At 34.3% G+C, this 120,797-nt stretch overlaps 3 protein-coding genes across 4 annotated transcripts; 1 reads left to right on the top strand and 2 right to left on the bottom strand.

Annotated features, from left to right (window-relative positions):
• Positions 1-14,233: 14,233 nt before the first annotated feature.
• Positions 14,234-34,814, bottom strand: LOC141390253 (uncharacterized). Its single transcript, XM_073963087.1, has 2 exons — positions 33,702-34,814; positions 14,234-15,582 (listed from the first exon to the last, which is right to left on the bottom strand). Exons 1-2 carry the CDS (start codon positions 34,270-34,272, stop codon positions 15,164-15,166), a joined length of 990 nt encoding a protein of 329 aa, XP_073819188.1. The 5' UTR covers positions 34,273-34,814; the 3' UTR covers positions 14,234-15,163.
• An 11,213-nt stretch (positions 34,815-46,027) lies between these two features.
• On the top strand, positions 46,028-110,259 carry LOC141390252 (lipase 3). Of its 2 annotated transcripts, none has more exons than XM_073963086.1 (3): positions 46,028-46,253; positions 108,642-109,370; positions 109,449-109,980. In XM_073963086.1, the coding sequence occupies exons 1-3, from the start codon at positions 46,152-46,154 to the stop codon at positions 109,833-109,835; spliced, it is 1,218 nt and encodes a 405-aa protein (XP_073819187.1). In that variant the 5' UTR covers positions 46,028-46,151; the 3' UTR covers positions 109,836-109,980. The 2 variants fall into 2 exon arrangements, with proteins under 2 accessions (XP_073819187.1, XP_073819186.1); XM_073963085.1 differs by lacking the exon at positions 46,028-46,253 and adding an exon at positions 99,894-101,131 and having other exon boundaries at positions 109,449-110,259.
• On the bottom strand, positions 48,850-71,291 carry Dtg (Dpp target gene). Its single transcript, XM_073963083.1, has 4 exons — positions 70,485-71,291; positions 52,098-52,247; positions 51,577-51,891; positions 48,850-51,505 (listed from the first exon to the last, which is right to left on the bottom strand). Exons 1-4 carry the CDS (start codon positions 70,660-70,662, stop codon positions 49,464-49,466), a joined length of 2,685 nt encoding a protein of 894 aa, XP_073819184.1. The 5' UTR covers positions 70,663-71,291; the 3' UTR covers positions 48,850-49,463.
• Positions 110,260-120,797: the final 10,538 nt, after the last annotated feature.

Here is a 120,797-nt window from a genome sequence, read left to right as displayed (position 1 = left end):
TTTTAATTATGCTAATTAGAAAAAATTCTAAAAAAATCGCGGCTTAATATAGTAAGCTGTTATATCCAATTGTCGTTAACTGAATTCGCACCCTTTGAGAATATGCAAAAAAAATTCAAAAAGTTTCAATGGATTCGCGAAAAATTTAATTTGTTAAATAATTTCACGTATTTACAAACATATTTTTGAAACAATAGCGCTTATACTTACAAAAAAATATATAAAAAAATTATAGCAGCATCCAGACATTGTGAGGAATAAAATGAAACCTAAGTCGTGAAGTTTGGAGCTATAGTATTCGTGTTATTTGCAAAAACACAATGAAAATGTGACGAAAAAAATAAAAATTATGTTATTCTAATTTTATTTTTTTATGGTTTTATAGGAAATGTTGAAGAAAAAATGATTGAGTTCTTCGTCATTTTCGTCCAAATTTCACGCAATAATGAAGATATTCCGTTGCAACAACTTTTTCACTTATAGTTTTCCTATTGGCGAATATTTTTAGAACATTATATTAAATCACAAGGAATTCCAATTGTGGCATAACATTAAAATAATGTTATATTGAATATTACAACATTTGAAACGCATAGAAACCGCGTAATAGTGGAAATCACAAGATGCGCATCCGATTTTCCAAAACAGCGAATCAATCCCTCTTATTTGATATATACTTTGTGAAATTCCATTTGGCGACCACGATGTAGCATCAGTTGCATGTTAGGGTGCAAAAAACAGTAAAATGCCCATAATTTCCACGAAGTACATTTGCATTTTATGCGCATCCGATTTCAATGAGCACCATTAAAAAATACATCATCCTATGTCATTTCAATGCGATCCATCAAGAACCGTGGATGTAGCATCGCACTCAGTTTTTAGAAAAAATCTATTATATCTCCGGATTCGCGAACGTTTTTCAATATCTGTTTTCGCACATTTTAAATATGCGTTTCGCTCTATTTATCTAAGTAGGAATAACACATCTAAAACGCGTCTAAATACGCGATATTTTCAAAAATATTTTTTGCATATTTTCGAAATTTGAGGGGTATCATATCCGCCGATCTAGTGGATGGATTTAGACGCGCAAAGGCTTGTTAGATTCAGAACGTAAAAAAACTAAATTCACGCGGGTTTCCACTGAAATCGAAAGGCATTTGTAAGTTCTGAATCCAAAAAACTGGTTTTTTAAAAAAAATTACGCACAAAAATGTCGACTTTAAGCTGAGATTGTTGTGAACCTTCGAAGGCTACACGCCCGAGTTATACATTAAAAAATGCGTAATCGCGCGTACTACAATTTCGTAATCAGTTTTTAAACGAGTACAGTTGCGCGTTCCGATTAGAACAAAAATTCAAAAAAACCAATTTTTCAGTCTTCAAAATGTCAGCATCCGTTTGAGATTGATGCGGTGGTTATATTAAAAAATCATACATTAGAAACTTCATCTCTGAAGTGTATTCTTTAACTTCTTCTTTGAACATTATACTATACATTGTATTGTAAAGCCACTAATTGAAAATTGACTTAAAAAAACTCGTTTCCTTCAACGATTTTTTTCTATTTTTTTACATTAATATGACCTCAGCTTCCGCTCAAATTATAATTTTAAGAAATCCATCGGTGAATCGTGCTAAAACAGTTTATTTTACCTAAATGCGTTCAAAAGTTATGGTATATTACAACAATTCGCGAGATACAATACCCCATACCTCAGTTTCAACAGAAGTAAATTTTCTACAAAAAGGCCGATATACAATTTCATACGGGCAAAATGTGCCTCATCGAAATAATGGTTTTAGACCCCAAGTATGTTTGGACGAAATGTGTTTCAGACAATTTGGAGTCGATTGAGCAATGTCCGTCCGTCTGTCTGTCTGTCTGGCTGGCTGGAGCGCACGATAACTCTCGAAGGGATGAACCGATTCGGTTCAAATTTTGGCTTTCGTAATATTTTGTCCAAACTTAGTTTAAGTTCGAAGATGAGCTATATCGGTCCACTCCTTCCGGTACCTCCCCCACAAAAGTTCGAAAATGTTCGGAAAATTTGTACGCACGATAACTCTTGAAGGGTGTAACCGATTTGGTCCATACTTTGCCCATCGTGGAGCGTGTACCAGACTTAGATCAGGTTTTAATATGGACTCAATCGGTCCACTCCGTCGGGTACCTCCCACACAAAATTTTGGAAAAGTTCAGTTTAGGAACATCTCTCGAATCGCTTTGATTTTTGCTTTAGCAACTTGTATTCACTGCCCTCCATACGACGGTATAAGTTTCATCAGGGGCAAGTCCATACTTCCTGAGAAAATAGCCTGAAAGTTGCAAAAAACCCCTATGACACCGTGTGAGGAGGTTGGAGGGCAAAATAACTCTCGAACAGGTCTGCCGATTCGGTCCAAAGTTTGGCCTTAGTAATATTTTGTCCAAACATAGTTTAAGTTCGAAGATAAGCCATATCGGTCCACTCCTTCAGGTACCTCCCCCACAAAAGTTCAAAAATGTTCGGAAAAATTGTGCGTACGATAACTCTTGAAGAGAGTGGCCGAATTGGTCCATACTTTACACATCCTAATATATCTACCAGATATAGATCAGGTTCAAATATGGTCTATATTTGTCCACTCCATCCGGTACCTCCCACTCAAAATTTCGGATACATGTTCACTTTAAGACCTGCTTTCGAATCACTTTGATTTTTGTTGAAGCAACTTGCATTGCTGCCTTAATTGCGATGGTAAAAGTTGCTTCAGGGGCAAGTTCATACTTCTTGAGCAAACATTCCTGAAGTTCTAAAAAACCCCTATGGTACCATATGTAGTGGCTGGAGATCCATTCTTTTTAGTATCTCCTCCGCAAAACGTTTGATATTAAATCCTAATCAACATTTTTGTCAGCTCAAACGCCCAAAATTTTTAAAACTCCCTAAATACATGCGTTTTTTGGAAAAAATTGTTTCAATATACACAGGCTGAGGGTATATCTCTGTCGGCAAAACCGACTGATACTTTTTTACTTGATTATTTTTTCATTTGTTAGTACTATACACAATTAATACGATATATAGATAATTTTACGAAAATTTTCCAAATAAAGTTGTAAAGTTCTATATTGTCGTATATTTTTGATGATTAATTCAATTTACAATAACTTGTTTTGAAAATTCATGTTCGATCAGCTGCGCATATGCATCTACCTTGATCATTGCGATATGTTTGAAATCAACAAAAAATAAGTGTAAACACCGGGGTGTACTTCAGGATTTCGTGAAATCCAGTGGATTTTGGAGCGCAAGTGTAAATTTGGCATAAGGAGTTCAAAAGCTTAATTTGAGAGAAAAATGCAGATTTAACAAAATAACCCACAATCTTACGAGTCAAAAGAAAGTTAACACCCTAGCAAAAACCTAAGAATATTTTTATTTATTTAACTTCCCAGCACATCCCTACATGTAGCGACATCAAAACAAAAGAGTATACATTTCCAAAATTTTTGTTATAAAATTACAAAATTACAAATTAAATGTAGGTTCACTAGAAATTCTTAAAGGAGTGCTGTTGGAGTCCATGTCGAAGTCTGAACTGGTGATGAGAAGATAATAGAAAAGCTTTTGTAAGATGAAACAAAATCAGTGGCTGAGAGTGGACGAAGTAAACTCTGTTGCGGTGATAAAATTGAAATTTTGGGTGTAAACTTTATGCTGATAAATTAGTTCTAGTTATTTCATGAATTAGTTTGATTTAATAAAGAGCTTGGTTTGTCATGAAAATCATATTTCAATACAGAATTTTCCATTTTCCAAACAAGACATGAAAATGTCATGCCAAAGGGTAGGTGAAAATGACATGTCAAAGCATTGGTCAAAATGACATGCTTAGGATCCGACAATGAATGTCATCTTAAGATCCGAAAATGAATGTCATCTTATGGTGGTCACGCTCATATAAAATTCATGAGTGAAAATGCTAAAAAGATGACATGCCAGATCACTTGCAGCCATCCCAGCAAAATCTTCGATGCCAAGGATGCTATTGAATCATGTCTCCAATATATGGTTAAGGGGTGCATGACGATAGCGGGGTTCAAATAAATGGCTTTTATGGGTTCAGGCATATGAGAACAATAACTTTCGCTCATATTGACACGATACTAAAGACCCTACTGTAGATGAATGGGACAAATACCGAAGGTGTATGTAACATATGGATAAGGATCTGAAGCGTTCGCCCATATTTATGAATAAAATCCCAGTAAAATCTTTGATGAAAAATCATGAGTTCAATCATGGGTGCAAGTGATTTGGCATGTCATTTTTTGTCATTTTCACTCATGAATTTTATATGAGCGTGACCCCCAAAAGGTGACGTTCTTTTTTGGATCCTAAGCATGTCATTTTCACCAATGCTTTGGCATGTCATTTTAACCAATGCATTGACACGTCATTTTTACCCATTCTTTGACATGCCATTTTCACCAACCCCTTGGCATGCCATTTTCATGTCTTGTTTGGAAAATGGAAATGCTCTATTGAAATATGGACAAACAAAACTCTTTATTAATTTTTTTTCTATTATCTTCCAATCACCAGTTCAGATTTCGACATGGACTCCAAATGCACTCCTATAAGTATTTTTATTTCGTAAATTACTTTTATTTTATAATTTTGTTATTTTATAACATTTTGGAAATTTATGGGTCGATTCCGTATTGCGACGCGAGTCATGTCGCGTCGTCTATCGTCTCTGTGACAAAATATAAAAAAAATGTACTACGTAAAGCGATAGAAAAAAATCGTCGATAAAAAGTTATCGATGCTATTGCGGAACGTTTTTTGTTTTGATTTGAATAAATTAGAAAAAAATATCAGAACAAGTTACACAAAAGTTATAGTTTTCTAAATTGATAATCTCAGTGGAACTATTTTTTGATGATAGTGAAGAAGAAGGCGACACTTAAGAGATAATCGAATCCTTTAGAATTGTCATCAGTATTATGCGATTGTTTGGTTTCCAACATTCATCAAAAAAATTTTTATTTTTTTAGGTTTAAAGCCTATTTTCGGCTTCCAAAAGACGCTCTTATTTATATAGTAGAGGCATTAAAAATGACTTTAAAAATCCTTCAGATCAACAGCAATACAGCCACTCCTTAAAGTGTGTGCTGCCTTAAGGTTTTTTGCAGAAGGAAGCTTTCAAAAATCTCATGGCAATGACTTTAACCCCGGGATGGCTCAACGCACATTGTCAAAGGTATTAATCGAAGTTCTGGAGTTAATAGAGGAAAAACTGTGTAAAATTTGGATTGTTTCCAAATTAACAGAAGAGGAAAAGCGTGAAAATAAAAACTATTTTTATTCAAAAACAAATTTCCCGGGCGTTGTCGGCTGCGTTGACGGAACACACAACATACGTGCATAAGGATATTTTAGTTTAAACGTATTGTTGGCAATAACGTTGTAAATTTCTACTTCATTTTGAGGTTTTTCATTTCCTCCTGTAGCTGCAATGTTCTTATTTTGAGACATTTTTTCTTTATTTGGATTTAAGTCCATACTCTGTGCCATTCATCGGGTGTACGCACACAACTATTTAATTGCTCCGCAACATCCTTCCACACCTCATCAAAAGTGGCTTTACTTTCGCCAAAAAGTCTGACTCCACGAGCTACGTTTGGGTGGCCTTCCATTTCTTCAAGCACCATTTCAAATTGCTGTTTTGTAGTTATTTTTACCAATATAAGTACTGAAACACCAAAAAACGTATATAATATTAAATAAATTCAGTTAAAATAAATGAAAATGTTATTTACGTTTCAATTTTTCGTTTTTATTCGTTTGTAAAAATGCATGGCGACGGCTAATTTGTTGTCGCCAGAAAATGAACTTTATGGCGACAGAATTTGACGTCGTCGGTCGACTTTTGCCATACGTAATGGAAAAATTGCAACTAGCGACACGACTCGCGTCGCAATACGGAATCGACCCATTATACTCTTTTGTTTATGCCCGTAATTTCTACGAGTAGGTAACTATGAATTGGTAGATACCTATCATGTATCGATAATTTGGTAATTTCAAGGTGTTGGTAACGCTACCGACCGGTTAAACGAAACCATGGTTTTTGACTAGTTACACCTTAGGTAAATATGTTTTTGTTTTTATTAAATCGTACGACTTGTCAAAAAATAAAAGTTACAAATAATTTTGCAGCCGTTTTGGAAAATATGGATTCGGAACTACAAGAGCTGAGAACATTGAGACATTTTTTGAATAGAAGTAAGAAGACAAAACACAAATTTAGAGATAGGATTGATCATTTTAGTGTTTGGTATGATATTCAGCCCAATTATGAACGGCATCTCACCGTGAGTTTTCTCTTTCTCGCCTCCTCCCCTATTATAAACATCATATCGCCGTGAGTGCTGTTATGTTCTCACTCTTCCCTTATTATAAACAACAAGAGGGTAAGCAAAACTCACGTTCGTGAAAAAATTAGCTATTACAAATGTAAAAAAAGTGAGAAAAAGAGGCAAATTTGTGCTGAAATTTCTCACTACCGAAATCAAAGTGAGTTGAACAAAAACATTTAAGTGTGGTCATTTATTTTAAAAAATACGAATATTTTGTATCTGTAATGATAATTAATTGTATTTTAAGTTGAAAGCAACAAAAAATAATTAGAAATTTTTTATGTTTTGAGGTTATTGTTGACCTTTGGACGCTTTTTTCTTTGGTTTTAATTTTGGCTTGAGATCAACTTAAGAATTAAAATTTTTTTGTTTTTATTCTTATAAAAAGAAAGAAATATCATTGTTATTATAAATTTCTACCATATTGTTTATAGTTGCATAAAACAAATGTTCTTGTTTTTGAAAGCCAATCCCTGAGGATGACCATCAAAGATGGTTGAAATATTGGAAATGGAATAGATTCTACCTTATTGTGATAAGAGTTTCTTTATATTTTTAATCGCAATATGTTTTCGACAAAAACAAATATTAGGACATTTACCACTAACATTTTTTCAGAGTTCTTTACGAATTCGGTCTGAATCTCTGAATTCTTTCAGAATTTGGTACAAAATACTTCAGTTCCAAGAATGGGATGTAACTATCCACTGAAGTTAAATGACTAGGTTTGGCATCGCACCTTTAAAAGACGAAGAGTGCTATGCATGGTGCTATCAACATTTGCCCTATAAGAATTTAGACGACTGCAATATCCCGAGTATAGTTGAGCAAAAACTACTCTGGTTTGTGGTGGACTTTATTCACACTATATTTGTTTACATTAGAAACTGCGACTATGTGAAAGCTATACAAACCTACTTGAAATGCTAGTTGAGCAAGGGGTTCTCTCCTGTATCGTTGGGCTTTCCTCTCTAGAAAGTGAAGATCATTCTTGATGGACCTAGTGTGTCGGGCCAACCTACTAGATGGTGATTGGGATGGCTCTCACGGTAACGCCCAAGCAAGTACTGTAACTAAAGCGTTCCCCGTTTTCAGGTATGGACAGATCAAAAAGGTGCATACTGTATAAAGCGGTTCACAAATATACAAGGACCCAATCTGGAGCAACCCATGTCTGCGATTGTTGTTCCTAGAGAGAGTAATGTACACGATTTGGAACTTTTGGGGTCGCAGTCTTGGAAAAAATGGGTGCTGGTGCTAAAAGGATGACATGTCCAATCACTTGCCCTCAAACTTGAATAGAATCAAATATTTTGATGGAATATAAGTCCAGACCGTTGCCCCAAAAAGATCCAAACCATTTTGAGATCTTAATCACGTCATCGTCGATAACCCAGTGGAATGGTATCTACACCAAGCAATTTCCTGGAATAGTATTTTAAGTACCGGTTGTTATATGCCATGAACAAAAAAAAATGGAATTACAATTGAAATTTATTGAAATTGTATTTAAAATTCATTAAATTGGTTTAAGCGTTGAAGAAAGCATTAGGAATTATACTTAGCATTCATAGAATTGGTTCTTATACTGGAGAAAATATCGGATGTTTCACGAATTGTATTTACAATTCTTGGAATTGGCTAAATGCTGAACCTCATTTGAACCAATCATTGATCTCCTGTGATGTCCTAACATCGCTGGTACAGCTTCCACTCCATTTCCTTGGTATTCCTCAGAACTTGCCATTTCTGTTATCACCCAAAATGCAACATTAAACATTTACTTATTGTAGCCATTTAATGACGTTTTTAAACGACATTTGTTCACTTTTTTACGATTTTCCAATAAATTTCACGAATTCTTCAGTGTAAATAAACAATTTTCACATATCTGTCAAAACAAAATAACAGCTGTTACAGATGTTGCCATGTTGTTTCAATGTTGTATTTTCTTTTACCAATATTCATGTTCTCTTACAGTGGATTTTTAATAACCGACATTTTTCTTGCTAGAAATGTTTATTAATTTGAAAATTTATTTACTTTTTATGCAAAAAATAAGAATTTAATAATCCCAAAGTTATTTGTGCAAAAAATGACGGTATGGTAACACAAATTATTATTTCAAGGGTTCACAAGTCGCGCCATTATTTTCCATTTTCCGACTTGTCAACCCTTGTTCACTTTTTGTGCTCCTCCCTGCCCAATCGTAATAGCTCGAGCAGGTGAAAGTGAACTGCAACTCACTTGTGAGTAACTCCCTACGTGAAGATTCATAATCGCTATGATTGAGTTCGTAAGGTTTCGGCTTTCCAAGAAAAGTGCTCAAATGGTATTAGAAAGAATTGAATCCTTGCTAACGCACCAAACAGAAAGTTTTGGCCACCATTATTATTTTGTGTGTAAACATTATAATTTTTTTAGGAAAACAAATATTACCCCAACCCTTCAATTGCTAATAACTCTTCGGTTCTATGCATCTGGAAGTTTCCAAATAACTGATGCCGATTTTGGAGGTATTCATCAATCATCTGCAAGCAAAATTATTCGGAAAGTATCTGCTGCCATAAGGACGCTATATCCATTATATATAAAACTTCCAGCGACAGAGGAAGAGGTTTTGAACACTCAGTCAGCATTTTATAATATCGCAAAATTTCCAAGATGTGTTGGTGCCTTGGATTGTACTCATGTAAAAATTACATCACCAGGTAATTGAATAGTGTAATTTAATATTTATTACACTAATGTTTTTTGTATTTTTGAATATGCCGAAATATTCCGTAATAGGAAGGGATATTTTTCTTTGAACGTTCAAGCCGTATGTGACGCTGAATTGTTGATGTCGTTGATTTCAATCTTATCAGTTGAAAGCACTTTCGGAAGAGGGCGTTTCAAAATATTAACGGCTTCGTTTGGACGAAAATTGGCCAAACCCTCTTCCTTTGTCCCAAAAACAATTTCAATGTCAGAATCCAAAAATTCAATTGTCGAATTCATTTCATCCTTAAACGATTGGCTTGAAGCAGCAGCTGATTCGTCGCTCTATTAAATTATATACAGTGTTGTGCATATCAAAAGCAACAAATCGATGATTTTGCAGTAATTCAATTTTTGAATCCGTTACAATTTTTTAAAAATGTAATATTTTGGTTCCAGTTGTTCTTTATTATGTACAGAGTGCTTCCGACAAGTTGTTTCTGTACTTTGTCGTTGGATGGGATAACAACAACAATAATATTTGCAGATCCTCGAGAACAGGGATTGCAAAACAAAAGCAACAATAGAATATTATTAAAAATTGTAGTGTCATCGGTGTTAATTAACTGTACTTTTGACTTAAATTTGTATTTTGGGGCATGGTAGTGTCATCTTACAAAAGATTTGCATTTGTTATCTTAACAGGGTTGCCACTTTCTACCACTTTTCCCATGGTCTGGGGAAAATATCATAATCCCCCCAAATCAAAAATTTGTTCCCTCATATAAACATTTAAATTTTAAAATATTCATTCGGAAAGTGGATTAATCACCCTTATTACGGTTGGCGTTGTCGTATGCGTTCAAGTGTCGTAGACGTAGGCGTTGTCGTAGTCAATAATTTTTGGTATTATGTAAAATTTTCGACTACGTCTGTTTTGTAATAGATTGCAAATATACAGGGTGTTGAAAATTATTAACATTTTCGACAATTACACGCCACCCTGTTATAAAAAAGAAAACAAAAAAAATAGAGTCAGTTAAAATAAAAAACAATTATTTATTAATAAACCATATAAATGTTAAGTGTGGGTTATTTTATATCTGACGATGAGGATGAATATACTCCGAACGATTTAAACGTAAGACGAAAACAGTTACGACAAGAATCAAACATATTTTCCATGACTGATACTCAGTTGCTGTTGCTGAAATCCATTTCTGTGAGGGGTATTTGTGACTAGTGTGCAGGGATCCTGGTTCGCTTGGAACTGTTGCTCATTTCCATGAGTGATACCTATGCTTACAGGGGTTATTGTGCGGGGATCCTGATTCACTACGACCTGCTGCTCTTTTGCATGAGACCTGCTTACGCTTTGGGGAGTAACTGTGCAGGGATCGTGGCTTTCTAAATCTTCATGGATTATACATGCTTCAAACAGTTCTTCTTCAGTGGTTGTTTCTCGAAGCGTTGAAGGCTGCTGGATTCCAATTGACTGATTGCACGCGTTTACAATTGTATCCAATTGTAACAAGCTTGATGCTGCTTCTTCCGTGTCTGTTAGTATGTACTGCTTGAAGGATCCTCCACCTGTAGCACGAAACTCCGCCTTATTGTGAACTAACTTCTTCCTTAACTTGAATTTGTAGTCAGCCCAGACTTTCATCCAACCCTCACCTGTTCGTACTGGCGGTCCTAAAATGTTGAGTTTCGTACTAATTTTATTCCACTCTTCTTTCACGCTAATTTTTTTTAAAACATGTGCAATATTATAAAATTTATACGAATATATAATCTTTTTGTTATATAGACACATACCCTTTGTTTAAATTCATTTTATTTGTTCGTTTTTATTAACGTTTTAGGAAATTTGTCTGTTGTCGTCAACAAAATCTCTAACGACAAATTTCACAGCGTTTCTCGTAATAAAACGCCTCTCGTGGTAGCAAAATTGTAAAAGAATGGCATACAGAGTTGTAATATCTCGTATACGACATACATAATACCAATTAGTCGTTGCGAAAATGTCGTGTACGACATACATAATACCAATTAGACGTTACGACACGTCAATTTGCAATTTTGGATACGACTACGCCAACCGTAATAAGGCTGAATATCAACCGTTCTTTTGTTTGCGCATAATAAAAAAGTTAAACAACCGAATAGTGGTAAATACGATACATCCTGGTGTAAACCCCTTGAGGCCATTGGCACATTGTGGCTAGAAACGTTGGGGAAACTTTAAAAATAATGCGAATAGAAGCACCCAAGTATTAGTTGGGACTCTTATTTCCGATACATAGCCCAGAGTACTTCGCAGAGGAAGTTTTGAAAACAATTTGAGAAGTTATACAGCTCCCAACTTAAACAACACAACGGTCAAGAACCCATTGTTTCAACCAACAGTTAGTAAAATATCCTCATATGGCTAAATAATGGAGGTTTTTTTTATATTTTTTGTTATTAAATCTTATTTTTAATATAATTTATTGAAAATAAAATAAAAAAATTTTATTGGGTCGCTTAAACCATATAAAACATTGCATTTTCTACCAGTGTTTCATAAATTGTCTTTCTTTGGGAATGTCTATGGTTTCTTGGCCAGTGTATAACTTTTTAAATTGTTTTCAAAACTTCTTCTGCGAAGTACTCTAAGTCATATATCGGAAATAAGAGCCCCAACTAATTCTTGGAAGTTCCTATTAGCGTTATTTTTAAAGTTTCCCCAACGTTTTCCGCCAAAATGTGCCGATGGCCTTAAGGGGTTTACACAAGGATGTATTGTGTTTACCAATATTTGATTTTTTAACTTTTTATTATGCGGCAAACAAAAGAACGGTTGATATTAATCCACTTTCCGAAAGAATATTTTAAAATTTAAATGTTTATATGAGGAAAAAAAATTTTGATTTGAGGGTATTGTGAGATTTTCCCCAGACCATTGGAAAAGTGGTAGAAAGTGGCAACCCTGTTAGGATAACAAATGCAAATCCTTTCTAAGATGACACTACCATGCCCCAAAATACAAATTTAAGTCAAAAGTACAGTTAATTAACACCGATGACACTACAATTTTTAATAATATTCTATTGTTGCTTTTGTTTTGCAATCCCCGTTCTCGGGGATCAGCCAATATTATTGTTGTTGTTATCCCATCTAACGACAAAGTACAAAAACAAATTGTTGGAAGCTCTCTGTACATAATAAAGAACAACTGGCCACAATATATTACATTTTTAAAAATTGTAACGGATCCAAACATTGAATTACTGCAAAATCCTAGATTTTTTGCTTTTGATATGCACAACACTGTATGTACGTAAAAAACCTGTGTTAACATACATAAATCTTTGGAAATGTACATTGTCATTTACATTTGATTCGTTGTCACCACCTCCACGATCTTTCAATCCCAAGGTAAAAGGGCCAATTAAAGATAAGAATAACTCTTCATCACATGACAAATTCAAACTTGGTGGCGGTCCACCTCCTTCCCTGTACATCTCCCTTTTATAATAATAATAATTGTTCCACAAACATCCCAGATGGGACACTCACTCATTATAGTGTCTAGATGTCAAATTCATTAGGTACTTACAGAAAGTTAAATATAGGTCAATTTTATAATAAGATTACCCGAAAGCGGTACCGCGGTTCCTATGGGGAACTATTACAGGATTTCAACAAAGCACTTATGAATTTTTTTGTTTGGACACCCGAAAATGATGAAACGAAGTTCAAATGCCAAAGGAAAGCCATAACAAGTTAAAGAAATAAAAATATTCTTACGTTTTTGCTGGGATGTTAACTTTCTTTTGACTCGTAAAATTGTTGGTTATTTTTTTAAATCCTCATTTTATCTCTAATGAAGCATTTGAAGTCCTAATATTTTCTGGATTTTAATTCACCACTAAATACCTAAAAAAATACATGTATCATGTCATATATCAGTGAAATAATGATATTTAAACTACAATTTTTGGTGTTAACTTTTTTTTTTGACTCTGACTGTATGTATAATAATCCCACAAAAACATATGAAGATCGGATCATCCGTTTTCGAGCTACAGTGGACACCGCATTCAAAAATCCGCTGCTAAAAACCTAAATTGTACGGTAATACAGATATTTCCTTGGAGTGTAAAATTGTGTCCCTATCATTTTTTGGTTTTTGTAAAATTGACATTATGGAATATTCTTTTGTTATTTTATGGAAATAAAACAATAAAAAAACAATAAAACGGTATACTTGGAATTTCATAAAAATCATGTCTTTCCCTAAAACTCGAGATTATGCCGTGTATGTAAACTTTTGTCCCTCACTGTATATTTAATTAATATAATGAATTTGTTTTCAAAATAAAAAAAGAATTTTACCAAAACTTGTGTTCCAAAACTTGCAAAATTGTACAAGTAAGTAAACAACCAAAGTAAAGCTGTCGCTAGGTCCTACCGATAGCAACAGTGTTGTCAACTTTTATTGGTACTTTTCATTCATAATTTTGCGTTTTGATTTTTTCGGTAACTCAAAAAATGAGTTACCGACAAAAATCGCTAAAAATTAAAACAAAAAATTATAAATGAAAATTAAAAATAAATGTTGACAACACTGTTGCTGTCGGTAGAACTTTTCGACTACTTTTTATTGGTCGCTAACTTACCGAATAACATCGTTAATTACCGAAATTATGAGCCTTTCAAGCCACCTGCCACACGATGAAATAAATTTCATAATTACGCGTCCTTAGATCGAATTCCATGCTATAGAAATTTTATGAAATTGCTATAGTGAGGTGCAAGTTTCACAGTTTGGTAAGTCCCGGTCCACACTAGAGCGATTTAAATGAAATTTGAAATTTTTCGTGAAATTTGGCGTTCTTAGATCGAAAATATAATATATTGAAGTGATTGGTCCATTTTTACGTATTTTACGGCTTCCTAATATTTTTTTGAAACTATTAATTGCTGACAAACTGTGCAGCACAAAATATTTTGTGGTTACCTGATGCAAAAATGTAAAAACTGTTCCAAAATTCTTGGAACAGTGCTTTACATAAGGTGTAGTATGTATGTTCTTAAATATACTTGCCTAAGTAATTCCAAGTAAAAACAATCTTTTTTCAATAATTTGTATATTTTTTTGTTTAATTTCTCCGATTTTCTTGTTATGCAATAATTTAAATAAAACATTTTTTTTTTTGTTTACAGTATATTTTTAATATTGTATTTAATTTACTTATTTTGAAATAACTCTTAAGGAAAATACAAAACAAAATATTTCACAGTTATTTGTAGAAGAAGTAATTGTCTCTTGCTCAGGAGGATTTTGTTTGGTAAATAAATAAATATGCACAGTGTTTTCTTTTTTAAGAACGAAATAAAATTATTAAAACAAATTGTTATAAGTAAAAGGTTATGAAACAGACAGGAGAGACAACAATATTGGTGAGGATATTAAAAATCTACACAAAAAATTTCAGATAAAAGAAAATAAACATGCTTCGTTTTCAGTTTGAATTTCGTTTTTCGAAAGGGGAGATGATAAAGAAGATGATTATTATAAAATAAATAATATAAAATAGTTCTAAACATTAATGATTACCTCTAAAACGGTTAGTGTTGTTGTTGAGATTTTATTTTATTTATTTTGGCAATTCTACATTAAGAATTTGTTTTTACACGTTTTCATATCAATCAGTTCTATATCGTTAAGAAGTCGCGCTTTTGTAGTTTTATCGTTTTAGTTGTTTGTTCTAATCTGTTCTGGTAGATTTATATACTAGGTTTATAATATTTAATAAAATTATATTTTTTCATATAAATGAGATCATTTGAAAGTCCAATTCAAATGTAAAAAATTTGAGAATTTGTTGTTAAAAAAATAAACTTAAATTGCTCTGTAACAATAATTACAAAACTTTTATCGCTTGCTGTACCGAGTGTTATCCGGCTCACAATGTGTGGACCATGGAGCATATTGATTGAGCTGCAAAGCACTTTGGAGTAGAAATGGTAAAGTTTATTTTTAGTATTAACTAATGCACTTTACGCCTGATGTTTGTTTTCTGGTGGCGTAGTGGAGGTCGTGGTTACCACAAATTTCAATGACAACGTTGTGTTGGCACATCTTTGTCTTTGACTGTTCTTGTCGCACTTGTCATTTGTTTTTTTCTGATCAACAGATTTATTCTCTTCAGTAGTGCCTTCCGTTGCTGCAGTTAGTTCATTCGACGCGTCCTTTTGTAAATCGATTTGCACTGCTTGTGGCGTACTTAATACTTCGGTTTCACTATGAGTATTGTCTAATAGATTGTACGTTTTTGCGATGTCAACTGATTGTGTCGACAGCGGAGAGGAAGATGATAATTGTGATGCCGTTGCTGCTGACGACGATTGTGATTCTGATAGGGACATTGATGATGACGATGGCATGCATAGTTTGTTTTTGCGTAAGTTGTAGCTTTCTAAAAATAAAAAAGAGAAACACAGAAGAAAACAATTATTATTTATGGCTTTCTTTACTTTTTCAGAAATAATAAAGCGAATGTAATCTAGTGCACGCAAACATAAACATTCCCATATCTGTATATATGCACCCACAGATAAGCCGTGTCAACCCAATATGATGAACAATATAAACATTATTGTTTTTTTTTTTTCATTTCCAAAATAGCAAGGTGAATTGTGCGCTGCAATTGCACTAATAAGTGCCATGTATATGGCCGATGGAAATAAAGTAGGGGTAAATGGAACGCCGCATTCGTATCTAGATTAACCTTGAAAAAGCAAACAATAACAATTTGATTTAAATATTAGCCGTAGTCTACGGAATATGCATTATGAAAATATGGTATTGATGAAATAATTAACACACCCCTCCTCACCTTGTGTAATTACCCAGCAAAATTTTAAGGAAGTGGTTCCATGAGATGCCATGATTTCACTGGATCTTTTGCATTGGTTCAAATGAAGTCGTGAAAGATCCGATCTTTTCATCACCATTTGAACCCATTCAAAGGAAGTCGTGATAGATCCGATATTTTCATCAGCATTTGAACCCATTCCATCGATCCAATAGAGATGCATTTTGTGTTTTTATTTATACACATGTATATATATTTTCTTTTACTTATCTAAGATTTATTTAAGCTATGTAAGATTTATTACGCTAGGAAGTCCCAATCATTGAGCAAAAAATAGAGTCGGACTGCAATCTTTGGTATAAAATTTTTCTTGTCTGCTCTAGGGAGCCCTGCTCTACAAGTCGAGTTGTAGATCCCTATATTTTCAAAATGTTCGTAAAATAAAATTCACGAAATAGTAATTTGCAGTTAGAGTCCATGTCGAAATCTGTACTGCTGATCGGAACTGAAAAACCTTTTGTAAGATGAATCAATCAATCAGTTGCGGAGGAATTAAACTATGTTGCGAGTAGCGGCGGTGCTTAAACTGCAACAGATGGACGGCCGAATGTCAAGTATCTCAATAAAGTTCCCAACCTGTCGCTAGCCACACACATCGTTCCCGAAGTCTGGAAAATATACCAGCTACTGAAGCCAAGCAAGTATGCCAGCAAAGGTAAATCGTAAATCGCTTTAGTCGCCCGTAACAAAGACCCCAGCATCAGAAATAACTGTCTAGTTGCCGATCAATAACATGAGATCCGCAAGCAGCACAACAACTGCGCTACATGCCATCTCTACTCATATTAATCGAGGACTCAATCAAAGTAAGCCGTGCGATAGAACAGTGATAGTAACCCTTTGAGATTGCCAAGCACTCCACGCTGTTTGAGTTCATCGAGCAGACTACGGTCCGGCCAAGTTTGAAACGTTGGATAATAAATTATACGTTTGGACGCCTGTAGCGCGTAGAATTTAGGATTAAGATGTCCGAGACCCGTAGAGTGAAACTTGGAGTTGTCCGAGGTGATATTGCAGGAACTGTCTAACCTATAACGTATGCGGGTGACTGTACGATCTTGCTGTCAGGTGCCTTCCCTGATGAAATTTGTGAAGGGCTGAACTCATTTTTGTCTGATCTTACCTCCCTTTTCCACGCGAGGAATATACAAATATCAGCCAATAAATCTACGGCCACTTTGTTCACCACCTGGGCGTCAGAGTTGAGAACAATAGAGTTTAATGTCATGGTCGCTGGGAGCAGAACCAGGATCAACAAGCCTATCAAGCAGGTTTAAGAAGTATTCACATGAATGCAGTAACAGATTCAATAAACTATCTATCGTCTGCATGCGGTCCTCGGAGAACGTCGACCATCTATCGCAGCTGAGAAGCGCCAGCTGTCAGGACAAACCAGAGTAGTTTTGGGTCAATACGCTCGGGATGGTGCAGACGTCAAAATTCCTATAGGGCAAGTACTGATGACACCGTGGAAAACATCTGCCCAGCATACTGCACAGGCCCCCACGACACACGGCTCCTTTTCAATTGCCCTACCAATCCTGCTAAGAAACTTAAGTTTGCAGCTTTGTGGTTACAAACCATATAAATAGCGAAATAGCCACATTCTTACGACTGATAGACCCAGAGTCAGATTAAGCAGAAAAATGAGAATACAAACATATTAACTACTGTTACAACAACCAGAACAAACTGCAATTATAAATGTAAACTTTATGATGACAAATAAATTATAGTTATTTCATTAATTCCTTTGAATTAATAAAATAAAAAAAAATGAAAATCATTTTTCAATACAGCATTTTCCATTTTCCGAACAAGACGTGAAAATTACATGCCAAAGGGTTGGTGGAAATGACATGCCAAAGATTAGTGAAAATGCTATTCTTGGGAATTGGTTAAGATGGCATGCCAAAGGATTGGTATAGATGCCATGCCAAAGAATTGTTGAAGATGCCATTCCATCGAGTTAGTAAAGATGACATGCTTAGGATCTGAAAATGAATTGCATCTTTTGGGGGTCACGCTCTTGTAAAAAGAATGAGTGAAGATGCTGAAAAAATGGCATTCCATTTCACTTGCACCCATTCTTTAATAGCATCTTTGGCATCGAACATTTTGCTGGGTACTGTTGACATAGAAAATGTTATAACGGTGACTATTACGGCAGTTGTCTGATCGTGAGGTAGGAATGAGTGGTACAATCCTCGAGCATCCATTGAATCAGCAATGTAAAATTATCCGACATTTATAGCGGTTTAACGATCATAATACGAGAGCATAGTAGTTAACAGTGTAAATTTCATACAAATTCCATGCATTCTTTGGTGATGCTTTGGAAACTTTAGAAGCGGGTTTGTAGAATAATGTTGTACATTTCTGATTGAGTTAAGGTCCAAAAATTATATCAGACCTTATTACAAGGCTTCTGCATGTACGTTGCCCCTTGGAATGCTTTGAAAACTATAAACTTTATGAGAAAACTCAGCAATTTGTATATTTAGCGAAGCTCAGGAGCATATATTATCTACAAGAACAACTTCAACGCGCTCTATGATCTCAAAATTATTGGTCCCACTGTATTTTCTGGGGTTTTATAAACTACCAGCCTGAAAAACTCAAAGAAATCTGCAAGGGTCCGCTTTAACGAGGTATACGCGAAGTCTGACCTTAAATAAAGGCAATTAATCCACAAATATGTTCCTATTTTGTCAAAAAGATATCATGGACAGCCAAAGATGTTTGATAAAGCAATAAAATGTAAAATTTGTATTGCTTATTCCATAAATTTTACGGTAATCTTAATATTTCATTGGGTGTTGGTACACTTTTTCCCTATTATTTTTTTAATTTTTATAGAATTAACGTTACTCGTATTATGGAATATATTTTTGTTGTATTTAGTTTTGTTCATTGGGCATATGAAATAGAACTATGTACTTGGATTTTCATAAAAATTTTTCCTTACCCTTAAAACTCGAGATTTATAGGGTGTATGTATACTTTTTTGGTTGACTGTATGTGCGGAAGTGTCTACATGCTACACATGGAATGCAACAACCAAAAATTTCAACAAAATAAACAAGGAAAAACACGTTTAGAAAAATCTAATTTTATTTTCCATCCAACCACTTGACAGTTTGTAGGCAGTTCATCCTTCTATCGCAGATATCAGATGTTATGTATAACGAAACTTTGGCCTTGCAAACGTTAAGATATAAGCAATACTACAACAATTGGGAATACCCAGTCCTGAAATATCCCAAAAAATACTACAAAATATGTATGCATGCAAATATGCAAAAATATGTAATGCATCCCTATTAAATCCTCAACATCTAACTGAATATAACACAATAACAACCACTATGAACCGCGATTATTTGTCGTACTGGAGAAACGTTATTGATCTCAGTAGTTTGGCACGAATCAAGTCGGAAAGCAACATTGTGATAGCTATAGATTCATCAGTAGTGGGATTCTGTAACTTTTTTTCTACCGAACGAAAATTTTCGGTTGAATTACCGAAAGTGCTATTCTGTAACTCAATGTTATCGATACAAAAATGTTAGCGACGAATATCGGTAGAATGACGGAATTTAAAAGAAGATGCACGTCATTTCAAAATGAAAAGCGTATACGAAGTATATAAATTATTCTAATTTTTAAACGTTTCTTGTTTTTTTACGAGAAATAGGAAAAATCACACCTTAAACGAAATAATGCTCATGCAAAGTTAACATAATTCAAATTTCTAATGAAATTATTTAAATCACTATTGTATATAAAATAAGTATGTTTCAAATTACATGTAGAAAAATTCAACTTTAGGACATGTAGCCTTTTGCAGGGTTTACCTTCTCTATAAAGATTTTTTTGAAATATAAGCCATGGAATTGACATTTGAAACCCAGTGGGTTTATTAAATATTAAAAATCATAGTTAAAACTACGTTTATATACATATAACTATATTTACTTTTTTTATTTATTCCAGTGGAATTTAATTGTCAAATCCATTGGATATACGTATAAATTCTCATAACCCGGCAAGTTCTAATGTAAACATGGTGTAATATTCGACAAATTGGTTGAATTGTTTGAAACGGAAGATTTAAAATCCTAACATTTAATATGTATATTTTGAACATGAATATTTAAATTGTGTATATTGATATTTTATATCAGAATTACGTATTATCACGGAATATGACGACCTAATATTAGGTGTGTACGATAACTTTCCCAGCAAAAATTACTCAGTCAGTTCCAGCAACCTCTCTCAGTGAATTTTACTCTCTCAAGCAAGAAAAATTGCAGAAAGTTATCGAACAGCATTTTGCAAAAACTTGCAAGGAATCAACTGTTTTGAAAAAGAAGAAGAAGAAGAAAAGTTTTTGCATCAATTTGATGTTCTTGTTTTCCATGTTTTTTTTATATTTTCAGCTTTTGATGTTTAATTTTTTGATATTTAAATATTTATTTTTGTTTTCGAATAAAAAATAAAACAAAACAAATGTTTTCAAATCAGCTGATCAGACTTGCAAATTTTTGCGGGACAAATTTTCCCAGCAAAAATTTGCAAGTTCTCAGTCACAAAACTCTCCAAAAATCTCTCCAAACTCGCTCTATTTTGCTGGATAATTTTGTTATCGAACAGCATTCAGCAATAATTTGTACGAATTTGTACAAATTATTGGGTTATCGTACACACACCTATTGATTAAAAATGGGAGAAAACTGCAAAAGAATTAAAAAAATAACGGTACTATTACAACATACAAAGTGAACGCAGACTTTTTGGGGCTCTAATTTAGCAGTTGTAACACCTTTATACCGTTATATTCGTAATAGTGATACATTTTCTTGAATTTTTCTTTTTATTCTGGTACTAAAGAGTGTCAATTACATATTTATAAAAGAAAACATGTTCTGATTTACCCATTTATTAATGTTTTAGTATCATTTTTGAAAAGTTTTAAGGTGAACGCAGACTTTCTGGGCTATGTGTATGTAATTGCGAATAGAATTGGCTAAAACACTATCACAAATAAGAAAAAAAAAACAAAGAACCTTTCATCAAAATTAATGTATTTAGTGCCAATAACAGTGGGTACTATAAGAATATCATTGCTGCATTGATGTTATTATTTTTAGTAAAAGGTATAATATTTTTTCGGTCGGAAAATGTTGACCATGTATGTTAGTTAGGGTTATGACTTTTTTACAACCTCGTATCCCTGTATCATATTTTGATGAGTTTTTACCTAAGATTAGATAAAATTTGAATTATACAGTGGCTCGATTGAAACAGCTCACGCAATTACCAATGTTTGAAGTCACTATAAGCAGATATATAACTGAAAATAAGCTTTGGAACCACACGACATAAACAAAATAACATAACCTTTTGTTTATCACTAAATTTATCATCATATCATTACATACAGTGGTGGTCAATACTACATTTGCAACAAAATTGCACGATTTACGACATTTTATTAAAAATATTTTGTTTGAAAGTAAAAATAACTATTTTTTTTAAATTATTTATAGCTCATTGCTTCAAATACAAGAAACTAGCAAAATACAACAAAAATTTTGAAAAAATATGAAAAAACATAACACGCCTTAAAATTTAATGGTAACAACATATGCAACTGAAACAAATCCGATGGAAAGTTTTTGATCCTTGGACCCATATCCTTGTTTCTCCCATACGAAGAAGTATGACTGATATCAGTTTCAAAATTTTATTCACTGTTAATCTTCCCAAAACAAATACAAATAATTTCAATCATACAAAAAAATGATATTTTACAAAACATTGAAGATTTTTTTCATCGGATTTAATTCAGTTGCATATGTTTTGACCATTAAATATTAAGGCGTGTTATGTATTTTCATGTTTTCACAAATTTTGTTGTATAACGTGCCAAAACTTTTTATTTTCTTATATTTGAAGCAATGAACTATAAATAATACTTAATTTTACTTTCAAAAAAGATATTTTAAATAAAATGTTCTAAAATGTGAAATTTTGTTGCAAATGTATTAGCCGACACTGTATATATAATTTAATATCATATATAATTTTATTTCATGAGTCATACCAATTAAAAGTGGTTTGTGCGGGAACTTTTTCAATATTTAAAATAGAATAAAACTTATTATAGTCAATAATGAGCCAAACGTCATTCATTCGTGCAACAGAAAATAAGTGTATTAAAAAAATTATCCCATAGATTTTTTTTGTTTAAATTTCGAAGTGGTTTTTGCGTGACTTTTTTTAATTCTTAAAAAGAATACACGTTACTTTAGCCATTAATAGACAAAAGTTCGTGAATTTCCGCTACAGGAAATCTTTTTTAAAAAAAGATCAAAAAGTCATAACCCTAATGTATGTATATATGTACGTACAGTCTGTCGCAAAAGTTAGTATACACCGTTGAAACCAAAATGTATTAGGGATAAATATCACTATAACTTATTGAAAACAACAAACAATTAGTTTTATTTGATAGACAAGAAGGTTGTCTTCCGTAATAAGAATTAAAAGTGCGCAATATTTCCATACATTACCAAATGTACGGTTCGAATCCCAAAAATACCAAAATTTATGTCGCAAAAGTTAGTATACAACGGAGAATCCTCGTGGAACTGTATAAAAAATTATTGATATTTTTGAACAAAATGAAACTAAATCTGTACCTAAGATCATAAAGAGTGTATTAATTGGTTTTAATGGCAGTTATAGTACTTATAGTGACAAGTACAACGTTCACTGGATCGTAAAATCCACAAAAAATGGTCATCTACAAATACAACAACTGTAGCGACAAAATTCCGGGTGTTATGTCCTGTTTATGGATTCTAAAGCCATGATATGCTCAGCAAAGCTCTAAAGTTTCAATATGGGGTGATCTTGATTGAGTTTCGGCTTGTCCTGTTTGAAAAACAGGAATTTCTTGAAAGAAACCCATACTTTTGACGCCATTGTACTTTTGAAACATGCAAAAATCCTTAATTCTTACATATAAGGACTTTCCTTTTTAGTTAATTTTCTCACAAATATTGCCCCTTTTCATATTCCCACCAAAAGTAAATAGTAGGAGAACCTCAAGGTCCGTTGTAAGCCCTACAGTTAAACTGTCCTACCGGCCGTTTAGCAGTATCGAACATGCTTCTCGTGTCCCCAGTGTCTAATGTGCTAATAATGTCTAATGAACTACTTCTAACTGATCCATTTAGTTGTATTTTGGTCCTAAGTGAAGCGAACACAGCTTTTCAGAACGTTTTTGCACAATCCATGCGTTATAACAGCAGAGAAAGCTCTGTATTAAAATATTAAATGAGCTATCATATCCTTCTGTGGTGGTGGATTATCACTGTAGGGCTTACACCCGAACTTGAGGTTCTCCTACTATTTATTTTTGGTGGGAATGTGAAAAGGGACATAATTTGTGAGAAAATTAACTGAAAAGGAAAGTCCTTATGTGTAAGGATTAAGCATTATTACATGTTTCAAAAGGACACCGGCCTCAAAAGTATGGGTTTCCTTCAAGAAATTCCCGTTTCTTCAAACAGGACAAGCCGAAACTCGATCAAGATCACCCCATATTGAAACTTTAGAGCTTTTTTGAGCATTTCATGGCTTTAGAATCCATAAACAGAACATAACACCCGGAATTTTGTCGCTACAGTTGTTGTATTTGTAGATGACCAATTTTTTTGGATTTTACGACCCAGTGTACGTTGGACTTGTCACTATAAGTACTATAACTGTCATAAAAACCAATTAATATACTCTTTATGATCTTAAGTACAGATTTAGTTTCATTTTGTTCAAAAATATCCAGAATTTTTTACACAGTTCCACAAGGATTCTCCGTTGTATACTAACTTTTGCGACATAAATTTTGGTCTTTTTGGGATTCGAACCGTACATTTGCTAATGTATGCAAATATTGCGCACTGTTAATTGTTATTACGGAAGACAACCTTCTTGTTTATCAAATAAAACTAATTGTTTGTTGTTTTCAATAAGTTATAGTGATATTTATCCCTAATACATTTTGGTTTCAACAGTGTATACTAAATTTTGCGACAGACTGTATTTGTGTATTATAAATAATAGTAATACAATTAATTTAAAATAAACTACTATTCGAATAACATTTCATGATTTGTAAAAATGTACACACATCTCTACTGCAATTATAGCCAACAAACTAACAAGGGCATTTAGTTATAAAAAAAAAAACTACTCCAGCAGTGAATTCAATATTTTTGTTAATGGAGAGAAACCTGTTTTTATGAGAGAAAATTCACAAGCAGATAGGGTGTGGGTGCGGCTGCAGTGTGAGTGAATAAAACAATGCTTTGTTGCTTTCTAATCGAACATACAGTTCTCCAAAAAGAGAAACAAAAACAAATGCACATTTATAGAGGAGGGTGAGCGATACAAAACAGTTTCTGCATCACATAAAATGACGTCAGTGGATCGAATGCCCAAAAGTGATCTGTAAAAGTTAGTATCATAGTTGCAGAAACAAATTGCGCAATATTAGATTTTGTTAATATCGATGTGAAATGTAGCTTGTAAGTCGGCCAATAGAAAAGAAAATTACGCAATTTCATTATGAATATATACAGTTTGTCAAGTAATTGTTTTCGAACTAAGAAAAATAACATTTTCTGTATTAATTTATAAAAATTAACTTAGCATTTGGAGTTCTCAATGGTACAGAAACTTCCCCACCAAAAATTATGGATTAGGGTGGGGCGATTTGTGTGGAAGGAAAAAAACCTTAATGAGCCCTTCGCGTTGGCTGTTATATGTCAAAATATCCAAAAAACCTCAATAAAAAAACTTAAAGTCAAAATCGGGAGGCTCGATTTTCACGGTAGATATATGGTCCAGTGGACTTTTTTGCTCAGTTCAATCCCAGGAATAAGAAACGCGAAGGGCCCATGAAGTATTTAAAGCGCCCCGGCCTATTATGGATATAAGTCCAGGTCTTGGTATACCCTTTATATAACGGTACCACACGATTTCAGGACTAAATTGACTATAATTTTGTTCTCAGTGGTCAAAAAATTATTTACTAAAAAGTTAAAACTAAAAAATAATTTACAAAAATTAAGTTTCAGTGTTTTATTTATAAATGCATTTAAAACTAGAAAATAATTTGTCGCTTAGCCTCAATAAGTATATTCTTTCTCATGATGGAATCTCAACATCTGACAACAAATACGCATTTTTATAAAATCTATTGTTAAAAATTTAAATAATTTTTCCTGATAATCAAGATTACACGGTCGTTATCGGGATTCAAACAGAAGGACTTTATTTCCGAATGAAATTACCTGTATCTTTTCTGAGCACACTAGCCGGTTATTGTCGACACATGTAGGTATGCCTACCCATGTCAACGATGGAGATATATTCGCAACACTTAACCATTTCTAAACTCTCAGAGGTCACTTTTTCTTTAATATCTATACGCAGATACATTCATCTCAACAAAACAGCAATTGTTGTGGTTAATTTATATTTTACATATATCTATCTATTTTTGAAAATTGGCGGGAAAATATACAGAATGAAAAATGAAAACTTAAAAACCTAGAACTTTTTAGCGCAAAAGTTGTGTACATCCTGACAAAAATAAAACATACACATATTTGACAACTGTACCAAAGCAGCAGAATGCATTCTTAGCAGTTTCAATTAGATGATTAGTCGGTTGGAGCGGGGTGACGATATTGTTTATCTATTTATGTATTTGTTTTAGTTGAAAACATAAAACAGAATCACGCACACTTACGGTTTTGTTCTACAAGAATAAACTTTTGAGTTTCTGCCAAAAACAAAAAGACCATTGACGATATTATAAAATGGCGGGAAAATGTATGCGGTATTTTTATTTTAAAATATACTTATGTCAAAAAGTACGTAACATCAGAAATAAACGATGTATACATAGGTATGTAAGATGAAGTAATTTTACTTTTGTTTGTTTTTTTTTTTTTTTTTTGTATTTTTTACATATTTACGGAGGGTACTTTTTGTGGTTCTGTTTACAGCCGTGTAATGTATTTGTTGTGGAAGTCCATCCTCCCGCACCTAATGGCAAATAATCTCTAAAAAATCCTACGATGACCGACGTAAACATAAAAAAAACTTTTAAAAAGAAAACATTTTGTATGAGTTGTGACAACTCCAAAATAATATTCAACGTAAGAATTGAATTTGAACTACGCCATAGCAGCATAGCAGGAAATATAAAACATTTAGCAATTGTGTTGATATTTTTTACTACGTTAGAAAAAACAAGTAGCAACGGTGTTAAGCTTGGCCCCGCCGAACTTGTTATACCCTCCACCACGAGTTGTATTGAAGTAAAACTGGACAATTAGTTTCCTTTCGTCTATGAAGGAAACTAAATACCAAATTCCAACACTTACTAGGAGGTACCATTCATTCTATGGGGGCCATATGAAGGCGTAAACCTATACCTACAAATTTCAGGTGGAAAGTTTTGCACCCCCAACGAAGACTGAATACCTAATTTCCGTAGAATATTGAGGCCACAAACTTCAAAATATCGAAAACTGGAATGTACCGTTCTATGGAGACTATTTGAAGGCGTAGACCTATACCAACCAATTTTATATGAAAACTTTTATACCCCAAATGAAGACTAAATACCAAACTTCAGCCATTTCGGTGGAATATTAAGGCTATAAGCATCAAAATACCGCAAATCGGGTGGTACCATTCTATAGAAGCTATATCAAAACGTGGACCGATATAAAACATTTGCAATACCAAACATACTAGTAGTAATAGAAACTTCTAAACCAAATTACAAATCTCTATCTTAAAAATTGCGAGCTGTATCTTGATTTCAACAGGCGGACTGACAGAGGGACAATTCTATATCGACTTAGAATTTTACCCTGATCAAGAATATATATACTTTATAGGGTATCCGATGAATATTTGGATGTGTTACAAAAGGAATAACAACTTTAATTATACCCTCCATATTATGGTGAAGGGTACAATTACAGTTTCGGCCAAAACTAAAGCACCCCCTCAGTACATTTTTTTTAAATGATAATTTTTTTAAGAAAACAAAGTAATACATTTATTTTTTATTTTTCTTTTTATTTATTTATATCTTTATTATTGGAAACAAAATAATAAGCAAATCAGAATTTAATAAACAAAAGTTAAAATTCAAAAAAACATTTTAGGTCGCAAATATAAGCGGACAAAACTAAAGCACCCCCCAATATGAAGTACAACAAAAACTATTGAAATCAATATTTTGTTGCGTATACTCTATTCTGGATGACACAATCACATCTTTTAGGCATAGAGGATACTAAATTATTAATTATTGCGGGCAAAATAATTGATTTTTGAAAAATTTAGCACAAATCCTCAAAATACTGAAATTCGGAAGTTACCGCTATATGGGGGCTATATCCAAACGTGAACCCAGGTCCACGATTTTTTGTGGATATGTTTTGTGACCACTGGGAACGCTAAGTACCAAATTACAGCTAATTTAGTAGGAAAGTTTGGCTTAAATACCCAAAATACCGAAGATCGGAAGGTACTGCTATAAGGGGGCTACACCAAAACATTTGCCGATATTGTCCATATTCATCCAAAAATGATGCTACATCATCCTCTGGTCAAATACTAAAAAAACGGCAGACGCCCGCTTATTCAGTCAACAAAAAAAAACCTTTCATATCGAATAAAAATGAAGGAGCCAGACTGGAAGACCCATTTGAACTGGAGTAGAAAAAATCGAGGACAGTGCGGTTTTCCGATGAATCTATGATTAATTTAAAGTAGTCAGATGGTAAAAGGCGTGGGCCAACTTGGCAACCGTTACATCCTAAATATTGCAAAGACACTGTAAAACATGGAGGCGGAAGGGTTTTTTGCTTGTCGTCGGCGTCTACCGTTCTTCTGTGAATCGTGCTTTTGCTAATTTTTAAGCGATTTTGTATTTGACCAGAGTATGTTGTAGCATCATTGTTGGATGAATATGAACAATATCGGATAATGTTTTGGTATAGCCCCCTTATAGCGGTACCTTCCGATCTTCGGTATATAACGGTAACTTCCCATTTTCAGTATTTTGGGGATTTAAGCTAAATTTTCCGAAAATCAATTATTTCGCCTGCAATAATTAATAATTTAGTACCCTTTATGCCTAAAATATGTGATTGTATCATCCAGAATAGAGAATACGCAACGAAATATTGATTTCAATAGTTTTTGTTGTACCTCAAATTGGGGGGTGCTTTAGTTTTGTCCGCTTATATATGCGACCTAAAATGTTTTTTGAATTTTAACTTTTGTTTATTAAATTCTTAATTCCTTATTTTTGTGTTTTCCAATAACAAAGATATAAATAAGTAAAAAGGAAAATAAAAAATAAATTTATTACTTTGTTTTCTTAAAAAAATTATCATTTAAAAAAATGTACTGAGGGGGTGCTTTAGTTTTGTTCGGGTCACATTTTGAACATACCTTTACATTGATGAAATGCAAATATGTAATTTTTAAAAGACTTTAATGTAAGTCAGTATATCTCAAAATGTCATGCACAGAGTAGTAAGAACTTCACATTATATTCCAACAGTAAGAAACGCAGAGATACTAAAAACTATGTGTCATCAAATATAGTTTCTGCAATAGCTATGGTAAATACATAAAACGGACGTTGGAAGCGGTGATTACTTCATAAGGAAAGTCATAGGATCTTTATATTACATACCGAATATGCTTAGGGTGTCTACTACATAGTCCAGTATACAAATATATAATATAAAGTCCATAACCGAAAATCGCAATGTAGACTGCTAACGAGATATCATTTGTCACATGTCTGTGAAAAGAAATTCGTAAACAACTCCAGCGTTTCTGCCCATTTTGATTTAGACGCTTACCAACACTGAAAATCTTTGTACGATAAAAAAACATGAATTTAAGTATAAAATCACATTAAATTAGAATAAAAAGTAAACAAAATTAATGCAAAAATGCTTTATTAATAATACTACATAAAATATGCCAACATTTTATTAATATTTAAGCAGATATTTCAGTGTGAATAATTATCCCGCGTGCCATATAGCGACATATACCATACGATAGGTAATCAAACTACCTATCCGACAGTACCCGATATATATCCCTTAACATTTTGGGACCCGAGATATCGTCCATTTCGTAACAAACAGTACCAGTTTGCCTAAAAAAGCAATAACATAAATAATAATGTTTTCAGTAGGACGAAATCGAAGGTTCCTAACGACGACAAATCAATCTTCGTATAAAAAATAAAATGTAGCGGCGTCCAACATATGCCCTAAGGTATATGTTGGAACCACAAAAAACAAGCTAAAAACGAGAATAAATGGCCACAAATCAGACCAAAATAACAAAGTAGTACTTCAAATTCTTCCCTTGCTTGCACTAAATGCTTCTTTTTTATTTATTTATTTATTTATTTTTTCCAAAAACTTGCCACCAGGCGGATATGCCCATTTTATTTGGTTGCAAGCAAGCTACATTGAATATTAAACTACATATATAAACAAAAAATGAATACAAACATATATCAATTATACAGTAAATGATGTTAAAAATACATTTAATACATTCTGTTTTGAAATTTTACTAAAATGAAACTATTTCAAAAATTATTATTTTATTATTTATTTATGTTTATTTTACTTTATATAAAGCTCTGTATTTTTTGTTGGAGTAGTTTAACATCCCTTCCATTTCCTGGAGTATAATAATTCAATCAATCAAAATATTTTATATTTAATATAGTTTTTTTTTATTTTATAATTACTGCCCCTATTTTTATACCTAGTAATTGTGTTTTGGAGTAGTATAGTCATCCCTCCCTTAAGTTACTTATTTTAAAATTTACTTGTTATCATGACATTATATTGTAGTGTACAGCCTTAAGGTCGAAAGACTGTGCATATGTGAATTGAAATAAATAAATAAAAAATAAAATAAAAACATAACCCCTTAAACAAAAAGCGTTAGTTCCAAAATACTCGTGTGGAAAATAGGATGTGCATAATTGGCTGTTGTTAAGGAAAGAAAAAATAAAATGTAATTATTGTTGAAAATATTTGTTTAAAATTTATATAATGATTGTTAATTGTTCTTTTTTAAAGAAAAAATCCCTGACGATGATCTTCGGAGAAGATCGAAATATTGGAACAATAAAAATAAAAAAGAAACCCTATTGTTTTTATTTTATGACGTAAAACCAAGCCAAAATCAAGAAATAATAATATGTTTTGTATATTTTCGCTTTCTCAATATTTTCAACTTTATATGCCCAGAATAGCGATTAACAAATAAGGTAGTCAAAACAAAACACGGCAACATTCGGCAAGAGAAAGCGCAACAACAATTCCTCGATCGCTGCTCTCCAACCAAAAACTAACATCGTTTGAGAATACAATCACAAATTGCTTTTGTTAAGAATTGTTTTGATATTTAGGCGCGAAAACACTACTTCACATTTTGTGTTTCCTTGCACCACATTTTCGTCACAATCCCGAAAAACGCAGATAAATAAAAACAAAATACCAAAAAAATTGCCAATGATTAAGGAACAACAAAAATACCGCACATTTGTTTTTTTTTCGTCTAGTGTTCGTTCTTCGATTTATTTGTTGATGATTTTAGTTTTTGGCGCGTGTTGTTCTGAAAAACGAATGTCACATACACACGCACATAAACTCCAATGAAATTGTTTGTATTTAATTTTGGCGCCTTTTTTTGTTCGACACAAAGGATGGGACTGAATAAATATATGAATAATCAAATACAAATTCGGAGTGCAGGGTATTTTAATCCTTACAAACTTAACGTTTATTATTGGAGTGAAAACTGTATTTGATGAAATTATGCCGATGCAGACGTGATTTCATCCCAAACAATGATTGCATAACGTGTACAACTCACTGTTCATCACAACCAGAAGAGTACAAGACCGTTGCGGTGGCGGTAGCTAATTCATGTATTAAAAGACAACTTTTGAAAATGTAATGCTAAATTTATCGCAGCTAATGTATTACCAAGACGGGTACAGAAAGGTGTATATTATGTATCGACAATGAAATACATTTTTAAAAAGCCAACAATTTTTTAAGAGCCTAGTATTACCAAGTACAATTTTCCACCTACAAGTACCAAAAATTTTAAAATGGACAACACTTGCCTAACAATTTTTGATGTGGAAAAACCTTCGGTTGATCAACTTTTGCACACAAAGGGATTATTTGATACGAATTGGAAAAAAAATCAAACCTGTCTGAATGCCCTCCTGAGAACAGCAACAGTATGCCTCCTCATGTCTTCAGTAGATCATCGTTCGTTGCAGTACTGCCATCCCAATGACCATCTGGTGGGTAGGCCCGACACACCCAGGCACATCAGGAATGATATCCACGCTGTGGTGGAAGATGTCCAACGATACAGGAGAGAACCCCTAGGTCAACAGGTATATCAAGAAGGTTTAAATAGCTTTCACGCGGACGCAGTTGCTAAGACCATAAGCATATATAGTGTGAATGAAGTCATCGGAGTACATCCCTCATTTATCACAGCTGAGGTCAGCGTCAGCTGCCACGACAAATCATAGTAGTTTTGAATCAACTACGCTCGGGATATTGCAGTCGCCTAAAATCGTATAGGCCAAATATCGCTCGCACCGTGAGAAACATTTGCCCAGCATGCGGCATGGGCCCGCACGACATACTGCACCTTTTCACCTGCCCTACCAAACCTACTGTAGATTGACCCAGACCCAGATTAAGCAGAAGAATGAACACACAAACCTATAATAAACACTGGTGCAAAAACAACAACATAATGTACAAAAGTGGTACAAATTAAAAAAAAAAATAGTTCTGTAACAGAGCTATAATTGGCATATCAACATGTCGACCATGATGCAATAAAAAGGTGACCCTAAAAGCCCAGCTGATGCCTTCCTTTGCTGTCAAAATACATTAAAAAAATAATAAAAAATATTGCACTTCAGCGAAAATGAAAGACAAGAGAAGACAAAGGTCTTAATTTGCGTTCTGGGTAACCTTACTAAATCAACCTTGATGCCAACGATTGTACCCAAAGTATGTTTATAGATAGAAGGTAGATGCATGAATTACAACAACCCACAATTTTACAAAACTAACATTGTTGTTATTGAATATAAAATGTCAAAGAAGATATTTAATAATAGGGGGTTCCAAATACATACGTTCTTATACATCCAGAAAATCTTCCAAAATACAACAGATTTGAATCAAAATGTATTAATAAAGCGTTTAGAACTTTAGGCCGAAATAAAGTATTCATTGGTAGCAAATTTCGAACATTTAAATTTCATAACATTTGGTCTGTTCCAGAACTGCAATAATCTACTAATTTCTACTATTTTTTTTTTTCGATAACATAAAGGAAACTTATTCAACTTCCAACTAAAACTACGCTATGATTAACCAACCGACTACGTTATAACCGAAATTACATTAAACACGCAAAACCGAAACCAACACTTATTTAAAAATGCTTTCGTTCGTAGAAACAAATAATTTTGGTTTACAATAAAATCTATTTTTTGTTGTCTTATTAGGACGAAGGTCATTTAAATATTTTATGTTGTGTTTGGATTTTGTGGCATATCTTTCCTTTACCGACAGCATTCGGAAAAATATGGAATAATTGCCAGCGATAGTGCTTTTTATGCTGATTCCAACGATGTATAATTGGGGAAATGTATATTTCCCGAGATATGGGCCTCTGAATTTCCGAAAATTCCCTTGTTTAAAGGCCGGCTACATAGAGAAAAATTAATTTAATAGAAATTTTGTTCCGGTCCCCGAGATTGGCTCCTGTCCATAGGAGAAAGTCTCAAATCCACGGCCGAAGGCCGGCTATTAAAACAAACTTACGATTTAAAAAAAAAAAAGTGAACTGTCGGTAAAGGAAATTTGTTCCGTTTACAATATAAACAAAAAAAAACTGACTTGTTAAACTTATAAAATTACCCCACAATAAATTGAAATGCGGATGCTTATAGAAAAGAAACGCACAGAACTTCGGAATTACTGTTATGTTATATGTTAAGTAGATACTTTTTCACACAATATCACGTCGAAAAAAGTGAAATTGTTACATATGAAACTAAAATTCTGCAAGGCAAGCAACATGATATCATTAACGGCGGATATGAAAACTAATATATCAAGTTCAAACATTTGTTAGTGTTAATAACCATGCTTTTAATACGAAACGAACTTAGGGGTTGATGATAAAACAAGCCATATGCGTTCTTATTAGAAACGTAATCCGAGATTTTTGTGAACAGATGGATTAAACATTTGCTTCGTAAACAAGGGTTGCTGGTATTTTATCCTTACACATAAAAGAAGAACTTAAATAACAAATAGTTAGGAATATAAAGTTATATGACGTCATTGGAAAGCTGATACCAAGGAAATCAGGTGTACTCTTGCTATTAAACTCTTAAACATGTACGCTAATGACATTGTAGCTTTTTCATCTGTCCATTATTATATGAAACTTGCCTGTTAATAACTTTTGCCTGGAATACGGCTTTTGACGTTCCACGTTTGATGTTGACGTCTGAACTCTTTTACCAGCTCCAGTCATTTCACTTGATGGCGATGACAGAGGTTTGCACTGCATGATGGGCGATTTGGCATCACAGTTCACTGTAGCAACCCTTTTTACAGTGCATTCTTCCTCCTGCAAGCGATGTTCATGCTCTTTCAGTTCATTGGCTATGAGTGTGGGCAGCAAGTGCGTTGGCTGTTGACTGGGGACAGAATCCACAACAACGTCACTGACGCTTGTCGCCATACCTTGGGATCTTAGGGCGTTAATATCGATATTGTAACGTTGCATCACGTACGAATGATAGCGTCTTGTCTCCTGCTGGAACATGTTGTTGATTTCGCCAGGTTGTGGCGACCCGAAAAGATTACGACTAATACCACGTATTCTATCTAAAGGTGGACGCCTTGGAGGCGTTTGCAAACTTGCTGTGGGAGCAGTTGCCGCAGAAGTAGAATTAGTTTGGGGCAACCCCATAACTTGCACCCTACAGGCAAACAATTCAACACTGCTGGCCGTCATTATTATTTTTTCTTCACTTGCAATAAAACGGAAAATTTAATTTCACTTTTTTGTCAGAAGAAAAGAATATTTTTTCTGTGTTTACTGCATCAACTCAATTTTTTCACTTCTCTCTCATTAATTATTTATGAGTTGCTTTTTTGATACATCTCCTGTTTTATTATTGTTACACACTTGCACTGCGAAAAAGAAACTGCTTTCAGTTTTCCATTTTTTGTTGAATTTTTCTTTTTGGAATGAAGTCACACATAGCAGATTTATTCTGATTTTCTCTTCCCGTACAGTCCGCCATCCATGCACTTTTTTACGTTTATTTTTTAATTCTTTCTTCTTGCTTCTCTTCTTCACGATGCTATTTTTGTTCGATGTAAAATCATGAAAATATTTTATTGAACGGATTTGTTAAAGAAAAAAAAAACATTTTAAATACATTAAAAAAAATTTTTCTTTCCGCGTCACAACATCCGAAGACTTGAATAGCAAATTTGAGAATGACAACAAAAGAAACAGAATACAACGTCGAAGCCAGTCGTATGAAAATCAGCGGCGCTGCTGCACGTTTTTTACGATTCGAGCCGCCATCGATATAGTCGCCGTCAAATCGGGGGAAAACGGCGCTACGACATGAAAGCTCTGTTCCAGAACTAAAAAGTTTTTACAATTTTTACCACTTTTACACATTTTGCGTTCCCGTACACAAAATTTATATGAAAATCGTTTACGACTTTTACAACTTTTACGACTTTTACCACTTTATAAAGTACGGGAACAGGCCAGAAGTTTCATGGCATACATACCCAGCAAAAAGTTTCGAACTTGTGCAATGCCGAGTTATGATTTCACTACATCCTTCGATGCAGTCCACACTGACCCAGCAAAAAAAAATGGAAGTGGTGCAAGTTGGAGTGAGGATTTCATTACATGCATGGATGCGCTTCCAATGGACTAATGAAAAAGGCAATCCTTTTCCTCACATTTGGATTACATCCAACAAGCACTTTTATGTATAAACGATAAAAAATTCAATTTTCATTCAACAAATGAAATTAAAGTAATACGGCTTTTATATTATAGTTTTTTGCAGGGTTAACCTTCTTTATGAGGATTTGTTTGAAGTATATACAATGGAAATGACATTTGAAACCCAGACCCACTGGGTTAACCTTGTTATATGTAAACGGCCTATAAGAATAAATTATTATTAATGGCCTGTTCCCGTACTTTACAAAGTGGTAAAAGTCGTAAACGATTTTCATACAAATTTTGTGTACGGGAACGCAAAACTCGTAAAAGTGGTAAAAATTGTAAAAATGGAGTGCTTCCTAGCTGCGTGCTGCGGAAGCAAAATGGAGTGCTTCCTAACTGCGTGCTGCGGAAGCAAAATGGAGTGCTTCCTTTCTGCGCGCTCCCTTGTAAAATTCACTGAGGAATTCATAGAAAAGGAAGCACTTCGTGACACTTGCACCAGTGATTTAACTGCTTCCGTGGATGCAAACTTTTTGCTGGGGAGTTATTCAAAATGCACTCCGTTCGATACATTTTATAAGAACTTGCTTAAATATCCCTATAAGAAAACCAGATTTTTTGATCCCTACAAGGAGCATTTCCAATGATGTAAACAAGGCACATTTATACAACGTCCCAGCAAAAAGTTTGCATCCGCGGATGCAGTTGAATCACTACAAGTGTACAGTACATTTGCTGTTGGAGTACATCTTTTCCTATGAATTCACTTATGAATTTTACAAGAGAGCGCGCAGCTAGGATGCACTCTATTTTGCTTCCACAGCACACAGCTAGGATGCACTCCGTTTTCGATCCAAATCACAGCTTTTGATGTAGTCGTTTGGATTGACTTTAAAGGCACCCTTCGGATTGTGTTTTAAATACATCTAAAGATGCAGTAAAAATGCAAGCTATTGCGAAATATCCCAAAATAAAGAAAATGTATTTATTATTTGTGTAAAACAAGAACACAAAGAACTTTATTACTTAAACACAAATTAAAAAAAGTTTCCATTAAATTCAATCACATTTGAGCTTACTTCCTCCGTTCTCGATTTAATCCATGTGCATCTGATTTTCTTTTATCATCCTAAAGTTGTTTTATGTTGCCTTCCTATCACTAGTTCAGATTTCGACATGGACTCCAACTCCACTCCATTAAAAACGTACGTCTCGTGAATTACCGCAAAAATGTTCGCAACTTAAGTTGTTATTTCTATATTTTATAACAAATTCTTCGAAATGTATACACTCTTGTTTATCTTTTGAAGAAATGTGTAGGGATCAACCAACTGTTTTTTTTTCTGTAGGGATCTCTACAGCAACTGCTTATAAAATGTATCGAACGGAGTACATTTTTCATAACTCTGTTGGACTATATCGAAAGATGTTGTGAAATCATAACTCCAATTGCACAACTTCCAAAATTTTTTGCTGGGTTTTCATGCTAGGTACGGTACAAAGTCCCAATTTAGTCCCAATTTACATTAGGCGAGTTTACTTGCGGCAATTGTCAGTTTGATGGAGAGAGAGGTGAGGCATATGGTAACCCTTTGCCTCTCAGCCCCCTCTCTCACCTACAAACTGACAATTGCCGCAAGTAAACTCGCCTAATGTAAATTTGGACTTACATTAGGCGAGTTTACTTGCGGCAATTGTCAGTTTGTAGGTGAGAGAGGGTGCTGAGAGGCAAAGGGTTACCATATGCCTCACCTCTCTCTCCTACAAAATGACAATTGCCGCAAGTAAACTCGCCCAATGTAAATTGGCACAAAACGTTATTGTACGGTACCTTAATGTATCCCATCAAAAAATTTTTGGAAGTTGTGCAATTGGAGTTATGATTTCACAACATCTTTCGATATAGTCCAACAGAGTTATGAAAAATGTACTCCGTTCGATACATTTTATAAGCAGTTGCTGTAGAGATCCCTACAGAAAAAAAAAACAGTTGGTTGATCCCTACACATTTCTTCAAAAGATAAACGAAAGTGTATACATTTCGAAGAATTTGTAATAAATTAAAGAAATAAATAAAAATAAAGAAATAACAACTTATGTTGCGAACATTTTTGCATTAATTCACGAGACGGAAATTTTTAATGGAGTGGAGTTGGAGCCCATGTCGAAAGGTGAGCTAGTGATGGGAAGGCAACATAAAAAACTTTAGGATTATGAAAGAAAATCAGATGCGCTTGGATTAAATCGAGAACAGAGGAAGTAAGCTCAAATGTGATTGAATTTAATGGAAACTTTTTTTTTAATTTGTGTTTATATATTAACAGTCTGTTTCTGTATGTCGAAAGAAGAATGTGTGCGAAAGAAACACGTCCAAACTCTTGTGTGTTTTTCAAATTTGTTTTTTGTTTTGAAGCAAAAGCAAAGGTAAAATTATTTCGAAAACTAAAGTTCGGGCGTGTTTCATTCGCACACATTCTTCTTTCGACATATAGAAACTGGCTGTAAGTTCTTTGTGTTCTTGTTTCTACCCAAATAATAAATGCATTTTATTTATTTTGGGATATTTCGCAATGGCTTGCATTTTAATTGCGTCTTTAGACTGATTAAAAATGCAATCCGAAGAACGCATATAAATTCAATCCATGGTATAAGTAAAGAGGTAGATTTAAATGAAAAAAATCTATAGAACCCTTGTTTTTCTTGAATTCCTAAAACTTCAAAATAAAAGCAGCAAGTGGGTTTATTTACAATGCATTTTTCAGCATTTTATAAAAAAACGCGAAAAATGAATGAAGAGTTAAGTTTTCTCCACATAATCGAGTTGTGAATATGATAAACTGACAGCCTGTTTCTGTATGTCGAAAGAAGAATGTGTGCGAATGAAATACGCCCAAACTTTAGTTTTCGAAATAATTTTAACCCTGCTTTTGATTCAAAAAAAAAAAAAAAAAAATGAAAAACACACAAGAGTTTGGACGTGTTTCATTCGCACACATTCTTCTTTCGAGATACAGAAACTGGCTGTGATTGTTTCAATGCAAATCTCACCAATTTCTTCCATACAAATGGTCTAAAAACAATTTTAAAAATCATTGAATTCGATTGTTTTTAAAATTGTTTGGCATATTACTCAAACACCACACACACATACACAGTTTGTTTATATTGTTTTGAAGTTTTAGGCATACTCGAATGAAAAAATTTAAATTGACATAAAGCTTTGGCTAACCTTTCTTATTAAACCATGATTCAATCCAAAGCACTGCATCTTAAGCAGTAATTTGGATCGAAAATGGAGTGCATCCTAGCTGTGTGCTATGGAAGTATGGAAGCAAAATGGAGTGCATCCTGGCTGCGCGCTCTCTTGTAGAAGAATAAAAGATAAAGTGCTGCCAAGTTTAAATTTTCTATTATTTTTCTACCAGAAATGACAAAAAACTCTATTCAAACGTTGGAAGTGTTTTCGCACAACGGACCGTATGTATTTGGTCCATAAACCTGAAAGCACATCCAACGTTTGAGTAAAGTTTTGTGTCGTTTCTGGTAGATGAATAAAAGACAAAAGGCCTAGGTACATAAGCTGCCTCGCCTGCTTGCCTTGCTTAAGGCCTGCGAACATAAGCTGCTCTGCCTGATTGCCTTGCTTTCCTGCTTCATTTTTGACATAATAAAAATAAAAGAATAAAGAAGGACGAGCAGATTTCGAACTGGTTTGCCCTTTTCTTTTTTATTCTTTTATCAGAAGTAAGCAGGCAAGGCAGCTTATGTACTCAGCCATTTACTCGGCCTTATTTATTCTTTTATTTTTATTACGTCAGAAATGAAGGAGGCAAGCAAGGTAATGGGTAATTTACACGATATGTTTTTTGCATATGAGTTGTCACTTCTCCCACACAAAATGTATATGCAAAGTGACAACTCATATGTAAAAAACATATCGTGTAAAGTACCCATAAGCAGGCCAGGCAGCTTATGTACTCAGGCCTAAAGTGCTGCCCAGTTTCAATTTTTCTTTATTCTTCTACCAGAAATGACACAAAACTTTACGCAATCGTTGAATGTGTTTAGGGCCTCAAGGCCCGGCACATACGGCACGTTGAGCGTCGCGCTACAACAACCACATGAAAACTTCAAGAATAAACTTGGCATCATTTACACTTTCTTCAAGTGATTGTTGTTTTTAACGAGTGACGCGACGCACAACGGACCGTATGTGCCGGGGCCATAAGCGTACAACACACACATACATGGGCGAAGAGTAATTGTAATTATTACTCTTTGCCCATGTATGTGTGTGTTGTACGCGAAATGACGTCACAATTATCAGAACAAACATAAAAGAATGTTCAACAAAGACAAATGCAAGCAAATACAACAAATAGCATCCTAAAGCTGAAAACACATCCAACGTTTGAGTAAAGTATTGGGTCATTTCTGGTAGAAGAATAAAGAAAAACTTTAAACGTGGCAGCACTTTGTCTTTATTCATCTACCAGAAATGACACAAAACTTTACTCAAACGTTGGATTTGTTTTCAGCTTAAGAGTGTCATCTTGGCAAAAAATATTATTTAAGGTTATGACTTTATATGTACACTGCTCCCCGGTTATCTACCTCTCTGCTTAACTGCCATTCCCGTTTAATTGCCTCACAATCACAAAGTTTCTTCATATAAATAAGTTTAAACTGTCCCGTTTAACTTGTTCTAATTGTTGTAATTTTTGTAAGGTTGAGATGAGATTTTTGTAACCACCCACATGGGGTAGATATGCGGGGTTTCCATAACTGCAGTGTATATGATTATTTCCCAGTTGGAGTAGCGATTGTAATTAAAGAATCTTTTCAATTCAAACGCATTGGATTTAATTCCACGTTCATTCAAGTTGAGTCAAAGCTTAAGAACACAACTCGAACCTTCCTGTAGTGGCATTCTCTAACGCATTTTTTGGGTACCGACAAAAATCAGTACAATTAAAATCCATATAATTTCGGTAATTATTCGGTAAGTTAACGACAAAAAAGGAATCGCAAAGTTCTACCGATAGCAACAGTGTTGTCAACTTTTATTTCAACTTTTCATTCATAATTTTGCGTTTTACTTTTACCGTTTTTTTGTCGGTAACGAAAAAATGCGTCAAGGCCGCTGCACATACGGCGCGTTGACCGTTGCTTTACAACAACCACATGAAAACTTCAAGAACAAACTTGGCATCACTAACACATTTTTCATGGGGTTGTTGTTTTCAACGCGCAACGCGTCGCACAACGGACCGTATGTATTTGGCCTATTAGAGAATCCCACTACTGATTGGTTCGACTTACATACATACATACATACCAATTAACATTTCTACACAGCTGCTTGCAGGAAGACGTTAAGGCCTGCGTACATAAGCCGCTCGGCTTTCTTACTTAATTCATTTCTGGTAAAGCAATAAAGAAATGTCAGAACCACATTTCAATTAGGTCGAACTTGGTCTTTTACCAGAAATGAATTAAGCAAGAAAGCCGAGCGTACATAAGCTGCTCTGCCTGATTGCCTTGCTTTCCTGCTTCATTTTTGACATAATAAAAATAAAAGAATAAAGAAGGCCGAGGAAATTTCGAACTGGGTTGCCCTTTTCTTTTTTATTCTTTTATCAGAAGTAAGCAAGGTAAGCAGGCAAGGCAGCTTATGTACGCAGGCCTTTATAGGTCTAGTTACTTTGTCCAGGTCCACACTAGAGGGATTTCATTAAAAAATTGCATGATATTGGGGCCTTCTAGATAGAGTTCCATAGTAGAGTAAAATCATAAAATTATTGTAGTGGGGAACTCGACCTAAGAACGCCTAATATCATGAAATTTGTTAATGAAATTCACGCTAGTGTGGACCATCCCAGCAAGAACTTAAGGTGCGAACAGAATGAGAAATTCATGCATTCTGTAAATGAATAAAGAAATCCAAGATCGCATTTGTATTAGGTAGTACTTGGCCTTTGTTCATTTACATGAAATCGAGCGTGAAGCAAGCAACAAAAGTCAATGTGTTTGTACCATTAAAGGGCCAAATACATACGGTCCGTTGTGTGACGCGTTGCGCGTTGAGAACAACAACCACATGAAACATGTGGAAGTGATGCCAAGTTTGTTCTTGAAGTTTCCATGTGGTTGTTGTAACGCGACGCTCAACGGACCGTATGTGCCGCGGCCTTAAGGCCTAGGTACATAAGCTGCCTTGCCTGCTTGCTTCTGATAAAAGAATAAAAAAAAGAAAAGGGCAACCCAGTTCGAAATTTGCTAGACCTTCTCTAATTGTCAAATAAATGTCAAATCAGCAATTTGACAGATTTTCCAGTTTTTACACAACGAAATTTGTCGAGCAGAAAGCAGTAAAAGAGAAAGCTATTTTGGCTCTCTCTCACTCTCTTAAAAATGGCTTCCAGTTTTACTACTTTTTGGGTTCAAGGAACGCTTTCCGAGTTAAAAATGGTAAAACTGGTAAAACTTGAAGTAACTTTAACGTAAGGGCCAAACCTGTAACTCTGCGTGTTGCGTGTGCGTTCAAAAATACAAAAACAAAATACATGTATTTCAAATTGAAATACATATATTTTGTTTTTGTATTTTTGAACGCACACGCAACACGCAGAATTATAGGTTTGGCCCTAAAGGAACAAACGGCAATTCTGCGTGTTGCGTGTGCGTTCAAAAATACAAAAACAAAATATATGTATTTCAAAAAATATATGTATTTCAAATTTCAAATTGAAATACATATATTTTGTTTTTGTATTTTTGAACGCACACGCAGCACGCAGAATTGTAGGTTTGGCCCTAAAGGAACAAAGCTAAATAAAACTTATGACATTACGAAGACATCACCACAGACGTCGGCGTCACCTTTTGCATTTGTGAACCACATGTTGAACTAGATTGTAAATCGTTCGTTGTTCGTGCGGTCACCGATTGATTCTAGTTCAGTGAACTATTGAACTATATTGACTGATCTAGTTCATACGCTCTATTCAATGAATCGTTCAATTGAACTAGTTCGTTCATGAACTATCTCTAAAGCCACACGCTGAAACTTTCATACGAAACTCTCCCATTATTTTGGCGTTCTTAGGTCTGAAATTTGTTCCAAAAGTACGGGAATGAAGAAATTAAAATATTTGAGTGTTTTAAAGTGACAAGGGTTATCATGAACGGCAATTCCCCGTGAATTTTTCCACTTTCTCCCTTAAGTTGTAACGGCGGAAAAACAAAACTCACTCACGGGAACTTTAATTCTTGATAACCCCCGACATGTTTACAAAAAATACAATTCCACTTGAAAAACCAAAAGTGGTTTCATTCCGAAAATAATTTTCGTTTTTCGGTTTCTGAAGAAGCAAATACGGAATCAATTCCACTTCCGATCGGAATTGGTTTCAGTGACAAGCCTGGTATATTCACAGAGGTACACGTGGCAATCACCCGCATTTGTACTTTTTTCGTAAATTAAATGTTCAGAAGTTATTTTCATTCACGTGCGACTTTTTAGCTTTTGGGAGAGAACGGAATGAAAGGGAGTTCTTTTCTCCCTTTTACCCATAAGATCAAAAAAGTTTCGAATGAAAGTTTCAACGTGTAACATAAGAGTTCATAGGGTCTACTAATGCCATGTTCATACCAGCATTTGAATCACGTCGTTCGTTCTCTTAATTACGTACACGAATTAACCCGTTCATACGACATGTTACACAATTCATAGCAACATGATTCATATTTTCATACTTTTTATTTTCTGATTTTAAAGAAAGTTTCGTCCAAAAGACGACTAAAATTTATTGATATGAACTGAAAAACTATTTGTCCTTCTTTCAGATATCTATTTAATATTTAATTACATTATTTTCATTCATCTTTTCTATTTTTTCACAATTCTGGTGTTTTCAGCAAAGACAAATATTTTTCTAATTTCAAAATTAACGAGAGAGAGACTTGCCAAAATAACTTTTTGGTATACAGACTTTCTGGCAGGCATTTGATTTTTGTTCCTAAATTTGTACGCGAATTTGAAACGATGGACAAGAAATGCAACTACAATAAACGAAAAGAGAAAATTTTCTATGATTTGAAAGAATATTAGTCCTTGAACCGTTTGCCTTTCATTCAGGTTTTGCAGTTTTTCTAAAAATTTTTGGGTTTTTAATAAATTTTAAATTTTATATTTTTCCTGTCATAATTAATTTATTTCGATAAATTCTCTCATTTGTTAGAGATGGGACATATTTTATCGTCGTTCTGAGAGTAATTTAAATTGAACAAAGTACACAAATCGTTGTTCGTTCTCAAAATTTTGTATGGGAAATGAAGTAATTATATCGTAATTTGGGGTCGAACAACGAATAGAGAACGAATTACCGTCAGTCTGAACATGACATTATAAATGCTCTGTTCCAGCTGCAAGAAGCTACTATTTTTTACTACGATAACTTTTTTTCTTTTATGTTATCGAAAAAACAAGTAAGCCAAGGATATAGTTGGACGGGGCCGATCATGTGATACCCTACACCTTTACTCCTGGGAATTAGCTTTTCACAAATCAAAATCGGCTACTTTGCCGATATATGTCCTCAAAGAATTAAAATATCGACCAAAAATAAAAATTGTATATTTTGCATACAAAAGTAATGGTCCATTTCACCCGCTAAATAGTTTCAGATTATCATTCAAAATTGTAGGCATCTTCTTTGTCCTAAACTCTTACCCGGTGAAAATTTTCGTGACTATTGGGGTAAAATTGCGACCTCTTCCAGAAATAAAGATATAAGTTGTATATTAAAAATTTTCACAATTTTCACACAAAAGTTGTGGTCCATTTAACCCTCTAAATATTATCTGATCGCCATCTCAAATTGCAAGCTTCTTCTCTGTCATATACTCTTACCTTATATAAAATTTCGCGTTGATCGGACTATTATTGCAACCTACAGAGCCGCTAGAAAGTTGAATAAATATTATGTTTTTGGTCCATTTCGCCCGCTAAATACTTCTCGATCATCACCAATAAGAATAGGGATCTATTCTGGCCTGAACCCGACCTCCATTTCGTGACGATCGGTCCATAATTGCGGCCTGGAGCGTGCTTACAATTTATAATGGACAGACGGACGGACACACATCTCAAAATCACTTTATCTCGTCGAGATATGAAGATTGGTATACCACATTGGGGGTCTCCGACGAATATTTCGCGGTGTTACATGAATTTTTACCAAAACAAACTTATAATACCCTTTCCACATTGTGGTGTAGGGTATAAATAGTAAAAATTAGTAGATTATTGCAGTACTGGAACATACCAAAACATTAGAAATTCACTTCCCTAAATAAGATCGTTTCAAGAACCTATTGTTATTACATTTTGTCTCAAATCTGATATATTTTTGCGCACTTTCTCAATGTTTTATATTTTTCCTAAAAATGAATGATCAAGCCTATTATTCAACATTTCTTTATCTAAGTCCCAATTTACATTAGGCGAGTTTACTTGCGGCAATTGTCAGTTTGTAGGTGAGAGAGGGTGCTGAGAGGCAAAGGGTTACCATATGCCTCACCTCTCTCTCCTACAAAATGACAATTGCCGCAAGTAAACTCGCCCAATGTAAATTGGGACTAAAGGCCAACGTACATAAGCTGCTTTGCCTGATTGCCTTGCTTTGCTGCTTCAATAAAAAATAAAAGAACAAAGAAGGCCGACCCAATTTCCAACTGATGGCAACCCAGTTCGAAATTTTGTCTTTATTCTATTATTTTTATTACGTCAGAAATGAAGCAGGTAAGCAAGGCAATCAGGCAAAGCTGCTTATGTACGCAGGCCTTAAACAACAATTACTTTGTTCCAGAACCTGTGAGTATCTACAGTATTTTTTGCTTACCTGCACAATCAAAAATTGCACGACTACTTGTGCAGCAATCCCCAAAATGCAGGAAGCTTAAATTCGCTTACCTGCCCAACAAGGCCGATATCTTCAATATTACTTACGTGAATATGATGTGCAGCTATAAGCAATGTTGAAATAATAAAATGAGAGGCATTTCAAGTTCGGGAGAGAAAAACGTTACAATTCTTTACATGTCATTATTTTTTCTTGTGTTGTCTTTGTTTTGCACACTTCTTATTTATACAAAATCAGAGCATGGTATAAGTAAGTCGATGGTCAGACTAGCACGATTTCAACATGGCGACGTCAAGTTTATAGGCGAGGGGTATGAAGTAGTGAAACCCATGTACATGGTTTTCTGTGTTTGTTATGTTGCCTCTTCTTGTTTTTCGTTGCAAGATTATTTCTTCCATTTTCTTTCATTTTTATTTTCTCAAGCAAACGTTAACAACAAAACAAACATAAAAAGATTTAATAAAAACATTTAATTAATGAAATAGTGAAAATTTAACTATTAATATTAATTTAATTATTAATGTTAATTATTTTATGTCGTTTTTTGGTTTATTTATGTCTTTTTTTGTTTTTATTGGTATGAGAAACACAACAAACGCGAATGGTAAAATAAAGAGGACATGCAAAAATCTTAAATTTCACGTTAACGTGTGTGGACACTAACGAAACTTGAAAAGAAACTTTACCGAAATTGGTTTCAAGAAACCTTGCTAGTCTGACCATCGACTAAAGAGGTAGATTTAAATGAAAAAAATCTATAGAACCCTTGTTTTCCTGAATTCATAAAACTTCAAAATTAGTAAACAAAAAGGCAACAAGTGGGTTTGTTTACAAAATACCAATTTTGAGCATTTTATAAAAAACGCGAAAATGAATGAAGGGCCACGGTTTCTCCACATAATCGAGTTGTGGATATGATAAAATGTTTGTTTCAATAATAAGCTGAAGGATTTCTTCCATACAAGTGTTCTAACCCCCCGTTTACACATGCAAGTGACAGTTCGAAAAACACCAATACACTCACACATATTCACTGCCACACCAACTAACAACCTCACTGCCGACAAAATTTCCTTGTCAGTAATCAATGTAAGTGCTTTGAAAGTAACATCAAATTTTTTCCGAACGTTTACACATGCAAGTCTCAGTTCCAAAAAATTGAAGTTTCGACTATAATATGTATACACAACTGCCTGTAAGTTACTTGCATGTGTAATCATTGGGTAAAACCAATTTTGAAAATCATTGAATTCGATTGTTTTTAAAATTGTTGGCATAATATTCAAACATCACACACACATACAAAGATTGTGTATATTGTTTTGACGTTTTAGGAACAGTCGAAAGAAAAAAATTTAAATTGACAGGAAGCTTTAGCTAACCTTTATTATTAAACCATGAATCAGAGTGTTTGAATTTTATCCATTTTTTGAGTTCGCAAAAAATTTAAAATTTTTTTAAAATTGAAGTAAAATCGCCAACATTTTGGTGCAACTATGTCGAAAATGGGTGCCACCGTGGTGCAATGGTATGCACACCCGCCTTGCACGTTGAAGGTCGTGGGTTCGATTCCCCGGCCAAGCAACATCAAACAATTTTCAACGGTGGCAAAATACCCCTCAGTAATGTTGGCGACATTTCCTGAGTATTTCAGCTGTGTAAAACTTCTCTATAAGTGGTGTCTTAAGACACGCCGTTCGGACTCGGCGATAAACTGTAGGTCCCATATCATTGAGCTAATATGAATCGGGTTGCACTCATTGATATGAGAGAAGTCTCCCTTGTCCCATCTGGGATGTTTGTGGAACAAGTATAAGTATGCCGAAAATGCAGCTATTGAATGTGCACTAAACCATAATATCTTGGACGGAATCTAGAGAATAGTTGCCTATAAACATATTTTTTTGTCAGGTAACGCCAAAATGCAGCTATGAATGATGCAGGTAACCAGAAATTACTGTACTATTTTTGCCGACAATTTTTGATCGAAAATCAAATCGTCAATGAAATTTGGACAATCGTCAACATGTTCCATGGTCAGGTTTGGTTACCGTTCAGTTACATATGTATATCAATGAGACTGACAACATAATTAACAATACCTACTTTTCTACGAGTATCAACAGAACATCATCAGTGGGTAAAATTGACAGTTTTGAATGACAGCTTAGTCCTGGGCCATACTAAGAGTAATTTCACTGAAATTTTAACATTAAAGTAAAAGAAAATGTAAAATAAAACTGTCTGTTTGTTTCATACGAATATTGCAACAAAGCAAAATTGCAGAACACATGAAACCGTGTACACTAGTTTCTTGAAATGATGTGTTTTTTCCAAAAAATTAAAGTTTCATGTCAAAATTTCATTGAAATTTCTCTAGTGTGGCCCGGGACTTAGGGGTCGATTATGGACAGCTACCCAAGTACAGTTGCGTCGCCAACAGCTAAATTCATAACAGAAACTTCCATTTCTACATTGAAATTCATACATTATAATTAAATTAATAGCTGAAGTTTCAAAACACTGATGTTGAATGCATTTCGTAAACATTTCTGTCGTTTCACTCATTTTAATTGTAGAATTTTCTCATCTGGCAACGCAACTACAGTTGAGTTGCAATCCACAATCGACCCCTTAGTTCAAATATCGCCTGCTTGATAGTGTGACCGTCCATGTTTGGCGAAACAAGTACATTTTGGTTGTTGAACATTCGAAATCGATCTAAACTGTCATTCAAAACTGGCTGCCTGCTTAAAGAGGGCATTCACAAACAGATATTTTATCACGAAAACTTTTCAAGGAAGATTTTCATATAATTGAGTTTGCTGCATTGTTTTCTTTAAATTCTTTCGTAAAATTTTGGTCAGAATATATGGTATGTTCCATAAATTGTAAAAATTAGTAGATTCTTGCAGTTCTGGAACATACCATATGTGTTTTATTTCATGCCATTTCGGATAACTTGAAAAAATCGTCATTTCGGACAATAAAATCGTAATTTTTCAATTTTAGTACATAGTTCTATTTAATATCCCCAATAAATAAAATTAATACAACAAAAACCTATTCCATAATATAAATAACGGTATGTTCTATAAAAATTGAAACAATTTAGGAAAAAAAGTGTACATACACCCCAAGGAAATATGGATAATACCGTACAATTTATGGAAAAAGCAATAAGAGTTTTACATTTTATTGTTTTAGCGGATATCACTGGTTGTCTATGATATCCTTTAGGTAAAGCAAAAAAATATATTTAATTGCCTTTATTTAGGGTCACAATTCGCTGATAGCTCGTTAAGGCTGGCCCTTGCAGATTTTTTTGAGTTTTTCAGTCTAGTACGTTATCCCCAAAAATACAAGGGACTGAATACATTGCGATCCTAGAGCGCAATAAAGTTGTCCTAGCACAAGTTGTGCTAGCATGGCATAGCAACAGCATACTTTTTGGTGTTTTCAGTGCTGTGCTGGTAGCAAATCCAAACACTGGTTTGAAATATACTAAAAAAAGTGTAAAAATCTGGGTGTATTTCAGGATTTCGTGAAATCGAGTGGATTTTGTAGCGTGAGTGTAAACTTGCCCCGTTTAACAGCCATAATTCAAATTCATTCTAGGATCGAGTCAGGATCTGCTTGTTTTTGTGACTGTCACTGTATGTAGCCGCTTTAAATAACTAGAATATTTGAGAATTCATTTTTTATTTACTTAATATTTCTATGTATGTATATTTAACATAAACAACTTAAAGTCTAAATGAAACAAAATGGTATAATATATATTTAATCCGAATAAACCGATTATCTTTCTTACATACATACATGTCGGTCATTAACTTAAGAAGAGTCATCATAAGATAAAAATCAATGGCAGTGCTAAATGTCAATGCAGGATAAGACATTGTTTGAAGTTTCTTAGTGGTTCGTAAACTAAAACTTATCGGTTAAAATTTGCCAGAATAGAAAATATAAATTGTTAACTCGAATGATGCATTTTTGAGTTACGACCCTCTTTGAGTAAATGAGCGATATGTATCCATTTATGTATATGATGTCTGTACGTGAGTATATTACCAGATTAACAATGAATTGATATGATTAAGTTAAAATCATATATGAATGACGTATGGCTACAAAAGTCTTATATGGTTTCCAGTACCTTACTAGTACTCAGTCAATATTCTCAAGTTTAATGGCTTCTTGATTGAATATTGGAAAAGCAGTAACATCTAACTTTACCAAACAAAAATGAAATGGAAAATATTTACATAACAACGAAGTTTCGTGGCATTTCCTACACTACAAACATTCTTCGGTTTCTTCTAATGCTATGGCCACAGATGGCGGCAGCTCAACATCTAACAACTTAGCAAACGTTTCGGCATCCTCCTCGTCTAGATTGTCCTTGCCACAGCTGCGTTCTTGCATTTCAATGTCCAACGTGCCATGTTGTCTTTGAAACGAAATTAGGAATATAGTCACGGAAATGATGATGAATATAAATGCTGTTCCCGAGCTAAGAATGATTATAGTTGTAGATCTGTTGGAACCGTCATTGACCGAAACTGGCAATGCTTTGCCGATACCCACCGCTGACTCATCGGCCAAATTGCCGTTGAATGTTTGGCCTGCATCTTGAGGAGGATACGTCTCAAACATTGTGGCCGCCACATCATCGTCAATTAGTGCTGTGTTAACAGAGCGAGAACCTTTCATTGGTTGGACATAATTGACACCATCCACGGGGATTTCATCGGCGGCAAGAAAACCGCCTTCAGTTGTACTCGTACTATTGAAAAAATCCAATGATGCTGTCTCTGCTTGGATGTTAGTGGTTGCAAAATTGAATTCTGTTGAAGTAAATGTATTTTCCGATACCACTTCATCACCTTCCTCATTGACATGTTGTAGAACTTGGCTTTTCTCTAGGTCCACACCGTTCTGGTAATTGTCGGAAATACCTGATTCCACATAAACCTCATGTTTATTAGTCATTATGATTGCGGTTTCAGGATGGTCCATCTCATTAGTTTCCTTATACTTTTGCGTAGATGATACTTGTTCATTCTGCACTGGCTCTTGAATTTCGGCATCACCTTCCTCCTTGACATGTTGTAGAACTTGGCTTTTCTGTAGGTCTACACCGTCCTGGTGATTTTCGGAAATATCAGTTTTTACATAAACCTCCTTTTCACTAGTCATTATGATTGCGGCTTCAGTATGATCCATCTCATTAGTTTCCTTATACTTTTGCGTAGACGATACTTGTTCATTCTGCTCTGGTTCTTGAATTTCGGCAATATTAATATTGTTTATGTTATCAGTTTCTACCTCTACCAAATCATCTTGTAGATTTTTAGTCGTAACTGTTTCCACCTCATCGTACTCATCGTTCGTAATTAAAAGTGAGGTTTCAGGGTTCTCTTTTGTTTGATCGTGCTTTTGCGTAGATGTTTCCATGTCATTTTCTGTTGGCTTTACATCTTGAGTCGTGGCGCTATTTGTGTAGGTCATATCTTTTGATATTACGTGAGTACCGTCATTATCAGTATCCTCTTGTGTAACAGGCAATTCCTCAACAATAATAGTAGGATGAGGTACTTCAATTAAAACTTTTGGTAAAAAGTCTGGTTGAACTGTAGTTTCGGCCTCATCCACAAATATATCGTTCTCGTGCAATACTTTTTTAATCACCACATGCTCTGTTTCATCAGGCATTGCAGTAGTTTCCTCTTCGGCTATTATATCCAATGATGTCTTTTGAGCAGTTTCTTCTGCTTCCTTTAGAGTTTCATCTTCATTACTGGGAACAGTGGAAGAAAGAGATTCATCCAGAACTACTGATAAAGCTTCATCATTTCCATCTGTCCCCTTAATGAGACCTTCATCTTCTAAATCGATGATGTCGGCAGTAGATATTGTTGTAAATTCCTGAATGTCTTCAATTGATTTAATCCTATTCACTGCTGCTCTGTAATGGGTCTCGAGTATGTCGCTCTTGGTTTTTTTATCTTGGTTTTCCTGAGTATTTTCTTCAGAATATTCTTCGACTTTTTCACCTTTATCTTCTAATTGATTATTTTTTCCATCGACATTTTTTGAAAGGAAAGGATTGTCTTCCTTCATTTGAATACCAGTTTGGACTTCAACTTTGCTTGTCTCATCTGATTGTGCTAGATGCTGGTTTTTTGATTCGTATGAGTTAGCTGATGAATTTGATTCAGACGATGGTGAGGACAATGAATCTTCATCGTTTTCGTTCACTTCCTGATCTTCTAAATTACGAGCTTCTTGTACGTTGTCTCTGAGCATTGCGTGGGAAGGTATTTCGGGTTTTCGATCTAAAATAAATATTTTTAATATGAACACGCTCAAAATTTGGTATGTACGTAAATGTATAATGTGTTTTTACCTTCTATATCGCTGAACTTATTATAACTGTGATTTTGAGTTGCGTAATCATGATTTAGAATCAATTCCGGCTCATATAGATCTTGGCTAAGAGTCTCACTGATTTCGGCTTCTCCGTTATCCTTTAATATTTCTAAATCTGGAGACAGTTCCAAACCCTGTTCCTTTTCAAGTTCATTTTTGACAGAATTCCTTATAATTTGTTCCAAATCCGTAGAATCTACAGTCGTTGATTCAACCTTATCATCGTTACCTGAGAATATGTCGTTATCCACATCAGTGTTATTGGAACTAACAGAATCAATTGTTTGGCTATCTAAAAGTATAAACAAATTAAAACAACATTCGTACAAATACATAATTCACTATGCAAAAGATGGAAATTAAGTTTAATAGAAATAAAAATAGTGATAGTAGCGTTTATTGAGATTAAGATTTGATTTTGAAATACATACATACATATGTATTTACAAATCCATAACCAAACTTTAATTCTCTAACACCGAGAAAATGAGAACTTACCTTCTGGGGTCAAATTTTGGGAAACACCTAAGTGTTGTTTATCATCATAATTACTGTCCTCTTTATGTTGGAGTGAAGAATTGCCATCGATGATGGTTGACGGTGATATGTCCATATAACTCGATGATGCCATGGTTGTTTGGAAGTCCTCTGTAAAAAGAAATGATGGCACCAGTATTAGATAAGAAATTAAAATAATAAATATACATATCGTCATCACAAATGCCAAAAGTCGTAAGTAATAATTTCATATGTTTACAGGAGAAGCAAATGGATTTATAAAATGAAAAACGAGGGACACTAGAAAAGTTTGCGGCCTAGGCAACACGTAGTGGTAGCCTAGGCGTACTCAGGACAGTTTAACATACGACCATTTGTTGGGGTTGTTTACAGTGGCTTGATTGAAACACCTCCAAAACATAGTTTTACACAAATCGTTGACCACGCCTTTTTTCTTGATGTGCTGAAATCAAATGAAGTCATTGGATCCCCAGTCAGGGCTGTACGGCGCAGGACCCATCAACTCCAAGTTTTGTTCGGTCAAACAGGCGTTGGTTTGAATCGATGTGTGAGAGCCCATATTGTCATGATGCAGAACGATTCGTCCTCTCTTGGTCGTTTTTCGAATTTCTCAGGAGACTTCAGGCAAACAAATTGTAGTGTAACACTCAGAATATACCTCTCTTGTTTTTCTTTTATATTCCCTCATACTTCTCCTATACCCCCCCCGACCCGTCTCTTCCTCTCCTACCTCCTCCTCCCCCATCCAGCAACAACAAACTGGTATCCAGTCTAACACACAACCACACGCCATCACATCACAACAATCAACTCCATAGATGCAATATCCATCATCACCACACTTACACAACCACCATCACATATACACCAGCAAAAATCAACACACATCATCATATCACCACACATTAACAGTCATCATCACACACAGAACCACATGCATAACCACCAAACAACAGACAATATCAACAACAATATCCGATCTCAACAAAACAGGATGATCACAATGGACCACAAGGTCTCCGAGTGGAGTGGCTGCCTTTTACAGCAGCTGCGCATCCTATAACCTAACCTAACACTCAGAATTAACGGTCCTACATTTCTCAAGCCGTATAGTCGTCACATGGTCAGTTTTGCGGAAGAAACAGGCGACCTTTTGCTTTTTTTGGGGCTCCTAAGCATAGATCCTATATCTTATGAACGTCGTTTGAAGCACCACGATCGATTTTATGCACAATTTCTTTGAACTAATCCACAAAAGCCTTTTTTTGAGCGATTGTCCAATTTTGCTGGATCTAACGAGAAAAATCCATATTTGAGGCCAGGTGCTTATGCAATATCAAATGTTAGTTGGTGGAAGAAATGCCCAAGGATGCCTTATCCCACCCGCCGCGATTGAATCCATTAAACCAGTTTTTCATAGAGCTATAGGATGGTCCTTTATCGACATATAAAGATTTAATTTGATCGATGCACTCTTGCCGTGATAATCCACGTCGAAAGTTGTGAAAAATTATAGGACGAAAATGTGCACAAATAAATTCAATTTTTTGCAAAGTGATATTTTTTCAAGTAACTGTAAACAACCCAACACATGGTCGTATGTCAAACTGTCCTGAGTAAGCTTAGGCTAAAAACAGCCAAGCTTCTAAAAAAATGTCAAATGACGCCTGGTGACGCTGTGTGTTGCTTAGATCGCAAACTTTTCTAGTGTCCCTCGTATATGGGATATTATCAATCACATACGAATGTGAGTAAGTAATGAAACCAAAACCAAACTTTAACTCAAAGGGAAAACTCGATGTTGGATTTTTTAGGCGGCAGTCCCCTAAAGTGCTTGGTTTTGTTGGATTTTAAGATTGCCAAAGTTTGATCACAACTAGACACGCTGGGGTCTCGAAGTAGTAATTTCAATGGGTCCAATAGCGAAATTTCACGAAATCGCTTTACAGACCAAATACACTCCGGTTCATCTGAATAGAACCATCAATATTTGCCTACAAATACCGTTATATCAGACGATAGAAATGGAATTGTAAATTATATTTTTGTGGACATGTTGAGTAGAGAAAATGTTGTATACAGAATCAAACTTGATGGATATATGTTCATCGGTTGCCTGGCAGAAGCGGGGTTTAAAGAAATAGTTTGTATGGGTGCAAGGACACAAGAACAATATCATATACTCATATTGTCACGAGATTACAGATCCTAGTGAACTGAAATGGGACTTATATCAAAGGGGGATCTGATATTTGGGCAGGGATATGAAGGCTTCGCCCATGTTTATCAATAAAATATTGCTTTATTTTACTCTCATGCATCAAGGATCACTCATTGTAGTCTCTAGACCTCAAATCCATTCAGTACTTACCGAAAAAATTCGAAAGAAAGTTAAATAATGCCCTAAGTGCCTAAATAGCCGAAAGCTATACTACGGGTCCAATGGGGGGATTATCACCGGATTTCACCAAAATACAGGTGGATTTATTATTTAGACACTCGAATAGGATCAAAATAAGTTAAAAAGCCAAAATAAAGGCATAGCAAGCAAAAGAATTAAAGAAATGTACTACTTTTGGCAAGAGTGTAGACATTCTATTGACTATTAATATTTTGGGTTATTTTATCAATCTTTTAATTCACCACTAAACACTTAACAAAATTGTATTTTTATTTATTATTGTCTTTTTAGGACGAATGCCATTATTTATGAAAGTTTTTAATTAATTAATTGGATTAATCGAGCTAACAATAACATTACGCTACGATCGTTTCGCCTGGTGGTTTAAAGGCCGCGGCACATACGGTCCGTTGAGCGTCGCGTTACAACAAACACATGAAAAATTCAAGAGCAAACTTGGCATCACTGACACTTTTTTCATGTGGACCGTATGTGCCGGGGCCATAAGCCTGGCTCATTAGGCGTATTTGAATGCTAATGGCTAGAAGACAAAGGCTGATTTTGATAACTTCTATTTATACAAACATTTTTACAAATTTGTAATTATGAAGTATTTATTGAAGTATTTTTCTTTATCAAGTCACCCTAGTTTCTTGTCTAGGAATCATTTTCTCAATACATACACATATACAATCGAAGGGGGGTTTCCTTCATAAATTGTAAAGCTTTCAGTTTTTGAAATTTTGGATATCATGTCGACTAGTTTGTTGATATGATACATTGGCAGTGGCTTAGAACGCTGAGATCTCGACAACATTGTCTGTTTGTTGGAGAGGACCCAGGTTCAAACCTCAGCCGGGGCAGCCGGGCTCTGCTGTGGGTTTTTTATTTATTATTGTCTTTTTAGAACGAAGGCCATGATTTATGAAAGTTTCTTAATTAATTAATTGGATTAATCGAGCTAACATGGCCCAAGGAAACGATCGTAGCGTAATGGTTGAGTGTGTGGTATTTCGCTAGAATTCATTTTTCAATACAAAACTCCTTAGGCCATGTTAGCTCGATTAATCCAATTAATTAATTAAAATTGTATTTGTGTTTTATATTTATTATATCTTTATACCGGTGTAATTATGCTATTAAAAACTTTTTCTGAGGTGTAAACTTTCTTTTGACTCTGACTGTATGAAAGGTCAAGTTCACTTTATGTTTATCCTGTCTGGAAATGTTTTTAGAGTCCACTGCATAGCAATAGCAAATATATAAAAAGCTACTGTAACTAACAGTAAAACGTGCTTGGTGTTGAAAATCCGCAGTTTGAAAATAAAACGCAAAAAAATATTGTTTTATATTAATTTTATTAATATTATTTTTAATTTTTTTTATTGATTTGTTAATGCCCTATGTTCTTCGTGAACGTTTTATTTATGTATATAATACTTGTAATAACTTGCTATAAATATATAACAACTATTTTACATTTGTAGCTATTTTTTTCAGTAATTAGGAGCTCAAATCTATCACCTACATTGTTTTCGTCAAAAAAAAAAAATCTTGAAAAGAAGTGTTAAATGTAAACAAAAAATAAATGACTGTCACTTTAATCATCCTAATGAATTGTCTAAATCAGCCATTAATCCCGTATGTACAAAATATTGTTTTATTGTGGGGGGTTTCAGACATAAACCACTATAACTTAGCCATTTGTGAACCGATTATAAAAATAATAACTTGTTTGAAAGATATTATTCACCCCTTTAAAAGGAAGAAGGATCAATAGAAATCCGTTGTGAAAAAAGATATGCCCGTTTAAATTTGAAAATGTAAGAAACCCAGACTTTCACTACTTTTACCGTTATAAAAAAATAAAACGAAGTGACCCAAACGAACTAAAGGCATTTTCGTTGTCCATGGATCCCAACACTATAGAATTTTGCATCAGAACGCTTGAATATTTTTCTGGTCAACTTTTGTAGCACAGTGCCATTTATCGAAATTTTTCGGAAAGTTTGCACCATCTCAAGACCAAAACTGCCTGTAGGAGTGTTCCAATAATTTTGCGATGTATTAGAGAGTTCTTAATCACTGTCTTGGCTACAATTGTTGTCTTTGTATTGGATCGAAAATCTCAATCTTTTGGCCGTTATATGCTACAATGTCCAAAAAACGTGGATAAAAAAACTTAAAGTAAAAATCGGGAGGCTCGATTTTCGCGGTAGACCTATAGTCTAGTGGACTTCTTTGCTCAGTTCAATCCCAGGAATCAGAAACGCGAAGGGCTCATTAAGGTTTTCAAATCGCCCCGGCCTAATATACATATGTACATATTTGATTTATATTTTTGAGATGCATATAAGAGTGAATTGGCTTGTATGCCGACAATATTCTGCAGGAACAAATTAATTGAAAAGTACAGAAATGTGAATAATTTTATGGGCCGTGATTATTTTTTTTTGTTTCCGGATATGCTCTGCCGAAGTCATCTTCCAATACCTTCTTTAACAATTTTTTTATATCCAACCTGCAAAGTACCGCTATAATTTAGAGAGACCAAAGAAACAATCTCATTGAGAAGTTTCTTCTGCACCCCCACATAACCCGAACAACCACTGTAACAAAAATTTTTGACGAACAGAACATTTTTTCCAAATTCGGTCAGAATCTCTGCACAAGTTGCCGTTTCTGATGCCGAATTCTTTTCGAATTCGGTACAAAGTTGGATGAACATGTCCACTTTAGATCTTTTGAAGAAAATCGGTCCGAATTCGGAAAGAAACTCTTGAAAAATTCTAAGAAAAGTTTAAATTTTCTTAAAAAAATCGGAAAAAATTCATTTGCGCTGACGCCTTTTATGTTGACACAACACAGAACAATCCCCACTCAGAGACATTTTTTTAATGCGCTATTTATGGATGATTCTAATTACAAACGTTCTAATGATTTTCCCTGTTGTTATCATTTTGTGATTAGTAGTAGAAGAATGTGCACGAGTATGTTGAAGCTATCAACACTAGCTTGAATTATTAAATATGTTGCATTTATATAAAAAACAATTCAAAAATTGTATATACGAATTTTATAATCACTTTGTTTTTCGACAACAATCAAATAAAAAAAATTCCTTAGAAAATCGAATAGAGGTCGGAACGAAGATTTTAAGGTTCTTCAGAAAATGTGCAGAGATTCTTAAAAAAAAAACTTTTAGAAACCTATGTCCACAATTTTTTATTGAGAAATGTCTTAATCACTTGGATTGTAAATGCCAACTTATAGCTACTTCGGTCAGAAAATGTACCGAAAAAACGTAAAAACCCGGAAATCGGACGGTATTGTTATATAGATGTTATACCAACACGTAGGCCGATATAGCCCATCATCGAACTTGACCTTCCAGCAAACAAAGGTGGCATCTGTGCAAAATTTTTGTGTCCTATCTCAATTTATCTGGATGCTAAAATTATTAGCACAGACGGACGAGCGGATATACATAGATTGACTCAGAATTTCACCCTTATACCTATACTTTATAAGGTCGTTACAAACGAAAAAAGCCCAACTTAACATAGTATAAAAAGCTAAATGCAGTAGTACTTTTAATAAAATTGAAGAATTTTCGGTTTGGCGATTTTTGATACTCGATTTGGCGATTTGGGTCAAAAAAATCCAAAACATGTTAAATTTTTTCCTTAAAATATAAATTTTTACTTTTTACTCGATAGTGCCATTGATTTTTATCGATAGTGCCATATGTTTATGTTATATCATTAAGAACCTAATAATCTTGTACTTAAGGAAAACGGGATTAAAAAATCAATTTAAAAAATGTGAACTGTAAAAGTCAAATGTTCAATTTTAACTAAAGAAATTGATACTTTTTTCGCCTTTTTATATGTAAAATAATCCCATAAAAACATATGAAGATCGGATCATCGGTTTTCGAGCTACAGTGGGCACCGCATTCAAAACTGCCATTACGAGAAACCCTCAATTTTTGCAGTATATTCTACCTGTACTTTGAAATGAGCCAATAAACAAATTTTGTAAAATTTGTAAGCGGCCATAACCCCTTAATAAATTATTACAGGTATCGAAAGTAGGGCACAATTTAATACTGCATACATCAGTATACGTACATAAGTACATGTTTATGTATGTATCTATTACACGTCTTCTTTGTACCTATCCAGTCCTCTTTTGTGACATTCATAGTGACTGAGGCAAATGGTTATTGATTTGAATTCAAAAAGAAGAAGAAAATTCAAATAACATACCACATATTTTAAGAATAGCATTAGTGCACAGTAAACAACAACAATAGCAAATACGACATCTCGACGTGGAACGAATGCCTTAAAAATAATCTTTAGAATTTCAATTTTGTATTGTTGTCAATCGGTCAATGGGGAATACATACACAACAACATACGGGCGAAAATAAGGCCTACGTTTAGTTTCACCATTCTTTCCTTCGTTTTTTCATTAGGCTGTAGGGTGTTTTGTTTAATTCCTAAAAGGGCGAGAAATGCAGGCAGCAGATATCACATTAAATCCAATATTGTTGTATTTGTGTGCTATTCACAAACACAATGAAAGAGAAGCGGAATAGATGGAACAACTGGCGTTGAATTGAAAACATTGTAGGTACCTATTGAGTGTATGTTTCAAGGCATTTTTACAGCGTAAGTCGTTTCAGATATGCCTCCTGTAGATGTAGGTAAAACATGTAAATTATTGAATAGAACTACATATACAGTATGCACAAATCATATTCAAACACATATAAGTTTTTTTTATTACGTATAAGTTTTTTACATATAAGTTGTCACTTTTCCTATACAAAATGTATATGCAAAGTGACAACTCATACGTAAAAAACATATCGTGTAAAGTACCCATTATCGAGCTAACATGACCTAACTTTATTTGCATTGAAAATGTGAATTCGAACGAAGTCAATAAAAACTACTTAGGTCATGTTAGCTCGATTAATTCAATTAATTAAAAACTTTTATAAATAAATGTCTTCGTCCTATTAAGACAATGATAAATAAAAATCTATTTTGAATAGTTCCATCATTTAAGTATAGATGTCGTTAAGAGTCGAGGCAAAACTCATATTTGAACATCTCCAGGCACTAAATTTTTGCTCTTTTTGAAGGAGTTTATTAGGTAAAGTATGACTTTTGAATATCCTTGCGGAGGCCTCTGCTGTGATGTTAACGTTAGAAATGTTGTAAAAATTTAATTGATTAAAATTTATAGTGAATTTTCTACAAAACTACGAAATATTTTTCGAAAAAATAAACAATAATGGGATATTGCTAAAAATAGTGAATCTTAGTTGTCCTTCGACAAAATTCGTGGTCTTTAGTAAAAGCAACATCAACCACCTCATGAAAATTAAAGCCTGTCTAAGCATATGGTAGGACATTTCACATTTCTACGACCAAAAATTAACAGATATTCTTCAATAAGTGGACAAAATTACGTCACGTCACTGCAATAATTATGGAAAACCACTAGGCAATTCCTGGATTAACCCCCTGTTTTTGTAATAGTTTTTATTCTTCTCACACGAACTGTCAAATTTTGTAGATCGATTTACTCGCCTCAGCGCTAATGTAGACCTCTGATTTTTAAAAGAGGATTTCTTAAGGGTTGTTTACACCATCTATCAATGTCGTATGAGATGTCAAATTTTCTACCTGCGAATGTTGTACACATAGTGTGACCACTATGAAAATTTTCATTTATCAAAATGATTTGGCAACTCATATGTAAATTTTTCATTTAGGGAGCGCTCTATTTGATACTGCATTCTCGTATGTAAACATCAATTTATCAGCTGTTTTCTGGCATTCTCAAAAAAAAAAATTGAAAAACAAAATCTTTTAAAAAAGAAAATGGAAAGTTATGTATATTTAAGTATTTAGAAAAGTAAATAAAGGGTGTTTATACTGTTATTTTCAGATCGATTGGTCGAAAGGAGCAGTGTTGGAAATTATTGCTTTGTGGCAAAACATGAATGCCTCTATTCTACCACAACAAACATGCTAGATATTCATTTTCCTGCAACCAAAATTAAAAATTTGCGCAAATTTGTAACTCAACAATAAATGTAAACAATGACAAAAACAGCTGTTTTTATATTTATAGGTTATGTCATACGAAAATATCACTTGTAGGTATGAACGCACAAATTGAAAGTTGTATGGATGACGTCTATTTTGACAAACATAGAGAATGTCGAATGGGTGAAAGAAATGACAGCTCATATGACATTGATAGATGGTGTAAACAGCCCTTTAACTATATATGGAACGTATCTATGAAAAATTAGGCCCGTATGTCATCTGGGGGCTGAGCTATGGATGCCTAAATTATTACGAATATAGAGGAACGAACAAAAAATAGTTACAAAAACAGGGGATAAATGTCCAAATTCAATCGAAACAACGAAACAATATTTTCCTCCAAACATACACGCAGAAAAACCTACACCAAGACCTTGATACGTTCCAAAAAAACACTTAAAGTGTAATTCGGCTAGAAAATGTAGCTGAAACAGTCAAAATACCTGAAATCGGGCGGTACGGTTATATGAGAGCTATATTAAAAAGTGGACCGATGTAGCCCATCTTCCAACTTGGTATAAATTCAGACCAAATACACATGTTTAAAATATTTCAGCACTCTATCTTAATTTATTCGGAAGCTAGCGTGATTGCAATAAACGTACGTACGGGCGGACATGGCTAAATCAACTTAGAATTTTACACTGATCAAGAATATATTCATTATTATTTCAATGCGTTTCAAACGGAAAAACAAACATAATATACCCTCCATACTATAGCGGAATTTTAGAACTAGACACTCACACTTAAAACAACGCAACATCGAAAATCGAACGACGCATATTGAAAATTGGTACCAACTAAACAACGACGCAATTTCAAAAACAAAGCAAAGTGAGGTCTTGGTGTATGTTAGAAATAGGTTTGGATCGAAACAAATATAGGTTTGGGACGGGTTGCAAGCAAATATATGTTTGGATTCAAACATATTATGTTTGGGTCCAAACAAATACATGTTTGCAACATTTTGTAACACATCTAAATTTTATTTGTTTGGGTACCAACATATTATTTATGTTAGAGCATATTTTTTATAGGTGGAGAGAGAATTTTTATCAAAGAGCGAAACAACTGGGCTCTCGCATAATAAAGAGCTGTGGTTATGGTGCAATAAAAGACATAGAAGCGACGGCAGGAGGGTGAAAAAGTTTGTGCTTGCCTTGGTGGTGTGCATGCGAAATGCGGCCAAACACGTGTCCAGGGCTGCCAGATTATTTTTATGGAAAATCGTCAAAATGACGATTTTTAAAATTAAAATCGTCAAATCTATTTTACAAAATCGTCAAAAATTAAAATGGTAATATTTAGTTATATTTTTAATTAAAATAAACATTAAATGGGTATTCGAGTTAGAGAACACTTTTTACTTCAAATCAGTCTTAAATTAAATGATTAATTAAACGATTTTGTAAATAAATATTTGAGTTAACATTCTTAACAAGTCGTGCTTCAGCAATGTGTCAGACAATTTATTTTGTTAAGCTTACTTTACATTGAATCCTTATCAAAATAATTTCGATACATATTTCTTTCTGTGAAGATTTACTTGGCTGAAAACACGTTTAATATTTGTTGGCGAATGTGGTAATACCTATCATTATTTTCTTTAAATATTTTGTTATTATATTAAAAATATATGAACCATCAACACGTTTCAAATCATATATTAAAATGCGAAATAAATCCGTTTCATTATTTTCAAACTTTTCCTTAAAATCCAAAAGCTTTAGTTCACGAAATTCTGAATGCAATTGTTGTTTTTCCTTCTTGTTGACAAAATGTGAAAATTCGTTGTCGAAAAATCAATAAAACTATTTTCAAAATCAAATCTATTAAACTTTTAAAATTTCTGCACAAAGCTCAATATAAGGCAGTTATTTGCCCAGAACAGAATCTACTATGGTTGAAATTTTGACTTTTTGTTCCTTTATAAATTTACCAAAAAATAGGAGATTGTTGCAGGTTCTGGAGCAGTGCAATTATATATTTTGCTTATTTCCATTGAATTCAGTTTGGTTCTAGATAAAAATTCCTTTGCATATGCACCCAAACATATTGTCACCATTGAAGAAATCTGATACATAAAGCTAAAATACATGTTCTGACAAAATTTCAAGCTTCTACGTTCAAGAATAACGATTATTGTGATTATTGTTTAACAATTAATTTTTAAAATCAACTAAGTTTTTACAAATTCATATTTTACAACATTTCTTATGACTGCATTATGAAAATATCCAAAAATCGTCATTTTTTGGGTAAAAATCGTCAAATCGTCATTTATCATTTTTGGACCAAAAAATCGTCAAAATGACGATAAATCGTCAAATCTGGCAGCCGTGCACGTGTCTTCGGTTCTTTGTTGTTTTATTCATCCACAAGCAATTTTTTCTGTAATAGCAAGCAAAAAGGAAAATAAAAAATGGTATGAATTATGTAAGTTCTTCCTACGAGAAAGACAGACGGCATTTTTTCTTCAGTTTCCCCAAGGCAGTCGTTGACATGATGATTATAAGGTGGCGTAAAACGACCAGCAGATTGGTTTCAATCTGTCAATTTGTATGTTATGATGAATCATTTGTATGAAAACGTAAACAAACATTTTGACATACTGAAGAATTTTCGGTCAAAAAAAATTTGTTGTTGTGCTATTTACGTGACGTGATAAATAGATCTTGGTCGTTGAGTAAAGACGCTAAAGTGAGTGAATAAATCAGTGTTTGTGTTTGCTTAAAGAAATGTGAATACCAATACCATTTATAAATGTGTGTATGTTTTTGTGGATTTTGGGTTTGTATTTATATCGCATCTAAACAAATATTTTGTTGCACCCAAACATATATTTGCTTGCACTCAAACAAATATTTGTTGCAAACATATATATGTTTGCTGCAAAATATGTTTGGGGCATATGTTAGAGAGACATTATTTTTCCTCCGTGTAGATGTTTAGATAAAAAGATAGCTTCGCTCCAGTACTTGTAAATGACAAAATTGTCCATAGAGCAAACTTTCGAAAATGTGTCCAACATACACATTTTTTCAAAATGTAGGGGAGCAGAAAAATTACAGAAACGTCAAAAAATCTGGAACAAATTTCAAAGTCGTCGTGTCAGCAATCAGAAAGAAGCCAACAAACCGTTGCACATTTTTGCTGTCTCAAATTTGATGTGTAAAAGTTTCTAAAGCAGCATTCCGCAGCTCTTTACTCGCGAGCAAGCAAAGAGAGCTTCTCTCTCCACTCACTGATTGAAAAACCATGCACTGACAACAGTGTTTGCTCAAATTGTTGTTGTTGTGGTCTGATTGCTTTTCTAAAGAGAAAGCTAACCACTGCCATTTTTGTTCAAAATGAAGTGAACATTTTGCAACTTTTTTGGTGTACGGGAACGCATTTTGGGGGAAAATGTGCAAATGAGTAAAAACTTTTTAGTTCTGGAAAGAAGCTGTTGTTCCACAGTTGTTCATGGTAGTGCTATTATTGTTTTCGCAACTACATATACATATATATGCAATTTTTTTCAAGTATCTTTATATATTTAATAAAAATTAAGCAAAGTGTAATTATTGATAGAAATTATAATAATATCCCAGCTAACATTTTTTTCCGAATTCTTTGCGAATTCGGTCAGAATCTCTGCACAAGTTGCCGATTCTGATGCCGAATTCTTTCCGAATTCGGTACAAAAGTTGTATGGACGTGTCCACCGAAATCGGAAAGAATTTTCTAAGAAAATTCTAACAAAATATTAGAGTTTCGCAACGAATTCGGTTCGAATTCGGAAAAAAATTCTGGAAAATTCGGTGGAAAATTTAGATTTTTTGAAGAAAATCGGTCCGAATTCGGAAAGAAATTCTGGATAAATTCGAAGAAAAGATTAGATTTTCTGGAAAAAATCTGATGAAATTCTTGGCCGCTGATGCCTTTGATATTGACACACAACACAGAGAACAAATCCCCAACTCAGGAACAATTCTCTTTTAATGCGCTACTTATGAATGATTCTAATTTCAAACGTCCTTATAATTTTCCCTGTTGTTGTCATTTTGTGATTAATAGTAGAAGAATGTGCACGAGTATGTTAAAGCTATCAACACTAGCTTGAATTGTTATATGTTGCATTTATATTAAAACAATTTAAAAACTGTATATGCGAATTTTATAAAAAATCACTTTGTTTTTCGACAACAATCGAACAAAAAGATCCCTTAGAAAATCGATTAGAAATCGGAACGAATTCGGAACGAGATTCTTAAGGTTCTTCAGAAAATGTGCAGAGATTCTTAAAAAAAAAGTTTTAGAAAATCGGTACAATTTCTAGAAAAATATTAGAGAAATCGACAAATATCTAAAAAATATTCAGAAAATTTCGGAAAAAAATCGGAAATCAGAGCCCTCGGAAAAAATTGTTAGCTGGGATGTTGACACTTCATATATTCTGTTTACATATGCCGGTGACACTACTCTGTAGTACATTTATGGCCTGTTTCAATAAGGCGATTCGAATAAAAATTCGTTCGAACTACAACCAAATTTCTGTTCTTTGAAAAATATTTGAATTGATTTTATTTTGAACAAGTAAAAAAGTTTCAGTCAGCTTTGCTGACAGAGATATACCCTCAGCCTTTGTATATTGAAACAATGTTTTCACAAAAAAACGTATGTATTTAGGGGGTTTTAAAAATGTTGGCCTTTGAACAAAAATTTTGATTAGGATTAAAGATCAAAAGCTTTGAGGAGGAGATACTTAAAGGAATGGATCGACATTGACCATTATGGAAGTGGATCTCCAGCCACTACATATGGTGCCATAGGGGGTTTTTACACACTTAGGGATGTTTGCTCAAGAAGTATGGACTTGCCCCTTGAAAAAATTTTACCATCGTAATTGGGGCAGCGAATGCAAGTTGCTTCAACAAAATCAATGTGATTCGAATGCAGGTCTTAAAGTGAACTTATCCGAAATTTTATGTGGGAGGTACCGGATGGAGTGGACAAATATAGTCCATATTTGAACCTGATCTATATCTGGTAGATATATTAGGATGTGTAAAGTATTATGGTCCAATTAATCCACTCCCTTCAAGAGTTACCGAACGAACAATTTTTCCGACCATTTTTGAACTTTTGTGAGGGAAGTACCTGAAGGAGTGGACCGATATGGCTTATCTTCGAACTTAAACTATGTTTGAACAAAATATTACTAAGGCCAAATTTTGGATCCAATCGGCAGATCCATTCGAGAGTTATCTTGCCCTCCAACCCCCTCACACGGTGTCATAGGGTTTTTTGCAACTTTGGGGCTATTTTGTCAGGAAGTGTGGACTTGCCCCTGATAAAACTTGGTCCGTCGTATGGGAGGCAGTGAATACAAGTTGCTAAAACAAAAATCAAAGCGATTCGAGACCAGGTCCTAAACTGAACTTATCCCAAATTTTTTGTGGGAGGTACCCGAAGGAATGGACCGATTGAGTTCATATTGGAAACTCATCTAAGTCTAGTAGACATTTCACGATGTTCAAAGTATGGTCCAAATCGGTTACTCCCTTCAAGAGTTATCGTACGTACAAATTTTTCGAACATTTTCGAACTTTTGTGGGGGAGGTACCGGAAGGAGTGGACCGATATGACCCATCTTCGAACTTGAACTATGTTTGGACAAAATATTACGAAAGCAAAATTTTGGACCGAATCGGCAGATCCATTCGAGAGTTATCTTGCCCTCCAACCCCCTCACACGGTGTCATAGGGTTTTTTTGCAACTTTGGGGCTATTTTGTCAGGAAGTGTGGACTTGCCCCTAATGAAACTTACAGCGTCGTATAGAGGACAGCGAATACAACTTGCGTAGACAAAAATCAAAGCGATTCGAGACCAGGTCCTAAACTGAACTTTTCCGAAATTTTGTGTGGGAGGTACCCGAAGGAGTGGACCGATTGAGTCCATATTGGAACCTCATCTATGTTTGGTAGAAATTACACGATGTGCAAAGTATGGACCAAATCGGTTATTCCCTACAAGAGTTATCGTGCGCACAAGTTTTGCGATAATTTTTGAACATTTGTGGGGGAGGTACCTGAAGGAGTGGACCTATATGGCCCATCTTCGAACTTAAATCGAATCTGGACAAAATATTTCGATACCCAAAATTTGAACCGAATCGATTGATCCGTTCGAGAGTTATCGTGCGCACCAGCCAGCCAGACAGACAGACAGACGGACAGACAGACGGACGGACATTGCTAGATCTACTCAAAATTGTCTGAAACGGATATCGTACAAACATACTTGGGGTCTAAAACCATTATTTCGATGAGGCACATTTTTGGTCGTATCAAAGTGTAAATACCCTCTTTAGCCTAAAGGCTGAGGGTATAATCAAATAAAAATTTCCCACAACAACATGAGTTTGGTAGTAATTCGAACGAATTTGAATTCGAATCGTCTTAGAGAAACAGGACATTAGATTTACCCAATCCACTCGATTTCAAATAGAATACACTGAACTTATGACGTTCACGTACCGTACTAACCCTTTACAAACAAAAACTAATTTATATGTGGTTGTTGTTGTCGCTTATAGCGTCGGTCAAGGGACCGACCAAAATCGGACGCTATAAGCGATAGTCGTTATAAACGATATTTATAAAATATGTGAAATTATATTATGTATAGTGACGTTTGGGTATAGATACGTTGTTTTATTAAGTAAATATAAAATTCAATTCAAATGTCTTAAAAACAAAATAATAAAAATAACCATATTAAATTAATTCTGCAGCAGATATTTTACGTTAATATAGGATATTGTTCTATATAAAATGGTCTGTTATTTTAGTTTGGGCTTTTCAATTACAACATAAGTTTTAAATTTAACACAGATCTGAGTTTTGAAAGTGTTTCCAAAACACATTCTTTGCTTGTAACATCTTCTTATTAAATACATTTTTGAAGAGTTTCTAAAGCTAAACACGCCTCTGGCACTAACGGTTTCCGGCAATGCGATGTTAATGATTTTATTACACCTTGGTCCATTGGGTGGCAAAAATTCAAGCTTAATTGACTTGAGACCGCCTACATGTGAGTCGTAATTCAGCTGTCCAATCCCACCTTCGAACATATTGTCCATATGTTTAGTATTTTCATGTTGTATGAGTTTGAAAATAAAACATACAACAAAATATTTAGAGAATTTTTTTTCTTTGTGTGGTTCGACTTTATAGCCAATAGCAAAATTCGAATATTTTACAAAAAACCGATGTTATAACCGATATGACGTTATAAGCGATATTTATATTTGTGTGGAATATCGGGACTTTCGGATTTCGTCGTTATAAGTGATATGACGTTATAAACGACGACGTTATAAGCGTTTTCGACTGTAAAAGGTTTACCTATAGTAATTATACCATGCCCCATACATAATCCATAAATTTACATATTTTTCGTTGAAGCTTTTGATCAGCAGCAACAACAAAATGTTTTCATATGCAATAACTTCATTGTTTCTTTAAGCAATTGGAAAATTTCCAATGGAAATCTTCTGAACGGTGTCCGGAATCTACACAAGTCCAAGGCTCGACAACACGTTGTGGTGTTTTTTTCGTATGTTGCCACTGAGAACGAGCCAGTGTCAGTGGCAACAACCAGTTGCTCAATTACTGGTTTTTGTAATTCATAAACATGCTTTCGTGTGACATAGATGAAACCGAATATATTACAACAACATAAATAATACTGTGTTTTTCCCCAGAACATAACATAGATCCAAATATTTGTATTATATTATTCCAACCAATATTTTTTTTAATTTAACATTATATTATTTATTTTTAAAATATATACACATAGCCCAGTTTGTATTTATGATCTTTTATGGGCGGTATTTATGATCTTTATTGGTAATATAATACCAATAATATAATACCAATGGAGTTAAATGTTATGTTCTGGAGAAAAACAAGACTATATATAATATATATATTTTAACAAGGCAAATGTACGTAAATGTTTTTCCTCACTATATAAAGGCTATGTAATGATTGTGAGTAAACATTAATTTCAACATTACGCCTGTTCCTTTACATCAGTGGTGAGCGAAACAGAATTTAAGAAAACACTATGCAACACTGAAAATGCAAACAACTTCTAGTATGAATTTTTTCAAAGTACATAGGTATTGAGACTACAAAAATCCTAGTTGGGTTTTGTTCTGCCACATCCAGTTCGGATTTTATGGTTTCCTCTAAACCGGGCTAAAACGACAGTTTTTTGCATTTATCGGGCCTTTATCTCAGAAATGATTAGGAATTTGGCCTTGCTGTCTTTAGTAATATTGTAGCCCTAAATTAGTGGAGCTTATCTTTTGACGGACCACATCAGAAAAACTCCATCTAGGGCATCAAAATCGATAAAATATAGATAGGTATTATTTGAACCAAGTAAACTTTTGCAAAAATCTCCCAAATAAAGTTCTCAGCAATTCTTCAGTACATTCTGAAACTCTAAAATGCTCTAACATCTATTTTGCATCATATATTTTAAAGCGCGTATTTCAAACACATTTCACATCAAGAGTTTATTCATATACTGAAAACAACGTTATAGAGGCATTCTACAACAATTGCATGTTCTGAAGAGTTGTGTATTACATTCCAGCAAATATTTTTCCAAAAGAAAACATTAAGAAAAAATTAATGGTATTGGAGATATGGTGCGAAATGTTTACAAATTATGGAAACTTTCGATATTTTATAAAATTTCAGGCAGTAAATGTAGATTTTCGATTTCATTATTTCTACAAATATTTTATTCTTGCCCTTATCTACAAATTTGCTTCAGAGGTGAGATGAACAATCACATAGGTTTCAGAGATATAGCCCAGAATTGCTTTAAAAAGTCAATATTTAACCATGTTTAGATGGGGCCATAAAATCCAAGCTGGATCTGACACAACAAAACTCAACTATGGGTTTTTGTCGTTTGGGTCTGTACTTTCCAAAAATCCTCAGTTCAAATTGTTTGCACAAGATTACCTTTAAAATTTTGCACAGTGAAATTTAACATTTGCCGTTTTCAATATTTTTCTAAATGGGGTTTTTAATTGTGTAAATACCAATAATTATAGTCTAATCCCCTGTTTTTGTAAAAATTTTTATTCTTCTCACACGAATTGTCAAATTTTGTAGATCGATTTACTCGCCTTAACGCAAATGGAGAGCGCTAATTTTTAAATGAGGAATTCTTAACTGTATTTGGAACTCATCTACGAAAAATTAAGTCTGTATGCCATCTGTGGGCTGAGCTATGGATGCCTAAATTATTACGAATATAGACGAACGAACAAAAATAAGTTACAAAAACAGGGGGTAAATCGCACTCTAAATTAACTATTAATGAATAATTGCAAAAAATACTTAAATGTCCAAGTGTTGTTGAACTATTTAAATTAAGAGTGCATTACAGCATCCCATCTGCTCAATTTGTATGAGAGCAGTTCACTAGTTGCACTTCTTTTGTTCGTTCGACTTAAGAAACAGAAAGGATCAGGGGTGCCAAGTTGGTGGTTTTCCCGCTACTTGTGGTGATTTTTGACGTACAAAAACCACTGTTTTAGCAGGAATGTCAACTGTTTTAAGGTAAAAATCGCTACAGACCTATGGTGCGTATGTGGCTGTAGCGATTTTTACCTCGGAACAGTTGGCATCCCTGGAAAGGATCGTTCTCGTTATACTCCTTCTATAAATAATCTCATTTACGGTTTCGCTCACCACTTATCTGGGTACACCCTATTATACATATGTACATAAATACTTTATTGAATACTTACGAGATAGTAAAAATACCAGTGCTACAAACACAGCTAAAGAAGATCTCTTGTGAAATGGTTTCATGCGGCTTTTGGTGGTAGCATTTTGTTGCAGCAGATGCTGATGGCGATGACGATGCTGCTGTTGATCTATGTTGTGATTATGACGATGTTGGGGTTTATTGCAGCTGTTCGCCATTTTCAGTGTCAGTTTTTGATAGTGGTCTTTCTACTGTCGATCCGCAGAAGACACAATTGACGGAGGAAGAACTTCTTCGTGTGTATTTGAAATTAGCCGAATGGAAGAACAATTTGGTCAGAGACCCACTAGTAGTCATAGGCAACTGAATCACAGTAAGACAGCTATAATCTACGTTGACTTAGGCACACGATGCGTTTTAACAAGAAGACAGAAATTGAAATCAATCAATTTTTCACTCACTCATGCACACACACGAATTATTTAAGACATCAAAGCACTGACGGTCTACGGCCGTATCGAGTTTCGTTTTTTCTGCGGAAGTTACTTTCGTTGTTGCTTATTTTGTGTTATTTTTGGCTTGGTTGCCATTGCTTAATACTTTGAATTGTATTTAAAATACCGATATTATTGTTTGAATTATATGTTTTATTAGGAAAAAAACTCTGAATTATGTTTGGCCCTTTTCTTGTGTTGTAATACAAAATACATATAAATACTTTCATGAAAATCGTGTTGAAACGCAAGACGTAGAGGAAATATCTGCCCGTGCTGATCATGCGGCTGTAAAGAACTAACTGACTAAATATTTCCCAACTCCAGCCAAGAACGAGTGGCAGCACAAAGGCACAGACACACAAACATAAATACGTTGTTGATATAGGTTACCGATCATTTCTCTCTCTCTCTCTCTCTTTTGTACATGGAGTAGCGTTACCACATTTGATTAATGCATTGTATCATGAGCATTTTAAAGGGTAAAAACGGCAATGGTTGTTGTTGGTTTTGGAGTAAAATTATTCACGAGAAATTATTTCACGAGAACAGAACCTTTAGTGTACGTTTCTATCTGAGAATGTAGCTTCCAGCAAAGACGGGGTAGTCTTTTACCAGAATAAAAAACGTATAAATTTATAGTAACTGGTATTCAAAATGATTTTCATGATTAAAAAACATATAACAGAGCTCCTAGCTGTGCAAGGGTATGCACACCCGCCTTGGACGTTGAAGGTCGTGGGTTCGATTTCCCGACCAGGACACGCCGTTCGGACTCGGCGATAAACACTAGATCCTATATCATTAGGCAATTATGAATCGGGGTACACTCATTAGTATGAGGGAAGTCTCCCTTGTACCTTATGGGATGTTTGTTGAACAATTATTATTATGAAAATAAGTTTTCAATTTTGTTACGACTTATATGGAACATTTTCGCGTTGTAACTTGTAATAATTGTTATAATTGATAGAACAACACATCATCAGCTACATCCTTAGGAAATTTGGCAATAACATGTGGTAACTCCGTTTCTCCTCTTTCTCTCTCTCTCTCGCATTAAAAGGAAGGAAAGTACAAAATTGTCAAATACGAGAGAGATGAGAGTTCATATATAGATATTGGGTGTCGAGTGGTCGGTATCTACTGGATACTTATCAATAGCTTCAGCATTATTTAAGTCTTACAATTTAAGCAGTTGTATTCGTATATGTACTAACCCAGCAAACCAAATATCGGATGTCCGACACGTCTGATCAATTTCGGTAGCAATATCGTTTAGTTGTCGTTTCGATTTCTAAACGATTTTTCGGAGCGATTGTCGGAAGTAAATTTCGCTTCCGAATTTCACAAGCATTTTCTTCAGATTTCTTTCCGACATCTATCTGATTTCGCTCCGACATTTCGTTCCGAAATTATGTCAACCACTTTATACAACTTTCGCTAAGATATCATTACGATTTCGGATCCGACATCTGACGTAGCGTCCGAATATTTGTTCCGATTTCGACACGATGTCGGTGCGATAGGTTTTCTGGGTACATACATATCACAAAAACCAAAAATGTTTTCTCAATCGATGAATCCGAGTTTCACCCATTCAGAATTCGCGAACTGTTAACATATTCCATATAGTATGACTGAAATTCATTAAAATGGAATGTTTTAGGAGGGATCCCACAATGTCGGCATCAATATGGAAAAATGGGTTGAAGCCAACAAGTTTTTTTATGGCTTAACGTTACATTTAATAGAAAGAATCACAGAATACTCCATAGGCAACATGATACTGGTGTATAATTTTTCGATATATCCACTGCATCCACCTAAAATTGATGCTGACATTTCGAAGCCGGAATTTCGGGGTTTTATGATTTTTTTTAATAATCCGGACGCGCAACAAGATAATATTCCAAACTCGTAATAAGATTATAGAACTCGTGATTTTACGTCGTATAATGTATATGTCATGAGTATGCTCCATACATCATCCTAGTAATTGGAATTTAAAGGCCAAAATTTTATGCGTGAATTTTCTTAGAAAACCTATTTTTTTGCGTGTAAAATTTACAAATGCTATTCAATTTCCTTTGAACCCCGCGTGAATTTAGTTTTTTTACGCCACGGATCTAATAAGCCCTTCCGCGATTGAATCCACTAAAAAGGCGGATATAGATACCCTGAAAATAGGAAAATCAGCAAAAATATATTTTGACAAATCCGCGTACTAAACCGCGATTTTCTTTAAAATATTTTACATAAATGGAATTCTTTATACGCGATTATAATATTTGCGATTATAATATTAATCACAGAGATACGCGAGTAATATGAGGTTTTTACGCAAACTAGAATGTGGAGGCACATCTGCGGTTCTTGAAGAATCTATTTGAAATAGGTGTATATTGACGTATTTTTGATGGGCGCTAATGAAACCGGATGCGAATAACAGGCTTTTTAATTTGTTATTGTATGGGATTTTAGGTAATTAGTTAGAGAACTCCCAAATATTTTTTTTTCAAATTTTTCTAACCGAACCAAAAATATATAATATCGGAAAAGGTCGTAAGTCCACTTTTTATTGGATATCGCGTTCTTGTTACAGAAAGATAGTACAAGTCAAAACACGTCGTATGATATAAAGAAAATGGTAGTATGTCGCGTTTTTCTATATGTTTTGCCAATGTCGGTCGTAAGTCCACAAAACGTACAAATTTGAGTACGAAAAGGTCGTACGTCCACAGGAATATTTATATTTTAAAAGAATACTACAGCTAATGTAGTTCAGATACGATGTTTAGCGTCATCCATGGTTATGGTACATTGTAAAGAACTATCTTACACATTTGGATGATAATCAGATGATATTTGGCGGAGCCAGTGGACCAAACTTTTGAACAAAAATCTGATCATTTCTATTTAGCAAACGAACTGATTATGAAAGATGAACTTCTGGCATTTTCATTGATAAAAATTGTAAAAAAAATCCCAATTTTTTATTGTTTTTTTGTTGATATCTTACTTAATATTTGAAAAATGTGCTCATATGTAATACGTCCTTTGTGTTTTGCACAATAAAAATATTGATGTTTCCGCTGATAAATTGGCATTTGCAAGCCGAGCCGTATTATCATACATTTGTATGTATTCGGATCATACATTTTTTAAAAAGTTTTAAGAACGCTTAATTTTTAAAACTATTCAATCTGGCCGATGACGCAAAAGTGACTGGTCTGTGTGGTTTTAAATACACCGCTACTTTATTGTAATTTGCATCAAGAGTAAGGTTAACAGTTTTTACTATACATTTATAAGCTTTTTTACCGAAATTTGTCCTGCATAAATTAAAATATACACCAACAATTAAATTTGCCAACCATATGGTCGTTTTCATCCGCTAAATACTATCCGATCATCACCCACAATTATTATCATCCTCATACGTCCTCTAGCGTGGTTATGGGTACACAACAAACAATTAAAACTTTCGGACCCCGGTATATATTAGGCTAAAACTCTGTTATCTTACCATGTTCATCAATATAATTGGCATCAACGGAAGTACCAAGAATTCCTCATTTAAATATAACTTACGTGAGTGGAACATGGATAAAAGGAATAAATATATAGTCAAAATATTAAAATATTCCAATTTCCACCCAAAAGTTTTGGTCCATAAAACCCGCTAATTATTAACTCAAACTCAAATAATTCTTTCAATTTCGCTCCGATTGGACTAATATTGCAACCTACAAGATAGCTACAAAATCATGTTAAAAATGTTGGTCTTGGTCAAGTTCACCCCTTACGACCATCACCTACGTCTAATGGGGTCACTTCCGGTCGGAACCCGACCTCTCCATAAAAATTCGTGACGATCGGTCCATAATTGAGGCCTGGAGTAACAATTACAATTGTTAGTGGACAAAACAAACTTATGATACCCTTTCCACATTGTTTTGTAAAGTATAAATATTTTATTTTAAACAAGTAAGAAAAGCGTTAAGTTCGGTCGGGCCGAACTTTTTATACCCTCCACCTCCGCCACAACCTTCAAAATACCGAAATTCGGAAGGTACTGTTCTATGGGGGCTATATGATGGCGTGGACCTATACCTACAAATTTCTGGGGGAAAGTTTTATACGCCTAAAGAAGACTAAATACCAAATTTCAGCCATCTCGGTGTGATAATGAGGCTAAAACGTTCAAAATATCGAAAATCGGAAGATATTGTATTATGGGGGCTATATCAACACGTCGACCTATATAAACATTTTATGGTAGAAATGTTTCTTAGCCTCTGGAAACACAAAATACAAAGTTACAACCGATTCTTTAGTCAAATGGGTCTAATACATTCAAAATATATTAAAATGACGCGTACTTTATAAGGGGCCTTATGTGGGGGCTATACCAAAACGTGGACCTATATAACCCAACTTTGGTAGGAATGTTTTCTGGCCTCTGAAGACACAAAATACCAAATTACAACCAATTCTGTTGTCAAATGGGTCTAATACATTCAAAATATATTAAAATGACGCGTACTTTATATGGGGCCTTATATGGGGGCTATACCAAAACGTGGACCTATATAACCCAACTTTGGTAGGAATATTTTTTGGCCTCTGGAGACACAAAGTACCAAATTACAACCAATTCGGTGGTAAAATGGGCCAAATATCTTAAAAATTCCTTAAAACGACGACGCGTCACGCGTCATTTTGTATGGGGGCTACACGAAAGCGTGGACCTACATAGCCCGCTTTCAATACCAAAAGTCCTACGTAAATATAACATATTTTCCCAAAATTTCATCAACCTACGTCAATCCGTTCGGACGCTAGAGTGATTTCCACAGACGGACAGACGGACAGACGGACAGACGGACGGACATGGCTATATCGATGTAGAATTGCACGCTGATCAAGAGTATATATACTTTGTGGGGTCTACAATGATTATTTCGAGTAGTTACAAACGTAGTGACAAACTTAATATACCCCCATCCTATGGTGGAGGGTATAAAAATCCGTAAATTATAGGAAAAGGCCGTAAGTCCCTACAAAAATACAAAACTGTACAGGGAAAAGGTCGTAAGTCCAAAAACATCCAATTATCTCCCAAACGCGACGGAATTTTATCAAACAAAGTGCAGGTATTGGAGCGGAATAAATAAACGAAGAATACTGCCTTTACCACCATAATAAAATCTTTAACACTGAAAGCGCTGGAATGTTCTTTCTTCCTCCTGAAAAATGTGTGAAAATGTCGTAAGTCCCGACCTTTTACGACGGAGCAGACGATATTTGAATAATATTTAAACAATAATTTTTTTCTCTTTTGTTTTTGCTATAGCATACAGTTTATATAGCCAATCTCTACAAATCCGGTTTCATACTTTTCTATGCATTGTCTAGATTCTGTATATATTTTTAATTTATTTTTTAGAGGTTTATACGGACTCTGAGGTAGTATAATTTAATTTGCTCCCAGATTTTTTTTTAATTTGTTGATTATCCGCGAAAATAAGAACAAATAAATGCTGTTACTGATATATGCAGAAATTTTAAAATATTTTTTCTTAATAAAATAATAAAACCGCTATAACTTTAGTGCGCATTGACCAATTTTGTGAACGCCAGCAGATTTGAAAGCAGAATTTTTTCATTAAGCTCTATACTTAAAATCGTAGATGTGCTTAAGGAACGCTGAATTTAATAAAAAAATTTAAAATAAAAAAAAACAACATTTTTACCGATTTTTTTACCGAACATTTTAAGTCGCAAATATAAGTGGACAAAACTAAAGCACCCCAATTTAAGTAACAAAAAAATCTAGTGAAATCAGTTATAAATTACACTATGCAACATTTTTAAGGTGATCTTGTGCAAACAATTCGAACTGTGGATTTTTTGAAAGTACATACCCAAACGACAAGAAACCCTAGTTGGGTGTTGTTGTGTCAGATCCAGCTCGGATTTTATGGCCCCATCTAAACATGGTTAAATATTGAGTTTTTAAAGAAATTCGTCTTTTTAAAGAAATTCTTCTTCTGACCTCTGAAGTAAATTTGTAGACAAGGACAAGAATAAAATATTTGGAGAAATAATGAACTCGAAAAACTACATTTATTGCATCAAATTTCAAAATATATGCAAATTCCACAATTTTTATACATTTCGCACCGTATCTCCAAAACCGTTAATTTTTTCTGAATATTTTCTTTTGGAAAAATATTCCCTGGAATGTAATACACAACTCTTCAGAACATGTTATTGTTGTAAAATGCCTCTGTGCCGTTGTTTTCTGTACATTTTTCAACGACGATTTAATAAAAATGTCAATAATGTAGTGAAATCCGAAATGCGAGAATAAACTCTTGGTGTGAACTGTGTTTGAAATACGTTTTGTAAAAGATATGATGCAAAATACCGCTGAAACAACATGAAGTAAGCATTTTAGAGATTCAGAATGTTCTGAAGAATTGTTGAGAAGATTTTTGCAAAAGGTTACTTGGTTCAAATCCCAATAGTTTAGCCGATACTGACCAGAATTTATGTACAATTTTCTATATTTTATAGATTTTGATGCCCTAGATGGAGTTTTTCTTATGTGGTGTTTTCACAAGATAAGTTCTACTAGTTTAGGGCTACAATATTGCTAAAGACAGCAAGGCCAAATTTCTATTCGTTTCTGAGGACGTTATTATGTTTGCTGACAACTTATACAGTAGAACCTCGATAATTCGTAACAAACTTCCGGTCCCTTGAAGGCATTTTCTTCGCATGGCTGGTCCCTTGTATTACGAATTACACTGTACAACAGCATTTTTGAGGGGTGAAAAATTCTTTTTTAAGATGATGAATCTTTTGATGTTTTCCTATAATACTTGGGAAAATAGCTTTCTATCTCTGTTTGGCGTTATTGTAGCTGCCATGCCTGCAGTCAAATCGAATGACGAATCTTTTTGTAGAACATTTTATCTCTCTAACTCAATTCCTTCCATGTCCTTTTCGTCCTTTATAACTTGAACCATAGTAAAAGTACCTCAAGATGGGATTTCACAGCATCCAAATGTTCTACAAAAATGTTGCTCAGAAGAGTTTAGGTACGGCTCTCTTTGACAATTAATCGACATTGTCCCGTTTTCATGGTCCTTTTCGACATTTACTCTGTTTTTGTTCAGAAAAAAACTATGTTTTGCTTTTTTGTATATTCTGCATATTCCAACTACCAACAAATAACGAAACAAAACATAGTTTTTTTCTGAACAAAAACAGGGTAAATGCCAAAAAGGGCTAGGAAACGCGACAATGTCGATTAGTTATCAATGAGAGCCGTACCTAAACTCTTCTGAGCAACATTTTTGTAGAACATTTGTATGTTGTAAAATCTCATCTTGCGGTATTTTTACTACGGTTAAAGAAAGAAAGGAGGAAAAGGACATGGAAGGAATTGAGTTAGAGGGATAAAAAGTACTACAAACAGATTCGTCATTCGATTTGACTGCAGGCATGACATCTCAAAACGAAGCTACAATAACGCCAAACATAGATATAAAGCTATTTTCCCAAGTATTATAGGGAAAACATAAAAAAATTCATCACGCGATATCTCAGAAACTTGGCCTACGGCGAAAATTTCCATTTGGGTTCTTTATATACTTACCAAGGGCTTTCATCTCCAAAAAGAATTTTAGACCCCCAGACTTTGAGTTCCAATTTGTGTCACAGTGTTATCGAAGTTCTACTGTATTTGAACTTAAAAACACGATATAGGTACTAATTTATTTAGAATTAGAATTGTCTCTTACGAATTTGTTACGGAAATATTGTTTAAACGATCGTGTCTAGCCTGTCAATTGTTGTCGTATAAGTCATGTAGCCAAATAGCAGACCACTATTATTAAAACTAATATTTTCAAGCAAACGAATTAAGAAATTAGAAACAACAACATGTAGTCTAGTAATTGTATTTGCGTCATTAAAAGTGCGTTAGGCCACGACACTTTTTGCTTGTTTACCTACAATAATGTCCCAAATTAGGAAGGCGTAATAAATTATTACCTATTGCTCAAAACATTACAAAGTCAATCGAGTATTAGTCACTTGGAACCAGTAATTGCTGCTACCGCCTATTAAGTAATGCATTGTTACTTTCAGAAAAAACCCTCTCCCTTTATCGATGTTTTTACATGCAATGACAGCAAATCGTAAAATGCATATTTAAGTGGCGTCTTTGCAGTAACGTCAAACGTAAAACTCCTTAGTAAAGTTGGAACAGGTAGGTAAATACACACATACATATGTACGTAAATACATATGTATGTGCAAGTTGGCCAATAATCGGAAACGTTGGCACACTAAACACCATATTTTTAGCATAAAAATATTAGTTACCCGATTACCTGTGAACCTTCAATAAATTAATTAAAGTGTAAGAAGGACTAAATCATAAACTTGGTTTAGACTATGCACTTATACGATTATTAGGTGTATTATCTCGATTTATTTGACATACATATATTGTATGAGAATGACAACTTAAATCGACTCTCTTCGACTCTTGCGTTGAAGGAATTAACCTTAGATATTGAAATAAATGGCTGTATCATTAATTATCATAACAAATTTAGTTAGATTGTATATTAGGCCGGGGCGATTTGTATGGAAAGAAAAAAATCTTAATGGACCCTTCGCGTTTCTTATTCCTAGGATTGAACTGAGCAAAAAAGTCTACTAGACCATAGGTCTATCGTAAAAATCGGTCCTACCGATTTTGACTTTAAGTTTTTTATCCACTTTTTTGGACATTTTGGCATATAACAACCAAACCATTGAGATTTTCGATCGAACACAAGGACAACAATTGTAGTCATGACAGTAGTTAAGAACTCTCTAATACATCACAAAAGCATTGGAACGCTCCCTCAGGCAGTTTTGGCCTTGAGAAGGTGCAAACTTTTCGAAAAATTTCGATAAATGGAACTGTGCTACAAAAGTTGACCAGAAAAATATTCAAGCGTTCTGATGGAAAATTATATTGTGTTGGGATCTATGGACAACGACAATACCTTTAGTTCGTTTGTATCACTTCGTTTTATTTTTTATAACGGTAAAAGTAGTGAAAATCTGAGTTTCTTTATGAAAACACTCTATATTTGTGGGTGGACTTATTGAGGGGCCCTCTAGGAAAAATGTATGCGTCCTGCGGATATATGGAGGACACCGTTAAATAGGGTATTGGGAGCACTTTCAGATTATATTTATTTAAATACATGATGATTGTACAAATTTTGAAATATTGACCGTTTATGAAAACACTCTATATTTGTGTGTGGACCTATTGAGGTGCCCTCTAGGACAAATTTATGCGTCCTGCGGATATATGGAGGGCTCCGTTAAATAGGATATTGGGAGCACTTTCAGATTATATGTATTTCAATACATCATGATTGTAGACATTTTGAAATATTGACCGTTTATGAAAACACTCTATATTTGTGGGTGGACCTATTGAGAGGCCCTCTAGGAAAAATTTATGAGTCCTACGGATATATGGAGGGCACCGTTAAATAGGGTATTTGGAGCACTTTCAGATTATATTTATTTCAATACATGATAATTGTAGAAATTTTGAAATATTGACCGTTTATGAAAACACTCTATATTTGTGGGTGGACCTATTGAGGTGCCCTCTAGGACAAATTTATGCGTCCTGCGGATATATGGAGGGCTCCGTTAAATAGGATATTGGGAGCACTTTCAGATTATATTTATTTCAATACATCATGATTGCAGACATTTTGAAATATTGACCGTTTATGAAAACACTCTATATTTTTGGGTGGACCTATGGAGGGGCCCTCTAGGAAAAATTTATGCGTCCTGCGGATATATGGAGGGCACCGTTAAATAGGGTATTGGGAGCACTTTCAGATTATATTTATTTCAATACATGATGATTGTAGAAATTTTGAAATATTGACCCTTTATGAAAACACTCTATATTTGTGGGTGGACCTATTGAGGGGGCCTCTAGGAAAAATTTATGAGTCCTGCGGATATATGGAGGGCACCGTTAAATAGGGTATTTGGAGCACTGATGCATATATTCTTGATGAACTTTAAGAGCACCACAATAAACCCGTAACATAAATTCCATTTCGCTATAACTCAGAAGTTTGACCTACGGCATAACTGTCCTTCCGGGTTCATAATATTAACATCATCCACTTTCATCGGCAATAAGAATATTTAACCCACCAAGCTTTGATCTTCATATTTACGCGCAGTGATATTTTTCCTTAAAAACGGTTCAAGAATACGGGTTTTTTGTTTTAGCACCGAACTCAGGTAAGATGCTGTCAAAAAATTTATTTTCTCTGATTGGCAATTTTATTAGCTTTCTAATGGTATACATATAACCTTAATCGGTTACTTAAAATCGGTACAAAATCCGGGTTTTATATCGCTATATCCGGTTCAAAATATTAGATAACCGGATCTATTCTCCAAGAAAATTTGTTAACGTGTTTAGCATATCGGGAGCTATATATGGTAAATATTTCAGATACATCCCAGATGTCAATATAAGTGATAACCAATGGGTATGTCTACCAACCAATACATAACAAATAACGAATATACAGAAAAACAAAACATAGGTTTTTTCTGAACAAAAACCGGGTAAATGTCAAAAAGGACAATGAAAACGTGACAATATCGATTAGTTGTCAATGAGAACCATACCTAAAATTCTCTGAGCAATATTTTTGTGGAATATTTGGATGCTGTAAAATCTCATCTTGTGGTACTTTTACTACGGTTCAAGAAAGAAAGGACGAAAAGGACGTGAAAGGAATTGAGTTAGAAGAATGAAATGTTCTACAAAAAGATTCGATTTGACTGCAGACATGTAATCTCAAAACGAAGCTACAATAACGGCAAACAGAGATATAAGGCTATTTTCTCAAGCATCATAGGCGAAAATTCAAAAAATTCATCGCGCGATATCTCAGAAACTTGACCTATGGGGAAAATTTCCTTTTGGGTTCTTAATATACCCACTAAGGTATTTCGTCTCCAAAAAGAATTTTCCACCGCACAGACCTTGAGTTCCAATTTGTGGCACAGTGTTATTAAAAAAAAACCCCGAAATTCCGACTTCAAAATGTCAGCATAAATTTTAAGTGGATGCAGTGGATATATCGAAAAATCATATACTAGTAACATGTTGCCCATGGAGTGTTCTGTGATTTTTCTTTGGGCATAGGTCTATAAAATTTAAGGTTAAGCCAGATATCGGAAGGGAGCATAAAAAAACTTGTTGGACTCAACCCATTTTTCTACATTGATGCCAACACAGCTTCCACGCAAATTAATGTTAATGGTCGATATTATGGGATCCCTCCTAAAACGCTTAAAGCCATACTATATATAATATGTTAACATTTCGCGAATTCTGAATGAATCGGATTAAGCGGTTGTAAAACATTTTTTTATCCTTTCTAGCTGGGGGTATAAAAACAAGGGCTGCTAAATATATTATATGTTATGGTTACAGATTACTTTTGTTCAGAGGCTCATAGTGAAATTTGATTTGGAACATTTCTTCTTTTGACACTATCCTTAGAAGTGAAGTATTTTGGGAGATTTTGACTCTGTATGGAAACATTCAAAATTAACATTGAAAAAAATTGAACAAATAATTTCTACCTTTAATATAATTTCTAGTAATATTTTCATAAAAAATAGTATACCTAAATAAGTAGTTTATTCTGAGACTTGTAGTGAAATTTTGTGTAGAATTTTTCATCTTTTGGTACTATTTGTCTAAAACTCACCTCGAAAAATGAACGAAATAAATTTCATTAAAAATATTTTTGTATTTTGATGGCAAAATTGATATAGATATTTGATTGTTATATAATGTAAACAGCTGTTTAATTTCTCCGGTAATTTGACATCATCCATCTATAATGATGTTTTGTGACACATCTTGGCATACACATATGTAGATAACATACGACATTAACCCTGAAACGTGTTTTTGATTTTTACAGATTCTGGGCGTTTAGGTTCTAGGGCCTACAGAGAAATTTTATGGCGAATATTTGTAGAATATTCGGATCCGATTTGATCACCTTTTAAAGGGGATTTACAACCACCATAAATACCCCTTTGTTGACTCGCATGAGGGTTAAATTTTGTAACTAAAAAAATTCTCGCATTGTTGGCAGTAATATTGCCAAAGACACTAGATGCCTAAGACGCAAGGCTTCCAAGGAATCGTAACTCGAATATTTCGAAAAATGTAGAGATGGTGGAAACTTTTCCCAAGCATTTAGGGTACTTCCCGACGTAAACTTTCAAAACGCCGATACACGTGTCTTCTATACTTCGGTCCTCTTGCATAATCTGCTCGATTTTACCAGTAATTATTATACCCTACACCACTATGTGGGAGGGTATTATAAGTTGGTTTTGGCCAAAAAGTTTGTAACGCATCGAAATAATGGTCGTAGACCCATACTTATATATACCAAAATTAATGTCTCGACGAGCTGAGTCGATCTATGTGTGTCCGTCCGTCCGTCTGTCCATCTAAACCTTGTAATCACGCTACAGGTCGCAATTTTGATCGGATCTTCACGAAATTTTGGATGTTGATGGGGGTCCCAGAGGGGAAGAAGCCTATTAATTTTGGTGGTGGTCGGATAATATTTAGGGGTCGGAAAGGGCAAACAACTTAGGTGGATAAAAAGACAACGTTTTTTTCCAAAGCCAATATCTCAGCTGCTATATGGAGGATACCAAAAGCAAAACCTGACAATGAAAGCAGAAAGTATCACCTTTCAAATGATGTAAAGTAGGTGCTCGTAGGTGATCAAACAACGAAGATATCGCAATAGTAGCAAATAAAACCCCAATTTTCATTTTTGCGATTTTAATTATATTGACAAATATCACAGCTTTGGTTGAAAATTTTCCAAAAGCAAAGCCTGACTATGAAAGTAGAAGATCCCGTCTTTACAATGATGCAAACTATGTCGGCGTAGGTAACCAAATAACGGAGATATCGCAATAGTCGGTAATACATACATCCCATTTTTCTATTTTTTTTAGAAATCACGCTGCAGGTCGTATCGTCACGAAAATTTGAGGGTTAATGGGGGTCTCACAGATGAAGAAGCATCTTGATGGTCGGATAATATTTAGGGGTCGGAATGGGCAAACACTTATTTGGTGAAAAGTCAACATTTTATTTCAAATCCAATATCTCTCTTTCTTTAAGAGGTATATCAAAAGCAAAACCTGAAAAGGAAAGTAAAAAATATCACCTTTACAACGATGTAAAGTAGGTTGTCGTAGGTGGTCAAATAGCAATGTTATGGCAATAATCGATAATGCATCCCATTTTCCGATTTTTTTGTAATCACGTCGCAATTTTGATTGGATGGTCACGAAATTTTGGGGGTTAATGGGGGTCCCAAAAAGAAAGAAGCCTATTGGTTTTGATGATGGTCGGATAATATTCAGGGGTCGGAATGGGCAAACACTTATTTCGAGAAAGGTCAACGTTTTATTTCAAAGCCAATATCTCTGTTTCTTTAAGAGGTATATCAAAAGCAAAATCTGGCAAGGAAAGTAGAAAATATCACCTTTACAACGATGTAAAATAGGTTGTCGTAGCTGCTCAAACAACAGAGATATCGCAATAGTCGGTAATGCATCCCATTTCCCGATTTGTTTGGAATCACGCTGCAGGTCGCAATTTTGATCGGATCGTCACGAATTTTTTGGGAGTTGATGCGGGTCCCCCATAGGAAGAAGCCTATTGATTTTGGTGATAGTCGTATAATATTTAGGGGTCGGAATGGGGAAAAACTCATTTGGAGACAAATGCAAAGTTTTATTCTTTGTGAATATATTGGCTTCTAGTAGGGGTATTCCAACGGCAAAGCCTGTCTATGGAAGAAGAAAATATTACCTTTACATTGGTGTAAAGCAGGTTGGCGAAGGTGGTCAAACAATGGAGATACCACAATAGTCGGTAATGCATCCAATTCTTCCATTTTTTGCAATCAAGCTACAGGTCGTAATTTTTATTGGATGGTCACGAAATTTTGGTTGCTTATGGGGGTCCCAGAGACAAAGAGGCATATTATTATTGGTGGTAGTCGGTTTATATTCCCTAAAAGAAATGTTTACCAGTGAAAAGCTTATGCACAGGGGTAGTGGTGTAGGGTACCACATGGTCGGCCCCGTCCCGACTATAGCCTTTGCTCACTTGTTTTTTTTTTGTTGTATAGTGTAATTAATCTTCCAGCATATTCCTAGTTTCAGTTGAATTCTGCAATCAATTTAGAACATTTTTGACTAGTTTTGTACAACTACAGTACACAATTTATTACCAGTGACAACAAATACAAAGCTTTTATGATTAAAGTCAGAGATTTGGCCAAGTAGTAAGAACTTCAACTATAAACTTAAAAAAAAAACAGAAAACAAATATCCAAATCTGAAAGATAAGCCCTACACCCTCACAGATCCACTGATGCGTTATGTTCTATTATTCGATTTGTGGGAATTTTTCGCAATATAAGGTCAGGTTTCGCACATGAAAATTAATTGTCTAGGTATGTACAGTCGACTCCGCTTTACTGTAAGTCGTTTTACTGAAAAATATCGGATAACTGAAATCGAGTTCCTGTACTATTTTTAGATCAATTCATTACTATTTACTCCGCGTTAGTGAAACTCCGCATAACTGAAAATATCGGATAACTGCAATTGTGTTTTGGGAAAATATTGGACTTTCCATTGAAATCACTCCCCTTTACTGCAAAAAGTTATTGGCATATATTTGAACGCATCAGTTGAAATTCAGAAATTCTGTTTGTTTGTTCTGTTCATATGAAATTCTGAAATTTTTAATTATATTTCAGAATATTTCCGGCAAATTAAAATTTACTTCACACAATTCGTAATATGCACCTTTGGTATTTTACACTTCAAACGTAGGATACTAACGATTTAAATAATAAAATATTTATAGGTAACATATCGCTCATTTACTCAAAGAGTGACACATTTCTAAAAATCCAGTTTCGAGAAAAACGCGTTTTAAGTTGGCGATTCAAATTTGACTTCCCAAATCAAAAATATTATTACACGAAAAATAGGATAAGCACTTGGACCATATTTTGCAATCAGCTAGCCAGATATTAGTGCTAAATTTCTATGCAAGACCGAGCATGATTTGAAGTTTTTAAGTGCTTCATAAAGTCAAAAATCTGTGCCTTCGTCTGCCACAAAAAACAACATCCTAATATGCCTGAAGATCGGCCTAACCACCCGTGAAACGTAGCATAATGGTTGGATGCGTGGGACTTCGATCGACTCCTAATTTTTCAATGTATCTCTTATACCCTAGACAGACGGCAGAGTTAATTTGCATTAAAAATGTCCTAATTTGAATTAATTTTTCGCCAAAATATGCGAAACAAATACACTTTCTACCTTTGATCTTTTCACCACGATGAAGCAAAAATAAATTTAATTTATTCGCGATATTTTTGAGTCTTTTTAACATTATAAAAATATTGCAAAACTTTAAAAAACATTTATTTGGGTAATGAAATTTTTTTAAGAATGTGGATAATGCACGAATTAATTTGAATTAAGGCAGTTAATGCAAATTAACGCTGCCGTCTGTCTAGGGTATTAGATCTAAACAGCTCAACTCGAAAGATAATTAATTAAATAAATATCACTATAAATGACCTTCGCCTTAATAAAGCAAAAATAAAAAAATCTGTTTTGTTGAATTATGCCAAACTTGCAGTAAATTAACTGTAACAAGATGACTTTTAGCGATATCAGCATGAAAATTTGACATAAGATAAAGGAGAAGTCGTAAAAAAATAGAAATTGCTATCGCAGAAACTCATTTTTTGAGTTATGCCACTCTTTGAGTAAATGTGCGATATTAACATTAATTGTCCTATTCAGAGCAGGGTTGCGGATTCGAGCCATTTTTCCTTCGAAACCGACTCCAGGCCAGTTTTTTCACGACTCGGACTCCGGAGTCGACTCCGAGAGTAATTTCATGTACCACTGAAAATGAATTCAAGATACACCATTTTTACCTTTTTTCCTATACTTGGACCATATACACTTGTACGTTGTTTTCCCTAAGGTATTTTGTAATGTATGTTCCATATTGATTCTGCTATATCTTACATCGAAAAGTAGCAGCAGAAATAGGGTGTCCAAAACCGAAACCGGTTACCCTGTTTTTCGTTAAAAACCGAAACCGGTTTCCATCAAAATCGTCGTTTTCGGTTAACCGAAAAAAGTGGTTATTTGTGTCGGGCTATATCTATGAAACCAATACGAATCTTTTCTATCGCAGAAACTCATTTTTTGAGTTATGCCACTCTTTGAGTAAATGTGCGATATTAACATTAATTGTCCTATTCAGAGCAGGGTTGCGGATTCGAGCCATTTTTCCTTCGAATCCGACTCCAGGCCAGTTATTTCACGACTCGGACTCCGAGAGTAATTTCATGTACCACTGGAAATGAATTCAAGATACACCGTTTTTACTTTTTTTTCCTATACTTGGACCATATACACTTGTATGTTGTTTTCCCTAAAGTATTTTGTAATGTATGTTCCATATTGATTCTGCTATATCTTACATCGAAAAGTAGCAGCAGAAATAGGGTGTCCAAAACCGAAACCGGTTACCCGGTTTTTCGTTAAAAACCGAAACCGGTTTCCATCAAAATCGTCGTTTTCGGTTAACCGAAAAAAGTGGTTATTTGTGTCGGGCTATATCTATGAAACCAATACGAATCTTTCCATGACATCCGCAGCAAACTTATAGATAAGAACAAGAATAATATATTTGGAAACATAATGAACACGAATAATCCCATTTATTGCCTCAAGTTTTATCATATATCTAAAATTTCCGTGATTTGTATATATTTTTTTTTGTTATCTTTGGGAAAAATGTTCTCTGGAATGTAATACACAACTCTTCAGAAAATATCATTGTTGTAAATTCCTTTATCGCGTTGTTTCTGTCATATTTTTCAACGACAATTTGATAAGGATATCAACAATACATTGAAATTTCAAATATGAGAATAAACAGCCTGTGTGAACGTTGTTTGAAATATGTTTTGTAGAAAGTATGTCCCAAATTACATTAGGCGAGTTTACTTGCGGCAAGTTCCAGTTTGTAGAAGAGACACGTAAGGGGAATGGAAGTGGAAAAAATTGCTCGTACCGGCAATTCTCAGGCAATTCATTTTATATTTTTCGTATTTGACATTATTTTCATTGTTGTAAAAACAAAAATTGTCGGAACAGAATTGCCTTTTATAAACGCAAGAGGCAAGTTTAAAAAGGGATGAGAAAAATTGCCGCAAGTAAACTCGCCTAATGTAAATTGGGACTAAGATATGAAATACCGCCTAAACAACATGAAATAATTGTCTTACAGTTTCAGAATGTTCCGAAGAATTGCTGAGGACATTATTTGGAAAAATTTTGCGAAAGGCTACTTGGTTCAACTCTCAATAGTTTGGCAGTTACCGACCATAATTCCAGAAATTATGTAATCTTTCCTATATTTTATCAATTTTGATGCTCTATATGCGGTTTTTCGTAGTTCGTCTGTCTGACATATAACTTCTACTACTACAGGACTACACTATTGCTGATGACTAGACATCGGATTTTGCATATTTGCATATTTTTTATTAATAAAGATACGAAAATTCTGATTGGACCAAAATTCGTTTTGAAGAAAACTGAATGCAATGACAGGCTCATATTTTTTTATTTTTTTGCATATTTGCATATTTTGCATATGCACAAAATATGCAAAAAATATGCAAAAAATATGCAAAATATGCAAGTAATTTTTTTGACAAAAATCATCAAATTAAATTTAGAAAGTCATCAAAAAGTGTTCCATATTAAGTTTATTGCCGTTAAACGTCGATTTCTTAGCAGATTATCATGTTATTAGTTATTATTCCGCCACAGCAATAAATCTGGACTAAAAGACTTAGAAAATTTCCTATAACACAGCCTTCTTATTACAACATAAGTTGCTTTCTAATACAAATTTGTTCAAAAACTCAATCAGAAATGTCAAAATGTATGTATCCAAATATGTTGATAGGTTCTGCTCGGTCAAAATTGTCTGACAGAATAACAAATGAGCTAGAAATTAAGACTAAGGAAATATTGAATATTACATAAAATCTTTAATATTTAATTAAAAACATATAACAAATATATACGGTGCCATCATGAATATTTCCCTCTGAATTTTCCACACGGAAAATAATTTTTAAAAGTGAAATTCTTTTAAAATCAATATTTGTTAAAAGTTGAAAAGTACTAGATTCGCTTCATTATGGCATATACTAGTCGAATCGACAAAAATATTCCCTTTTTGAGCATAAATACGGAAATAAAAAATTGTAAAATTGGGGAAAGGAAACAAATTCTGCACGGAATTTTTATTCATGATTGCACTGATAACAATATTTTAATACCCTAAGGATATTATGTCTTAGTGAATGAGTTTGCAACATGCAAAATGCAACGAAATAGACCCACAGTTCCTTTTGATGATCTGCAAAGATTCGCACTTATCCATCTCGCCATGTCTTTTTGAAAATAAAGCACAGGTCACATTTATAGACCACTTCGCATAAACTTGGGGATTTTTTGGCCCTAGGGCGATCCCTATTTTGGTAAGAATTGATTCAGATTTGGATATTGCTCCCATATATACAGTTGATTCGCGATAATCCCTACACCACAGGTTTCGGCGGTGTCCGAATTATCAAAATGTTCGGATTAACGAATTGTAAGGAAAATAAATTATTTTATATGATTAAATCACTCGTGGAAGTTATATAATAATACTTTTTTAAATTGTAACTGCTAATTACGAACACTTAAATGAAAGTGCTCTACGTGTAAAAATTAGTGAGATTTTTCTACTCGAAAATCCGGAAAAAGAAAAAGCCAATCAGATTGTGAAAGTAGTGCTAGAAATATGGCGTTTTTAAAGTTTACATCAGGATGTAAGCAAACCTAGAGACAGATGCATAATTTCATCGTTTTGTAAATTAATATTCCTTAAAATCTTTGCCTTTTAGGTGTATAGTGCATTTGGCAACTTTAATGACAATATTGCGCGAATATTTTTCTTAATATATTTATTTATATCCTATACAACAAGACTAATGTGTCATGAAAGGTTTGTCCTTGTACTCGATAATTTTTACTAAATTTTGCTGAAACAATTTTTTTACCAACTTCTCCATTAAACAACTGTCAAAATCGAAGCATTGGTAATAATTAGTACAAATTATCGAGTACACGGACAGGTATAAATTAAACAATTGTGTATACAAAAGGGTTATGACTTTTCGACTGTGTTATCAAAATTGTTTTCCTGTAGCAGGAATGAATGAATTATATTTTTTAGCATTCCAAATACTTTTCTAGCAGAAATATATGAGTTGTTTTGCCATTTTAAAGACAATTCCAAGGTTTTTGACTTATTTTACCACTACCACTCTATTGTGTGGTTTTTCTAAGTGATGTCATATTGCACTAATCATTGGACGTTCTTCATTTTTCTTATTATTCATCGTGGATGGGTATAACAATAATGCATTACTTTTCGCCGAGGAGTGAACATTTTCCAATTCTGCATTATGCGTACAATATAGACCGAAATTATAAAATTATGTATTTTTAGTGCATTAAACTAAAACCATGTCATCAATATTAAAGCGGCAGTTAGAGCATTTTTCCAAAGAAGCTTTTTGACCATAAAGAACAAAAATTGCCAATTTATGTCTGTATAAACTGAATAAAGGACTAAACACTATAAATATATTAAAATCTAATATGTGGATATTCAAAACGTATACTTCTAATTATAGTTATATTCCAGAACCTGGAATCGTAAATGGTACTTTAGTACTTTTTCCCATTTTTCGCTAAAAAACGAACCCTTTTTCCAAAAACTAGAAAAAATTGCGCTTTTATCTAAACAAAAATAGCGATGACTAACTCTAGCTCCTTTGTTTTTCTGCTAGACAATGTTGGCCGATTAGAAACTATCACCATATTTGGACACGTTGATTTTGACATTTCTGATTGAGTTTTTGAAATTTTTCCATTATCTATCTACATTTGTATAGGAAGCAAATTATGTTGTAATAGGAATGCTGGGTTATTTGACATTTTCTTACCTTGTGAAAACTGATTTAAGTCTTGTTAGTCTAGATTTATTGCTGTGGCGGAATATCTGGAGAGTCTCAATAACATAATAATCTGCAAAAAACTATGTTAAACGTCAAAAAACTTAATTTAGAATGCTTTTTTGATGATTCTCCAAGTTTAATTGACGATTTTTGTCAAAAAAAAAAAAAAAAACGCTTGCATATTTAGCATATTTTTTGCATATTTAGCATATTTTTTGCATATATTTTGCATATTTTTTGCATATATTTTGCATATTTTTTGCATATTTTTGATATGACCCCAAATATCGAAAAATTGACCCTCAAAACGCCTAGATCCAAAATTTGAGTCCAATCGGATAAGAAATAAAAAACATGCTAAAATCCGATGTCTACTGATGACCGCAGAGGAAAATTCTTATTAGTTTCTGAGATAAAGCACGGATCAATTGAAAAAAGGGTCGTTTCCAAACCCGATCTAAAAACACGAAACCCAGCTAGGGGTTTTGTAGTCTCAATATGTACTTTCAGAAAATGCCCACTAGAAGTTGTTTGAATTTTCTGTGTTGCACAGTGTTATAAAATGTATGTTTGATTCAGACATTTCACAATAATATGAAGCTTACAAAGCGAAACGACGTAAATTGTAAATTTAGTTCTTTTGGTACATAATTTTATATTAGATTAGATTGGACTTCATGTTGATGATCAGTAGGATTTCTCATAGAAAACCACAAGGTCTTTCATAGTAGTCCAATAGGTCCACTCATAGAAGATAAGATGAGAAGACCAGTGGACTTCTAACAGCAGACTTGCAGGTCTTTTATAAAGGACATATACTGCTGGACACTAACTACGAAATGTTTTGAATTACATTAAAAAGTATATTTTAAATGCTTTATATTTCTAAGTTAGATCTGAAAGAACAACACTTGGATCCCAATATATTGTCCACATTATTTCAATGTTATGTAGGAAGATATATTACAAAATCTAATAAAGGACACACAGTCAAAATGAACTACTTTAATAATACCTAAAATTTGGTACTATTAATCATTCGACACGAATGCTTTTTGTTAGAAAGTTTGGATATTATCCATTTGACATCGATTCTAAGAGATCTGTTACATATTAGAAGCGATTACAATATTGAAAGGAAAATATATTATGGGCTTATTTTTGGAATTCCAAAAAGGTGCCTGAAAACTTTACATAATATTTCAAGCACATGCCCTATCATTGCAAACAGGTAAAGTCAACTGTTTACGAAGGATTGGGTCGTAAACTTAACATAAAGTTGCAATCCATATCCTGACGGAAAAAATATAACATTTTCCTTTCATATGAACGATTTTTTCCTTCCCAAAACATGTTAGAAATTATATTTTACAAAATATTGAAGATTTTTTGCAAGCGATTTGGCTCAGTTGCATATGTTTTGACTATTACATTTTAAGGCGTTTTATTTATTTTCAAATTTTTTCATAATTCTTGTTGGGTATCGTGTCAAAACTTTTTATTTTCTTATACTTGAAGCATTGAACAATAAATAATTGCAAAAAATGCCTAAATTGTCTTTCAAAAAATATTTCACAGAATATGTTCTAAAACGTGCAATTTTGTTGCAAATGTATTGGCCACCACTGTATATAAAGATATAAATTACATCACGAAATAGAGAATACTTTAGTCGTAAATAATATTTAAAATCAATCGAATTTAAACAAAAATATGTTTGGTTTAGTTCAGAGATGAACATAATGAGAGCATTTGTATGCAGAAACATCTTTTAAATTAAAGGCGCGTGCCACATACTGTAGCGGACTGCTATTTTATTAATATTCATTTATATAATGATTTATTTATGTTATGATTATTGTCTTTAAATGAGATCAAATCATTTTATAGTTGACTCGAACTAACTTTTTCTTTTGAGTGTTTGTATTTTGTTTTATTACTTTCAATCAATAACTCAAGAGAATCAATGAGAATTATGTTTGTAATGAATGAGTTTAATAATTACATTTGAGTGACAGATTATTATCACGTGTGCTCTCGCATAACGTTATTTTGAGATTAATTGTAATGCGTGTATTATCGATCTCTCTTTATTTTAAAGCTCTACTTTATTGTTTGCCTTATTTTGAGTAATTTGTATGCTTGACTATTTTTACTTGTGACATTTGTTTTTGTGATTATTTCGTTTAACTCAATCACTCTCAATTTTGTTTGGAATCATGTGTTATGATCACTATTTTGTTGTCTATATAAGACGACGCATAATCAGAATTTTGTCATTCTTGTGATTGCTTTTGAAAATAAAGTATCAAAACCAAGAACAACTCCGTCTTTTATTTAAAAAATATAAAACAATATTGTGTGGACGAAATTGGACATAAGTGTCTGTTTCGACCCTCAATAATAAATACATAAATTATACACAGTGGATAAAAACGTTATTGGACGGAAACGTCTGTTTCGTTATATCCATATGTGCAATAATATTTAATAAAATCTTAATAAAAGACGAAACCCCCAAATATTAGGATAAGTGGTCTCACCACGAACCCTACAAGTGGCGCCCAACGAAAAATAATAATTTTGGAAAATTATCAAAAATCATCAATTGGCCGTTTAATACAAATCTTGGTTGCAGAATCCATAATATACATATTGCGTTTTAGCGTCGGCAAACGTAATTCTGGTACTGCAAAGGGTTTGTTGTTGTTGTGGTTGGTACATTGGTGAGGTATCATTTGGTTGTTGTAATTCTGCCTAATTGCTGAGAGAAGTTGCTCCAATTCCGTGAAAAAGGGTTACCAAGTCTGTGTGATTTTAAAAATTGTGGGATATGAGACGAAGTCCAAGAAACACACCACCGATTCGTCAAGGTTCCATGAACCAGGTGGATGGTGAATTACCAGGCGTGTCTGGTGTTAATCAGAACCATGTCCCTCAACAAAATGTAGATCCAAATAGAAGTGGTATAAATGCTAATAATGTCCCTTTGCTGAATGAAGCTCGAACTCCCGGAAATTCCCCGGTATTTTTCAATGTTAGTGAAGAAATGTTTAGAAATCTTCTGGGTGGATTAGCAGTCAGAGAAAGACCAAGGAATAGCACTTTTAGCACATGCACATCTCGTTTCAGTGGAGACAGAAATTCGACCAAAATTGAAGATTTTATTGCGACCATATTGGTATATAAGGAATCGGAGAATATTGCTGATGTCCATGCACTTAATAGCCTTCCATTACTTCTCGAGGGTTACGCTTCCACGTGGTGGCAGGGTGTACAAGATGAAGCTAAAACGTTCCAAGAGGCTATTGATCTTTTGAGAAAAGCGTTTGCTCCTCCAAAGCCAGATTGGCGCATATATAGCGAGATTTATCAAGATAGGCAGAAAATGTTTGAAACTACAGATGCATTTGTATGCCGTAAAAGATCTTTGTTTGCCCAGTTGTCTGACAAGTTGCCAGAAAAGATCATGATAGATATGATTTTCTCACAGTTAAATATACAAATCAGAGAAAGAGTACCCCGAAACAGTGTTTCATCCTTTCAAGAATTGTTGGCTAAAGCCAGGGAAGTTGAAATGTTGGTTAACGAAAACAGGCAGGAGAAAATAGATCAAAAATCTGATACTGAAAATCCCAGTAAAAGGCAGGTGAAATGTTCATATTGTCGTAAAAAGAACCACACTGTAGAAAATTGCTATAAGAAAATGGAAGCCGATAAGCATTCTAATGTAAAAGCTCCAGAAACAAAGCTTAATTGCTATGGATGCGGTGCTGCTGGTTACTACCGATCTAACTGTCCTTTCTGTAATAAAGATAAACCCGGCACTAGTACAGAAAAATTGGATTTTAATGCCCTAAGTACAGGTATTGCAGGAAGAAATGTTCCAGTTATAGATGTCAATATACAAGCTATGAATGGAGAAGCATACCTTGACACAGCGGCAAGAACAAGTGTTGCAGGACAAATTTTGTTTGATAAGTTTAAGGCCATTGGAATGCCATTTGAAAAAGTCTTATCACAAATTGTTCTAGCTGATGGAATCGTCCGCAACGAAATCGTTTTTTCAACAACAGCGAGCATAATAATAGGAAAAAGGTTTAAACGTATTAAATTCATATGCCTGCCCAAAGCAAGAGGAAATAGAACACTTCTTGGTATAGATTTCCTCGAAGAATGTGGTATAGTCCTTGATCTTGCACAAAGAGCATGGTATTTTAAAGATGAACCTGACAAATATTTCCTTTTCAAAATGCAAGAAGCTGCCCCAATAAACAATATTATGATTGAAGATCCGCAGAAGAAGTATAGAGATGATGTAAAAGAATTTTTCAGACACTTTGAGTCTCTAAATTCTGAAAATAATAACTATTCTCCAGGATATACCAACAAATTATTTGCGGATTCGCTATCTCAAGAAGTAGATATAGACAAGTCCTCAGATTTATTTCCTCCTCTGAAAAAACAAAAGATGGAAGACTACTGTAAGGAAATTTTTGAGTCTATTGAGCTAAATTCCATTGATTTTACTTTGAGGTCTAATGAGGCAATTCTTCTTAATGATTCTGAAAAAGAGTCTGTTGAAAATCTGCTTAAAGAAGAGAATAAGATTTTTGAAGATATAGATGTTCCCATATCTGAAGTAGAACACTATATCAATACTGGCAGTCATAGCCCAATTTCCACAGCGCCATACCGAATATCTCCGAGAATGAAGACTTTGCTAAAACAAGAGTTGGATGAAATGTTGAGGAAAAATATAATAGCAGAAACGGAGTCTCCATGGGCATTTCCGGTTGTCTTAATTCCAAAGAAGGATAACAAAATTAGACTCTGCGTAGACTACCGACGTTTGAATGCTATAACAGTAACTGATACATATCCTCTTCCCAGAATGGATGATCTTCTACATACTGCGAAGACAACTCCTTTCATGTCGACCCTTGATTTGAGATCCGGATATTGGCAGATTAAAATAGCGGAAAAGGATAAATTAAAGACTGCATTTACAACGCCGTTTGGAATTTTCGTCTTCAATAGAATGCCTTTCGGACTGAAGAATGCGCCGGCTACATTCCAGCGTTTGATAGACAAATTTCGTACTGGCTTACCGAATATCACAATTCTGGCTTATTTGGATGACATTATTATATGCTCAAGTAGCTTAGAAAGTCACATAATGGATTTGAGGAAAACTTTCCAAAGACTTCGGAGTTTTGGGTTCCATTTAAACCGCGATAAATGTCATTTTTGCCTACCGAAAGTTAAATATCTCGGTCACATATTAACGACAGAAGGATTAAAAGTTGACCCCGAGAAAACCCAGGCTATTATGAAACGCCCCAGGCCTTTGAATCCAAAGCAGGTCATATCCTTTTTGCAAACATGCTCGTGGTATAGACGTTTTATTCCAGGATTCGCAGACGTGTCAAAACCACTTTCTGATCTCACAAAGAAAAATGCCAAATGGATCTGGACAGAAAGGGAGCAAACTACTTTTGAAAAATTAAAACATCTCCTAGTTTCACCTCCAATTTTGAAGCAAATCGATGAGACGAAACCTTTTAAAATAATGACAGATGCGAGTAATTATGCCTTGGGAGCTGTATTAATCCAGGGGGAGAAGGATGAGGAACATCCTATAGAATATGCTAGCAGATTGTTACTTCCAGCCGAAAGAAACTATTCAACCACAGAACGAGAGGCCCTGGCGGTGGTCTGGGCTGTCCAAAAGTTTCGAGGGTATATCGAAGGATCAGAAGTACAAGTGCTTACGGATCATCAACCGTTGAAATGGCTCTTCAGTTTGAAAAGTCCCACGGGACGTCTCGCAAGATGGGCATTACAACTCCAAATGTATAATATCAACTTTGGTTATACACCTGGACGTAGAAATGCTGTTGCCGATACTCTGTCGAGACCACCATGTCCTGAAGAAAATCACGATGTTAACACTTGTGAAATTTGTTCCATAAGGATTGATTTTCCGAGGAAAGGGGCTGAAGAGATTAGAAAGGCACAAATGGAGGACGAAGATATTAAGGATATAATCGAATCCTTCGAAAATAATGATGAAAACGTGATTCGTTACATCAACAGAGGCTTCATCATGCAAGATGGAGTCCTATATAGATTATGTCATGAAGAAGATTCAGAAAATGGACAACTGGTTGTTCCAAAATCAATGAGAAGTATTATTCTATATAATCACCACGATGAGCCGACAGCTGGACACTATGGTATTGAACGGACTATAAACCGTATTACTCCTCACTATTATTGGCCGAAAATGAGATCTGAAATTCATCAATATATAAAATCGTGCATTGATTGTAAGAGATATAAAGCTACTAATATGAAACCTTCTGGTTTACTCCAGACAGTATCTAGTAACCAGAGATTTGAAATTGTTGCGGTTGATCTTTTTGGACCATTGCCAAGTACTAAAAGAGGAAATCAATGGATATTAATAGTAGAAGATTTGTGTAGTCGCTGGACGGAATTATTTGCTCTTAGAGAAGCATCGGCTGAAAACTGTGCCATAATATTATTAAATGAAGTGTTCCTGAGATATGGAATCCCAAGAAGGATCCATTCAGATAATGGTTCTCAGTTTATTTCATCAGTGATGCAGAAGCTGACCTATTGCTTAAAAATAGAACAAAGTTTTACACCTGTCTACCATCCGGAAGCTAATCCCGTAGAAAGGAAAAACAGGGACTTAAAAGTGCAGTTGTCTATTCATGTTGGTAAAGATCACACAGTATGGGATAAGAATCTTCCAGCAATCAGATTCGCCATGAACACAGCTAGATGTTCCACAACCAATTATACTCCTGCATATCTTACGTTCGGAAGAGAACTAAGAACCCCAGTGGATGTGCAACATGATCTACGTGCTATTGTAAACGCCGAAAATTTTATACCGCAAATTACTCCACACCTGCTTAGACTTGCAGATACTTTTAAAAGGGCTAAAGAGAACGAAGAAACGATGCAAGATAAAAATAAAGCATATGTTGATGTGAAAAGAATCCCCCAGAAGAAAATTCAAATTGGTGATCATGTGCTCGTCTCTACCCATATTCTTAGCAACAAAGATAAAGGTCTTACATCTAAATTTGTCCCACGGCGTGACGGTCCCTATGTTGTCATTGATAAAAAGGGCTCTAACACATATACGGTTGCATCGCTAGAAAATCCCACAGTACCACTAGCAACATACCATTCATCAGATTTAGATTTATATGTTGGACGTGAAGAGGTTCCAGTTTATCCCTTACGCCAAAGGGGAAGACCGAAGAAGTGCAACAAATGTGCCACCAATGATAACCAATCCACAGAAAATACAAAAAATGCTATCAGCGCAACAACAAATGTAAATGTTCCGGATACAACAAACCCAGAAAATACCACTGCCGAAGTGCCATTGAGAAGATCTCTGAGGAAAAGGAAACATTCACAAGATGTCTAATGCTGCCACATCATCAGGGACGATTTCTGAGGCAGAGGGGGAGGCTGTAGCGGACTGCTATTTTATTAATATTCATTTATATAATGATTTATTTATGTTATGATTATTGTCTTTAAATGAGATCAAATCATTTTATAGTTGACTCGAACTAACTTTTTCTTTTGAGTGTTTGTATTTTGTTTTATTACTTTCAATCAATAACTCAAGAGAATCAATGAGAATTATGTTTGTAATGAATGAGTTTAATAATTACATTTGAGTGACAGATTATTATCACGTGTGCTCTCGCATAACGTTATTTTGAGATTAATTGTAATGCGTGTATTATCGATCTCTCTTTATTTTAAAGCTCTACTTTATTGTTTGCCTTATTTTGAGTAATTTGTATGCTTGACTATTTTTACTTGTGACATTTGTTTTTGTGATTATTTCGTTTAACTCAATCACTCTCAATTTTGTTTGGAATCATGTGTTATGATCACTATTTTGTTGTCTATATAAGACGACGCATAATCAGAATTTTGTCATTCTTGTGATTGCTTTTGAAAATAAAGTATCAAAACCAAGAACAACTCCGTCTTTTATTTAAAAAATATAAAACAATATTGTGTGGACGAAATTGGACATAAGTGTCTGTTTCGACCCTCAATAATAAATACATAAATTATACACAGTGGATAAAAACGTTATTGGACGGAAACGTCTGTTTCGTTATATCCATATGTGCAATAATATTTAATAAAATCTTAATAAAAGACGAAACCCCCAAATATTAGGATAAGTGGTCTCACCACGAACCCTACAATACTGATATTGTCAAACTGATACATGTATGTTGAAGAAGGTCAAAGAGATGATGTTTTGGAATTCACACAAAAAGTATTCCCCGTAATGTGGTTCATATTTAATGACAAATTCAGTTATTTAACCGTGAACAAACGCAAAGTTGTGGAATTTTTTAGAGCCGTTTATTACTGACATTCAAAAGTAGGTTTATAACTTTCTTGCACTTGTTTCCCGTGAATCACACAGACCCTGGCTGTTTAAGCCTTACCGACATCTTAAATAAAATAAAACACCGACACACAGAAATGTGTGGCAATGTTTGTTTACGTCTGTGTATCTGCACTTGTTAATAGACATCGAGTATCGGACGGCTCAGTGTCGAACAATGTCTCCGGCAACAGGTTTTAGCCTTCCCACATGGCCTGTCTGTCAATACAAGAGCGCTATAAAAAATCGTCACATGCCGAAAGCAGCAGAACAGTTATCCATCCATCCGTTCATTCATTATTTGCGCCGCAATTATTCACACATACCATACTGCAAGTGAACGAGTAAATGAGCGAGCGAGCCCTTGCTGCCATTGAAGCTCTGATGAAAAAGCTATCACCATATCGAAATGTTGGCTTATTGCCGGTGAAACTGTATAACTAGAAGAAGAAGCAAGTAAAGTTGCTGTGTGGTGGCGGTATTTGCTTTAATACCCTGGCTTGGTCTTGCCCATTCAGTCGATAACAGACTCTTGATCATACATTACCGCTCGCTTCTTAGCTTGGCCTGTTAACGGAATAATTCATACAAAAGTTTCTCCGGAATATTGTGAAGCAAGCCAATGTTGGCGATAACCGCCCGAGTGTTGACGGTATCGGTGCACGTGCAGCAAATATCCATTTATAAGGCATAGCGTCGTATACTACAGCTTTAATAGTTTCTGTGAAAAGTTCAAAAGGTGGTGGCGGTTTAATGTTGCCCCATTACCCACCATCGCCATCATCATCAGTGTTATCGGCAAAGAAGTGAAGAAGAAGTTGTTGCTTAAAAAAGAACCGGTTAAATGTGTTGCACGCGTTTGTTACTTACTGCATTTATGATTGCGGTTTAGTTATTGTTACTGTTGTGATTGTTACCTAAAGTCGATGCAGTTGTCAAGCCGTACACGTATTGTTTCATAATCGAATAAAATCGACGAATAAACACAAATTGTCGTAATGCTAACAAACAAAATTGAAATTCGAATGCCATGTTAATTTGGCGACGATTTGTGCTACTAAAAATACCCGTAAACGAAGAAGGGAGCACGGACAATATTGTCGGCGAACGAATTAAAAACATAAATAAACGACCCTGACGACAAAACATCTGCTTCATTTGTGTTAGCTGAGAAAAGACCAACGAGAATAACATCACCCACACTGGTCCATCCATCTTAACATCCCCTATTGAAACGAAGGAATCTACTGAGGACTGGGTGGAAAAGAAAATGACTTACTTGCAATGGCGAACATGTAAACAATTTCTTGTTGCCTTTGTGATAGTTTGCAGCTGCATCTGGAAGCCAATGGAAGCTGTATTTTCCCCTTATCGCGCAAATCGTGAGATCATCATAACAGATGCGGTATGTTTTTTTTACTATATGCATTATCATCTGCTCACTGTAGGGGGAATATCAACAAAAAGTCTTAGCATGTCGCGCCTTAGATGGTTAATGGCATTAATTTCCTAAATTATTCGATTTATATGCGATTCATCATACGGAAACCAACATTAAGTGGCATTGATTGCATGAACATTAGGGTAATGACTTTTTGACATTTTTTTTATCAAAAATTATTTTCTCTTGGTGGAATGAACGCTTACTAAAATAACTTTTATTCCATTTAAATATTGAATAAGTTCACATACAAACTACTTTTAATTGATTGATATATGAAATAGTCATATGTATAAGATATGTTATGATATGGTGATAAAATTTGTGAGAACCAAAAAGGTTATGTCATTTTGGTTATGCCCTGTGGCTCTAAAGCTTGTTTTGAGTTACATAACTGTTATATAAAAATATCCAAAGTGTTGATAAGGAGCGTTCTAAGACATTGCCAATTCATTAAGGAAAACCCTCTTCGGTTTGTTCACGTGTGTGTATTGAGAAATGATTCTAGACAGGACATTAGGATAGATAAGAAAAAGACTTCAAAAATACTTCATACCTGCAAATTAGTAATAATCTTTGTACAAATAGAAGTTATAAAAATCAGCCTTTGTATTCTAGCCATTCACATCCGATATGCCTGGTGAGCAGAATTATACCACCAGCGAAACGGTGTAGGATATTGGTTGGGTGTATGAGACTTTGTTAGAATTCACTTTTTCAAAACTCACTTTAACAAAACTTCTTAGGTCATGTTAGCTCGATTTATTAAAAACTTTCATAATAAATAAAATCATTTTGTGTGGAAGGTTTTCATCGAATACTTTTCTAATTAAGATTTTATGTAATCTTAGGTTCTAAAAAGTCATAACCCTCATGTACATATCGACACCTCCAAATAATAGTATGCTAAGTCTAAAAAGTGAGTTTTGCAGGAGAAGCTCTCAAAGTGTGGAAATTTTTTTGAACATCAGTACTATGCTAAGTCAATATTTGTTTATAACTTCTGTTCGGATTGACCGATCATTACCAAAATTTGACAGAATTTAAGTTAAAGGACGTTCGACATCTCCAAATCATAGTTTGCTAATTCTGAACAGTGAGTTTTACAGGAGAAGCTCTCAAAGTTTGGAAATTTCTTTGACCTTCAGTACTATGCTAAGTAAATATTTGTTTATAACTTCTGTTCGGATTGTCCGATTATTACCAAAATTTGACAGAATTTAAGTTAAAGGACGTTAAATATAAAAATGTTAAGAACTTGAAAACATGCTAAGTCGACTTAGCATACTATTGTTTGGAGGCGTCGATATGTGTGTATGTGTTTTGCTAATTTGTTCCGATATGCAAAAAGAAGATATATACAGTGGGTGTCACTAAAAATGTAAACGTTTATAACTTCGAAACGAATTGAGATTTCTTAACAATTAAATAATTTTAGGCTGAAATATTTTCTTTATAATGGCATAGAAAAATATTCCATTTAGAGTACCGCTATACTAAAATTTTACTGAAAACCCGAAAATGGACATGTTGAAATTATTTATTTATTTATTTCCTTTTTACACCAAAGTGGAGCATAGGGCCACAACACACTTTTAAAATTGAACATTTAAAGCACCACAGTAATCAATGAATAATTTCCAAATTGTTGGCTTCTTATGCTATTTTCGTAATCAGAATGGTAAAATGTTTGGTTCCCTATCGTTTTCAGTAGTTTTGTCCATGGTAGAACAAAAAAGGTAACAGCAATACCCAGCTGACTGAAGTGGGCTGTAATGTTAGTGTCAACATTTTATAAATTTATTTCTATGTTCCATGTATATTAGGGATATACATTTTTGAAGAAAAAATATATTCATCAGAAAAAACACTATTTCCTATCAATGACACGTAACCTCCTCCAAGTCCGAACGATGTGCCGCATACCAAAACACCGCTTATAAAAGAGGTACAACATTTGTTAATATGTGTGGTATTTTGTTAAGTTTAAAAAATAAAGCCCTAACAAACATGTACTTTTTGATTTCAAAAAATAAAAGTTTGAAACAGCTTCTCCTTTTTCAATAAATTTCAAGCGACCTCAAACTTATTTTCCAGAATTCTACTTTCTGCAAGAAATTATACATTTTGTGGAATGATATGGAAACATTTAAATTGAAAATGTAACGAATTTTCATTCATGGTTTTCAAAATATTCAATCAAGTGTGAAAAAATATTACTTTTATTAATTCCAATAAATTATAGACATTTACATGTACCGGTGACATTAATATTACAAACAAAAACAAATTCCTATGCGGTTGTTGAGTTGTATTTATTGTAGTATTTACTCTACCTTCTTTGTTCTACAATGGTAGGCAATTTGGATTTAGGAAAGCTCGTTAAATAAAAGTTAAAATAGGTGAAAATTTATCGGAAAAAGTTGTACTTTCAAATTGTATTCGTTATAGAGAAAAATTCGTTACAGAAAAGTTTGTTATACACCTTTTTCAGATGTAATTCGAAACATTCCAGTTGTGATTCGTAACATTCCATTTGTAATTCGAAACAATTCAGTTGTATTTCTAGAATTCCATTTGTGATTCAAATTATTCCATTTGTAATTCGAGTTATTCCATTTGTAATTGAAATTATTCTATTTGTAATTCGAATTATTTCATTTGTAATTCGAACTATTTCATTTGTAATTAGAATTATTCCATTTACATTCGATTTATTATATTTGTAATTTGAAGGATTGGATTGTATTTTCGTGAAAATACACCTTTGGCCCTATACAAATTGCTATGGCATGGGTTAACGTTAACCGACAGCCATAAAATTTCATAAATAAGGTTTTTGGGTCAAATGGAAAAAATTAGTGGGTAGGAGTTAAAAAAAAAATTGTTTATTAATTTATTTCAAATATTTATTATAATAAAAAATTACAATAAAATTATATAAAAAATAGCAATAGCATCTAAGGCTATCGGCTAAAAAAAAGTGTGTTTTGGTCCCCCAAATAAAGGTTAATAGTTCGAATTACCTTTTACTAGTTCGAATTACTTTGCAAACAGTTTTATGCATGTAGTACATAGTCTGAGTTGCAACGACTTTACGACGGGCATAGCTATTTACACACCTATTAACTAAATAAAAAAGTTACATATTTTAAATGACAAAAAGTCTAGCAATGCTTTGGCAAACGCCATTATTTAGTATTTCAAGGTGGTGTTGTCGTTTGAGTAACGTTATGAACCTTTTAACCATGTGGAATATGGTCAGTGTGGCTATACAGTCGCCTCTTTTTAAGAGGAACCATTTGCCAAGTCGCATATTGTGAGAGACAAATGGCTCTTGAATGTGGACTGATTTTAGGCTCCCTAGTCCAAATAGATCTCAGATTGTTCTGGATCGTAACTGCCGAATCCCATCCCAATAAGAAGAATCAGATATTTTTATCAATCAAATGTAAAAATATTAGTTTTTTTTTAATTCCAATAATTAAAGATATTTCTCTGTTTTGTTTACGTCGCTGTATGGGCGTCCGTATTACGCAAACACAAAACCGCGATTAAAACATTTTTACCCTGTCTTGATTTGTAGACACAAATAATTTTCCTTTACAATAAATTGATTTTTATGATTTGTTTGGCTTTTGTTTTCAAAATACAAAACACACACATACTACATATCGCTCATTTTCTCAAAGAGTGACACATCTCGAAAAATCCAGTTTCGAGAAAAACGCGTTTTAACTTTGGCGTTTCAAGTTTGACTGTCCAATATTAAAAGATTATTACACATTATTATTCTGTACAAGATGAAGTATGATTTAAAGTGTTATAGTACTTAATAAACTCAAAAAACTTTTTTTGTTGAATTATGCCAAACCCGTAGTAAATGAGCTGTAACTCGTTAAGTTTTCGAGATATCAGCATGAAAACTTAACACAAGACAAAGTAGAAGCCGTTGAAAAATTAAAAATTGATAACTCAGAAAAAGCGTTTTTGTGTTACGTCACTCTAAAAATATAGCAAAGAAGGCCAAAATATCAGCACGAAACGACAAAAGAGCATACTTCGACAGCCTAACAAACGAGGCAGAGGCAGCAGCAGGAGCCAACAACATGAAAGAGCTACATCAAATCATCAAACAACTATCTAATCAAAGGAAATCCCACAACCATTTAATCAAGGACAATAATGGTCAACTTCTAACCACAACTGAAGAACAAACCAAAAGATGGAAACAACATTTCGAGAACATAAGTTACGACACTGGAGATTTAACACATCAATCTAGATTCGAAAGATCCGCGATCGGCCAAAGAATTAATGTTTCCATTCCAGACGTGGAGGAAACGAAAGCTTCAATTCTAAAGCTAAAGAGAAACAAGTCCCCTGGAGATGACGGTATACCCGCAGAGCTTCTGCAGACAAATCCGGTAGCATCTGCAGAGATATTGCTACCATATATTCAACAAGCGTGGATAGATAAGAGATTGCCTGAAAGAAAAACGATCTGACAGATTGCAATAACTGGCGGGGCATTACTCTCCTCAATGCCATATATAAAATACTGGCAACAATAATAAATGGCAGGCTAAAGTTCGTAGAAATGGGACTAAGAGATGAACAAGCTGTCCATTGTCACCACTGTTGTTTGCTGTGGTACAAGATTAAATCATGCTGATTCTGAGCAAGACTAAAAGAGGCATAATTTGGAATTTCCACAACATCTGGAGGATCTCGATTAAGCAGACGACATATGTCTATTATCCCACAAATTCAATGACATGCAGAGCAAAGCTGAAACTTCCGAAAATGGTTGGACTGAAATCAATGAAGAAAAAACATATGCAATGCGTATAAACTATATAACCGACAACAAGTTTTTTGTCAATAATCACCCGATTTCTTATACTAACAATTTCTGCTACCTGTGAAGTGTAATGTCAATAGACAATGGCGTGGAAGAAGACGTTACAAATAGGCTTAAAACATGGAGAACAACAAACATATCAACAAAAAGAAAAATGTGATTACTCAATGCATGCGTTAGAAGCACACTCCTTTATGGAAGTGAAACATGGCTGATGTCTAAGATCATAGCCCAAAGACTACAAACGTTTATCAACAAGTGTTTACGAAGAATACACCGAATATTTTGGCCTAGAAAACTTACGAAGAACTACTCCTATTAGCCAAAGAGGAACCAATTGAAAAACAAACAAAAAGGCGTAATTGGTAGTGGATAGGCCACACACTTCGAAAATCAAAAGACAGTATATCAAGTGCAGCCTTAGAATGGAACCCCCAAGGCATAAGAAGACCAGGAAGACCAAAGAACACATGGCGACGTACAGTACTTGCCGAACTGAACAAGATCAACAAATCATATAATGAAGTTAATGTAATATGCGCCTTACTGCTATACCTAAATAACGACTGGACGAACACAAATATTTCACCTTTCTACCACAACAACGCTCTCTGAGCGTCCGTATTACCCAAATACGTTGAGTCCAAAATCACATTTCAAACACAAAATCCGCGACCAAAACTTATTTAAATGTTTTCATTCGTAAAATAAATAATTTTCCCTTGCAATGAATTGTATTTCAGGTTTTGATGGGCTTTTGTTTTCAAAATACAAAAAACACACATACATGCATACAAAACGTTCTGTCATAGTTGAATTTGTTCAACTTATGAATTCTGTCAACTATTGAATTCTGTCAGACAGAAAATCAAAAAGAATACAAGAAAAGCGGTAAAAACACGCGGACTAAACTTTTTATACGTCAAATCGGTCGTTGGAGTTGCTCGTGCGAAACAGTTAGCAAAGAATGCAAAAATTATAGCTTTTTCGAGGAGGACGCAAATCTCAAGATTATCTGCTGAAATCGTGGGTTAATCCATCTGATATATCATAAAGTTTGGATTTCGATCCAGCATTTATGAATTTCTGCAAGAAGATATACAACAAACTGCTCTAAAAGTTGTCAAATACGGAAAATATGATGTATATACAATATATGAGAGATTTACCAAAACATGGACCAAAATTGATCATATTTTAACTTGCCCCGTATCCTAAAACGGTAATATTATTCATAGTCATTTAAAATTTGGTAAAACACTGCGTTTTCGCATCTAATTTCATGATTTTAGTTTCTGTAGTTTATACCCACAATTTGGGTAAATACCCGGCTATGTACCCATTTCTACCCAATTTACCCATTTTAATGGGTATTTACCATTTGGGTATTTACCCATTTCCCATCTCTACTCATAAGAATACATGTGTTCTACTTTTTCACCACAAAAGCTTTGAGAATACGTATTTAGGCATGCGCCTTACATATACCCAAGGCACATTTATATAAGGTAGATGCATGAATTATAACAACTAACAAATTTACAAAAACATTACAAACAGAATTCTAAATACATCTGAAAAAGGTTAATTATAGGTGAAAATTGCGTACCTTCTCTTCTTTTATCAATTTCATTATTTTTTTAACCAAAAAAAGTTAAAGTGTTTTATTTATAAATACACTAAAGACTTGAAAATAATTTTTCTCCTAGCCACAATAAATATATTCCTTTTTATGATAGGGTTGTATGCCAACTTAGAACTTCAACAACAATGGTCTAGATTCATTGAATAAAGAGCCAATAAATGAATTAGTTAATTAATTTTCTGGCAATCTCTCAAACCAAACTAAACTAAAATATTAAAAATAAAATTATTAAAAAAATAAGTTACATTGTTTTGAAATGAATAATGTTGAAATAAAATTAATTATTCGTTTTCGCGGTTCAAATGGATGAGGACCGCAATAGAAAAATAAAACTGAAAGATCGCGGGGACCATTTTCGAACGAAAAAAAAATTGCTAATTTCACCAAATATAATTTATTAAATGGACAGTTGCTTAAATTCTAAAAATTGTAAAAGTGGCAAAAGTAGTAAAAGTTGTGAACTGCTCTCATATCGGTTGTACATAAGCACATCAAGAACACTTTTCGAGTAAAGAGTGGTAAAACCTGAAGATTCTTACACGTAAAGGAACAAAGCTAAAGTCTTCAAGCTGATTAGTAACGTTTCCATTTCTTCCACCGAATACAATAGCGTTCAAATTTTCCTAACTTTTGAAAAAGAAAAAAAGTTTTCTTATGTACAGCAAACTTTGTCGAATTTTTGAGTGCTTGTGGGTCACGTACTCATCTCCAGTAGGCGTCCAATATGTACATGGCGGCAATGTCACACTGTAAGTGCTTCACGAACAATTGCCTGCATTTATAATATAAATATATAAATTTTATATACATATGTATATGCATACATATGTAATGTTTGACCCACTCTCGCAGTCGCATATCAACACGGAATTTGTACGCAATAGCCCACATGCATACACACTCGATTTCTTTAATATGGGTCAAGTTTATTGCTTATTGACTGTAAATACAAATTCAATTTTCAGGTGAAGCGTATACGTCATGACGGCTTTCCAGTGGAACAACACAAGGTACAAACAAAAGATGGATATGTGTTAACACTGCATCGCATACCATATTTACAGCGATTCTCGGATGGAAGAGTCCGGGTTTTGAGACGACCAGTGATTTTATTGCTTGCTGGCATATATGCATCGTCTGATGCTTGGCTCTTAAATGGTCCGGACAATTCACTACCATATTTGCTCTCTAGAAATGGCTTTGATGTGTGGTTAGGGAATAACAGGGGCAACATTTATTCACGCCACAATGTCTTTTTAAATGCAAGCGATCCCGAATTTTGGAACTTCTCTTGGCATGAGATGGGTGTCTACGATATGACTGCCATCATGGAATTTATCCGAGGGTACACCGCTGAGAAGAGAATGCATTTTATTGGGATTTCACAAGGGGGTACAGTTTTCTTGGTCTTGAACTCGATGCTGCCGCAATACAACGACGTTTTTAAGACCGCTACACTGCTGGCTCCCGTTGCATATGTGAGCAATACGAAAGGCGCTTTGGCAAAAGTATTTGGTCCCCTACTGGGCACTAGGAATTATGTGTCGAAGGTATTGGAGGGTGTAGAAATGGTATCAACAAACAAGTACGTAAAGAAGCTGTTGTCGATGGCATGTCTAGAAAATGAACGACCTCTGGTATGTGTCAGTCGTTTATGGCCGGCAGCGGGCTATGATACTGAACTCCTCAATAAGGTTTGTAAAAACACCAAATCGCGACGACATCGGTTAATTTCAATTGTTATCATTAATATTATTTTTTTTCTGTTGCAGACACTATTGCCGGACATTATGGCTAACTTTCCCGTCGGAGGATCGTTTAAGCAAATCATGCACTACTTCCAAGGATACATGTCGAAGAAATTTCGCCAGTACGACTACGGGCCGCACCAAAACATTCTCCGCTACCATCAACTCGACCCGCCTGATTATTGCGTAGAAAACGTTGCTGTGCCCACAACCATATATTATGCTGAAAACGATTATATTGTTTCGGTCGAAGATATCTGGAGACTTATTCATAGACTGAAGTCCGTGCAAGCCATTTATAAACTCCCGCATAAAAAATGGAATCACTTTGACTTCATATGCGGCCTGGGGGTACGCCAACTGATCTTCGACAACGTCGTCAACAACCTCCTATCCTACGAGTACGGTTAGGTCTGTCAAAGACAATGGTATACTACACATATACATATGCATGTACATATGTATTTATTCTGTATGAATGAAAAACGCCAAATAATTTATTTTGTAAAATATATGTATGTATGTTTAAGTTAAATTTTGTTCGTATTACGATAAGTTGTGCATGTACGCTACGGCGGGTTATTTATTTTTTACCAACAGTTTATCAACATCGTTAACATTTTTTTTCTAAATTTTTGTTCTTATATTTTATACTAGCAAATGCCCGCTACTTCGTATGCGGAAAGGAAAAAATATATATAAACAATATTTAATACGGGAATGGTGAATACTGGAGATTCTGTTGTACTAAGACCTATTTTATTACCAATATTTTTTCGATTGTAGTCAGAATATACAAAAAAACAAAAAAAATGCCGTATCGCATCCCTACACAACTACCATATTTTTTATATCGAATTTCCAAAACTACGTATCATATTGCAAATTTTAGATTTGACTCCTGGTTTTAACCCTTCACTAACACAGCATTCCCTTCCAGTACGAATTTCCAAACACTAAACTTTATTTCACCCCTTCACAGCAACAATCCCGCACATTTACAATGCAAGGTTCTAGCTTTAGCGGTTTCGCCCAGAACCCGAATAGGTCCGTTAAACTTTCGGCGTTCAAAATGGTCATGAAAATCCACGTTTTCGTATATCCCCATATAACGATACCTCTCGACTTAGTGTATTTTAAAAGAAGAACAAATCTATATTGTCCAATTTTCTTTAAATTTGGACCTTGAATACTCAGAGGATATAAAAGTTTAATTTAAAAAATGTCCACTTCAATCCACGTTTATAAGAAGAGATATTTTGAAGATTTGGAGTATTTTGAAGATCTTCGGCACATTTTCCAACTGAAATTCAGAATTTGTGGCATGAAAGGTTAGAAAAACTTTTTTAAAAAAATTTTACTTAATGTGCACGGGTATGTCCACCGTATATAACGGAAAAATTTTTGGAGGTATTTCAATTTAGGTTTTTTTATTATCAGGGGGTAAATAACTTCTAGTTAACAAAATTGTCGCATTGGATCACGTTTTCAAGTTAACATACCAAAGCGGTCAGAACAAAAACATTTTTGAAAAGATACTTCACGTTTGACTACTTAATTTCAGTACACTGTTTAGAAACGCCTTGGCGTTAACATCAAATCAATGGAACAATATTCAGTACAATTTTTCAAACTCAGAACTTTGTCTCTAATTTTAGAGTGATCTTCATAACAAATATTTTTCCATTTCGTATTTTTTGTACAAATAGCATATTTCCAAATTATATAATCCCAGCTTTGTTCCTACACCCAACACCAAATTTAGTACCTTAACTGTTTACACAATGCCAAAATGGTTTTGGTACCAACATGTTACCCAACTTTTCGTACACATAAGTAAACGTTTCAAAAATTACTTCCTTATATTCAACATATATCCTAACCCCAATTCACTTTTCCAGCTTTATCTGTTCCCCTGAAACCCATTATAGTACCTTTTGTATAAATAAGTACGAATTTTCAAAACCAACTCCTTACCTCCACTCAAAACACCAATTGATAATCTAATACCGAATTTCAAAATTCCAGTTCTACCCTTTACAAAATCACAAATTGTACAAAATTCGATACCATATAGCAAATACCAAAAGGTACCAAATTTTGTACCATTTAGCACTTTTCGTACACGATTTTCCAAAACTACCTCAATCGTACACTCCAACAGTAATCTGTTCACGCAAATACAAATTGCGAATTCCGTACCATTTAGTACTGCTTCGTGCACATTAGTACGATTTTCCAAAGCTACCTCCATCTCTCCATTCTATATTCCAATAGTAATCTTAATTCCAAATTTCAGGATTCCAGCTATTCAAATCCAAATCATACTAAACTCACTACCATTTAGGACTTTTCGACCTTTGGTACACCTTTCTTACTCTTCATCAGTGACCCCCATTCCAAATTTCAGGATTCCGGCCCTATTCGTTAACCCATATCCAAATTGTACTATATTTAGTAGTTTTCGCATACTTTTAATTCGAATTTCCAAAAACCTTTCTTTGTTAATCTCCATCAGTGACCTTCATTCCAAATTTCAGGATTCCAGCTCTATTCGTTTCCCCCAAACCCAGATTTTCCTAAATTTAGTACCATTTATTACTTTTCGCACACTTATAGTTCGAATTTCAAAAACCTTTTATTTTTACTCTTCATCAGTGATACTCATTCCAAATTTCAAGATTCCAGCTCTATCCGTTCACCCAAATCCTAATTGTACTAAATTTAGTACCATTTAGAACTTTTCGTGCACTTATAGTTCTAATTTCTAAAAACCTTTCTTTGTTACTCTCCATCAGTGACCCTCATTACAAATTTCAGGATTCAAGCTCAATCCGTTCACCCAAATCCAAATTGTACTAAATTTAGTACCATTTAGAACTTTTCGTACACTTATAGTTCTAATTTCTAAAAACCTTTCTTTGTTACTCTCCATCAGTGATCCTTATTCCAAATTTCAGGATTCCAGCTCTATCCGTTCACCCAAATCCAAATTGTACTAAATTTAGTACCATTTAGTACTTTTCGTGCATTTATAGTTCGAATTTCTAAAACCCTTTCTTTGTTACTCTCCATCAGTGACCGTCATTACAAATTTCAGGATTCCAGCTCAATCCGTTCACCCAAATCCAAATTGTACTAAATTTAGTACCATTAAGAACTTTTCGTGTACTTGTAGTTCGAATTTCCAAAAACCTTTCTTTGTTACTCTCCATCAGTGACCCTAATTTCAAATTTCAGGATTCCAACTCTATCCGTTCACCCAAATCCAAATTGTACTAAATTTAGTACCATTTAGTTCTTTTCGTACCCTTATAAAACCTTTACAAAAACCTTACATTGTTACTCTTCATCAGTGACCCTCATTCCAAATGTCTGTATTCCAGCTCAATCCGTTCACCCAAATCAAAATTGTACAAAATTTAGTACCATTTAGTAATTTTGGTACCCTTATAGTTCGAATTTCCAAAAACCTTTCATTGTTACTCTTCATCAGTGACCCTCATTCCAAATGTTTGCATTCCAGTTCTATCCGTTCACCCAAATCCAAATTGTACTAAATTTTGTACCATTTAGTACTATTCGTGCACTTATAGTTCGAATTTCCAAAAACCTTTCCTTAATTCCAAATTTCAGGATTCCAGCTCTATCCGTTCACACAAATCCAAATTGTACTAAATTTAGTACTTTTCGTACACATAAGTACGAATTTCCAAAATCACCCTCATGTCTCAATGCTACACTTCAACAGCAATCTTAATTCCAAATTTCAGGATTCCAGCTCTATCCGTTCACCCAAATATAATTTGTACTAAATTTAGTATCATTTAGTACTTTTCGTACACATTAGTACGATTTTCCAAAACCATTTAATTACATCAACTCCACTTCCCAACCTTGATTTCCATACCGAATACCATGATTCTAGCTATATCCGTTCAAAATATACAATTGGTACTAAATTTTGTAAGTTTTAGTACTTTTCGTACACTTAGAGGTCGAATTTCCAAAAACCCTTTGGTACATCTTTCTAGATCTCCATCAGTTACACTCGTTCCAAATTTCAGAATTCTAGCTCTTACCGTTTGCCTAATACAAAGGGTACCATATTTAGTACCTTTTAGTACTTTTCGTACACTTCTGGGTCGAATTTCCAAAAACCCAGCCTTATCTCACCCCTACACACCAACAGCAACCTACACCCAAAATTTCAACTTTCTAGCTTCAGCGGTTTCGTCTGGACGGTGATGAATCAGTCAGTGAATACCTCACCTCACTGCTCTTTTATATATATAGATTAGTGTCCAAAATATAAGCTATAAAAAACAGAGATATAAGGTTGTTCTAATTAATGGAAATTTACAGTTGGTAAATAATACACCATGGACAAATAGTAGGTAAATATGTAACTAAAACAAGTAAAAAAGTATCAGTCGGCTTTGCCGACAGAGATATACCCTCAGCCTGTGCAAATTGAAACACTTTTTTCACAAAAAACTTATGTATTTAGGGGGTTTTAAAATGTTGGTCGTATGAACCGACAAATTTTTGATTAGGATTAAAGTTCAAAAATTTTGCAGAAAAGGTACTAAAAGGGGGTTTTTACACCCTTCGGGCTGTTTTCTCAAGAAGTATGGACTTGCCCCTGAAACAACTTTTACCATCGTAATTGAGGCAGTAAATGTAAGTTGCTGCAACAAAAATCAAAGTGATTCGAAAGCAGATCTTAAAGTGAACTTATCCAAAATTTTGTGTGGGAGGTACATGAAGGAGTTGACAAATATAGACCATATTTCAACCTGATCTATATCTGATAGATATTATGAGAATGTGTAAAGTATGGATCAAATCGGTCACTCCCATCAAGAGTTATTGTGCGCACAATTTTTCCGAATATTTTTGAACTTTTGTGGGGTAGGTACCTGAAAGGGTGGACCGATATGGCTTATCTACGAACTTAAAGTAAGATTGGAAACAATATTACGAAGGCCAAATTTTGGCCGGAATCGGCATTTCCGTTCGAGAATTATCTTACGCTTCCACCCATAAACATTGTGTCATAGGTTTGTTTTTCAACTTTCAGGCTATTTTTTCAGGAAGTATGGACTTGCCCCTGAGGAAACTTGTACCTTCGTATAGGGGACAGTGAATACAAGATGTTACAACAAAAACCAAGGCGACTCGAGAGCAGGTCCTAAACTGAACTTTTCCGAAATTTTGTGTGGGAGGTACTCGAAGGAGTTTACCGATTGAGTCCATATTGGAACCTCATCCAAGTCTGGTAGAAATTTCATAATGTGCAAAGTATGGACCAAATCGGTTACTCCCTTCAAGAGTTATCGTACGCACAAATTTTCCGAACATTTTCGAACTTTTGTGGGGGAGGTTCGAAAGTTATCTTGCGCTCCAACCACTACACACGGTGTCATAGGGTTTTTTGTAACTTTCAGGCTATTTTCTCAGGAAGTATGGACTTGCCCCTAATGAAACTTACAGCGTCGTATAGAGGACAGCGAATACAACTTGCGTAAACAAAAATCAAAGCGATTCGAGACCAGATCCTAAACTGAACATTTCCGAAATTTTGTGTGGGAGGTATCCGAAGGAGTGGACCGATTGAGTCCATATTGGAACCTCATCTAAGTTTGGTAGAAATTACACGATGTGCAAAGTATGGACCAAATCGGTTATTCCATACAAGAGTTATCGTGCGCACAAGTTTTGCGACAATTTTTGAACATTTGTGGGGGAGGTACTTGAAGGAGTGGACCTATATGGCCTATCTTCGAACTTAAATCGAATCTGGACAAAATATTTCGATACCCAAAATTTGAACCATTCGAGAGTTATCGTGCGCACCAGCCTACCAGACAGACAGACGGACGGACATTGGTAGATCTACTCAAAATTGTCTGAAACGGATATCGTACAAACATACTTGGGGTCTAAAACCATTATTTCGATGAGACACATTTTTGGGCGTATCAAAGTGTAAATACCCTCTTTAGCCTAAAGGCTGAGGGTATAAACAAACTTACCGAACACACACAAAATTACTTCTATCTATCTTCTATCTTCTATATATATATATAAAAGAGTAGTGAGGTGAGTGACTGACTGATTGATTCATCAACGCCCATGCGAAACTGCTGAAGCTAGAGAATTGAAATTTTGAGTGTGGGTGGATGTTGGTGTGTAGGGGTGAGATAAGGCTGGGTTTTTGAAAATTCGAACTAGAAGGGTACTAAAAGTACTAAAAGGTAATAAATAAAGTACCCTTTGTATTGGGCAAACGGGAAAAGCTAGAATTCTGAAATTTGGAATGAGGGTCACAGATTAAGAAGAAAGATGTACCAAAGGGTTTTTGGAAATTCGAACTATAAGTGTACGAAAAGTACTAAATGGTACTAAATTTATTGCAATTTGGATTTTGGTGAACGGATAGAGCTGGAATCCTGAAATTTAGAATGGAAATTGTAACTATAAGTACACGAAACGTTAGTGAAAGGATAGGTGAAAGGATAGAGTTGGAATCCTGAAATTTGGATGGAATCCTGTTGGAATGTAGAATTGAGATATGGAGGTAGCTTTGGAAAATCGTACTAATGTGCACGAAGCAGTACTAAATGGTACTAAATTCGATAAAATATGTATTTGCGTGAACGGATTACTGTTGGAGTGTAGGATTGAGGTAGTTTTGGAAATGCGTACTTATGGAAAAGTGCTAAATGGAACTACATTGGCTATAATTTGGATTTAGGTGAACGGAGCAGAGATATGAGAGTAGTTATTGGTAAGTCGTGTACGAGAAGTGCTAAATGGTACAAAGTTTGGTACATTTTGGTATTTGGTACAGAATTTTGTTCAATTTGTGATTTTGTAAAGGGGTAGAACTGGAATTTTTAAATTCGGTATTAGATTAGCAATTGGTGTTTAGAGAGGAGGTAGAAAGGAGGTTTTGAAAATTCTTACTTACTTATTTATACAAAAAGTACTAAATAACATTATAATTGTTTTTAGGGGAACAGATTAAGCTGGAAAAGGGAATTGCGATTGGGATATATGTTGAATATTAGGAAGTAATTTTTGAAACGTTTACTTATGTGTACGAAAAGTTTGGTAATATGTTTGTACCAAAATCATTTTGGTATTGTATAAACGGTTAACGTGAGAAATACCTACTATAGGGGAACGAAAAGTACTAAATGGTACTAAATTTGGTGTTGTTTCAAAGCTGGGATTATATAGTTTGAAAATACGTTATTTGTGCAAAAATACGAAATGGAAAAATATTTGTTATGAAGATCACTCTAAAATTTGTGATAAAGTTCTGAGTTTGAAAAATTTTACTGAATATTGTTCCATTGATTTTATGTTAACGCGAAGGCGTTTCTAAATAATATTCTGAAATTAAGTAGCAAAACGTGAAGTATCTTTTCAAAAAATGTTTTTTTGTTCTGACCGCTTTAGTATGTTAACTTTTAAAACGTGGTCCAATTCGGAAATTTTGTTAATTTAATTAATAAGCGATGGTTGGGTGTTCCTTTTTTCTAAAGGAATTAGTTCATTAGGCTTCCGATTAGTGAGAAAGTCCTTTGTATTCCAGTGATATTTTATCTAGAAATGTTTAAAATGTTTTAAGTTATCGACAAAAATCAGTAAATCGCATGACTCCTTTTATTTTCATTCTTTGATATACAAAATTACCGGTAACTACGGATTGTTGTATTGTATTCTCGTAATTATACAACCAACAGATTTAAATTCCATTGTTTTATGCGGAGGCTATAACATTTATATAAAACAATAACTTTTTTGGTTTCGATGACAAGGTAAAGTCAGTTGCTGATGTTCATAGAAATGGCTAATATATATATACCATAATAATATGAGTCCATTTGAATTCTGCAATTATATCTCAAGTCGTAAAAGGCTCATGTCTATGGACACTGAAAATCAATATGTGTATATGGGCTACGAAATTTATTTTATATCCTTGATAAACAAAAGAGGAAATGTCACCTAAATTAAGCTGGAATAGTACAATTAAGTCAGGAAAGCTGCTTAAAATGGTCGCAAAGAGTGATATTTGCTTAATGATTTCGTTTACCGTAGATGTTAGGATATTTCTGGTAAACGTCCGATATTAATGATTTTAACTTACAAAATTATGTGTTTTTGTGGTACTCGGTAATCCGGACAATTCCATAATCCGGACATCGCCGAAACATGTGGACTATACTGTATTTCATTCCCTTTCCGTATACGAAGTATATATATATATACACTTTTTTTGTTTATTCATTCTGTGCCTAAAAAATTTTGCTGACCGTTTCATGCGATTTTAGAACAAAATTACTCTAAGTGCTCAAGTAACTAAATCAAGAGAAGTAGTAAATCAAGAGAAACAAGTGCCTACTGATTTATTGTTCAGTTGAATTCGATAGTAACGCCTCGGGATAGGCTGGCTATCGAACAAGCGGATTCTGGTATTGTTCGTAGGTTTATTCTTAAACGACCTCTAAATAACTATACAACATGATTTTCTGATCTTTGGTTTTGATGCTGCAGTTGCCTTATTGACCTTAGTTAACACTTTGTTCATTTGTCATAGCCTAGGGGTAACGCACAACCCTAGAGAATGGCCAAGGAACTTCTTTGATTTTCTTCCAGATTATAACCCAGTTTATTACTGTTCATATCCTTTTGACGGACCAAACTAGTACGATCTTATTTTCTAAATGAAATAGAGTCATATTTTTAGGATTTCAACGATAATAAGTTAATTCTTTACAGTTTTCTTGCCATGTAAAGGGCTTAGTCTCTAACGACAAAATCAGCTCTATACTATTACGGTTAAACAATCCTTTCATAATGGTTTTGCTATATATTCTTGGATCTATTCAGAGTTTTTTTGAGAACATGTAACTGAGAAATTATTTTTTTTCCTCCAAACATACATAAATATTTAGAGCCACAACTACATAAAGTATTGCCCCACCGTTTTGCAAATGTAAAATTTCATTGTGACTATTATTTGGCTCTGTATCGTGTAATCCGTTAAAACTATGGCGTTCCCAGGAACTGTGTGCTTTTAAATAATGTTCTCTGAGATATTTGCGAACTTTTTGTACTGTTTCCGATACAATATGCTCCTTTTATTTCAGATGAAAATTTTGACCTGATGTTATGTCAGGGATCAATTAATACCACTACTTTGCGTATTTTCTTTATAGTTAATAGCGTGATGAATCATTTTTTTAGATTTTAAAACAAATCTGCCAGCTTATCTGTAAAACTTTGCTATCAACAGAGGTGTTGTTCATTGGGCTTCTTGGCACTGTAGGCCCTTTTACGACCCATTTTAATTTAAAACATCGTATTTTTTTTGGAGGTGGAATGTCAGAAAATGGAATTTAATGTTCCATAAGTGAAACAAGTGTTTAAATGTAAGAAAATTTCCCAAAAGTAAAAAAGTGGTGCTATTATTTTTTTCGCCTCTTCTGATGAAGAAAAGTGCAGATATAACGCATATGTGATAGAGGTTAGGTATACAAAATATCGGGAACTATATAATCTAAATGTCCACAATAATATAGTTTTCAATTCCTCTCCTATCGTATAAAGGTATAACGGTATTTGTAGGTAAAATTGGTTGGTTCTATTCAGATTAACCGGAGTGTATGTACATATGTTTAATTCTACTGTTTCCATATCATTCCTTTAAATAATTAGTTACCTACAGAAAGTTTATTACAAAATATGTTTAGGATCAGCGAAAATTCTTTGCAAAAGAAAAAGCGGCTTAAAATCATTATTGTTGCACCAAAATATCTGAAATGTAGTATTTAGTCTTCGTTAGGGGTATAAAACTTTCCACTTGAAATGTGTCGGTATAGATCCATGCCTTTATATAGTCCCCATAAAGGTTACCTCCCGATTTTTAGGTATAAGGTGGCCTCAATACCAAACCGAAATGTGTCAAATTTGGTATTTCGTCTTCCCTCGGGGTATGAAATTTTCCAAATGAAATTTGTCGGTATAGGTCCACGCCCGATTTCCGATATTTTGAAGGTTGTGCCCTCAGTATCTCACCGAATTGACTGAACTTTTGTATTTAGTGTTCGTTTTTGACCCACATATTCGTATATATATAAAATGTTTTGTTTTTTTTTTCTTTCTAAAAGTGTGACACTATTTCTTTCATTTGGAATTTTGTGTGTATCTACGCGTCTGTTGTTGCTCTTGTGTTTGGTATTTCTATCAGCGTTGCCGACGGTTTTTGATCGGAATCGTCAAAAAAATCGACAAATCGTCATCAAAATTTGGAAAATCGTCAACATAGTCCAAAACTCGGTTTGGTTACCGTTTATTGCGATTTTTCGCTGATATTTTTGTGAATGAGGCTGGCAACATAAGACATACAACCCACAGCAATAAATCTAACCCACTATCACTTAAATACCGCTATAAAAACAGCACTCAGATAGTTTCCTTCCGCCCATGTTTGTCGGTACACGTACATTTTGGTTGTTGGGCAGTCGGAAATCGATAAAAATTGTCATTCAAAACTGTCTGACAGCTTAACGGCGGCATTAATAGGAAGTTAATAAAGCTGGACTAATATTTTTATACAACAAAATAGATACAATTAATATTTTATCTCGAAAAGTTTTCAAGGAAGATTTTCATCCATTAACAAAACTAAACGAAAATTTTCAGCTGATGTAATTTGAATATGGGGCAAAAACTATGAAAATACCTGTATTCCAGATATGTGCCTAAATATAGCCACTCCGTCTGGAAATTGCATTAAAAAGCTCAAAAATCGAGTTTGGAACATTGTTTTCCTTAAAATCTTTCGTGACATTTTGGTCAAAATGTAGTTATCGTCTTTTATTTCATGCTTTTCTGGCTTAAGTGAAAAATCGTCATTTTGGACCATAAAATCGCCATTTTTTTAATTTCGGGCCAAAAAATCGTTAAAATGACGATAAATCGTCAAATTCGGCAACACTGATTTCTATACATTTCAATAAAAGAAAAGAAACCACAATTTATAAATGTGTGTATGTCGGAGTAAGGCAATGGGTCTCCCGTGAGCGTTAATTTACTCTCGGTCACAACCAGTTAGAGTCTACGCAGGTTGTGAGCGAGAGTAAATTTACGTTCACGGGAGATCCATTGCCTTAATCTGGTATATACAGGTGCGTTCAAAATAATAGGAGTGCCCATACAAAAAAGGGAATGGTCCAAAAAACATGGTTAAACTTCTCCATTTTGGCCTATTTTGTATTTGTTTAACATTGCTCGCATCCCAACAGAAATGTGGAAATTTGTTTTAAATTATTTACTGTTTACACCAATATAATA

The sequence above is a fragment of the Musca autumnalis genome, unplaced genomic scaffold (assembly GCF_047663935.1).
Source record: "Musca autumnalis isolate F117 unplaced genomic scaffold, ASM4766393v1 scaffold_1, whole genome shotgun sequence".
Classification (NCBI taxonomy): Eukaryota; Metazoa; Arthropoda; class Insecta; order Diptera; family Muscidae; genus Musca; species Musca autumnalis.
This window is presented reverse-complemented; position numbering and strand designations above follow the sequence as displayed.

Excerpts from the sequence above, each read along its gene's own strand:
- Dtg (XM_073963083.1), bottom strand. The coding sequence starts at position 70,662 with ATGGCGAACAGCTGCAATAAACCCCAACATCGTCATAATCACAACATA. Across the intron at positions 51,892-52,097 it reads CCAAAATTTGACCCCAGAAG|ATAGCCAAACAATTGATTCT; the intron begins GTAAGTTCTCAT and ends TTATACTTTTAG. Across the intron at positions 51,506-51,576 it reads TAAGTTCAGCGATATAGAAG|ATCGAAAACCCGAAATACCT; the intron begins GTAAAAACACAT and ends TATTTATTTTAG.
- LOC141390253 (XM_073963087.1), bottom strand. The coding sequence starts at position 34,272 with ATGACGGCCAGCAGTGTTGAATTGTTTGCCTGTAGGGTGCAAGTTATG. Across the intron at positions 15,583-33,701 it reads CAGGCAAAAGTTATTAACAG|AAAGCTACAACTTACGCAAA; the intron begins GCAAGTTTCATA and ends TTTTATTTTTAG.
- LOC141390252 (XM_073963085.1), top strand. The coding sequence starts at position 100,997 with ATGACTTACTTGCAATGGCGAACATGTAAACAATTTCTTGTTGCCTTT. Across the intron at positions 101,132-108,641 it reads AGATCATCATAACAGATGCG|GTGAAGCGTATACGTCATGA; the intron begins GTATGTTTTTTT and ends TTCAATTTTCAG. Across the intron at positions 109,371-109,448 it reads ATACTGAACTCCTCAATAAG|ACACTATTGCCGGACATTAT; the intron begins GTTTGTAAAAAC and ends TTTCTGTTGCAG.